Source organism: Nycticebus coucang, chromosome 14, assembly GCF_027406575.1.
Source record: "Nycticebus coucang isolate mNycCou1 chromosome 14, mNycCou1.pri, whole genome shotgun sequence".
In the NCBI taxonomy this organism is placed as follows: domain Eukaryota; kingdom Metazoa; phylum Chordata; class Mammalia; order Primates; family Lorisidae; genus Nycticebus; species Nycticebus coucang.
This window is the reverse complement of record NC_069793.1, coordinates 86,005,982-86,124,046: the sequence shown is the minus strand read 5'-3', so window position 1 is coordinate 86,124,046 and position 118,065 is coordinate 86,005,982. Positions and strand designations below refer to the sequence as shown.

The 118,065-nt window shown below is 37.8% G+C and overlaps 1 protein-coding gene and 1 non-coding gene across 7 annotated transcripts; one reads left to right on the top strand and one right to left on the bottom strand.

Moving 5' to 3' along the window:
* Positions 1–20,139: 20,139 nt before the first annotated feature.
* On the top strand, positions 20,140–114,821 carry MTMR2 (myotubularin related protein 2). 6 transcript variants are annotated; one of them, XM_053560192.1, is made up of 16 exons: positions 21,301–21,436; positions 31,570–31,640; positions 70,247–70,352; positions 81,232–81,307; positions 86,141–86,235; positions 86,403–86,513; positions 89,400–89,501; positions 91,554–91,637; positions 93,366–93,515; positions 94,111–94,299; positions 99,835–100,020; positions 103,324–103,530; positions 107,803–107,895; positions 111,906–112,019; positions 113,660–113,836; positions 114,419–114,821. In XM_053560192.1, the coding sequence occupies exons 4-16, from the start codon at positions 81,262–81,264 to the stop codon at positions 114,578–114,580; spliced, it is 1,716 nt and encodes a 571-aa protein (XP_053416167.1). In that variant the 5' UTR covers positions 21,301–21,436; positions 31,570–31,640; positions 70,247–70,352; positions 81,232–81,261; the 3' UTR covers positions 114,581–114,821. The 6 variants fall into 6 exon arrangements, with proteins under 6 accessions (XP_053416166.1, XP_053416165.1, XP_053416167.1 ...); XM_053560193.1 differs by lacking the exon at positions 21,301–21,436 and adding an exon at positions 21,518–21,616; XM_053560190.1 differs by lacking the exon at positions 31,570–31,640 and having other exon boundaries at positions 20,146–21,436.
* Positions 61,810–61,916, bottom strand: LOC128566089 (U6 spliceosomal RNA). The gene has a single exon (XR_008374385.1). It is a non-coding gene; the product is annotated as a U6 spliceosomal RNA (small nuclear RNA).
* Positions 114,822–118,065: the final 3,244 nt, after the last annotated feature.

Genomic DNA, 118,065 nt, shown 5'->3' with positions numbered 1-118,065 from the left:
GGAAGAATCTCTACAACAGAGTCTGTGGTTTTGAATTACCCCTCATATATAGCAATCCGCCAATTCACTGAGAGTCTCCAGCTGTCCGTCCACACCAATAATCCACACACGGGGAAGGTCTAGACCCCCTTTCTTCTCACCTGATGGCTTGGGAGAGGTGGGCTACACGTCCGTCCTGTCTGCCATCATGCTCCACCAAATCCCCTCCTTATTTTTCATTTAATTAATTATTTATTTATTTATTTTTTGCAGTTTTGGGCTGAGGCCAGGTTTGAACTCGCCAACTCCGGTATATGGGGCTTGGCGCCCTACTCACTGAGCCACAGGCACTGCCACAAAACACATTTTTTTTTTTTTTGAGACAGAGCCTCAAACTGTCTCCCTGGGTAGAGTGCTGTGGCATCACAGCTCACATCAACCTCCAACTCCTGGGCTCAAGAGATTCTCCTGCCTCAGCCTCCCAAGTAGCTGGGACTACTGGCACCCGCCTCAACACCTGGCCTTATTTTTCCTTTAAAGTCCTTAAACCCTATCTCCCTTAAGATGCATATTGTTTACTATCACATAAGTATACCTATTGCAATGCCCTAGTCTCAAATAAATGTCATTTTCTTTTAGAGAGTCTCTCTTTGTGTGTCATTTAGGTTGAAACACTTTTTTTTATGCAACAGATACCTAGAACTTTTCATCTTACAAAACTAAAACTTTATATTCAATGAATAACTCCTCTTCTCCCTCTCCCCCCATCTCCTGGTAACACACCATTCTAATTTCTGTTTCTAAGAGTCTGACTACTTCATGTGCCTCATATAAGTGAGATTATACAGTTTTTGCCTTTTTGTGATTTTTTTAACTTAGTAGAAAGTCATTTAAGTTTCTTGATGTTGCAAATAGCAGAATTTCCTTTTTAAGGTTGAATTTAATATCCCATATACATATAGCATTTTAGATATATCTTATGTGTGTGAGTGTATATATATATATATATATATATATATACATAACAGAATCTATACGGCACATTATCCATTCATCTGTTGATAGATGTTTATATTACCTCACTTCCTGGCTATTGTGAATGGTGCTGCTATTAACAAGGCTATTTAAATATGCCTTTGGTAAGCAGAAACACAGAGCTTTAAAAGAAAGATAAATAAATAAATAAATCTTTGAGACCCTTCTATCCTTGTTTTGCATACATACCCAGAATTGGGATGGTTGTATCATATGGGTATGTCTATTTTTAGTTTTTGGAGGAAACTTCACACTGTTTTCCACGGTAGTTGCACCATTTTACAATTCCACCAACAGTGCAGAAAGGTTCCAATTTTTCTATATTCTCACTAATACTTGCTATTTACTTTTTTTTTATGATGGCAATCCTAATGGTTGCAAGATTATATCTCAGGTGGCTTTTTATTAAATGATAGCTGTGTACATTAATGCGATCATGGGGCACCATACACTAGTTTTATAGATCGTTTGACACATTTTCATCACACTGGTTAACCTTCCTGGCATTTCCTTAGTTACTGTGTTAAGACATTTATATTCTACATTTACTAAGTTTCACATGTTCCCTTGTAAGATGCACCATAGGTGTAATCCCACCAATAACCCTCCCTCTGCGCATCCTCCCCGTCCCACCTCTCCCTCTCCCCCTTCCCCATATTCTTAGCTTATAACTGGGTTATAGCTTTCATATGAAAGCCATACATTAGTTTCATAGTAGGGCTGAGTACATTGGATACTTTTTATTCCATTCTTGAGATACTTTACTAAGAAGAATATGTTCCAGCTCCACCCATGTAAACATGAAAGAGGTAAAGTAAAGTCTCCATCTTTCATTAAGGCTGCATAATATTCCATGATGTACCCATACCATAACTTATGGATGTGTTTGGCCTCTCTTTGGAAGCATCTCAGAACAATTGGTGTTAATTGTTCTTGAAATGTTTGGTAGAATTCATCAGTGAAGTTATCTGTTCCTGGGCTTTTCTTTGCTGGGAGCTTTATGATTAATGATTCAGTCTTCTTATTCATTATTTATCAGTCTATATTTTCTATTTCTTCATGATTTTCTCTTGATAGTTTGGCATTTCTAGAAATGTGTTTGTTTCTTCTAGGTTATTCGCTTTGTTGATATGCAATTGTTCATAGTATTCTTTTATGATACTTTTTATTTCTGTAGCAGCCATTGTAATGTCCCTTATTTCATGTATGATTTTGGTTACTTGAGTCTTCTATTTTCTTAGTCAATCTAGTTAAGGTTTTGTCAATTTTGTTGATCTTTTCAAGAAACCAACTCAGTTTCATTTTTTCTATTTCTTTATTCTCTATTTTGTTTATCTCTGCTTGAATCTTTTTATTTTTCTTTGAGACAGACTCTCGCTATGTCACCCTCCATAGAGTGCTGTGGTGTCACTCTTCACAGCAACCTCAAACTCATGGGCTTAAGTGATTCTCTTGCCTCAGCCTCCCAAGTAGCTGGGAATAGGCACCTGCCACAATGCTTGGCTATATTTTTGTTGTAGTTGTCATTGTTGTTTAGCAAGCCTGGGCCAAGATTGAACCCGCCAGCCCCAGTATATGCAGCCAGCGCCCTCAATTCTGAACTACAGGCACCGAGACTTCTGCTCTAGTCTTTAATACTTTTACCTTTCTATTAGTTTGTGTTTAATGTGTTCTTCTAGTTTCTTGAGACATAAAGTTAGGTTGTTGATTTTAAACTTTTCTTCTGTTTTAATGAGAACATTTACAAATACAAACTTCCCTGTTTTTCCGTATCCGTTAAGTTTTGGTTTTGTTTGCAATTTCATTTGTTTCAAGGTATTTTCTCATTTTCCTTGTAACTTTCTCTTTGATTCACTGCTTATTTAAGGATGCATTTTTAAATTTTCACATATTTGTGGATTTTCTAGTTTTTCTTATACTATTGATTTCTAATTTTATTCTGTTGTGATTAGAAAAGATATTTTATATGATTTCAATCTTCTCAAATTTCTTGAGGCATGTGTTCTGGCCTAACAACTTGTTTTGTGGTCTACTCTGGTGATTGTTTCATTTGCTCCTGAGAAGACTATATCCTAGGGCTGTTGGGTCGAGTGTTCTATGTATATCTTGTATGCCCAGTTCACCAGTAGTGTTGTTCATTTTTTACTCTCTTATGTTCAAAACTTCTAAACTTTTAAAAAGCTTGTCTTTTACAGTAAACATATGGCTTGAACTAATTTTTTTAACCTAATCAGAGTCTGAATTTTCATAAGTTAGTGAACTTACATTTTCTATTACTTTTTAACTGGAATTTTTATTGCCATTTTTTCTCTATTTATCATGCTATTTGCATATTTTTCTTTTTCTTTTTTTAAGATAATCACCTCTTTAAAATTGTTATTTTTCATATTCAGGGTTTTTTTTTTGTTAAATCATTACTGTGTACACTAAAACATTTATGGGGTACAATGTGCTGATTTGATATACAATGTGGAAAGCTCACATCAAACTGATTAACATAACCATTACCTCACTTACTTATTTGTTATGGTAAGACATTTATACTCTACTCTTTTTTTTTTTTTTAATTTATTGTTGGGAATTCCTTGAGGGTACAAGACACCAGGCTACACTGATTGCATTTGTTAGGGAAAGACCCTCTTACAATCCTGTCTTGCCCCCAAAAGGTGTGGCACACACAAGACTCCACCCCCTTGCTCCTTCACTCTCTCTGCTCTTCCTTTCCCCACCTCTCCCTCCTTCTTTCTCTCAGCTCTCCCCTTCCCCCACCTTGTCATTAATTGACATTAATTGTCCTCAGATCAAAATTGAGTACATAGGATTAATGATTCTCCATTCTTGTGAGGCTTTACTAAGAATAATGTGGGGCAGTGCCTATGGCTCAGTCAGTAGGGTGCCGGCCCCATATGCCGAGGGTGGCGGGTTCAAACCTGGCCCCGGCCAAACTGCAACCAAAAAATGGCCGGGCGTTGTGGCGGGCGCCTGTAGTTCCAGCTGCTTGGGAGGCTGAGGCAAGAGAATCGCTTAAGCCCAGGAGTTGGAGGTTGCTGTGAGCTGTGTGAGGCCACGGCACTCTACCGAGGGCCATAAAGTGAGACTCTGTCTCTACAAAAAAAAAAAAGAATAATGTGTTCCACTTCCATCCAGAATAATACAAAGACAATAAAATCTCCTTTTTTTTCTTAATGGCTGAATAGTATGCCATAGTGTACATATACCACAGTTTCTTAATCTATTCCTGGGTTGGTGGGCATATAGGCTGTTTCCACATGTTGGTGATTGTAAATTGAGCTGCAATAAACAGTCTAGTACAAGTGTCCTTAAGATAAAAAGATTTTTTTCCTTCTGTGTAGATGCCCAGTAATGGGATTGCAGGATCAAATGGGAGGTCTAGCCTGAGTTCTTTGAGGGTTTGCCATACTTCCTTCCCAAAAGGTTGTACTAGTTTGCAGTCCCACCAGCAGTGTAAAAGTGTTACCTTCTCTCCACATCCATGCCAGCATCTGCAGTTTTGACATTTTGTGATGTGGGCGATTCTCACTGGGGTTAGATGGTATCTCAGGGTGGTTTTGATTTGAATTTCTCTAATAATGAGGGATGATGAGCATTTTTTCATATGTTTGTTAGCCATTCATCTGTCTTATTTAGAGAAGGTTCTATTCATGTCTCTTGCCCATTGATATATGGGATTATTGGCTTTTTTCATGTGGATTAATTTGAGTTCTCAATAGATCCTAGTTATCAAGCTTTTGTCTGATTCAAAATATGCAAAAATCCTTTCCCATTGTGTAGGTTGTCTAATTGCTTTGGTTGTTGTCTCCTTAGCTGTACAGAAGCTATTCAGTTTAATAAGTCCCATTTGTTTGTTTTTGTTGTTGCAATTGCCATGGCAGTCTTCTTCATGAAGTCTTTCCCCAGACTGATATCTTCCAGTGTTTTTCCCATGCTTTCTTTGAGGATTTTTATTGTTTCATGTCTTAAATTTAAGTCCTTTATCCATCCTGAATCAATTTTTGTGAGTGGAGAAAGGTGTGGGTCCAGTGTCAGTCTTTTACATGTGGGTATTCAGTTCTCCCAACACCATTTATAGAATAGGGAGTCTTTCCCCCAAGGTATGTTTTTGTTTGGTTTATTGAAGATTAGGTTGTTATAAGATGTTAGTTTCATTTCCTGGTTTTCTATTCAATTCCAAATGTCTATGTCTCTATTTTTGTGCCAGTACCATGCTGTCTTGAGCACTATGGCTTTGTAGCATAGCCTAAAATCTGGTATGGTGATGCCTCCAGCTTTGTTTTTATTACTAAGAACTGCCTTAGCTCTATGGGTTTTTTTCTGGTTCCATACAAAGCAAAGAATCATTTTTCCAAATCTTGAAAGTATGATGTTGGTATCTTAATAGGGATGGCATTGAATAGGTAGATTGCTTTGGTAAGTATAGACATTTTAACAATGTTGATTCTTCCATTTGTATGGAAGAACATACTATGTTCATCCATTTGTTAATATCCTCTGCTATTTCCTTTCTTAAGATTCATAATTTTCTTTATAAAGATCCTTCACTTCCTTTATTAGGTATATTCCTAGTTATTTCATTTTCTTTGAAGCTATGGCGAGGGAGTTGTGTCCTTAATTTGCTTCTCATCTTGACTGTTATTGGCGTATACAAAGGCTACTAACTTATGAACATTGATTTTATATCCTGAGACATTACTGTGTTTTTTGATGACATCCAGGAGTCTTATGGTTGAGTGCTTGGGGTTCTTTAAGTATAAGATCATATCATCAGCAAAGAGGGAGAGTTTGACCTCCTCTGCTCCCATTAGGATTCCCTTTATTTCCTTGTCTTGCCTAATTAATTGTATTGGATAGAACTTCCAGCCCTATGTTGAATAGTAATGGTGACAGAGGAGAACCTTGTCTGGTTCCAGTTCTAAGAGGAAAAGCTTTCAGTTCTACTGCATTCAGTAAAATATTAGTTGTGGGTTTGTCATAGATAGCATTGATCAGTTTCAGAAATGTGCCACATATGCCTATACTCTTCAGTGTTCTAATTAGAAAAGGATGCTGGATTTTATCGAATGCTTTTTCTGCATCTATTAAGAGGATCATATGGTCTTTGTTTTTGCTTCTAGTAATATGGTGGATAATGTTTATGGACTTGTGTTTGTTAAACCAGCCTTACATTGCTGGGATGAAACCTACTTGATCATGATGTATGACTTTTTTGATGATAAGCTGTAATCTGTTGGCTAGGATTTTGTTGAGAATTTTTGCATCTATATTCATTAGTGAAATTAGTCTGAAATTTTCCTTTTAAGTTGGGTCTTTTCCTGCTTTTGGTATCTGGGTGATGTTTGCCTCATAGAACATGTTGGGGAAGATTCCTTCCTCCTCAGTGTTTTGGAATAATTTCTGTAGTACGGGAGTAAGCTGTTCCTTGAAGGTTTGATAGAATACTGGTTTGAAGCCATCCAGACCAGGGCATTTTTTGGTTGGAAGTTCTTTTATGTTTCTTTAATCTCAGTGCTTGGAATTGGTCTGTTCAGGAGCTCTATTTCTTCCTGGCTAAATCTAGGGAGAGGGTGTGATTCCAAATATTGATCCATTTCCTTCACATTGTCATATTTCTGGGCATAGAGTTTCTGGTATCATTTAGAGATGATCTCTTGTATCTCTTGGCATCAGTTGTTATTTCCCCTTTATCATTTTGGATTTAGGTTACTAGAGATTTTACTTTTCTGTTTTTAGTTAGTCTGGCCAAAGGTTTATCTATTTTATTTATTTTTTCAAAAAACCAACTCCTTGTTTCGTTAATTTTCTGAATGATACTTTTGTTTTCAATTTCATTGATCTCTGATTTAATTTTGGATATTTCTTTTCTTCTGCTGGGTTTAGGCTTAGATTGTTCTTTTTCCAATCCCATAAGATGTTTTGTGAGTTTGTTGATGTGCTCTCTTTCAGTTTTTGGAATGTAGGCATCTAAAGTGATAAATTTTCCTTTCAAAACTCCTTTTGCAGTATCCCACAAGTTTTGGTACCTTGTGTCTTCATGGTTTTTATGCTCAAGGAAGTTAATGATTTCCTGTTTTACTTCTTCCTGCATCCAACAGTCATTCAACAGAAGGTTGTTTAATTTCCATGCCTTTGTGTGGGGTTGAACATTTTTGTTGTAGTTGAGTTCCATCTTTAGTGCTTTGTGGTCTGAGAAGATACAAGGTAAAAATTCAATTCTTTTGATTCTGTTGAGGTTTCTTTTGTGTCTTACAATATGATCAATTTTGGAGAATGTTCCATGAGGCAATGAAAAGAATGTATATTCTTTATCTTTGGGATGGAGTGTTCCATATGTGTGTATCAAACACAGTTATTCTAGGGTCTCATTTAAGTCCCTTATATCTTTGTTTAATTTCTGTTTTGAGTATCTGTCCAGCTCTGTAAGAAGGGTGTGTAAGTCTTATGGTACTATAGAATATCATATTGCTCAGACTGAGTAGGGTCTGTTTCAAGAATCTGGGAGCATTTAAATTGGGTGCATAAATATTCAGCATCAAAACATCTTCTTTTTGTATTTTTCCCTTGACCAATTTAATGTGACCATCTTTGTCTTTTTTGACATGAGTTGCTATAAATCCACAGGTATCTGAAAATAAGATTGCAACTCATCTTTTCTTCTGAATTCCATTTGCCTGAAAAATTGTCTTCCAAGCCTTAACTCAGAGTTTTAATTTGTCTTTTGAAGCTAAGTGTGTTCCTTGCAGACAGCAAATGGATGGCTTTTTTTTTTTTTTTTAATCCAGTCAGCTAATCTATGCCTCTTCAGTGGGGAATTCAAGCCACTAACATTTATTGAGATAATTGATAAGTGTGGTAGTGTTCTATTCATCTTATTTTGTGAGAGTCCATTGCTTAATTTTATCTTTTGCATCAGTGTGGAAGTTAGGTTTTGCTTTAATTTCTTACTTTGCTGTTGAGCCATTGTGTTGGTCATTGTGTAGAATAGGTTGAAATAGTTCCTGACTGTAAAGTTTGTCTTCTACCTCTGAAATTCTTTCTTCTGTATGGTCTAATCTGTTGTTGATACTTTCTATTGCATCTTTAAGTTTCCTAGTTGACTGCTTCAGTTTCTTGAGCTCTGCTATATCCTTTCTATATTCTTCATATTGTTCCCCTCTTATTTGATTCTGTTTTTGGATTTTCCTTTGGTTATTTTCCACTTTATCAGCAGTTTCCTTCATTGTTTCTATCATTTACTTCATTGTTTTCATCATCTGTATTCTAAATTGCCTTTCTGTCATTTCTAACATTTCTTTATAGGTGGAATCCTCTTCAGTAGCTACCTCATGGTCCCTTGGGGGGGGGGGGTGTGTGCTCTGGACTGCTTTTTCATGTTGCCAGGATTTTTCTGCTGATTTATTCTCATGATTGATTTCTTTTGTCTGTTTCCTTGCCCTAATTTTTTTTTTCACTTCCTCTTGGTCTTTAAGTTGCTGTGCCTGTGGACTAGGATTTTGATGAGTGCTTTTAGTATAGGACCAGAAGGATTAGAAGGTTGAAGAGAAACAAGGGATAAAAGAAATAAAGAAAAAAAAAAGAAAGGAGAGGGGGTGAGTAATAGGGAATATTGAGAAAAAGAAGAGAGGCACTGAAAGAGGGAGACAGAAGCATTATGGGTGTATAGTAGGGTACTTTGACCCAACCTTAAAAACCTGCAACCTCTAGGGGTGCTGGGTTGGGGGGTTCCCTTGAGGTCAGTAGCCCTTTGCTAGCCTTTTCAGACACAGTACTCCACCTCCATCAAGTAGAGAGGAAAGACAAAAATGCCATAAATCAAACCAAAAGAAGCAAACAGAAAATGTTACAGGATAAAATTGGGGGAATATCAAATAATAGGAGTAAAAACACTACAAATTGAAGTTCTAATTGTTGAAAAAGGCTACAATTGAGAATTGTATTTAAACTGGAAAAATGAGGAAAGAAAAGAAAGAAAAAAGGAAAGAATAATCTATAGGGAAGATGTTGAAATTAAAAAAAAAAAAAAAAGCAAAACCAAAACCAAGAACAAAGCAATATATATATATATATATATATATACACACATATATATATATCTTGCTGGATATTGTCTGGGCAACAGGTGATCTTTGGGGTATGAGATGTTAATCTCAATGCTGGTACAACTGTATGAGATGGAGGCTGGAGGCCTCTGCTGATTTCTCAAACCCCGCAGGGTGGGGGGCCTAAATCTCTCCTCAGCCTGCTTAAGAGGCACTTTAAACTGCTAACCTTGGCTAAGCGAAGCTTTCCCAGGAAAGCACTTATCACTGGGATCACTCCTGAAGTAGCTATCCACTTACCCAGTGTGTGCCAAAACTGATCTCACTCTCGCCCCCGAGGGCTAAGGCTGTAAGGCCTTTCAGTTCCCACCTTTAGGCTGCTCAGTCACTAGATTACTCGCTCAGTCACTGATCCTTGCTCTGAGACCCTGGGGTCAGAGCTTGCCAGGGCAGTTCTCGAACAATGGCTCCACGCAGCCCACAGCCGAACACTATTATCTCCATCCAGCTCAGCAGCTCAGTCTAGAGAACACTTTAAGTCCTCTGCACTCTTGCCGAAGTTCTCCCAAGGTAGTTTAACTGAGTGCCAAGTCCAAAAAAAACAAAACAGCTCACAAGTAAGGCCTTTACGTGCAATATCATGCTGCTGTACTTACAGCTGCTGGCAGGATTAGACCAAACGAACACATGCAAACACTTGCTGGTTATCCACTACTTTTGTCCTCCTCATGGGGTCCAGAAGTCTCATGCTGACTCCCTATGTCCCCAAAGGGATGTTTCTGGGCAGATCCCACCAGCCAGAGATGCCTGGAGTCTTCTCTCCCCAGACTCACCATGCCCAGTTGCAAGGAAGCTGTTACTCGGCCTCCATCTTGCTCCTCCCCCTATACTTTATGTACCATTGCACTGTGTACCCAATAACCTCCCTCCTCCTGGTGACCTCACCCCTAACCTCCACTCTTTCTCCTTTTCCCTCCTTCTTTCTGGACTATGGTTGTGTTTTATCATTCATATCAATGTGTTGGTGATTATATATTGGTTTCATAATAGTATTGAATATATTGGATACTTTTCCATTCATTCTTGAGATACTTTATACTAAGAAGAATATGTTCCAGCTCCATCCAGGTAAACATAAAAGAGGTAAAGTCTCCATCCTTTTTATGGCTGCATAGTATTCCATGGTGTACATATACCACATTTGTTAATCTATGGGCACTTGGGCTGCTTCCATGACTTGGCAATTATGAATTGGGCTGCAAGAATATACCTAGTAGAGGAATTGCAGGATTGAATGGTAGATCTACTTTTAGTTACTTGTGTATTCTCCAAACTTCTTTCCAAAAAGGCCATATTAGCTTGTATTCTTACCAGTAGTGTAGAAGTGTTCCCTTCTCTCCACATCCACATCAACATCTGTAGTTTTGGAATTTTGTAACCTGGGCTACTCTTATTGGGATTTAGATGATATCTCAATGTGGTTTTGATTTGCATTTCTCTGATGATTAAAGATTATAAGCATTTTTTCATGTGTTTGTAGGCCATGTGCCTGTCTTCTTCAGAGAAGCTTCTGTTCATGTCTCTTGCCCTTAAACAAATGGGATTATTTGTTCTTTTCTTATTGATTAGTTTGAGTTCTCTGTGGATTCTAGTTATCAGACCTTTGTCGGAAATATAACCAGCAAATATCTTCTCCCATTCTGAAAACTGTTTGTTTTACTTATTGTGCTCTTGGCTGTGCAGAAGCCTTTTAGTTTGATCAGATCTCAGTAATATATTGTTAATGTTGCTTCAATTACCAGGGATCCTCCTCATAAAATATTTTCCCAGGATAATTTCTTCAACCATTTTTCCCTGCACTCTTTTCTAGTATTTTTATAGTTTCATGTCTTAAGTTTAAATCTTTTATCCAGTGAGAATTAAGTTTTGTTGATGGTGAAAGGTGTTGGTCCAGTTTCAGTCTTCTACAGGTTGCCAGCTAGTTCACTGAGCACCATTTGCTAAATATGAAATCTTTACCCCATGAATATTTTTGATAGGCTTATCAAAGATCAAATCATGATAGGTGGGTGGATTCATCTCTTGGTTCTCTATAAATGTTCCATATATCTGCCTATATGTTTGCATGCCAGTAACATGCAATTTTGATTACTATAGATTTATAATATAGCCAGAAGTCTAGTAACATGATACCTCCTTATTTATTTTTATTCTGAGTAATGTATTGGCTATTTGAATTTTTTTCTGATTCCAAATAAATCAAAGTCCTATTTTTTCAAGTTCTTTAAAGTGTGACAATGGTGCTGTAATAAGGATTGCATTAAATCTGTAGATTGCTATGGGTAGTATGGACATTTTAACAAAGTTGATTCTTCCCAGCCATTAACATGGCATGTTTTTCCATTCGTTAACATCTTCAGCTATTTCTTTTCTCAGAGTTTCATAATTCTCTTTATAGAGATCTTTCATGTCCTTTGTTAGGTAAATTCTCTGATATTTCATCTTCTTTGGCACTACTGTAAAAGGAATAGATTCCTTGACTATATTTTCAGCTTGACTATTGTTGGTATATATGAAGGCTTCTGATTTGGAAGTATTGATTTTGTATCCTGAGATGCTGCTGTATTCCTTGATCACTTCTAAGAGTTTTGTAATTAAGTCCCTGGGATTTTCCAGGTATGGGATCCTGTCATCAGTGAAGAGTGAAAGTTTGATGTCCTCTGACCCCATTTAGATACCCTCGATTACTTTCTCTTGCCTGATTGTGATGGCTACAACTTCCACTTCTATGTTGAATAGCAGTGGTGACAATGGGCGTCCTTGCTTATTTCCAGATCTGAGTGGAAATGTTTTCAATTTTACTCCATTCAATATGATATTGGCTATGGGTGACTGTAGATGGCCCCCATCAGTTTAAGAAATGACCTATCTAAGACTATTTTCTTAAGTGTTCTCATCATGAAAGGATGCTGGATATTAGCAAAAGTTTTTTCTACATCAATTGAGAGAATCACATGGTCTTTGTATTTTATTTTATTTATGTGATGTATTATATTTATAGATTTATTTATGTTGAACCAATCTTGTAAACTTGGGATAAAACCAACTTGATCATGGTGTACATAATTTTTTGATGTGTTGTTGAATTCTTTTTGCTAGGATCTTATTGAATATTTTTGCATCAATATTCATTAATGATATTGGCCTATAGTTTTCTTTCCTTGTTGGGTCCTTTCCTGGCTTGGGGATCAGGGTGATATTTACTTCATGGAATGTGGTGGGAAGGTTTTGGAAAAGGTTATGTAATATAGCTATTAGTTTCTCTTTAAAGGTTTGTTAGAATTCTGATGACTTTGGTCCCAGACTTTTCTTTTTGGGAGATTTCATATAATTAATGCTATTTTAGTGCTTGAAATAGGACTATTCAAAGTTTCAAATTCTTTCTGGCTGAGTCTAGGAAGGTGGTGTGCTTCCAGATATTGGTTCATTTCCACCAGATTTTTATCTCTCAGAGAATAGAGTTTTTTCTAGTAATCATTGAAGATTCTTTATAATTTTTTTTTTTAATTTCTGAGTTGTCTGTTGTTATTTCTCCTTTATTGTTTCTGATTGATGATATTATTGATTTTACCTTTCTGTTTCTGGTTAGGTTAGCCAAAAGTTTATCAGTTTTATTAATCTTTTCAAAAAACCCACTTTTTGTTTTACTGATCTTCTGAATGCTTTTGTTTTCAATTTCATTTAATTCTGCTCTAATTTTGGTTATTCATTTTCTTCTGCTAGGTTGGGGTCAGAATGTTCTTCCTTTTACAGTTGCTTGAATGACCCGTTAAGTTATTGATTTCCTCTCTTTCTGTTTTTTTGATGAAGGCTTCCAATGCTATAAATTTCTCTCTTAGGACTGCCTTTGCAATATCCCACGGGTTTTGATAATTTGTGTCATTATAATTTCCTTCCAAAAATTTGGTGATTTCCTCCTTAATCTCATCTTTTTTTTTTTTGTGGTTTTTGGCCGGGGCTGGGTTTGAACCCACCACCTCCGGCATATGGGACTGGCGCCCTACTCACTGAGCCACAGGCACCGCCCCCTTAATCTCATCTTTGACCCAGCTATCATTCAGCATGAGATTATTTAGTTTCCTTGACTTTGTTTAAGTATGAAGATTCCTATCACCATTGAGTTCAACTTTTATTTCATAATGGTCCAAGAAGATGTAAGGAATAATTCCTGTTTTTAAAAATTTGCTGAGGTTAAACTTGTTTCCTAAGATATGATCAACATGGTCTGATGAGAAGAATGTGTATTCAGTTTTATTAGGATGAAATATTCTTTAGATGTCTGTTAAATACATTGGTTTTCGGGTCAAGTTTAAGTCCATTATTTCTTTGTTTGATTTCTTCTTAGAGGATCTATCCAAAACTGCCAAAGGGGTGTTAAAATCTCCAACTATTCTAGTGCAGGAACATATCAAATTGTTCATATCTGTTAGGGTTTTCTTTATAAATTGAGGAGTATTTAGGTAGGGTGCATAAATGTTAATTTCAAAATCTCTTCATTTTGAGTGTTTTCCTTGACAAATTATGTATTGTCATCCTTATCTTTCCTTATATTTGTTGGTTTAAAACCTGTTGTATCTGGAAATAAAATTGCAACCCTTGCTTTTTTCTGATTTCCATTTGCCTGTATTATAGATGTCCGTCCCTTCATCCTGAGTCCTTTTTTATCCTTTGAGGTAAGATGAGACTCTTGAATACAACAGATATCTGACCTGAGTTTTTATATCCAGAGAGCCAACCTGTGCCTCTTTAGAGAACAATTTAAGTCAATTTAATTTTAATTTTTAATTCCCTCAATTTAATTTAATTGATTGAATTTATAAGCATAGTAGTGTTTTGGGTGTCATGTTTCTCAAAGGTCCACTGTATATTTTTAATCCTTTCACCATTGTGGAAGATGGGTTTTGTTAGAAAATTTCTGGGCGAGTTTGCTTTGATAGTGGACCACTGTGCTGATTATTATGGAGGAGGGGTTTGAGAATATGCTGAAGAGCTGATTTAGTTATGGCAAATTTCCTCAACATGTGTAAGTCAGTAAAGTATTTGATTCCTCCATCACAAATGAAACTCAGTTTAGCTCGATACAGCATCCTGAGCTGAAATTGAAGGTCGATGACCATCCTCTTCTGGCTTAAAAGGCTTTAGCTGAGAGATCTGCAGTCATTCTAATATTCCTTCCCATTCCTCCCCTTGTAGGTAATGCTTTGCTTATATTTGGCTGCTTGCAGAATTTTCTCCTTCATATTAACTTTGCCAAAGTTACTTACAATGTGTCTAGGAGACGCTTTATTCGGATTGAGTCTTGCTGGAGTCCTGAAACTGTCTACTGTCTGAATTTCTGTATGTTTTGCCATGTTTGGGAAATTCTCCTCCATAATATCTTGGAGTAGAGCATCTGTGCCTTTAGGACCATCTTCTTCTCCTTCAGGAATTCCTATAAGATGAATTTTTTATCTTTTGAAGTGGTCCCACAAGTCCCTCAGGGAATGATCAGTTTTTGCTCTCCATTTCTTTGCCTCTTTCAGCATTTGGTTATGTTCAAAAGCTTTGTCTTCAATTTCAGGGATCCTTTCTTCTTCCTGTTCCTATTCCTGAAGGATTCTACTGTATTTCTGAGTTCCTCGAATAATTTTTTTCATTTCCTTGAGCTCTATTATCTTTTTTCTCATTATGTCCATATCCTTTGTGATTTTGTCTTTGAAAATTCATTAATATCTTGAGACAAATTTTGTACAACTCTTTGAATTTCTATTTCCAACTTTTCCTCCATTCTATTCATTTCATTTGTCATCCATATTCTAAATTTTATTTCTTACATTTCAGCCATTTTTTTATGAATGGCATCTTCTGATTTATCTCCTTGGTCATTCCTTGGGGGAGTTGATCTGCTCTGATTATTCATGTTGCTAGAGTTCTTCCGCTGGTTCTGCCCCGTGATTATTTTCCACAGTTTGGCTAATAAAGCTGATAAGGTGAGATTGGATTGAAGAGCTCCAGGAATTGTACTTAACCAGTCATTTACCAAAGAGCTGGGACTGGTGATTATGGCTTTTCCCCTACAGCTTTACCAAGGTCCCTTTCAGACCTGTAGCCAGTGACACTGAGGACCTGATTGGTGTCATAGGGCTAGCCAGCTCTGTCTTATCATCAGCCAGCCTCTATGCAATCTTAGTGAGTCACAGATTTTTTTTTGTTTGTTTGTTTAACCTTGTTTGAATTTTTTTTTTCTTATTTTTCTTTTTTTTATTGTTGGGGATTCATTGAGGGTACAATAAGCCAGGTTACACTGATTGCAATTGTTAGGTAAAGTCCCTCTTGCAATCATGTCTTGCCCCCATAAAGTGTGACACACACCAAAGCCCCACCCCCCTCCCTCCGTCCCTCTTTCTGCTTTCCAGATTTAAGCAGAAATCTCAGCTGGGGAGAGATACAAACAACTAAGACACCCCACCCCCAACCAGCAACAACTGGAGGAAGAAAATAAGTCCCTCCAACTACAACACAACCACAGCTTAACCTTGGAGTGTGTGTCTGCTACCAATAAATTCTCATAACTTTCCTTTATCTAAAAACATCTTTATTGGCTGGGCCCAGTGGCTCACACCTGTAATCCTAGCACTCTAAGAGGGCAAGGTGGGTAGAATACTTGAGCTCAGGAGTTGAAGACTAGCCTGAGCAAAAGCGAGACCCCCATCTCTACTAAAAATAGAAAAACTAGCTGGGTTTGGTGTAGCACCTATAGTCCCAGGAGGCTGAATCAAGAGCATCACTTGAGCCCAAGAGTCTGAGGTTGATGTGAGCTGTGAAGACAGGGCACTCTACCCAAGGTGACAGAGTGAAGTGCTGTCTCAAAAAAGAAAGAAAAAAACCCCAGAACTCCAAAAACAACTTTATTTTGCCTTCCCAAGATATGTTTTTGTGAGATATAGAATTCTGTTTTGACCTTTTTTCTCCTTTCCAGCACTTTTAAAATGTTGCACAACTGTTTTTTATTTTTTTCAACTATAATATCAGCTGGGAAATAGGTGATTTTCAGAATTGTGATTCCCCTGTACGTAATGTGTTATTTTTCTCTGGCTGCTTTGAAAAGTTTCTATCTTTGGTTTTCAGTAGTTGGATCATGATATGCCCAGGAGGGATTTTTTCTTAGTATTTATCTTATTTTGTGCTTGTTGAGCATTTTTAATATGTAAATTTACATCGTTGGCCAAATTTGGTACATTTTTGGCTTTTCTTTCTTATTCTGCCTAATTCTTTCTCTTCTCAGACCCTAATTACCTGTATATTAGACCATTTGATATTTCCCCCATGTACTTCAGGCTTTATTAATATTTTTTTAATATTCTTTTTAAATTTCAGGTTAATATGACTAGGTAACACATGATTAGGTTACCTTGTTTGTACTTGTAAGGTGAAGTTCTAGTTGCATCCTTCACCCAGGAAGCATGCCATATGCCCATTCATGGTACCTGTTGGGTGGGAACTTACTGAGCTCCCTTGCCCCCTCTCCTCCTTCTTGAACATATTGGATTTTTCTCTCACGTGGACCTCTAGTTGTTAATCTACTAGTTTCAATTTACTATTGAGTATATGGGATGCTTGTTTTTCTATTCTTTTGATACTTTACTTAGAAGAATGTTCTCCAAATCCCCCAGGTTGTTACAAAAGATACAAAATCTCCATAATTTTATGGCACAACACTATTCCATGGTATACATATACCACAATTTATTAATCCATTCATGGGTTGAAGGGTACTTGAGTTGTTTCCACATCTTTGAAATTGTGAATTGAGCACAAATATCCCTGTGGTAAAATGTCTTTCTTTTTCTTTTGGGTAGCTACTTAGTAATGGGATTTTAGGATCAAATGGAAGGTCTCCTTTTAGTTCTTTGAGGAGTCTCCATACTTCTTTCCATAGAAGCTGTACTACTTTGCAGTCCCACCAACAGTGCATGAGTGTTCCCTTCTCTCTGCACCCAAGTCAGCATCTGTTGCTTTGGGACTTTGTGATGTGGGCCATTCTCACTGGGGTTAGGTGGTATCTCAAAGTGGTTTTGATTTGCCTTTCTCTGATAATTAGGGACAATGAGCATTTTTTCACGTGATCCTTGGCCATTTGTCTGTCCTCATGAGAAAAGATTCTGTTCATGTGTCTCATGCAGGTTATAATGGGATTGTTTGCTCTTTTCTTCTAGGCCAAGGAAGAGAACTTATGAAGAAGACCCGATTGGCAATTGCAGCAACAATGAAAATAAATAAATGGGATCTGATCAAGTCAAAAAGTTTCTGCACAGCCAAGGACACAATCAACAAAGCAAAGAGACAAAGTTCAGAATGGGAGAAGATATTTGCATACTACAAATCTGACAAAGAGCTAATAACCATAATCTATAAAGAACCTAAGCAAATCTTTTTTATAAATTTTAGATTGGATAATATATACAGGGTGCCAAGAAGTATACACATTTTAAGCAAGAAAAAACTGTATTAAAATTGTAATACTCAATATATATCAATAAAAAAAGATGAATACAAGTCACATCGAGCAACTCCTGTAATTGCAGAAGTCAAACATGACTTGAATGCTACAAATTTAATATATTTTTTTCCCTTTCCTAAAATGTGCTTAAGTATTTTTGGCACCCTCTGTAAATACTAATCTATCTTCAATTCTTGACATTCTTCTGGTCAAATCCATTCTGCCCTTAGGTCCACTCAGTAACTATTTTATTCTCAGTGATTATTTTTCCTTAAAACTTCCATTTAGTTTTTTTTTTTATTATTTCTCTGCTGAGATTTAGCACCTTTTCCTTTATAAAAGCAGATTTTCCTTTCTCTCACTGAATGTAGTTCTATTAGCTGCTTTGAAGCCATTGTCTGGTAATTCCAACACATGTATCACCGTGAGTTTATCCTCTCTTAATTATATTTTCCTTTGAGAATAGGTTCCATGTTCTTGGTACTTTCTATGTCAATTAATTTTGCACTTGATCTTAGCCAAAGGCCAAGAAACGATGTGTCAATTAATTTTGGATTTTTTTGGATAATTGGATAATTATTTTTTGGATAATTTTTCCTAGACATTATGGAAATTTATTTTTTTGAGTCTCTTGATTTTGTTATATTCCTCTGGGAAGCATTGATGCTTTAGTAGAAAATTAACTTGGTTAGAAACAAACTGAAACCTCTGTTTTGCTTGCTATAGGTAACAGTTCAAATCTCACTGTGGTTTTTTTTGATCTGGACAAGTAGGGGGACATTGTACTTTTGGTTCTTTAATCTGGGTTGTAGCATATTATTTGAATTAAATTAGGAGTTAGCCAGAGATTGTCTAAGTTTATATACAGGACTTACAGTTCCTCTCTCTGGCTCATTTTAAGAAATTTCTGCCTTGCTTTCTAGCTGCCTTGGGTTCCTTTTCCTTGGTTCCTCAGGACAGAAAGATAGCAGGCTTTCTGTGACAGTTTCACTACCCTGCATTATACCACAAGTTTTGCCTATGCACTTATCAAAGCCACAAAAGTGGGAAACTCACTCTGTGTTGGTCATTTCTTCCAAGTGTTAACTCTCAGTTTCTTTCCCTTCTTCTTACCCCTCAGGTTGTCTCTCTCTCTCTCTCTTTTTTTTTTTTGTATTTTGTTTAGATCTTATAGTTGTTATATGTGAAAAGGTCAATCCTAGCAGCTTACTTCTCCATAGTAAAAGTGGAACTCCTCAAAATAATGGTGTAATATTTGCATATATCCACGTACATCCTCCTCTATATATGTACATTTCTAGATTACAGATGAGAAAATGTAAATGCTATGTGAATAGTTGTTATACTGTATTTTTTTATTGTATTTTTTCAATTTTTAATAAATATTTTCAATCTGTGGTAGGTTGAATATGGGTGTGGAACCCACAGGTATGAAGGACTGACTGTAATTCATTTTTCTTACACTTAAGTATTAGTGGGTGATGGATTGAAAATTAAAAACAAAACACTGTTTCTTTCTCAGATATTCTGAGAAACGCTGGCCTAGATTACAAATAAAAAAAATAACTTTTGGGCTTTGTGCCAGTAGCATAGTGGTTACAGTGCCTGTCACATGCACCCAGGGTGGTGGGTTCAAACCTGGCCCGGGCCAGCTAAACAACGACAACTGCCAATGAAAAAATGGCCGGGCGTTGTGGTGGGCACCTGTAGTCCCAGCCACTCTGGAGGCTGAGGCAAGAGAATTGCTTAAGCCCAAGAGTTTGACTCTTTCAAGGCAGAGTCAACACTTGGAAGAAATGACCCACACAGAGTGAGTTTGAGGTTGCTGTGAGCTATGATGCCACAGCACTCTACCAAGGGTGACAAAGTGAGACTCTGTCTCTACAAAAAAAAAAAACAAACAAAAACTTTTGGCATGGCCTCAAAATCATTTAATGTTAAGAGATAAGCCTAGATGGTATTTGATTTATAGCAACAGTTCTTGAATGACCCAGGATAGGCTGAGAAGTTCTTTTATTTTTATTTATTTTTTGAAGTCAGTGTCACTTGGTCACTCTCAATAGAATACTGTGGTGTCATAGCTCACAGCAACCTTAAAGTCTTGGGATCAAGCAATTCTCTTGTCTCAGCCTCCCAAGTAGCTGGGACTGCAGGTGCCCACCACAATACCTGGCTATTTTTAGAGACGGGGGTCTTGCTTTGGCTCAGTCTCACATGGCCTCACCCACTTTGGCCTCCCAAGTGCTGGGATTATAGGCATGAGCCACCATACCCGGCCCTGAAATGTTCTTTTAAAAGATGAAAAAACTGGGTGGTGCCTGTGGCTCGAAGGAGTAGGGTGCCAGCCCGTATGCCGGAGGTGGCAGGTTCAAACCCAGCCCTGGCCAAAAACCACACACACACACACACACACACACACACACACACACGATGAATAAACTGAGGTACAGGATGTCCTCATCAAGTTTATTTGCCTTGAGTGAATGGCATAACAGCCAGTGTGTCATTAAAGGAATTTGGAAATAATTTAACTTTCAGCTGAGGTTAAAGTATTCTTTCCTTTGTCAGGTTAGAAATAAAGCGATAAGTTCAGTGCAAAAACAGTAATAGTAATAGTTGCATTTAATGACAGTCTACTGTGCAACCGATTCTGTGTACAGAAAAACTTACTTAGGTGTTTTTATTCTCATTCTAAAGATGAGAAACAACTTAATCATAAGCATAAAGCAAACTTAGTTACAGAACCAGGATTCCAGTGCAGGTTTGTCTAGTTCCAAAGTCTCTACATCTAACTACACTGTTCCTTATTAACTACTAGATAGAACCATACATAAATTATTACGTCAGCAGGCAGAAGGCTTCAAGTACTCTATAAACACAGTGCTAGAAATTAGGCAGGAGAAAGTACATGGGATCAAGGGATCATCAGTCTCAACCAGACAGTCTTTGGTAAATCTAAGTCAAAGTATCAGAACGGCGAATTAGCATGTTGAAAAGCAGGTAGGGATGGGTAAGAAGTGAGTAAATTCTTCTATGACTAATTGTAGATATCTATGCTTGATAAAAAAGCCTTTCTGACTACTTGTTCTCTTTGGCTATCATGGGAGTACGGCTAAGGTATCCACAAAAATTACAGAAATAAAAAGAATCTGTTATCATCTGTCTTTGCCAAGCTGAAGAATGGATAGAAAGGATATTCATTCATTAATAGCTACTCTACTTTAGCTGAGGATAGCTAAGCTAGGTTGTTCTTCTGGAGAATGAACTTGCAAGTTAATATTTCATTGATTACTATACTTTTTTTTAACCACGTCTGGCTGATTTTTTAATTTTTTTTTGTACAGACAGGATATTGCCCAGGCTAGTGTCCATCTCCTGGCCTCAAACCGTCCTCCCACCTGGGCCTCCTAAAGTGCTCAGATTATAGGCATGAGCCACTGTGCTAAGCCTATTGGTACTATTAAGATTTTCTTAAAGACATCAACTGTACAGTATAAATTAAATCTAATTTAAATTGACGTAATTCTCCCTCACGCGCGGCGCGGTCCCGGCGGCGCCCTGGGGTCTCCCGCTCCCCGGCGGCCTCCGGCGCGGTGCAGTCTGGGGGAACATGGCCGCTTCCGGTCTCGCTCCCCGGCCGGCGCTGGGCTGACCGCCGCCGCTGCCCGGCGCGCCGCGCCCTCGGCTTGTCCCGCCTGGCGGCCGCGGAGGCACCTTCGGCCTTTTCCTGCCGCCGGCCCCGCTGCAAAATGGAGAAGAGCTCGAGCTGCGAGAGTCTCGGCTCCCAGCCCGTGGCGGCTCGACCGCCTAGCGTGGACTCCCTGTCCAGGTAACCGGGACGCCCAGGGCCCCGCCCCGCGTCTGAGGGGGCTGCAGGGGGGCCGGGGACCCGACGCACGGTGCCCCGACTCGCAGATCCTGGTTCCTGAGCCCTGCGCCAGAATTCCTTCCCGGACTTGGGAGCCACTTCTTCCTCCCTCTCTAGGCCGTAGAGGCTGAGGAAAAGGAGGTTAAGACCCGTTGTTCCTTTATCGGTTTCTCTGTCTTTTCTTACTGAGATCTTGTTTTCTATCCGGTGGCGGTAGCCCCAGATACTTAGTTTCTCTTATCTCTCATTTCCTCTCAAATCTTATTTTGGACAGCCCTTCCCCCATTCTTTTCCCCCCTCATTTCCTGCGTTCTTTCTTTACCACTTTCCCCCAAACCATCCTTCAATCTTTCTTCTCCCATCCTTTCTTATGTCTTTGGTGTTGGGTTCTGGTCCAAGCCTCTTCTCTCTTTAATCTCTTCACTTTCTCATCTCTTTCACGTTTTTCTCTACACTTTGATTTTCTCCCCTCTCTCTTTTTGCTTAAATATGTAAATAAAAATGTCTCCTGCGCCTGTTTTAAATCTTCCAGCTGAAAGTCATTATCAAAGAATCTGGGTAGTCTTTACCCGGAGTGATTGGTTTAAGGAAGTAAAATAAGTGGTGGTTTTTCTTCCTTCTGTGGCTACTGGTTCTCCAGGTTGTCATTTCTCTCGTAATAGATTGGAATTTTACTCTGGAATTTTGAGGAGAACTTTAGTTTGTGTAGCTTTTGCAGAGAGCTGTTGTATTAACTAGACATGTTTCGGATGCAGTCAGCCTTTTTCTTTAAGACTAGTGATTTAAAATTTTATTAAGAAACAATAGAAGACCTATAGGTTCTTGTTATACAGCCACAGTGAAATCAGGTTCATTTCAGACTGAAAAATTGTCTGTTATTGGAGTTATTAGATACTGAATTGCTGTGTGAAACACAATTTTCATTTCCTCTCTTGAGCAAATTGAAGTTGCTCTGTCTTTTAGTTCATTTTGGACTCTGCCTAATATGGGTGGTATTGTCATTTTTTCCTATTCATGTTCAGTGTCATTGGGGAACCACTGACTGATCCCATCATTCTAAATTAGATTTGTCTTCCTATAACACTCAGCTCTCTGCTGGCTCCTTTTGCAGAGTCTTTAACAAGCACACTGTAATTGCTGCTTTAATTTTGTTTTCTATTAGGCTGTAAACTATTTGAGGACAAGGATCTTATCTTAAACATCTTCATAGTGCTAGCACTTAATGTAGACCCTGCATGTGATAGGTAATAAATAGTTTTGGATTTGTAAACTGAATTATCCAGGAGAGAAGTTTTCTTTGCAGTTGATTACGTTTATTGCACAGTTGTTTCAAGTAGATTTTTAATTCTATATTTATTACTGTGAAATTGAGAAAGTTAATGATATACATGGAGAGCTGTAAAACCTGTCATTCAGAAAACAGGTTGGAAAATGATAATTTTATGGGAAAGTTAAAAATGACGACTATGGTTTAGAATAAAATATAAAGAAAACAAATGAGAAAACCAGAACTCTTACCTATGGAAGAGCAGTTAGAGCCACAGGAGGCAACACAGTAAATTAGGAAAAGGAAGTCAGGAGGCTCCCAAGCTGAAGTTCCTGGCTCAGCTGGCTATTTGGTCTGTGTCATTTAACCTTTCTAGTCTTCAGTATTCTCATTTTGTTTAAAAAAGAGGTTGGTCTGGAAAATCTGTAAGGTCCCTTGCAGCTCTTAAATTGTATCATGATTTACTCTTAATGATAGTACTAAGATAAATGCATTCTTGTCAATTACTAATGTAATCCCTTTACAGATAACCTTTGTTTTGGATTTTTGAAATTACACTGTTATCTGTTATTAGTACAAACTAACATATATAACTCTGCCACTTTTACACACTTGTTTCTTAAAAATTAAAGTTTATGTTTTAAGGTCTTCATAAAAAATTGTTAGTGATGTATGAGTTTGAGAAAATTAAGAACTTCTCAAAGAATTTTGATACAGTAGGTCAGCCTCATCCTCTCTGGACAAAAATATAAATATGACATTTTATTTTCCGTAAGAGAATGCAGCTTTCATTTCTCTTCTCTGCAAGGTAGAAAAATAACGTTTAATTGAATATCTACTGTATAGAAGTTACCCTGCTAAATTCTTTTATAATCTTTTATTTCGTTAATCATTATACCTGTTTTGGTCCTCTCTTTAATCAAAAGTACGTAATAGTTGCATTACAAGGCACTGGTTAGAAGGCTTAATTTTAAATGTAATGTAGACTAACACTCAATCCATAGGTGATTCTAACACATAGCCAGATAGATAGACTAGCATGGTTTAAATACCTGCTCGTATGTTAAGTGTCTGTCTAGATTAAGTTTTTGCTTTGGTTATGTGACAAAAATACTGATGTTTGCACTGTATTACCTCAGTTGCCCTCAAATTATTTATTTTTATGCCTTTTTTTTTTTTTTTTGAGACAATGTTTCAAGCTGTTGCCCTGGGTAGAGTGCTGTAGCGTCATAGCTCACAGCAACCTCCAACTCTTAGGCTCAAGCTATCCTCTTGCCTCAGCTTTTCTATTTTTGGTAGAGACAGGGTCCCGCTTTTGCTCAGGTTGGCCTCGAACTCAGGCAATCCACTGGCCTCGGCCTCCCAGAGTGCCAGGATTACAGGCATGAGCCACTGCAACCAGCCGGTTTCTGTTTTTCTACACGGCTTAACTGGGAAATTGCCTTGTGAATTTGTTTTGATTCACTTGCAAAGTAATAGTTGATAATACTGTTAAGTTTGTCGCAGAATGTCTTTTACATGATAGATTGACATAAATTTCTGCTGAATTTAGCTACAAGGGATATTGATTGTGAAAAAATTATATATGCTCCCTATTTGTCAGAAAATGGTAACTATGTAGTAACTGTATCTCTTCAGCTTAGCAAAAAAACTTCAAATTTATACTTGTCTCTAGTTTCTTCAAGTATTTCTACTGTTAGATAAATTCAGTTTAAATATTCTGTATTATGGCTTAAATGTCTTAAGCCTGTCTGGGAAGTAGGAAGAAAAGGAAAATGATACACTAATTCATCTGGTTGCCCGTTTTTGAAAATGACAGACTCCACTGAAGTTGGATGGAAGACTGTTGTGCTTTCTGTGGTTCACACTAAACATACGTTGAGTCTTGGTATACATCTGTGGTATTTCAGAGTTGCTGTTGCTTCTAGCTTTGCCTTCCAGCTCCTCTAGCTTTTGGTTACAAAAGAGCAATTTCATTCTGTATATATGATATTCAGATGGTAGGTTCTTAATCAGCTAAAGTTATGTCATCTTACATACTCAAAAAAAAAAAAAAACAAAACAAAACAGTAGTTCTCTTTGGTGAGCCCCTACTTGTTATTGCTGCACTTCAGTGAAGTGTTCAGCGACTCTTTTGTGGCCTGCTTTTGTCCATTCTTCCATACAGGTTCAGCCGTACAGTGAGAAAGAATTGTGAGAAACTGTACACTAGCATACTGAGAATCAATTTAGCTGTATTCTATAATTTAATTCTTTTGGTCTTGCTCTGATTCTACAAGATAAAATAGTCTTGTAGTCAGATGAGAGAGCTTGGGTAGGCTAAGCCTCAGCACTGTAATAAGTCATACAGCAGAATTTGATACTATGTTTGTAATAGTCCGTCGTCGTTGTAGTGTGGTTTAACATTTTTCAGTTTGTACACTGTTATAAACTGCACTGCTTTAGGTTTCTTTGATTACTTTTTACTGTGCCTAATAATATGATGATATGTCTAGTGCCAAGTTGGTGATCCGGGAACATCTGAGTAAGAGGAATGTTGACTAAAAACCCACCATTAGTCTTACTTTCCCATTTGAAGGATTAAAAGGGTTTTCTTTTGTTGAATTTGGCCTGAATAGTTACAACTATAGATTCAGGCTGAAGTATTTTTATATGAGCCTCTTGACCTCTTGAGTTGATTTTATGTCTGCATTATCTTTTCTGTGTCCAATCCTACATAAATATATTGGAATTATTATGTTCTACCTGTTTTTCTGTTGGCTGCTTTTGATTACTTTGGCCCTTTTTTCTCTAACTTACCACTTAAGGTTATTTTTTCATCCTGCACAGATCCTCATGCTTTAGTTATTCTGGCACTACACTTTTTTTTTTTTTTGTCCCAGATTATATTGGTTTTATTGATTTCTGGTATATAAATTAATTAGCATTAATGGACATCGTATATGTACATTAAACTTACATTAAAAAACATCAAAGGAAAGGTACATATAATATACTCCAAGTAATCTCCAACTAATTGTGTTTTAAAATTAAATGCCTTTCTTAAAATTATCATTTGGAAACAGCAATTCCTGAATTTCTTTTTTCATAAATTTTGATTATCTTTATAGTTTGAAGAAATGGAAGAATTTCAGAGACTTCCAAACATTTTTGTTGTGAGGTCTTATCTTTAGTTTCATCTTCAAGGTCACGTAAAGTTGATAGGTTGGTAGGAAGTGTGCTTTTGGGTTGTTTTTTGGTAGTGGTGATGGATTTGTGTACAGTCACACATTCTTACCCTCTCCTCTTGTAACTCTTGTCATGTTTTTTGAGATAGCTTGCAAGATTAGAGGTAGAAATTACAGCTTCAGAACTAACTGAATCTGCCAGGTTGAACCTATAACCTTGGCATTGTTATTTAGAATCTTTTTTTTTTTTTTTGTTAGAATCTTGTGTCAGACATTGAACATGTTGGTAGACTAAACATTACTTGTTTTGGATTTAATTATTCAAGGACCTTTAAAGTCCTCTTAAATAAGACCCAATATTGTGAACCTGTCAGTAATTATTGTATAGGTTTTTTGAAAAAGACATTTAAAGAGATTAATTACTAATCAAAAGTATGCAAATTAATCCGGAAAGCTGAGATTGGGTTCTGTATATTTTTTCTTTTTTTCCTCCTTGTGCTATTTATCATCAATAATTTTCTTTTAGTATAGATCAGTTAGTTTCTAAAGTGTGGTTCCTAGAACAGGAGCATCAACATTACTTACAAATTTGTCAAAATTGCAAATTCTTGGACCCTACCTAAGACCTAACAATCCCAAAACTCTGGGATTGGAGCCTAAGAGTTTTTTGTAGCAGGCCTTCCAGGTGACTAATGGATGCTAAAGTTTGAGAACTAGGAGTTCTAGGATTGGAGCCTAAGTGTTAGTTGTTTTAGCAGGCCTTCCAGGTGACTCTGATGGATGCTAAAGTTTGAGAACTAGGAATTTTGGGATTGGAGCCTAGAGAACTTCTGCCTTGGCTCTTCTGCTGGTGAGTGCCTTGCAACATCAACATTAGCTAAAATGGACGAGGGTCTATTTTAGAGGTATTGTAAGCCTTTTATTACTTGAGAGCATTTTTGTGAAAATGTTGACTGAAGTAGTAGAAGGTATCTTGACTATTTTTTTTGATATTTATTTATTTATTTATGCATTTTTAAGACAGAGTCTCACTCTGTTGCCCTGGGTAGAGTGCTGTGGCATCATAGCTTATAACAACCTCAAACTCTTGGGCTCAAGCAATCCTCCTGCCTCAGCAACTGAGTAGCTGGGACTGCAGGCCCCCATCACAATGCCTGGCTTGTTTTTCTATTTTTAATAGAAATGGGGTCTCAATCTCAGGCTGGTCTCCAACTCTTAAGCTCAGGCAGTCCACCCACTTCGGCCTCCCAGAGTGTGAGTGCTGGGATTACAGGTGTGAGCCACCATACTTGGCCTTGTCATTTTATTATATCTGATTTTTAGGACATTTCTTGAGGTCTTCTTTTTCTCAGCCATGAATAACATAAATCAAGGATATGTTTTAGGCTTTTTTTAAAAAAGAGATCCTTAGAAATATTAGTGGAAACAAACATTTCAAAAAAGTGCAGTCGACCTTTGTACAAAGTACAGTTAACTCTTGTACAAGGTAGGTTTGAACTGTGTGGATCTGCCTGTATGTGGGTTTTATTCCTTTGTCATCCGTGAAAGAGCAAGACCCCTCCTTTCTCCTCTTCTTCCTTCTCAGCCCTCTCAACACTATGAAGATAATGTCCTTTATAGTGATCTACTTGATGAACAGTAAATATATTTTCTCTTCCTTTGGATTTTCTTGATAATATTTTCTTCTGTTTAGTTTCCTTATTGTAAGAGTATAGGATATAATAGGTTATAATACATAATAATGTACAAAATATGTACTGATAGTCTATGTTAGCAGTAAGGCTTTGGTTAGCAGCAGGCTGTTAGTAGTTTAGTTTGGAGGAGTCAAAATTATACATGGATTTTTGACAGGGGAGTTGGCAACCCTCACTCCCATGTTGTTCAGTGGTCAGCTGTGTTACAAAGAAGTAAACCAGTAAAACGCAATTAGTTAGAGATTATTTGGAGTGTATCGCCTGAATCAGTAAACCTTGGATTATGTCCAAGGGAAGGAAATGACCTGGATACAGATGTCCAGAAAGTAGTAAGTTTATTTTGGAAAATGGCCAGATTAATGCTGTTGTATTCAAATCACCAAGGCCAAAGATTGCATGTGATTCAGGATTTGAGTAGTGGAATTTTTTCAGATTTTAGTGTGGAATATTTTCTCTTTTTAAGGAAAATGGTTTTCCTTAAAATTCAAGTGGTTTGAATATGTAAAACACTTGCTGTCTTTGTGTCTACTCAATGATTTAGGTAAATGAGTAGATAGTGTTAAACATTAGTAGAGAGATGATATTCAAGGAAGGATAGGGAATGATTTCATAAGCCTGCTTTCCACAGGAAGTCAGGTTAAAAATGGAACTCTAAAAAAAGGTGAGATTGGTACAGGTTATTAAAATAAAAGGGACAATGGAAGATCCTTCTTAGTGAAAATAATAATTTTAATCTCTTTTCCTGTAACTTTTTTACACAGAACTGATTGTGCTTATTCCACTTAATGTGTTTCTATATATGCACCGATGTTGTCATCACTGTAGACCATTAATGAGCATACTTTATAATCCTTCTTTTGCCCAAGAAATAGGACCCATGACAGTAATCACTGATGAATTTTCATTCTTTCAAAGACTCTTACTTCATATAAATAACTCTTGGGCTGTTTAAATACTTTTTAGTCTAGATTAAGTAAGGGCACATATTGTGTTTTAAATATAATACAAATTAACTTTAAAATATTCTTCAATATATAAGATACTTCAAAAAATCTAAATACTGTTACTTGGAAAAAATTCAAGTTAGGCTTCAGGTTTAGCAGAATAAAGCAGAAAATCCAAATTAACATGGCTTAAAGCAAGAGAGATCTAATTATTTTTCCACATGAAGGCCTGGAGATAGTAAATACAGATTTGATATGGTGGCTCTGATGTATTAAGGACCCAGATTGTTCATATATCTTATACTCCAAGGTTTCCTCTTGAAATAGAAGTGCTGTTGGAGCTCTAACCATTGTATCTTCAGTACAGGGAAGAAGATAATCTTTCTCTTTTAAGGGTACTTTTTTGGCAGTCACATTTTTTTAGCTTATATCTAGTTGGCTACAACCTGGTCTATGGTGTACCTAGTCACAGAGAGGCTAGGATGTGTAGTTTCTTCTGGGAAGCTTTTTGTTGAGCTAAAAATTAGAGGCTCTGTCACTAAGAAATAGGATTGAATGGGTATTGAAGACATTAGCAGCTTTTCCCATTGTATACAAATGAATCATTTAAAAGCAAGGAAGACATGTTCCATTTGAGTCTATGACACTTTACTTATGTCAGAAACACTCAAATTTGGAAATGAAATAACCAAGACAGAAAATACTCTGAAAAAGAGAGGTGATATAGTATGAAAGACCAAAAAATAAAACCGTTTTTTGGAATACTGTGAACTCTGAGTTTAACTTTCTACTTTTTTTGTGTCTTATCTTGGTCTATATTTTTATTATCCTAATCTAGGACCATAAAATGAAAGTGATACATTCAGTAATTGCTGGATCAGTAAGTGATGGGCAAATGAAAATCAAATTAAGAATGATTGCTGTGCTTTTAAAAGTTATTTTATTTGAAGAGCTCAAGGAATTGCATGGTATTCCCGATGCAGTAATTTTGTCATTCAGTTCCAAGGGTATGGTTTTAGGCCATTTTAGTTTATGAATACTTTTGCCAATAATTTGTTTTTATATTCTTAATCTAAATATTTTATTTAAAATCCAGAGAAATCAGTGCCTTACATATATGCTTGTCAGCTAACTTAAATATTAATATTTTAAGTGTATATTCAAAGATGAGGAGTTAAATCATTTGGGAGTCAGTGGAAGAGGGTAGATAAATCTCCTGTGGATTGATAAAACATTGATTCATCAGGCTCAGAGGGCGTATAGCAGTGTATTTCAACTAGTGTGTTGTGAGAGGATCTTAGGTGTGCCGCAAAAAATTTTAAAGATCATTAATGACTTTCAAAAGAAGTTAAAAACACAGTAAGTGTATTTTTTTTTTACTCTTTTTTTTGATCAACATAATTTAAGTGTGCTGTGGAAGTTTATAGGTTCAAGTGTGCTGTGAGTAAAAAAGTTTGAAGAACATGGGTTTATAGGCATATGTCATAAACATATTTCCCTTCTTGACAGAATTATTTTCACTGATAGCAAATGAGTAGCTGGTCAAGTAGGGAGAAGGTTTTGACTGGAGATTGTACATTAGCAAAAGAGGAAATAGTTGACTATTTCGTGATTACAAACCTTAATTTTAATTTTCTTTTCCTTCTTTTTTTGGGGGGGAGACAGGGTCTCACTCTGTTGCTCAGCTAGAGTGAAGTGGCATTATCATAGCTCAGTGTAATCTCCAACTTTTGGGCCTCAAATCATCCTCCTTCCTCTGCTCCTCCCCTCCCAGATAGCTGGGCCTACAGGCGAGCATCACCCCAATTAATTTTTTTTTAAATTTTTGTAAAAACAGGGTCTTACTATGGTGTTCAGGCTGGACTTGAACTTCTGGCCTCAAGTGGTCTTCCTGCCTCAGCCTCCCCAAATCCTAGGATTATAGACATGAACCACCTTGCCTGGCCAACCATAGTTTTCTTGACCTAAGCCAAGATGCCCATCAAAGGATTAAAATAAAATTTTATATGGTACAAATGTCTTCTATTACAGATATTGTATAACATTCTTCTAGTACAGTGATTTTCAACCTTTTTTATCTCACAGCACACTTGAACCTGAAGTTCTAGTTTAACTTCTGCAGCACACTTAAATTATGTTGATCAATAAAAAGAATATGCTTACTGTGCTTTGAATTTTTTTTGAAAATTATTTAATTAATCTTTAAAAATTTTCATGGCACATTTAAGATCCTCTCACACACCAGTGTGTTGCGGCACACTGGTTGAAAATCACTGTTCTAGTATAACCAAAGGCAGTACTTAAAAATAGAAACACATGAGATAAGCTTTACTTGCCAAGTGATAGACAGTTGTAGAAATAAATTAACATTATTAATATTAAATACCACAATAATATAAATAATAGCTCTTAACATTTATTGTGTGCTTACCTTATGTAGGGATTGTGATATTCTTTTCATTTTCTCATATAAACTTCATTCCTGTGTAAAGTAGGCAGTATTAATGTTCCCTTTTTGCAGATAAGAAAACGGCTCGTTAGAGAGAGCAGTTTAACATTAGAATTCAGTTCTCTTTTACTTCAGGGTCTCTGTGCCAAGATGTGGTCATGCCTGGAGATCTGGCACTCCAGCTGCAGGCCAAAGCTTTGCAGTCCCAGGGCAGGTTGATTGGTGGTAGTGATGAGGTCTAGAAGCCTTGGGTCAAGGTACACGATACATTCACGAATTGAGAGTGTCCATATTTGGACAGAATTTTTTCTAGCTTTGAATGTTTTTTTTTTCTTTTGACAGAAAATTGGATGACTTTTTTTTCTCTTTGCCCAATGATTAAGACTGTAGTATCATTTTCATTCAAAAGAACAGTTTTACATTTGGAGGATCAGAGAAATTATAAAATAAGTAAACATGATGCTACAATCTCTCAGTCCCTCCTTCCCCCATAGGCTTTACACAATAATTTAAAATACTCTAGGGTTCCTTAAATGTTTGAATTCCCCTAAGATGCTTTGTGTTTGTTTACAGTTAATGTGTTAAGAACCATTGACATTTGAAGATCATCAGAAGTGAAGATAAAACATCTCAAAAATTATAATGTAAGTGAATGGGAAATGTAGATAAACAATGGAGAGAAGTTAAGGTTGTCATATATTGTCCCAAATAAAATTTGCACATATGAGTAACCAGTTAACTCCAAACTTTAGTCCTACTTCCAAGTCGCTGTCCTTAAAATTCTGTGTTTTTATCTACTGGAGAAAATTGTTGCTGAGTTTTAATCCTCCAGTAATTTTCCGGTAAAATCCTTTTGATTTCCATCGACGATTTCGTCCTGCTCCTCTTTAATGTTGCTGTTTGACTTGAGAAGAGCATGTCAAGAGTTCATGTTATACTTAAAATTATGTTTGTGTAGATTCTGAGATCTTTGCTTTCCAGCTGTTGTATGTTGTATAAGTCACCTAAGTTTAACTTGCCTACCGTTGCGAATGTTTCTTCTTAGCCAGAAATATGCTAGCTAGCCTCTCCCCACCCCCTCCTTTGCTCCTCACTGCTTTCTTTACCTGCTCCCTTCCTCTCTCCCTTCCTTCCTCCTCTCTGTAAATACTTGCTTGTATCTGTTACGCCCTGCACACCCAGATACATCCAGAATTCCTCTGTGCTTGCTGCTGAGTTACATCCTCTGATTTTACTCTTAGTGGCCTTAGAGACCATCGGATTCGCATTTCTCAAGTGTGACTGAGGACCACCTGCATGTCGCACTAACTGTGATGCTTGGTGAACAAGTTTACCTTCCCCTGTCCTGTCTAGACATTCTGAATCCATGGAAGTGACTGATTTGAGAACTTGCACTTAAAAATTTAAAAAACACTGATCCAGATGCTTTTTGTTTTTTTTTTTTGTTTTGTTTTGTTTTTTTGTAGAGACAGAGTCTCACTGTACCGCCCTCGGGTAGGGTGCCGTGGCGTCACACGGCTCACAGCAACCTCTAACTCTTGGGCTTAAGCGATTCTCTTGCCTCAGCCTCCCGAGCAGCTGGGACTACAGGCGCCCGCCACAACGCCCGGCTATTTTTTTTGTTGCAGTTTGGCCGGGGCTGGGTTTGAACCCGCCACCCTCGGCACATGGGGCCGGCGCCCTACTCACTGAGCCACAGGCGCTGCCCCCAGATGCTTTTTGGATTTTAATTTCATTCCATATAAATTTGCAGATGAAGGAACAGACTTAGAGAAATCTAGAATAATTTTTTACCCAAAAGCACAATAAATGTTAGAAGGCCAGGAAAGGTGGTAATTTTTCTTCCAAAGTCACACACTATTTAGTGACAGAGATTATAGTATAGTTTACACAGTACCTACTATTTGCAAAGCACTGTGAAATTTGTGCTTGAAAATCAGAATGACAGTCTGGATTAATCAACCTCCTGACTCCCAGTTGTAGATTTTTACCAGGTAACTTTGTGATTTTTGTTGGACCATACAGTTTCACTGTGTTTCATGTCTATAGAACACTCCTCTTATACCACATGTAAAACATAACCAATCCGTCACTATTCCTGAAAAAAAAAAATAACTAAAAGTACATATAGGTTATGTGTGTAAAAAACATATACTGTTTCTTCATTTTTAGTCAGACATGTGACAGATTCCAGTTTTGAAATCATTGAAGGGTAGAGTTGGTGGAGAAAAGAACTTTTTTTTTGTATCCATGATATTATTTCTACCTAGACTTTAAGTTTTATGCTTATGGAAAATAGGACTGGATTTCATTTTTGAATGTAGTAGTAGGCAAATTTCATAGAGCTTTGCAAATAGTAGGTACTTTGTAAACTATACTGTAAGCCATTTACTATTAAAATTTTGTTTTTTCCTTTGGCTTCTGGGAGATACACTATTAGGAGTTATGTTATTTGCTTTGTATGGAATCTCATGCTTTATCCTACCAAGCTAGAGACCTTCAATAATTGAAATTATTTTATTTATATTGTAATACTATATTGCTGTAGTTGATGTTCACATTCTCTGAGGGACTGAAACTTCCTAAAATACTTTTTGAACTCTAAGAATTTGAATTTATCTTAGTATTGTGTGGATTTTATATTACATTGTCTGAGTATCTTGATAGGGATGGAATTGTAACCATACATTAGTAAAGACATATTAATTTTTTGGAAGTATTCTTTAATTCTTGAATTATTGAGACGTTTAACCATAAAATGTCATCACTCAATTTTTCTAGATATTTTGGGATGCATTTTAAATTTGATTTTTTAAAAGTCATTTAAAAATAGCTTATTTATTTCTAATAAGCTTATATTTTGCATTTACAAATTTTCTTTTCATTAAAATGTTTTTTATTCTATTTATTGCTATAAACTAAAAATCATAAATATGAGAGCTCTAGGATAGAGCCTTATCACTTAGGTAGTTTAACTCCTTCATTTTGTGTGTGGAGACACTGAAGTTAAAGGACTTGCCCAAGAGTGGAAGTTTTATAAACATACTAAAAATACTCTTATGAACAAGCAGAATGACATTTATTGTATTTCTATGATGATATATGTGAAATGCTTTGAAAACTAATGAAGACTACTATGATGATAAAATGTCCACTGAATTTCCTTGTGATTTAACTGAAAATGTTTATTATTGTTTTATTTGAGAAAGAAAAATGCATGTGCTTGTCACTTGGTTTATTCTCTTATTTCTTGTTTTCAAATTTTATTCTGTCTCCTTTAAGGATATGGTATTAGGATAGACACTGTGTAGTTTGCCTCAATCTTTCTTTCACTGTGAAAGAGTCCCAGGGATTAATCCAGATTGTCATTGTAAATAATTACACAAAATACTCAGGATTATACTTCTATATTTGAGGACTTCTGCCAACTGTTTTTTATGTTAAGAAAATGGTTAATGAAAAAACAATGATTAATGAATGCATTAATGAACATTCAGTATTATTCTTCAACGTAGTCAAGGTAGTCAAGGTACTATTAACTCTGAAGTTAATAGTAAACACATTTTGGTGTAGTGTTTACAATTACAAATCGTTTTCACTTATGTAATCTTGGTTATTTCTCCTAACAGCCCTGTGGAGTTGGTCCTCATTTGACAGATAAGTAACTGAGGCCTAGAGAAGTAACATGATGGTTCATTGTCCCTGCCTGTGTATAAGAGAAGGAGCGGGGACTTGAATTTTGACTCTAAATGCCTTGTTGTTTTTATGGCCTGACATAGATCATAACAGGGAAGTGTGAAGTTCCATGGGTTATACATTTTGCTGTTTCAAGAATTTTTTTTTTTTTAATTGCTGGGGATTCCTTGAGGGTGAAAGAAATTTTAAGTACTGGAAAACTAATCAGAGGTTCACCTTATCCAGTCATCCTAGTTACTCAGTGCATACTGCTCTTTTAAGTCTTACTCATTTCTACTCTGAAGATACATAAATATCTTAAAGTCTCATTCTCAGCATAGCAACCAGTGTGTTTTGCCTAAAACTATTTGCATGTGTAAATGTTTAAAAGAGTGGTAATCATGGTCTTTAGAAGTCTATTGGGGGGAGTAGGGCGCCAGCCCCATATGCCAGACGTGGCGGGTTCAAACCTAGCCCCGGCCAAAAACTGCAAAAAAAAAAAAAGTCTATTGAACTATGTCAACTTGAAAATTGTAGCATGTGGTACGATACAGCACAATGTAGTGAAAAGTCTTGGCCCTTTCTTAGTTCTGGATGCTTTGGTGCTGATGCTGCTTTTCAATTGTGACTTTACATGAATTACTTGGTATCTCAGAACATTGATTCTCTTACCTGGAAAACAGGTAAGAAGATGACTTACTGTATGTCCTGTCTTAACAGGGTCATTGTGAGGCCCACATATGACGATTGATGATGATGACAATAATGAAAAATACCAGCACCTTAGAGGGTGTAGCAGAGGCACTGTGTTAGGATTTCACGTGAATATTACTTAACGCCTTTAATCCTCATATCAATCCTGAAAGGTATGCCAACTGTCATAATATCCACTTTATAGATGAAGAAACGGAGGCACAGAAAGGTCAAGTGAATTCCTTAAGGTCACACAAGGTGTTTGAAATCAGAGTTCAGGACTGGGCTGTCCTGCCCCAGCTCGGTGGTTCGTGTGGAAGATAACGTGTGTGGGAGCACTTTGGTGTTTGTAAAGGGTTATGATAATGTGAAGTACTGTTACTTTAAAAGATATTTACAAGATAGACTTTTTCTCATCTTTGTCATACAGATAGAGAAAAATCACAAAAACAAGCGAAAAAAAACAATGTATTTTTCTGGTTTAAGATTCCTAAAAACCAACTAATCTGGTAAATAGAGAATAGTATCCAGAATTACGGAGGCATGTCCTTGGCAGCATGAGTCAGTGTGTGATGCCAGTACCTGGATTTTTAGTTTAACTTTTCTGGGCTAGAAAGAGAAAGATGCTGAATGGTCTTCTTTTCTTACTGAATGTTTTAACTTAGTGGTTGAACAAACAAATTAACCTGTGTTAACTTCACTTATATGACTTTGAAGGTTGGGCACAAAAGTTTTTCTTTTTTTTTTTTTTTGGCCAGGGCTAGGTTTGAACCCACCACCTCCGGCATATGGGACCGGAGCCACAGGCGCCGCCCCAAAAGTTTTTCACATTACATAGAAAAAGTAGTAACAGATTAATAGTAGTAATCAGTTTTGCTTATCTTGGATAAACAAAATATCTAAATAGCCAAAATAATAGATATATGATGCTAATTTTAATAATGAATGTGTATTGCATGTTGAGGTGAGAAAATACCCATGAGAGGTCATTAGTAAGGTCTTCATTTCCATGTGTTTTCTGCATTGTCCAGGTAAAAGTGTTGGTTGAGCAAGTGTTTATCAAATAGACTGATTCCCCCCTTTGGATGTGTCTGCTCTTGCTCTTCAGTTCTACATGTGTTTGTTTCAGAATATTGTGCTTTGAGGTCTAATAAATCTGACTAGTTTTTAGTTTAGTATGACATTTCTTTCAGTTAACTGGTATTTGTGTACAAAGGAATTTTTTCTTCTGGGGTACTTATGAATTCATACGTTTTAATTTAAGGTGTCATCTGAATTCAGAGATTTCTGAAGGGATCCCGGATGCTCTGTTGAGGTGTTGCTGTGCTGGCCTCAGAGTCCTTCTGCCCTCTCATCCTCAGTCCCATCTCCCATGGATATGCTCATTTTGACCAGAATATTAGCTTTTACTTGTTTAATTTATTTAAATTCCCAGATAAGATCTTTGAAGAAACAGTACTCTGGAGGGATAAAAAGGACATATGTAAACTATCTTTTGGATGGAAGGGTTTTCAGACTTGCTGCTGCTTTATTAGTACTGTGCCCTCATTTTCAGTTTGAGAAGTATAATTGGTAGACCTGCAAATAAATTATTACAAATTTAACTATATCCAGGCACACGAGTACCTTAGAACTTGGGATTTTCCAAATTAAGTGCCAATCTGCAGCAGTCTAAAGACTGTTCCGCAGCTCAAATCCCTTTTGTTTCTCTGAAGAATACAAAATGTTTCTCATTTCTATCAGATGTTGTGATGATTAGATCATTTATGCCATCTCTTTTATCCTATGGACTGGTTAAGTTAAAAATGTAGAGTTCTGGCATAGCATTTAAAAAATAATTTACAACTATAAATCAATTTATTTATAGTGGTTTTTCTATTTTGGGTATCCTGCAAATATTCCGACAATAAGTCTTTTGTGTTCCAACACACTGCAGGCTTTTACTATTTTTTTAAATAAAATTTTCAACAGAATGACTAATAGAGCACGAACAGTGCTTATGACACTGTAGTCCATTGTGTAGTATTGAGAACAAAATTTGTATTCCTAGAAAAGCTTATTCACAATTGAATATAGAAGGCCTTCTTTAATGTTCTTGGGCAAACATACTATGTATGTGCTCAGGGCATTACTTATAAGAAAATACTTTTTAAAAAGAAACTTTTCTTTCCACGGAATACTGAAGAAAAATGGAATTGGCTGTAAGAGTGAGTCATTTTAATAAGGCAAGTGGTTTAGAGCTTATAGTAATGACTGTGGTTCATAGTGACTAGAAATACAAGACTTGTACACTCTCCCAAATCCTCTGGAGGCTTTTGTTACTAGAGTGTGAGAAGATAGATGACTTGTTTCCAGATTTCCAAGTTGTTTTGAATTAAGAGTGTGTACTGTTGGTATGTTTATCTGCATCTCTAGTTTGTAGAAATACTTTTTTATTTTTTAAGAAATGTTTTGGGCTGGGCGTGGTGGCTCATGCCTATAATCTGGGAGGCCAAGGCAGGTGGATAGCTTGAGCTCACGGGTTTGAGACCAGCTGAGCAAAAAGCAAGACCCTGTCTCTACTAAAAATAGCAAAACTGAGGCAAGAGGATTGCTTGAGCCCAAGAGTTGGAGGTTGCTGTGAGCTATGAGGCCACAGCACTCTACCCAGGGCAACAGCTTGAGACTGTCTCCAAAAAAAAAAAAAAGTGTTTTATTGAGTTGTGAAAGATTAGGAGAAGAGGAATATAGATATATTTGTGGCATCTGTGAGTGCATGGATTTTACTTTCTATTCATTATTGCGAAGTACCTCCTAGTATTAGTGTGATTGAAAAAAATAAAATAATGATTACATTAACAGTCCAGCAAACCAGTGGAACAAGAAAGGGTCAGTACTTTGCTAATGGTTACATTGAAAATATTGGCAGTGAAATTGGATTGTGATTGAAGTTTTGTTTCAGTCTATGGCTTGAATATATCCGAAGTTAGGTAGGATGTATTTATGTGAGTATGTATTATGTGATTCAAGAGTTAACTAAAACTTTAGTTTTCAAAGTTTGTATGTTCAGTTTTCCTAGGGTGCATGAAGATATTTTACAGTATAGATCTATGTGAAAAGTACTTCTAGGGCAAGCTCTTTGCTTCATTTTAATTTAATTAATGGATCCCTTCTTAAACGTAGACCCTTATTTCTGATTTCATCCTGTTTTCCCTTTGGAAGGTGTTCTTTTCCCACAGTGTAACTTGTTGTCTACCAGTCATTAATTCAGCACCAAGTGTGTTCTATGGATCCTGCCTTGAATGAACTTATTCATTATTTATGAATGAATGCCTGAATTTTTATTTGCGAAGTGATGAAATCAGGTTTGTGTAGCTTGTGTTTTGACCACTGCACACTTGCATGCTGTGGTCTGTGCCCTGCCCTGTTCCCCACTGCTCCCTTTTATCCCTCCGTTCATTCCCCACTGTGCTATCTTGAGATACTTATGTATTGGCACCTTCTTTAGACTATAGTCTTTTAAAAACCATCTGCTTTCAACTCTGTCTCTAGTGCATAGCACATTGATGCTATCAGTAAATGTTGGTGGAACGGAGGGGAGGGTAAAAAAACAAGAAATGAGATTTAGGATGTTCCTGCTTCTGAAATGGAGTTAAGTTGGGGGAGCAGGAGGAAGGAGGCCTGTCCTTGGAGGTGGAGTCCTCAGTCTTTACCCTTCCAGGGAAGCCGAGGTGGTGCTTTGTGATGTGGGAATATTAGGAGACGATTATTGAACTCTTACTGTCTGGAAACAGATTTCTCTGCATTTGTGGAGAAATCACCAGGGATGTCGATAGTCCAGTAGTGTGGAGCCAAAGAGTACTTTCATAAGTAGGTACCAAAATTCATTTGTTTAAACTTAATTTTCTTAATTTGCAAATTTTTCTGGAATATATATAACTAAAAAAAAACAAACAAAACAAAAAACCCCCAAAACTTAAAAACCTAAACCCACTAAAACAAAGTGGAGAGTGCTTTATCTTATTTACTGATACTATTTTGAAAAGCGTATGTAGAGTAATCCCTGCTCCCTACCACTGATTAATTGGTGTAATTCTGTTCACCTACATGCTACACTTTGACGTAGTAGAACTTTTGAGACCAGAAGGGTAGAGCATTGCTCTCAGGAATGGTGTAGCAAAGGAAAAAGACATTTTGCTGTAATAACAGCAGATTAGTGTGTGGGAATGACTCAGAGTCAGAGGATGAGATTTCTGTTTTGATCTTTTGGTGGAAGGAAAACTGTCAGTCTGGCTGAGATAGTGGTGGGCTATTAGAAACAGAGGATGATTGCTGCAGTGCTGTGCATGCGTCTTACTGCAAATCTAAGTGCTTTTTTCCCATAAATGTGTATTTATTCTTTCATAAATGTGTGTATTCCTTTAGTATTTTGTAGGACCAGAATTTAATAATTAAATAATATTGACTTGATTTTTTTTTTTATTTAGGAATCAAGAATAATATAATTTAGGATAGAAAGAATAGATCAAAGAGAGGGAAATTTTAGTGAGAATGATTTCCCGTTTAGAAAGGCCATGGCTCTCTGAATTTGGATAAATGCATTTGTGTTATGTAAATTGTTTGCATTGCCAAATAATATTTAACTGCTTTTTCCAAGGATTAATAATCAGAATTTAGCATATTAAAATATAATTGCAGTTTTATTCTAAGGTATATTTTTGAGCTTCTGGGGAGGAGGAATCTCTAAATGATTAAGTATAAAAAGTAATTGGTATTTTTAACAAGAGTATTCTGGAGTGCTGGTTATATTCTGATTAATTTTGTAGTTTTTGAGAAAGTATTTTTTCTTTAACAACTTCAATAATTTCTAAGGGGTATGTTTTGTTTATAAATTTTAGTTTTTTATTTTTATTTTTTTACAGTTTTTGGCCAGGGCCGGGTTTGAATCCGCCACCTCTGGTACATGGGGCCGATGCCTTAACTCCTTCGAGCCACAGGTGCCGCCCTGTTTATAAATTATTTGACATGGCATACTTATCTGAATAAATATGTTAGTGCTTTTCAGGGGAGGAATTATGTTTTGCCTACCCTTGAGGTATTATGATGGTTTTTGTTACAAAGTATGCTTAATTACCCATTGTTCTGAATTTTATTAATTACTTGTAGATTATCCATTGCCTGAGAGTTTTCTATTTATTTATGGATTAGATACTTGAGCCTTGTGAGGGGGTCTTTTTTGTTGTTATTGTTTTGTATCTCCATAAGGGATACATAGAAATAGAAGGGAATCATGATGGTAATTTACTTTTATTTCTTGACATATTGTTGACCAGCAATTTTATGCAGAAACTATCCCATGAGTATGAAAGTGAAACTATCTAAATAAACTTAAGTACACTTTATTTATACGTAATGAATTGAAACGAAACTTTATACATATCTTTGAATTTTAAAAAGCGTGCCTTCACTAGATGTAGCTTTTGAATTATCACTAAAATGAAAAAAATGTAAGGATTTGCTGGTATTTCAAGCAAAGGGTCAATTGACCAATAATCTCTCCAATGTGACTTTTTTCTTTGTCCCATCAATATCAAACCGAGAAACTTCTTTATATCATTAGTGGTAACTTCTGTTCATGGTAAAGTTTTGGCAGAGTGTTTATAAAATTGTTCTATTATGCAGTGGTATAAACTGGTTTGAGAAGCAACTAAATAAAAAAAATCATTATCAAAAAGTAAATCTATCATTTCCTTGATATTCTGTGCATCACTAATTTCAGCACTTATAACCCAAATATTTGTGTAATCCTCCAAGGTTGCCGTATTATCATTTTCAATCCACTCATCCTCAAAATCACTTTCACTATCAGATTCTCTTACATTTCTCTTTTGCTTTTTGGTGGTCTAACATCAGCTTCATAACTGTCTTCTACTAAAGTATCTTTTTTGTTTTTTGAGACAGTTTTACTTTGTTACCCTCGGTAGACTGCCTCAAACTCTTGGGCTTAAGCCATTCTGTTGCCTCAGCCTCCCAACATAGCTGAGACTACCGGTGCCTGCCACAACCGCCTGGCTATTTTTTTTTTTTTTTTGAGACAGAGTTTTACTGTATTGCCCTTGGTAGAGTTCTGTGGTGTCACAGCTCACAGCAACCTCTAACTCCTGGACTTAGGCTATTCTCTTGCCTCAGCCTCCTGAGTAGCTGGTACTACAGGCGCCCACCACAACACCCGGCTATTTTTTTGTTGCAGTTTGGCTGGGGCCGGGTTCAAACCTGCCACCCTCGGTATATGGGGCCGGTGCCCTACCTACTGAGCCACAAGCACCGTCCATGCCCGGCTATTTTTTAGAAACAAGGTCTCGCTCTTGTTCAGGCTGGTCTTGAACTGGTGAGCTCAGGCGATCCACCTGCTTCGGACTCCCAAGTGCTGGGATTACAGGTGTGAGCCACCTGCCTGGCCTCGTTAAGAAGTTTTGATTGGAGGGGTGGGGACCATGATTAAACATTTCAAAAGGATCACCCTGGCTACTGTGTTAAGAACAGTTTGAGATTCAGAAGCAAGGGAACTAATTTATAGGAAATTAGAATCATCCAGATAATATGGTACCAGAAGTGGTTGATAGAAGTGGTTGGATACTGGACCTGTTTTGAAAGTATAGCCAACAGAATTTCCTGACTGTGGATAAAATAAAAAGAACAGTAAAAAACGAATACAAAGTTTTTGGTCCAGGAAAGTAGAGGGATGAAATTACTATTTACGAAGATATGGAAGACTGTTAGAGCTGGTTTCAGAGAGAAATGCAGGAGTTTGGTTTTGGGTATATTAGATGGAAAGAACTCTGGAATAGAGCTAAAAATTTGGGTTCATCCATTTAGAGATGTCAAACTGTGGGACTGGTGAGGATATTAAGGAGGAAGGATAGAGAAGATAAGGGTTTCAAGGACTCAGATTTCAGATACTCCAATGTTAGGAGTTAGGGCAGTGAGAAGGAATCCCTCCCCCTCCCCTCTCCTTCCCTTCCCTCCGCTTCCTCACCCTCGGTAGAGTGCTGTTGTGTCACAGCTCACAGCAACCTCAAACTCTTGGGCCTAAGCGATTTTCTTGCCTGGGCTTTCTAGTAGCTGGGACTACAGGCACCCACCACAACACCTGGCTATTTTTGTTGTTGTTGTAGTTGTCATTGTTTAGCAGGCTCGGGCTGGGTTTGAACCCACCAGCCGTGGTGTTTGTGGCTGGTGCCCTAACAACTGAGCTATGGGTGCTGAGCCATACTTTTTCTATTTTTAATTTTTTGTTTTGTTTTTCTGAGACAGAGTCTCACTATGTTGCCCTCAGTAGAGTGCCGTGGCGTCATAGCTCACAGCAACCTCAAACTCCTGGGCTTAAGCAATTCTCTTGCCTCAGCCTCCCAAGTATCTGGGACTACAGGTGCCTGGCACAACTCTCAGCTAAAGAGGGAACCACTTCAAGAGACTTGAAAGGAGTGGCTAGTGAAGTAGAAGAAGGCCGTGAGAGTTTTGTGTTCTGGAAGCAGAGTGCAGGAATGATGTCTTGAAGTGCTCAACTATGTTAAATGCTGCCTATAAATGAGTAAATGTTAGAATTGGGTTTAGCAAAGTGGAGATTATTGTTGACTTTGACAAGAGCATTTTTGTTGGTTTGGTGGAAGCAAAGGCCTGACTGAAGTTTTGTAAAGAGAATGAGAGGGAAGAGTTACAAGTACTGTGTATAGACATCTCTTTCAATGTGTTTTGCTGTAAAGACATTGAGAGAGAAAAGTGGTTTTTGGAGAGAAACAATAACTTGTTTCTATGCTGCTTAGAATGTTTGAGTAGAGTTGGAAATTTTTATGATGCAATATTTGGAGGGAAGAATTGGTGGAGAGATTTTCTAGAGTAGACAAAAGGAGACAGAGTTTAGTGGAGGGGCTTCATATGGGAGGATGGGTGATTTCTCTACCATGGGGTGTCCGGACTGTGGTCCACGGGCCACATGCAGATTATTTGAGAACCATTTTGCTTATTTGTGGTATTGGATATCACGAAAAGTATATGCAGACCTTTTCTTTTGCTTGTCAGCTTTCATTAGTGTTTGTGTATTTCATACGTAGCCTACAACAACCCTTATTTTTCCAGTGTAGGGCAGAAAAGTAAAAAGCTTGGACGCTCCTAGTGAGAGAAAGTAAGAGTCTGTGTGCACAGATGCACACAGGCTAGAGTTCAGGAGCTTGTAGAACAGTGGTTCTCAACCTTCCTAATGCCGCGGCCCTTTAATACAGTTTTTGTGGGTTGCAACCTATGGGTTGAGAAAATCTTATTTGATTGCTTCTATTTTTCACTGAAATAGGAAGCTGGAACATCAACAAAATTTAGGATGGAGAGGGTAATAAAGGGGAATAAAGAAGAGAAGATATGAAATAGTTTTCTGAAGAATAGGAATGTATGAACTAGGAAAATGTAGAGTAATATCTAGGCTGTAATAAAGGCGTAGTTGAGAGAAGTGGTCATGAATTCTAAGTGAGCCCAGGATGTGTGGTTGTGTGCTTTATCTGGGTTCATTCAACTGTGTGGGTACAGATCTGGACGAGGGAGAAAACTGGCTTTAACCAGGCAGCTTCGCATGTTGCCAGGTAGGTTCTATGAGGCAAGTAAGGGCAAGAGAGTGATTGTCCTAACAGGCCATGGAATTCAATGAAGAAGGGAGTGAGGAGGTGAAGTAGTGAGAGACAGTGTAGTAGGAACACTGGAGCTCCTTGTGGGCTGGAGCACTAGAGGAAGTGAACTGCAGTGATCAGACAGAATGTTTAGAATTTAAATTACGGAGGAATTACAGTTAATTGGTAATGCCAGTGTTTAGGGTATGATTGCTGAGTGGAATAGCTGAGGCAGAGTAGAAGACAAGATCATTGCAGAAGGGGAGGTCAAGGAACTGAGAGGCCATGCATTCAAAGAAATCAATATGAATTATGGCAATTGATAGTATTAGAACAATTAGGGAGGGGGTGTGGGTAAGGAAAAAGAAAGAAAAGAAAATAGTGACTAATTTTTGCATAAATTGGATTTAATTTTGACCAAAGTACATTACTTAAACATTAATTTTTAATTCAACTTGTTAATATGTTGTTTAGGATATTGTATCCTCATTTATAAGTGAAATATGTTTGTAATTTCCCCTTTATAATCATATATTTTCTACAATTTTAATATCTGGTGTATCCATATTAATTAAGTAGAATGATTTTGAAGTATTTCTTCTTTTTCTATTGTCTATAACATTTGGCATCATTGTTTTTTGAAATTATTTTTTACTTTTATTTATAAATATTACTTGTCTATTTTTTGAGACTTTGGGGAAAAAAAGAAGTTAACTGATGGCTCCATACTGAACCTCAGAGTCAAAGCATTCTATAATAGACATACTCTTATCTGACAATGTGAATATTACTTTCTTTGCATTATTATTATTATTGCTTAATATTTCGATGTAGTAATCGTCTGATTTCTTTTCTGAATGAATTTATTGTCCTTCGTTCTTTAGGAGGTTTTTGTTTCTAGTCCTTATCTTAAACATTGTTATTGTTATTGAATTTTAAGCCTTTTTAATTCTGTGAAGGCAAAAGCGGAAACCTAATAAACACGTATATGTAAAATAATAATAATAATAAAAAGAAAGAACAGTTAGTGTGCCTGAAGCTAAATCCTTAAGGAATGAGGAAGAATGACTTAGAGATTGGTTGATAACTTCAGCAAGAATTGGTAAGTACATGGTATAATCTGATGGCACGAGATTGAATGGTTTTTAGAGATGGAGGGGAAGGATAATTTGACAATGGCGATGAGGAGTAGAGTCTAGGTTCCAGGCGCAGTAGTGAGAGAGGAATATAGGGGAGAAAATGAATGGGCTTATTTTTCATTTGAGAGGGCTGTGGCGTCATAGCTCACAGCATTTGAGAGGACTGTTGGGGAACAGTGACCTCAGGGAAAAGCCAGGCTTTAGTAAACATAAAAGGTAAAGAGACCTTTTAAGAAGAGCTAGAGAGGGCAGCACCTGTGGCTCACTGAGTAGGGCACCGGCCCCAGCCAAACTGCAACAAAAAATAGCCGGGCCTTGTGGTTGGCGCCTGTAATCCCAGCTACTCAGGAGGCTGAGGCAAGAGAATCACCTAAGCCCAAGAGCTGGAGGTTGCTCTAAGCTGTGATGCCATAGCATTCTAGAGGGTGACAAAGTGACACTCTGTCTCTAAAAAAAAAAAAAGAGCTAGGGAATAAAGAACATTTGGGTGATGATTGACTTAGAAATGTAATGTAGGAGCATAAGAAGAATTGAGGGCGAATGGGAATTAAGGTCTGAAGAGGGGATTAGAATCTGATAGTTCAACATTTTGTGAGAACTATTGAAAAGGGTATATATAATGAAGTTAGTCCTTACAGTTTTTCACAAGGACTGTGATGAGACTGTGCATTGGTAAAATAGATGTGGTGTTGAGGGGGAGAGAAATGTGAGGTCCTACAGGGAGTCTTCGCATCCTTGGGTTTCTACTTCACTCTTACCATGTTGGAGACACTGAGAGAGATGGAGGGAGAGTTGGAGAGTCTTCTCCAGAGCACTCGGATTTGTGATCCTCTTTCTTAACTCCTGCTGAGGGCTAGACAAATAGGAGGTCTTATCTGGAGCCCAAGAAACTGAATAAATGGACACTTACATGAAGTAGATATTATATATTTATATACATATACACATATATATTTAAATATACACACACATAAACACACATAAGAAACTGAGACTCAAAATTAGCCAGTCTGATGAGGGCTTATGGATACTTTCCAGATCTGTGGTGTGTGTATGCATAGTCAGATACAAAATCAGGCCTTCTCTTGACTAACTCACATTGCTGAACTCAAGCAGTTAGTTTGTAGAATAAGAGTAAATAGTGGGGCTCGGTGCCTGTGGCTCAAGCGGCTAAGGTGCCAGCCACATACACCTGAGCTGGCGGGTTTGAATCCAGCCCAGGCCCGCCAAACAATGACAGCAGCAACCAAAAAATAGCTGGGCATTGTGGCGGACGCCTGTAGTCCCACTTACTTGGGAGGTGGAGGCAGGAGAGTCGCTTGAGCCCAGGAGTTGGAAGTTGCTGTGAGCTGTGATGCCATGAAACTCTACCTAGGGTGACAGCTTGAGCTCTATCCCCCCCGCCCCCCAAAAGAGTAAATAGTGGATTGTGTGTATTTTATATCTTCTGAGTTAGATAATAAGCACCAAAGGCATTTCTCCTTTTAGTTGAGAACAATCAATGCTTCTTGGAGAAGATAAAGCTCAAATGGATTTAGAAGTGGGCTGGGAAGGAACTACCAGAGAAAGGCACTGCCTTTGGGCCCATTTCCTATAAATGTTTTTAAAGTTTTTGGACAACAAAACAAAGAATGCATCCCATATGAAAAGGCTAGAGTGGTAATTTAATACCCCATTTAGAATTCAGATTCAGAATGAAAGTAAATGAAGGTAAGGATCCATGACACTCTGATATTATCACGTAGAATTTTACTGTCCTTGACTCCTCATCCTCTTTACTGTTTAAGACCGCTTCATTTTCTTTTACCCCACAACTCAGGTACAGGATGCTGTACCTCTCGCCTCTCTGAGTCTCAGGTTTATTACTTCTTTACAGACAGGCACTCACTCTGTCACCCAGTCTGGAGTGCAGAGGTTCAGGCAGAGCTTGAACTCCTGAGCTCAAGCCATCCTCTTACCTCAGCCTCCAGAGTAGCTGGGACTCAAGTCACATATGACTCATACAGTTACAAGAGGTGCTCAGCGTGACTTGTATTCACCTTTTGTTATCAGTATATATTGAGTATTACAATTTTAATACAGTTTTTTCCTTTTTAAAAATGTGTATGCATTTTTTTGTACCTTGTGTGTGTGTGTGCCAAAAAGATGTATACACATTTTAAGAGATGTTATCTATGTGTTACCTTTTTGAAGGTGAATTGAAGGCACGTTACTGGTCAAGTGTACCCAGATATGCTGTTCCTTATCTGTTTCACCCACAGTTCCTACACTTTGTGGAATGATTGATTTTACTTCCAGCAAGATCTCTCAAAATGTGTATACATGTTTTTGGCATTGTGCGTGTGTGTGTGTGTGTGTATGCACATTTTGTTAATGTACTCATGAATTGATGGGCACTTGGGTGGATTCCACATCTTTGCAATTGTGATGAATTGTTCTGCAATAAACTTTCAGTGTAAACATCTTTTTGGTAAAATGACCTCTTTTTCTTTGGGCAGATACCCAGTAGTGGGATTGCTGGATCAAATGACAGGTCTACTTTTAGTTCTTTGTGGAATTTTCATACTGTTTCCCATATAGTTTCTGTATGGGAGCAGCGTATACTAGCAACAGTGCGTAAGTGTTTCTTTCTCTTTGCATCTATACCAGAATGTATTGTTTTGGGACTTTTTGATAAAGGCCATTCTCACTGGGGTACTTGATATCTCATGCTGGTTTTAATTTGCATTTGCCTGGTTAGTGTGTATTGGCCATTCCTCTATCTTCTTTTGAAAAGCTTCTCAGTTGCATGACTTTTTCTTGCTTCTTTGCTTGAGATCTGGTTATCAGTTTTTTATCAGATGTATAGCGTGCAAACTGGCCCTGGCCAGCTAAAAAACAGCAATGACAACTGCAACAACAAAAAAAAGTCACGTTGTGGCGGGCGCCTGTAGTCCCAGCTACTTGGGAGGCTGAGGCAAGAGAATCACTTAAGCCCAAGAGTTGGAGGTTGCTGTGAGCTTTGATGCCATAGCATGCTACCAAGGGTGACATAGTGAGACTCCGTCTCAAAAAAAAAAAAGAAAAGAAAAAAAATGTAGTGACAGTGGACATCCTGGTCTTGTTCAGGGTCTAAGTGGGAATGCTTTCATGTTTTCTCTGTTCAGTATGATGTTAGCTATGGGTTTATCATATACGGCTTTTATGATTTTGAGATATGTTTCATCAATGCTTATTTTTAAAGAGTTTTTATCATAACTGTGCTGAATTTTGTCGTATGCTCCTTCTGCATTATTGAAACGATCAGATAATCTTTGCTTTTGCTTTTGTTTATGTGGTAAATCACATTGAAGGATTTATATAAATCTTGGAGTGAAGCCTACTTGGTGGTGGTGGATAATTTTTTTTATGTGCTGTTGAATTTGGTTTATTAGAATTTTATTGATGATTTCTGCATCTATATTCATAGGGGGATATTGGTCTAAAGTTTTCTTTTTTTGTTCTGTCCTTTCTTGACTTTGGTATCAAAGTGGTACTGGCTTTGTAGAACAAGTTGGGGAGGACTGTTCCTTCTCGATCTTATAAAATAATTTCTGCGGTCTAGGTGCCAGTTCTTCTTTGTAGGTCTGATAAAATTTGGTTGTCAAACCATCTGGTATGGAGCTTTCTTTGCTGTTGTTGTTGGAAGTTTTTTTTTATGGCTACTTTCATTTATTTGCTCATTATTGGTCTGTTAAGGAGTTCTGTTTCTTCCTGATTGAGCCTTGTAAGGCTGTGTATTTCCAGGAATTTGTTCATTTCTTCTATGTTTTTGAGTTTATGTGCATAGAGATTTTCATAGTATTCACTTATGATATTTTGTATTTCTGTGCTATCATTTACATGTCTCCTTAATTATTTCTGCTTGAGCTTATTTGGGTTTTTTCTTTTCTATTTCTGATTAGTGTAATGAGAGGTCTATCATTTGTTCATCTTTTCAAAGAATCTTTTTGTTTCATTAATCTTTTGTATTATTTTCTTATTTTTGATTTCATTTAGTTCTGCTCTGTCCTAATTATTTCTTTTCCTCTGCTGGCTTTGCTTTTGATTTGCTCTTCCTTTTCTAGTTTCCTGAGATTATTCATTAGATTGTTGATTAGTGATATTTCTGTCTTTTTGATATAGGCATTTAAGGCTATAAATTTTACCCTAAGGATTGCTTTTGCTGAATCCCATAGATTTTGATAACTTGTCTCCTGTTTCTCATTTAGTTAGAGGAATCTTTTCACTATCATCTTAATTTCATCCGTGACCCAAGAGTTGTTCAGCAATAGCTTGTTTAATTTCCTTGACTTTGTGTAGAATTGAATATTTTTCATGAAGTTGATTTCTAACGTTCTACTGTGATCTGAGATGATACATGGTATATATATATTTTTAATTTGTTTAGACATGTTTTGGCCTAAGGTGTGATCAATCTTGGAAAGTGTTCCATGCACTGATGAGATGAATATATGTTAAGTAGTTTTGGGGTAGAATGTTCTGTAAATTTCAGTTAGGCCCATTTGCTCTAGAGTCCCATTTAAGGGCAGTATTTGTTTATTTTCTGCTTGGAGGATCTATCTAGTTTTGTCAGTGGAGTGTTGAGGTTCCTGGCAATTATGATACTACGTTTATCATTTTACTTAGATGTAGTAGGGTTTACTTTATGAAGCTGGTCCCAGCTGTACTAGGTGCATAAATATTTAGGGTTGTTTTGTCATTTTGTTGAATTGCTCCCTTTACTGTTCGTTAGGACCATCTTTGTTTTTCTTTACTGTTGTTGATTTTAAGCCTATTTTATCTGATATAAGAATGGCTGCACCTGCTTTCTTTTGATTTTCATTGGCATGTAATATTTTTTCCATCACTTCACCTTGAGTCTGAATGAGTTCTTGTGGATTAGATATGTTTTTTGGAGACAGTACATACTTGGCTTATATGTTTTTTTAATCTATTCAGGCAGCTTATGTCTCTTGAGTGGGGAATTTAAGCCATTCACAATTACTGAAAGAATTGATAAGTGGGATGCAGTTGTGTTCATTCTGTTTGTAGAACCATATTGCTTTGTTTTACCTCTTGAGTCATTATTTTATTTGGGTTCTGAGCTTTAGCTATTATGTGATTTTATATGGTGTATACCTCTTGTGCTGGTCAATGTATAATGCAAATCTGTCTCCTGCAGGTCTGGTCTTAACAAATACCCTCAGCATTTGTTTGTCTGAAAAAGTCTTTACTTCCCTTTAATATAAAAGGCAAAATATTTATATGATATAAAGAGAAACCAGAGTATTCCCTTTAATATAAAAAACTTAGTTTTTGTAAGATACAAAATTCTAGGCTGATAGTTGTTGTGTTTAAGAAGACTGACTATGGGGCCCCAATCCCTTCTGGCTTATATGGTCTCAGTTGAGAATTCTGAAGTTAGCCTGGTGGATTTTTCTTTGTAAATTACCTGATGTTTTCACCTTATGGCTTGCAGGAGTTTCTCCTTCATATTAATTTTGACTAGGCCGATGACTGTCGTGGTGATTGTCTCTTTCTGATGAATCTCCTAGGTGTTCACGGAGCTTCTTGTACCTAAATAGCTAAATTTCTAGCAAGACCAGGGAAGTTTTCCTTGATATTCCCTCAAATAGGGTTCTCCACCCTTGTGTGTTTTCTTCATCCTCAGAGATGCTTATGATTCTTATATTTGGCCCTTTTATATAAACCCATATTTTTTGGAGGCTTTGTTCATTCCTCTTATTTGTTCTTTATCTTTGACTGACTGGTTTGAAGGTGTTGTCCTCAAGCTCTGCGATTCTTTCTTCTGCCTGGTCTAGTCTATTCTTAAAACTTTCCCCTGTATTTTGTATTTCCTTAAATAATTTTTTCATTTCCAGAAGTTCTCTGTTTTTAAAAATAATTTGATTTGTTCAGTGAATTTTTCATTCTTTTCCAGAATTATTTTTGTGGTTTCCTTGTGTTGGTTTTCCATTTTTGCTTGGATTTTGTTGAGCTTCCTTATAATCCACATTTGTAATTTTTTATCTGTCATATCAGTATTTTCATTTTGGTTGGTGTCCATTGATAAAGAGCTTTTGTTTCCTTTTGGGGGTGTCCTTTCACTCTGATATTTTATACTTCTGGAATTCTTTCATTGATGCTTTCTTACCTGGCCATTCAATCAAGTCCTGGGTATACTGGGCCTGGCTTGCAGGATCAATCTCTAGCTGTGCTAGGGAGAAGTGTGCTGGTCCCGAGTTTCCTATGGGGTGCAGGCAGGTTTGTGAAACCATCAGGTTGCCTCCGTCCTGCTGTCTTTGCCTTTTCTCAGCAGTGTGAATTGTGTTGGGTGCCCCAGCTTAATCTCCACAGTGGTGGCTGGTGCTAAATAAAGATGGATCATTTATGCCGCATGTGATTGAGTTGGTAAATTCTGTGATGAGCTATAGTTATTCTCCCTGTCAGTGGTTGATGATTGTATGAAAGAGCCTGGTGCTTAGATGTTCTTTTGTGCCCACAGTCAGATTTGGTCACCCAAGCGGAGTACTTGAGTGTCTCAAGCTTTAGGAGAGACCCTGTAGCTCCCAGGGGGTTGTTTGATCTACACAACTACCGAGATCAGGGGAGGAGCAAGGTAGGTCATGGTTAGGTTGTGGGAGCCTGAAAGGCCTCTCAAACCCTTGTCAGGACTCAGAATTTTGCTTTTTGGCTGTTGGAGGAGTGGCTGGTAAGGAGGGTCAGAAGAGGCTCTCCAAACCAGAAGGGATGTTTGCAGGGGAGGGGCCTAAATGCTTGACTGCTAATGCCCCAGTCTGAGATCTTTCCTCCCTTATCCATAGTTTTCTGCAGGGTAGGGTGGGTGCTCTCCCACATTGCCACACTTCATTGCGTACTGCCATCCTTTCAGTCCATGTGGGCTTCCTCACCACCTGAGCTCAGCTCTGAAACCTCACTGTGGGCTGTGTGTTTGACCTGCTAGTGTATTTCAGAGGCATGTAGGAGGTAAGGGGAATCCTCTCCTTTACCAGTTGGTAGGCAGTTCCCTGAAGGTGCACCTGGGTTCTACCACAGGCTCTCAAAGAAGGAGGTGTGAGCCTCACTATCTGTGGGGTCCTCAGCCTGGAACATGTGTCTGCTTGGCTAAAACTGTTCTTTCAGGGCTGCAGCATCTGGTTAGCCTGCACACACGTCATGGAACCAGGAGGTGGCTGTTCCTGTCTAAATGCCACACTCTTATCTAATATGGCAGTTCTGCAGGGGTAATGGGCACCCCCAGATCCCCATTTCGTAGCACCCTCCCACACTCCCAATATGGCAGTTCTCCTGCAGGGGTAATGGACGCCCCCCAGATCCCCATTTCATAGCACCCTCCCACACTCCCAATATGGCAGTTCTCCTGCAGGGGTAATGGATGCCCCCCAGATCCCCATTTCATAGCACCCTCCCACACTCCCAATACGGCAGTTCTCCTGCAGGGGTAATGGACGCCCCCCAGATTCCCATTTCATAGCACCCTCCTACACTCCCAATATGGCAGTTCTCCTGCAGGGGTAATGGGCACCCCCAGATCCCCATTTCATAGCACCCTCCCACACTCCCAATATGGCAGTTCTCCTGCAGGGGTAATGGGCACCCCCAGATCCCCATTTCGTAGCACCCTTCCACACTCCCAATGTGGCAGTTCTCCTGCAGGGGTAATGGGCACCCCCAGATCCCCATTTCGTAGCACCCTCCCACACTCCCAATATGGCAGTTCTGCAGGGGTAATGGGCACCCCCAGATCCCCATTTCGTAGCACCCTCCCACACTCCCAATATGGCAGTTCTCCTGCAGGGGTAATGGGCACCCCCAGATCCCCATTTCATAGCACCCTCCCACACTCCCAATATGGCAGTTCTCCTGCAGGGGTAATGGGCACCCCCAGATCCCCATTTCGTAGCACACTTCCACACTCCCAATATGGCAGTTCTCCTGCAGGGGTAATGGGCACCCCCAGATCCCCATTCCATAGCGCCCTCCCACACTCCCAATATGGCAGTTCTCTTGCAGGGGTAATGGGCACCCCCAGATCCCCATTCCATAGCGCCCTCCCACACTCTCAATATGGCAGTTCTCCTGCAGGGGTAATGGGCACCCCCAGATCCCCATTCCATAGCGCCCTCCCACACTCCCAATATGGCAGTTCTCTTGCAGGGGTAATGGGCACCCCCAGATCCCCATTCCATAGCGCCCTCCCACACTCTCAATATGGCAGTTCTCCTGCAGGGGTAATGGGCACCCCCAGATCCCCATTCCATAGCGCCCTCCCACACTCTCCTATCAGATATATCTGCGTGGGCTTCCTGGCCTCTTAAGTCCAGCTTCTAGACCTTTGCCCTGTGCCTCTTTGTACCCCTCTCAGGTCTGGGGGGGTGCTGGAGAACTAGCTTGCTTGTCTGAGCCACTGGCATGTGATTCTGCAAAATGCTGGTGGGCAGAGAGCTCCCAAATTGTGCATCCCTGTTGCACCACATGTTCTGAAGGGAAGAGGGCCCCTCTCTATGTAGATCTCAGCCTGGAGTGTACGCAGTGGAGAGAAACAGCTGTTCCCGAGATTCTTGGTTCAAACTGCTCTTGAGGGTCCAATGGGTGGGGAAGGGGCTGCAGCTCACAGCCTGCCCGGGCTCAGACAACTTTCTCCATTGTGGGGGATAGGGGAGGTGCAGGGAGGAAGTGTCCAGATGGAAGAAAGCCAGCATTCCTGCCTCTTGGGCATTCTTCTGTGGCGAACCCCTCATAGATTGCCTCAACTCCTGGGATACGTTAGTTCACCCACTCTTCCATATTTGCTGCTGTTGTTGGGCTTGTGGAGGGTGGTGGGAGAGCCTTTAATAGTCTTGGTGCCCACTGCTCACCAGAGGCATGTAGGAGGTGAGGGAACCCTGCTTTCCGTGCTCTGGGCTCATGGAGAGTGGGCGAGCCTTTAATAAACTTGGTGCCCACTGCTCACCGGAGGCGTGTAGGAGGTGAGGGAACCCCCCTTTCTGTGCTCTGGGAGAGTGGGAGAGCCAATAAACTTGGTGCCCACTGTTCACCGGAGGCGTGTAGGAGGTGAGGGAACCCCGCTTCCGTGCTCCAGACTCCCAGCCTCTCTGGGCTTGATCATGCTGAGGTCTTCTGTTCTTTTATCTTCTTTTTTTCTCAGCTTTGCAATGTTTTCTCCATGGGGTTCCCAGCTGTCGGTTATCTCTCTCTGTCACCTGAGCTGACTCTTCTCCCCTATTTTCTACTCCATATCCTACCTTTCCGCCAGGACAGTGTGGCAAATGGTATCTCTAGTTGGCTACCTTTGTTCCCTCCATTGCTACTGGTCCAATATCATATTCCAGGTCATTCACTTCACTTCTGTGGGCTGCATGTTCTCTGTATGTAAGGAGGGGTTTCACTGGAATGATCTTGGAGGTCGTTCACAGTTTTAATATTCCATAATTCACTGGTTGACTGTCAGAATACTTGGACAACTAATAGTTATGCTTGCATTTGAAAGGAACAGTTTTAAAGACTATTATTTGGTATGATTCAGGTACTGTACAGCTTAGTGTCATTGTAATGCATGGGCAGTGTCCAAGGGCAGTGAGGAACAGGCTGGAGAGCGAGGCAGGCTGTTAGGCTAGAGGCCGGTCATTCTTATGCTCTGACTGCTGGTGACTATTTGTAGTGTGGGAAGACTGAGAAGACTAAAGATACAAGTTTGAAAATCATTTGCACAGAAGTGATAACTGAAGCTTTGGGAATCTAATATTTCAGAGAGAGATTAAGAACAGAAAAGAGAGGCAAGGTCATACCTTTCCAGAATCTATATTCAGGGAGCAATTGGAAAAAAAGAAGCTCTTGAAGCTCTTTTCTAAGTTTCTATTGACAATAGATTTAGTGACAATGAAACCTTACAGAGAAAAGAGTCCCAAGAAGGAGGTAGTGCTGACTGTATCAAATAATGCAGAGAGGTTAAGGGAGCAAGAGCGGAGGAAACAGGGCCCTGAATTTGTTCTTTAGGTCATTAATGACATACAGAAAGTGGTGTCAATAGAGTGTATGAGATTAAAATTCAATTCACGTGTTATAAGTAATTCTTGCATAGATTTAGGTAATTGAGACCCTACTAACTGTCCAGTATTGTGTGAAGTCTGTGCATGTATGTGCACACACACGTCCACACACAGACACAGCACAGATGTCTCCCAGAGGAGACTGGGTGGGGTCGAGTGAAGAGCACAGGAGGAGGGAGGCTTTGAACCTGAGAAGCGACATGTCACACAAGACAGGGAGGGAGACTGGTCTGGGCGCTAGATACGTTCACTGATGAGTCCAGGCCTCAATTTTCTTATTTATATCAGATTAATGTTTGTAAAATAGAGACTGTTGACATAGTAATTAATTCAACACACTTTATTAATCAGTGCAACAGATTTTTCTCTCATTTTCCTTGATTACTCTGTAGTATTAGATAATGATTATTAGATAATCACTACTTATTTTGAAGCACTTGTTCTGGCTTTCGCTAAACTTCTCTCTTGATTCTTCCATCTCGCCAATCATTTTTTCCCCCCAACACTTCTACTTCCAGTTTCTATGCAGATGGATCTGGTTGTATTCTATCTCAATTTTTTTTTGCTTTAGATCTTGTGCCTGGGCTACATAATTTTATAGATGTGATTTAGTTGTCATTTAGCTGTAACCTCTCCAGGGAATGTTCAAACTGTATTTTGGCTTGCTTAATGAATATTTCTACATGGATATTTTGCAAGAACCTCTAATTCAATGACATCAAAATCTTTTGCAGTATTTTCACATACCATGTCCTGTTCAAACCTGTTCTCTCGTCTGTATTTCCTGTCATTGTCATTATGTTGCTTATTTCAGTTGTGTACTGTGTACCCTAAATGCATAACACAGTGAGCTACTAAGTAATCTAACTTCCTGTAGAATTTTCCTCGTCATCATTGCTCCATAACTCTGCACATAAAACTAATATTTTATGCCTCTGCTCAGAGCTGTGTGATGGCATTCCAGTGTCTTCAGAACATAACCTGAACTCTAGCCGGTATCCAGTTTTCTTCAAAGAACACAGCCCTGCTCTTTCTTGCCTTCACCCCTGCTGTGATCCACAAAGCCTAATTACAGAGGTTTCCCCAAATGATTTATTTATTTATGCTGTTTTCTCTCTGTAATGTTTTTACTCTCATATTTTACCATCAAGTACTACTAACAGGCCAATGTTCAGCAGAAATGACACATTTTTCAAGCCTGCCTCAGCCTTTCCTAGTCCCATTTAGTCCCTTCCTTCTCCATGTTCCTGTAATGTTTTTAACCATTCTTACAGCATTATATAATCAGATTCATAGATAGTTTCATGGGAGTTTATATAGTTTGGATACTTGCCCCCTCCATCTCATGTTGAAATTCTGTCCCCAGTGTTGGATGTGGGGTGAGTGGGAGGTGTTTGGTCATGAGGGCAGATCACTCACGAATGGCCTGGTTTTGGTGCCTTCCTTACCATAGTGAGTTCTCACTTTATTCATATGATAGCTGATTGTTCAAAAGAGCCTGATGCTGCCTCCTCCTACTGATGCCGCCTGCTTTTTCTTCACCTTCCACCTGGATTGGAAGCTCCCTGAAACCCTCACCAGAAGCAGGTTCTGGATGCTTCTTATATAGCCTACCGAACCATGAGCCAAATAAACCTCTTCTCTTTATGAATTACCCAGCCTCAGGCATTTGTTGTACAGCCACGCAGAATAGACTAACGCAAGAGTCTACCTCTACCATGAGACTGAAATTCAGGAGTCCCATCTAATACTGTGGTATCACATGAGTCTTCATAATGCACTCATCGAACTTTAAGTGAGCAGGGACTCAGCTTTGCCTGAATGCACCAATGACTGAATGAAGGAACAGATGTATGTCAAGCGGAATCTAAACTCTCTCAGCCTGGTGTGGACTCTGCTGATGCCCATTCCCTACGGGTGCCCTGCTGCTATGTCAGTCTTAAAGATCCTGAGGCAGGGATCAGCAGCTCCCCAAGTGACATACTTTTCTTCTTTATTGCCTAATTTGCACACTCCTGTCTCAGTCAGCAAGCCGTGTGCTCATGTGTTGACTCTTCTTTCTGGTTCATTGTGTCAAGTCAGTTGCCTCGTTCTATTAGTTCTTTTCCCACAGTGTCCTTGTGTTCACTCTTACTTCATTCTGACTGCTAGTTTAGGCCTTCAGTACTTCTGGCTTGAGGAAGTCTCCTAATGGTCTTCTACAGATTTTCCTACTCTCATAATCCATTCTTTGACCTATTGTTAAAACTGTCTTCCTAAACCACAGAAACGTCAGTGCTTCTCACTATTACATGACTAAGTGTCAGCTCCATATTCAGGATTTCCTACCCTAACCCAGATCTACCTGTCCAGGCTCCTGTCTGCTATGCTTTATAAACATCCTACATCCTAACCAAAGTGCTCTACCTCTTACAGTAGCTTTAACATGCCTTGAATTTCCCACTTTATTCTTTTTCATGCCATTCCTTTGCGTAGTGAAGTTGTTGAGAAGATGTTGAACCTCCTTTTCTTCTAGCTAGTCTCAAATGCTACCTCTTTTGTGAAACACTCTCCTGAGCCTTCACATCAGTGATTTTCAACCGGTGTGCAGTGGCACATTGGTGCACTGTAGGAGGATCTTAGATGTGCTGTGAAAAATTTTAAAGTTATTAATTCAATTGTTTTTGAAAGACTTTTAGAGCACAGTAAGTATATTTTTTAACTCTTTTTTTTGACCCACATAATTTAAGTGTGCCACAGAAGTTTAACTGTAGGTTCAACTGTGCTATGAGATAAAAAAGATTGATAAACACTGTCCTACGTTAAAGTTGTCTAGTGAGCTTCTCAGTCTCTAAACCTCCAAGTGCTTTGGTTTTCTTTCTGTCATACATTTGTCACATTCTATCTTGTATTGCATTTTTCTTGTGTACTGTGTTAAGTACGTTGTAGAGAAAGCCCACCAAAGGCACCACGCCACTTGGTCATACTTATGTCTGTATCTCTATGGCTTCCTAGAATGGTTTTATCTTGCATATATAGGTACCCAAAAAAGTATTGGTTAAACTGAGGGATGGGATAACAGCGATAATAGGGAGATGAGAATTTATAGAATCCTAAGTGAGAAAAGACTTTTATTTTTTTGTAAGCAGGTCATTAATAATTACAGAAAGAGACATTTTACAGGATTGATTGGTAGAGGCAGAAGAAGACTGTAAGGGATTATGCAGTGAGTAGATACTGAGAAAATGGAGGCAGCAAGGAGAGAGAATTTGCAAAAATGTGGAAGGTGGCTGAACTCTTTAAGAGATGGAATATGGGGCGGCGCCTGTGGCTCAAGGAGTAGGGTGCCGACTCCATATACCAGGGGGTGGTGGGTTCAAGCCAGGCCCCGGCCAAAACTGCAAAAATACCCCCCCAAAAACAAAAAAGAGATGGAATATGGTGTGCAGATTTGGAAAGAGACTTTTGAAGGAAAACCGCATGTGGCATTTGAAAGAAAAATGAGTGTGCTGTCAGACATGAAAGTGCAAGATCACTCCAACTCACTCCAACTTTCCATTTTTTCACTTTGGCAGACAAGTACTCCAAATGAGTCATGCCACTGATGCTAGGACCCAGCTCCAGAGTGCAGGATCACAGGGGCGAGAGTGAGTGTGTGAGTCACACAGCAAGACGCCTGGTAAACAGGACCCCAGGCACCAGCAAGGTTGATGTCGTGGAGTCAATTGAGGTTATATTTGTCTGTTCTAGTTCAGTCTGATAAAAATATTTATTTAGAGAGAAAAGTTACTGAGCCAACTATGTACAAATTGTTAAGGGATCTCTCCAAAATTATTGCAGGTATATTTTGAAATGTAAGACATTTGAAACAGAATCACTACTTAGATAAATCATGTTTTCAAATATATTTTTAAAGATAGCTTCAGTTTCTGGTAAAATCACTTAATATAAATAAGGAAAATATTTAAAGAGAGTAACGTATAACTCTTGATAGAATGTCATTTCTATTTATCTGTAAGCAAGGATGTTGAATTTATACAGTGATAGTCCAGAGCTCCTAAAGTAAATGTTGTTTGTTGTGTTTAGTTTTCCTTTGACTCCATTATCCATAAATATTCTCTTAAAGACTTTATTGTAAGAAACACAATATTGGATTGATTCTATTTAGTCTCATGTGTCTTGATATTTGAGACTAAGGCTTGATTACATAATTACAGTATTTTAAAACTATTTCAAATATGAAGCTATTTTAGCACATATGTGTGTATATCAATGTAATTTTGTTTATTTATTTATTTATTTATTTTTTATTAAATCATAGCTGTGTACATTAATGCAATTATGGGGCACCATACACTGGTTTTATAGACCGTTTGACATATTTTCGTCACACTGGTTAACATAGCATTCCTGGCATTTTCTTAGTTATTGTGTTAAGACATTTACATTCTACATTTACTAAGTTTCACATATACCCTTGTAAGATGCACCGCAGGTGTAATCCCACCAATAACCATCCCTCCGCCCCCCTCCCCCCTCCCTCCAGGTTATAACTGGATTATAGCTTTCATGTGAAAGCCATAAATTAGAGCTGAGTACATTGGATACTTTTTCTTCCATTCTTGAGATACTTTACTGCAAAGAATATGTTCCAGCTCCATCCATGTAAACATGAAAGAGGTAAAGTCTCCATCTTTCTTTAAGGCTGCATAATATTCCATGGTGTACATACACCACAATGTATTAATCCATTCGTGGATCGATGGGCACTTGGGCTTTTTCCATGACTTAGCAATTATGAATTAGGCTGCAATAAACATTCTGGTACAAATATCTTTGTTATGATGTGATTTTTGGTTTTCTGGGTATATGACTAGTAGAGGAATTATAGGATTGAATGGCAGATCTATTTTTAGATCTCTAAGTTTTCTCCAAACATCTTTCCAAAGGAATGTATTAATATGCATTCCCACCAGCAGTGTAGAAGTGTTCTCTTTTCTCCACATCCACGCCAACATCTCTGGTCTTGGGATTTTATGATATGGGCTAATCTTACTGGAGTTAGATGATATCTCAAAGTAGTTTTGATTTGCATTTCTCTGATGATTAAAGATGATGAGCATTTTTTCATATGTCTGTAGGCCATGCGCCTGTCTTCTTCAGAGAAGTTTCTCTTCAAGTCCCTTGCCCAGCCTGCGATGGGATCACTTGTTATTTTTTTGGAATCCCTATTAAAGCTCCACTGTCATACTTTAAAGATCTTGAAAAAATAATACTTTGTTTTATATGGAATCAGAAAAAACCTCGAATAGCTAAGACATTACTCACAAATGAAAACAAAGCAGGCGGAAATCATGCTACCAGACCTCAGACTATACTATAAATCGATAGTGATCAAAACAGCATGGTACTGGCACAAAAACAGAGAAGTAGATGTCTGGAACAGAATAGAGAATCAAGAGATGAATCCAGCTACTTACCATTATTTAATCTCTGACAAGCCAATTAAAAACATTCAGTGGGGAAAAGATTCCCTATTTAACAAATGGTGCTGGATGAACTGGCTGGCAACCTGTAGAAGACTGAAACTGGACCCACACCTTTCACCATTAACTAAGACAGACTCTCACTGGATTAAAGATTTAAACTTAAGACATGAAACTATAAAAATACTAGAAAAGAGTGCAGGGAAAACCCTTGAAGAAATCGGTCTGGGCGAGTATTTTATGAGGAGGAACCCCTGGGCAATTGAAGCAGCTTCAAAAATATACTACTGGGACCTGATCAAACTAAAAAGCTTCTGCACAGCCAAGAACACAGTAAGTAAAGCAAGCAGACAGCCCTCAGAATGGGAGAAGATTTTTGCAAGTTATGTCTCTGACAAAGGTTTAGTAACCAGAATCCACAGAGAACTCAATGTAATTTTTTAAATATTTATCTAGGTATTGTGTAAATGTTGCAAAAGTTAGAATACTCATCTCAGAAACCCTAGGCTACGTTAGAACTAAAAGGGATCATGGAGGCAAAGTTCTTAACCTTAGTCTCTGACATTGTGAACAATTCCAGGGATGACTTTCCTGAGATTCTCAAAGATGTCTGTGACCACCAAAAAAGTTAAGAACCACCAATGTAGTCGAATTGGTACTTTTGCACAAAGAGCAAGTGTGATGAGGAATGGGGATTAAGTGACTCAGTCAAGGATATTGCTGTTAGCTAGATAGGACAAAAAATTCTGGTTTCTCAATTTCCAACTACTACTTCTTTAACAATCCCAGTAGAAATAACATAGTCAAAACCAGTTATCAACAGTTGTTTGAAGATTGTCATTCTTTGAAGACATGTTTGTCTCAGTGTTCTGGGAAGTTTTTTAGTGGGAATGGGACATGATATATTGCACACAGTAATTCTGGAAGGAAAACTAGGCTTTCTGTCCTTGTTTTCATTTTATCTTGTATGTTCTGGTCGTGGCCTCTGATGAATTTGATTAGAACAATTCAATCTTTTGACCACTCATTCTTGTTCATTCTTTCATTCATTAAGTTATTTTAATTGTCTACTCTATGCCAGGTGCCATGATAGAATGTGAACAAAACTGACATGATCTCTTCCTTCTTTTTTTTTTTTTTAAATATGGAACGCTTCACGAATTTGTGTGTCATCCTTGCGCAGGGGCCATGCTAATCTTCTCTGTATCGTTTCAATTTTAGTATATGTGCTGCCAAAGTGAGCACCTTTTTTTTTTTTCTTTGAGAGTGAGTCTCACTGTGTCACCTTCTGTAGAGTGCTGTGACATCACAGCTCACAGTAACCTCAAACTCTTGGGCTTAAGTGATTCTCTTGCCTCAGCATCCCAGGTAGCTGGGACTACAGGTGCCTGCCACAACTCCTGGCTATTTTTTTTTTTTTTTTTAAATAAAAAGGCTGGTCAGGCTGGTCTCAAACTCCTGAGCTCAGGTGATCCACCCACCTCGGTCTCCCATGGTGCTAGGATTACAGGCATGAGCCACCACACCCAACCGGTCTCCTCCTTGAAGTCTGAAGTCTTAGAGGACATAGACATTAACCAAACATTTATTTACCAAGATACATAACAAAAACTGTGTGGTAAGTGGAAAGAAAGAAAAGCACAAAAACACTACCAGGGTACTAGTTTTGTGTGGGGCATCCAGTTAGATTTTCTTAAGAGGGTGATGTTTCAGTTGAGAATTAAAGTTGAGAAGGAGTTTGGGAAAACCGTGCTCTCTGCAGAGGGCCAACTTATTCAGGTATCTCAAAGAAGTCCAGTGTAGTTGGTTTGGAGAGAACCAGGGGAGAGAGATACCCAAGAGGAAGCTGGAGGATGAGGCAGGGGTCAGACCAGGTAGCGACTCCAGCTGGGCAGATAGATAAAGCATTGTCTTGATCCTGACAGCAGGAGGGCACCCTGAAGGATTTCAAGCCGGGAAATGACATAGGATGTTCCTACTTTTTGCATGTTCGAACAGTGCTGCTATGAGCAGTCGTCTACGTAGTTAGGTTCATTCATAAGGGCTATATTTTTTGGAAATATATTTTCATTTCTGTTGCGTATATATCTGGGGTACAATTGCTGGGTCATAATGACTCTGTATTTCACCCTTTAAGAAAGTGCCAGGTTATTTTCCTAAGTGTTGTACTGTTTAATATTCCCACCAGCAAAGTAGGAGTGTTATAATTACCAAACGTCTTTGCCAACACTTGTGTGTGTCATTTTCTTGCAGTCGCGGTGGTGTGTGTGAAGGGCTCCCTCATTGCATGCCCCTTGCCTTTTGCTAGCCAGTTTTTTACAGTTGGCGTTTAAGATTCCTGAGATTACCTTTTTAGCCTTTTCTCTGTGCAGTTTAAGTAAATTACTTATTATTCACAAAATATGCATTATACTCAAGCTCTGTAATATTTTTTTCCTTTTAGCGTGTGTGTGCTTCTGATTTGTCTTGATCTGAGCCTCACTTTTCTTCAAGGCCCAAGCTCGATTTTTTCTGTATTCTTCATTTTATCATATTGGGCTGTCTGAAATAGTTGGTATTTAACTGTTTGACCTATAAAAATAGCAATTTCAAGTGGTTAAACTTAATATGTTCTTGACTTCCTCTTGTGATTGTTACCATTTCCTTGGTTTTTTCCTCCTGGCCCTTGTTTATATCTCTCATAGTGTAATCCATGTGCTTATGTGATCCAGTGTCTCTATTGGGCAGAAATCTCAAGTGCAGAGGCCCTTCCATAACCCAGTGTTTTGTATATAGAAAGGGCTTGGTAATTGTTAAAATTTATATACACTAAATAATTAATTAATACAAAACATAACTAACTGAATAGAAATGCAGAGCTAAAAAAATGTGGAGCTTATTGGAAAGACTAGATTCATTGGAAGGAATTAGTAAGAATAACTTAGGATCTTTTTTTGTGAAAAAATAAACCTTCAATAGAGGTTTTAGATGTTGAAAACCTCAATTAGCAGGGAAGAGCATTTGGAGGCTAAATTACAAGACATTCAAAGTAGAAAGTTAAGAGGAGTCTGATTCTCAGGGCCAGTGGTAGGGGATGGGTTTGCCTATCTCACGTGAAAGGTGAGCTTGAACTAGAATTAGGTATGGGGATTCATTAGGGGAGATACTTAACACTCTCTAAAAGCTGTGATTACACAGAGAGATTTAATTTAATTCTCTCTGGGGCCATTGGGTGCTAGTACAAGCATTTTCATCATAATAAATGCAAGTGCTAAGGAATTGTTGGAATGATCCTTGAAAAAAGTTACCATAAATTTGAATATAATATATTTAAAAGGTCTGAGATTGATGTTTCTGAGTGAATGTGGGTATGAGCTGGTTTTGGCTATACTTATCCAATGATTATTATGCTAGTGAGGGAAGAATCAGATGTGAAAATGGGAAGGAAAAGTCACATTTAGTGTGAAGAAAAGAGAGAAAGAAAGAAAGATATAAACTGTTTCTTCATGGAAATTATCTTGTTTGTTGGAGTATCTGTCAAGTTGGACTGAACAGTTTTGGGAAATGTAGTTCTGTGGTAAAGTAAGGGGCAAAATGAACACTCATTCTACTTACGTTTTTTTTTTTTTTTTTTTCACAGAAAGGCAATTATTCATGACCTAATTCTGTACCCTCTTTCCTTAGACAACCTTGTCCTTTTTTGTACTTATTTTTAGAACTTTACAGCGTTCTTTAAATAGAAAGAAAATAATTTCAAGCTATCCATTTCAAATTGGAGTGCTTTTACTTCCAAATTTCAAGAGAAACTTTTTTCATTCCTAATCTCAGGAATCCTAAATGCCAACTTTAAATGAGATAACTTTCATTTTTTTTATGACAGATTCATTTTGAAACTGTATCGACATTTCCAAGATATATTCTTCCATAGTGGGAGTAATATTTACTTTTATAAGATTTGTAACATAATATTGTCCTATGCCAAGAGGCATAATTTCTTATTTTATAAACATTAGGTCACTAATTATAGTTCTTGCCTCCCATCCTATGCTATTATCATTTTATTTAGCTAATCTAAGTTGGGGAGGTAATGTGTCTAGTAACACTCAGTTGTCATCAATAGTAATAGCTACATGCACCAGGTATACTTTTTTGAACACCTTACATATTTTATTGTGAGACCATGGGGAAACAATCTTTGGTGGTAGAGAAAGCATCTTGGAATAGTAAGTAAAAACAGAAATGTGAGGAAAGGAGCTTGAAGATGAATAAATGCAATATAATGTTACAGGTGTCATGATAGAAATCTGTGGAGTGTACGGTAAAGGGAGAAGTGGTTATGACTCCAAGACAGATAAGAGGGAGAGTGAGGAAGGCTATGAAGACATTACAGCATGGTTGTCAGAAGTATAGAGGCCTGAAATGGCTGGAGAACTCAGGGAATCTGCAAGCCATTTCCAGTGGCTCCTGATGAGGGAGAGCAACAGCGGGATATATAGAACAGGGACAGATCGTGGAAAACTACGAATATTATGGTAAAGTTTGGGCTTGACTCCATAGGCAGTGAGGAAATCAGCGAAGATTTAAGCTGGAGAGTGATACGATCAGGTCTCTGTGTTTGATAGATCAGTTCGGTATTGGTTTGGGATAATACTTGGATTAGTAGAAGAAAAATGACAAATGCAGCAGTCCGGGAAGTGACAGTTAAAACAGACCTGACCTGGCGTGCAGCTCATGCTTGTACTCCCAGAGCTTTGGGAGTCTGAGGTGGGTGGATCACTTCACGCAGACCACCCTGAGCAGCATAGTGAGACCCGGCACTACTAAAAAAGTAAAGTATTATCTAGGCATGGTGGCGCTGGTAGTCGCAGCTACTCAGGAGGCTGACGAGGAAGGATGACTTGAGCTCAGGAGTTTGAGGTTCCAGTGAGCCCTGATTGCACCACTGAACTCCAGCGAGGGTGACAGAGCAAGATCTTGTCTGTTTAAAAAAAAAAGTGAAACTTAGGATGGAGAAGGCATCTGGGACTTTCAAGACTGGTTGGATGTGATAGGTTTGAGGAAAAGATGGTTATAATCTAAAACAGTCATTTGGAAATGGATATGTCACTGCACTGTGATGGGCACAGCTGATGCTTCTAACCTTGAGTCTTCAGTGGGCCTAATTGGAAGATGTCCTTTGCTAGTAGCTTTAGTACTGGAGAAGGTGGGTGGTTGTATTGCTCTATATTTAGAAATTAGCAGGGCAGCTATGACAAATTGATAAGGATCTAAGGGCACTGTGAGTTAGGAAGGGAAGTGGAGCAGGGAGAGCCAGTCAGGAAGGCCAGTGAACCATGGAGATTGCTTATCTTCCCTCAGCTGAAGATTGGGTGAAGAGCAAGTTAAGAAAGTGAGATATATGGGAAGGGTGAGCACCTGATTAGAGATTAATAGCCTTGAGTTTAAGATTAGAGAGGCAGAGTAATTCTCTGAAATGGTAAGTCCAGGGTGTGATGACTGATGCCCAATACCCAAGTGTGAAGGTGGATAAGGGATGTAGAATTTGAGGAATTTTGAGCTAGGTTGTCAATAGTATACCCTTATGGACAATAAAATTCCCATGATGATAGCAGTCTGGAGTAGAAAGGAATGTTGGTGAAGAAAGTGAGCCAGATGACAAAACCCTTAGGGAGTGAGGAGGAGAGGTTAACAGGAGGGGGTGATGGCAACATGGAGGCTGTGTGCTGAAGAGCTGTGGCCTCAGAGGAAGAAGGCCTTTATATAAAGGTGGGAACTGATGGTAGTGGGGGCTTGCCAGTTGACATGAGAAAATGCTCATTTCATTTTTGGGCTTTGTTAGCCCCGAAGTAAAGAGTCTTCTCTGTGAAAGGCTACAGGGAAGTGGATTCCTGGGAGGAATGTCAGTTGAGGGGAGAATTCTGTTAAATATTTGGAGGTGGGTGGGTAGTAGTGATTATTCATTGTGGAATAAAAATTTCAGTATAAAGGTTGGAAAGAGAGTTAGCAGTTGAAGAAAGACCTGGACAGAGAAAGTGGGTAGAGGAAGCACATGGCACCATGAGTTATCTAGAAGGTCTGGAATGATGAAGAGGAGCTTCGTTGACAGGACAACAGTAATGTTTGGATCGACTGTAGGGAAACTTGGGGTCCTAGGAAATCTGAGGACCAAAGTGGAATCGGTTACTTAATGAGGTTAATAGATTGCTGTCTTTGCTCCAAGTTCAAATGCCTTGCCAATTGCAAGATTCTTATTCTCTCACCGTTTATAGTTTAAAAAGGTGATCTTGTAGCTAAAGCATTAAGTGCAGTTATTGACAGTCAAGGGAAGTGTAGAAGATTGAGTATTTAGCTCCAGCTTGAAGACCTAAGGATGACTTCTAGAGAAGCTAGTTTTTTAACTGGGTCTTAGAGGGTAAGTAAATGTTAATAAATAGATTGGGGCAAAGGAGCATTCTATTTTGGAATGGCATGAAGCAAGGGCTTGAATTTCGGGAAATACAGAGCTTGTTTGTGGAACAGTTCATAAAAGGTAAATGTAGAGAGCTTGACTTCAAGATGAGCAAGGGAGAAATGGAAAAAAAAGCAGTGGAAATTATAGTGTGTTATACCAGTAGCCATGGTGATCAGAAGCATGAACAGAGCCAGTAAGACAGAAGAAAAAAACAACTACAGAAAGTGGGGCTCTGCATTCCAGCCTGCCTGAGCAGCCTCGAAGGGCAGCACTTCAGTTTGATACCAGGAGAATGTTTAACATTTCTGAGGGTGTGTGTGTGTATGTATGCGTGCATGTATATGTGTGTGTATTTGTGTGTGTGTGTGTATGCGTGTGTGTGTGGTGTTTCTGCCATAATCACAACAGTGCTATGATATATCCCTATTCCTATACCCCCTCCAGCTCCTCATGGTTTTCTTGGAGTTAAATTTTTTTTGTAGACTGGTTATGCTAAAATATACATTAGTGCTTATTCAAATATAACATTATGGATCATAATACCTACCAGTGTTTATGTGTGTCAGAAAAGAGAAGTTAATAATTAAAGGCTATTTACCACACTTTTGCTTGAAAGACTGTTTTTTTGAATCTGAGGTTGCAAAGTAGGTATTAGTTGCAGTACCTGGATTCGTTTGTTATTTTATTTCTCTTAGATTTATTTACTTTATAGTTTGGTTCTAAAGAGTCATTTAGTTTCTTGGTGTAACATGCTGTAGTATTCGTTCTGACAATATTTTTCTAGATAATACACTCCCCATAATTTCAAATCATGTTTTATTGTCTTGAAGAGTTTTCTCTTTTCTCCCAGAAGGTCATTTGTGCGTAAAGTAGCATTGTACATTTGAACTTGCTCCAAATACAATTTATCAGGTATTAATTGCTCTGTCAGTTAGAATCATGTTTGTATAGAATAGAAAACTCTACTACAGTGGTTTTAAAAATTGAAGTTCATTTAATTTTCATTTATACAGTATTTATTTTATTTTTATTTTGAGATGGGGTCTCATTGTATTGCCCATGCTGTTCTTGAATTGCTGGGTTCAAGTAATCCTCTCACCAGTTCCTCCTGATTAGCTGGGACAACAGGGGTGTGTACCTGTGTCAGCCACTTATTTTACATAACAAGAATTCCACAGGTAAAAATTGTTGGTCCAATGATGCTTCAAGGACCTGTTTTTATCTGATTTGACTCCCTGTTCTTAGCAGTCCAGTGTGTTACTTTTGTTTATAAGATGGCTACTGTTATTTCCAAACTTTACATTCCTTTTCAGTCTAGGGCAGTGGTTCTCAACCTTCCTAATGCCGCAGTGTATTTTCATTGTTACAAGGGGGTTGCGACCCACAGGTTGAGAACTGCTGGTCTAGGGAAAGTAAGAAAGGACAAGGACTGCACTGTGGTTTCTGCTCCCCTGTATGAAGAACAGGTTTCTCTAACTAACCATTAGCAGACTTCCCACTAAATCTCACTGACTAGCCACAAGAAAAACAAAAGCAAGCCTGTCATCTTGGGCTGGGCACAGACTGCTCCTGATTAAAGTTAGGGACAAAGGGGGAACAATGTGGAGTGGGAAACTAACAGTATTTAAGTAGTGTGCCTAAGTTTGGTTATTTTGCCTGTTATTTTATTACAGATGGCATTTCATCAATCAGAAGTTAGCTACAAGGAAAGAAAAGCATTATCAGCATATTTATTTTTCTTTCTTTACATTATAAAACTAGATAGTACAAGTCCTTGCTCTTTTGTATACGTTATAGGTTTGTTGGGCATAAAACCAAAATGTTGTTCTTAAAATTTATTATCAACCTAGCATGAAGCATTTCCTTAAAATCTAATAAAAAATGTTGACTTTTGGTATAAAGGAGACCAAATATGTTTGGCATGGAGCTTTAGAAAAATGTATTTTTGAAATCTGAACTTTAGGTTCAGTTTAAAGTGTTTGAGGTTTTTCTACCATTGTTTTTTTTTTTTTTTTACCCGAAATAATTTTAATTTTCTTTTACTGATAAAAAAGAAATTATATCAGTCATTCATTTTTTGGCATATTGTTAGTATATTTTTTAATTTAACAAACATAATAGATGTTGACAATATTCACAGACATCAAAGTAGATCTTTGGAAAATAAAAACAAATAAAAACAATTCTTGTTCTTGGGGCAGTTAAAGTTTGGGTAGTGAGACAAAATGTACCTACTTGAAATCAAGCAATGAAAATATGTGATCAGGTAGCAAAAGTTTTATAGGAATTCAAGAAAATAAAAGTAACTGTAGAGTGCAGTACCTTAGTTTAATGGATGAAGTAGATATTTAAGTCAGGCTGGTTCAAGTGGGGTTTGATGCCCTGGGAAGCTGTGAGGTACCACAGATGGCCTGTCTCTCCCTTGTCATCTGTTGCTCTTATGCGCATCTGGCTGTTTTAAACTCTTTGTAGTGTATCAGGTGCTCCCTGTGTCTTGAAACTTCCTATCTTTGCAGTGCCTTTTGTTTGTTTGGGATTTGCTTACCTTTTTGTCACCTGCCTTCTAGACTCATTTTAAATAGCATCTTCTCTGTGAAGTCTTCCTTGAAGACTTCCTGGCCAGAGGTAGCTTCTTCCTTTTCTTTTCTTTTCTCCCAAAGCTATGTGTGTGTGTGCGCGTGCACACGTGTAGAGTCAGTATCATATTGCACCATTTGTTTACTTATCCATTTTTGCCATAAGCTTGTGAGTATCATGAACATGAGGACTGTGTTACATGTATCTCCAAATCCTAGTGTCTGGTATAGTTGTTTTGTACATTGGACCACTCAGTGAATGTCCTTTGGATAAATGGATGCATGGATAGATAAGAAAGAGGAATTAGCCTGGAATGTCTTCATGAATTCATGGAAAGTCTGTCCAGAGGGAGCCTAAGTGGTAAGAATACTTGACCCCACCCACTGCAGGAATAGAAAATTTATACTTGAGCAATATTTAGAGATAAGATTAAATAGGCAAAGAGATGACACTAGATGCCAATGAAAGCTTTAATAAATAATGGAGTTATATTAAATACAGTGTCTGAAATTGGTCTTTAAAGCCTTCATTTTTCAAACACACTATACTGTACTTTTTTATTTTGTAGTGCCTCCACTTCTCATTCAGAGAATTCAGTGCATACAAAATCAGCTTCTGTTGTATCATCAGATTCCATTTCGACTTCTGCAGAAAACTTTTCTCCTGATTTGAGGGTATGTATACTGTTTTAAAGTTCTGATGAAGTACTTTCTGTTAGGTATTGGCGGCCAGTACCTTTAATTAAGCAGGAGATACTGACAGAATGTTTTCATAGATCCAATCTATAAAATATTCCAGAACAGGCCAGCACATTTGGAATGCTTCCTTATTTGTAAAAGAAAAGTGCATAATTTATCTCTAAGGTTGATGACTTTAAGTTCTTTGCCAAAAATACATAATGAATTTCTTTCTGGTATGAAAAGTTTTCGTGATTACTTCCATAATAATGGCCAATAATAATTAACATTTATGAGTGCTTACTATGTGCCGATGATTATTCTGAAGGCTGTGCATGAATTATCTCTTATAAAACTGCACCAATTCTGTCACCATTCGACAGATGATAATAACTCATAGAAATTAAGTAACATGTTCAAGGTCTCATAGCTAATAAATTCTGCTGCCAGTATTCCAGCCCATGCAGTCCGGTTTGAGAGCTAAGTGACTTAAACCCCGGGTGATAGTTCCTACACATCTCATTATAGTTTGTTAAGTATTTATTAAGGGTCTTGTTTCTGTGAAATTAATCACATCACCAATATCCTGTAGCACTTTGTACATTTCTGGATTCATCTGCTTTTCTATAAACCCTTGCCTTTAAATGATGGAGAAAAGGAATCTCCTGTGTGGTGCTAACCCTTTAACCTTACTTTATAGTCTTTTTTTCTTTAAACAGTAGACATTTATTTTTTTATTTTTCTGGAAGCTGGGAAGTCCAAGATCAAGTCCAAGACCCTGGCATATCTTGCGTCTGTGAGGGCATGTTGTCTCCTGGTAACATTTTCATGTGGTAGAGAGCATCTATGATCATTTCTCCTATCAAATGGCTGCTTACATGCCACTGCATGTATGACACTGCTAAATTTACATGCCACTGCACGCACACAACTGCATTTACAGCCACTACATTTATGATACTACTACATTCACACACCATTGCGGTTATATGCCAGTGCACGTACACGCCACTGCAAGTATGGTGCCACCACATTTACATGCCACTGCATATATGATAGCACTGCATGCAAATGCTGCTGAATTTGCATGCCACTGCATGTACAAGTCACTGCATTCACAGCCATGACATGTATGATGCTGCTAAATTTACATGCCACTGCACACACATTTACAGCCACTGCATGTATGATACCGCTGCATTTACATGTCAGTACATGCACACGCTAGAGCATGTCTGATGCCACTGCATATACATGTCACTGCATTTCTGCCCACTGCATGCAGGACACCACTGCATCTACATGCCAGTGCTTGTGCCCACCACTGCACTTTCATGCTACTGCATTCACACATCAGCACATGCATAACACTACATGCACACACTACTGCATTTACATGTCACTGCATTTAGGATTCCACTGCATGTATCACACCACATCATTGACACGCCAGTGCATCAGTGAAACAGCATTTATATATCACAACGTATTGTGCCACTGCATGTAAACACCACATTTTCATGCAAGTGTATGTATCACAGCACATCATTGACACGCCAGTGCATTTATGAAACTGCATTTACATACCACTACATCTGTGATGCCACTGTGCGTACACACCACTGCATTTATACACTCCTGTATATACATGTCACTGCATATATGATGCTACTGCACTTATACACCACTGCACGTATGATGCCACTGCATTTACACACCAGTACATGTGTAATACCACTGCATGTGTGACTCCACTGTACTTGCTGCCACTACCTTTACATGCCACTGCACTTACGGGCCACTGCGTTCACACAAGTACATGTATGATGCCAGTGCATGTTCACACCACTGCTTGTATGATGCCATTGCATGCACATGCCGCTGTAAGTATGATGCCACTACACAGAATTGGTGATGATTCCTTATTCTTTGTGGAATTCACATTCTCAATGATTGGATGATATAATCTATTTTTAAAGGTTTGCACATACATTTTTTTCATGTCCTATATGAAACAATACTTCATCAAATCTGAGTTTTGAGTGGAAATTGCTTTGTTTTCTATTAATTTTATAAGTCCCTCCCTTTCACCTACCGTTGCTGGGGGTACCATCAGTAACCATACCAGATGTGTTGACAGTGGACAAAGATAATTGCTTTGACATATTTTTTACTGCTTCATATAAATCTCTTGATTTAGTTGTCTTTTAATGGCACAAAAGAAGCCATTTTTCAGTGACATTATATTCGTCATCAATATCTCTAAAACTGGCAAGTTGAGCCGTATTTGTAGCATCAGTGCTGTCCATCGCCAAAGCATAAAATTTAAAATTAGCAGCTTTATTCTCCAAACTTCTTTTGATAGATTTTCCAGTTTCTGAAATTCTCCTGGCTGTAGTCTGGTGAGAAAAACTGATTTTAGAATTACGCCCCTATTTTTCAGGGCAAATTATATCTGCTGTACTTTCCATACATTGCATAATAAATTCACCAGTAAATGATTTTGATTTTTTTTTCCTATTAAATATGCTACACATAGTTAGCTTTTATAGTGGAGTTGTAACTTAAAAATTTTGTTGAGAAAACAGGCTTTTTTATCAGTGTAACTGTTTTGTCATTAGGACACAATCTTCATAGGCATCAAATTTGCAGCATATTTTTGTATAGAATGCCTTTTCAATTTGTAGCCTTTGAAAATTTGTACAAATTCCCTATAAATTAAGCTTAGTGCCTCACTGCTGCCTTGACAAAAAAGCGGTCACCAGTCCACACAATTTTCCTTCATCTGTAATTTTTCTTTTTGGGGGTTCTGTTTTCTTTTGAGATGTTGTAGAAGCCACACTGGGCTTGATAATAATAAGGGATTATATTTACTTTTATTATGAAAGTTAAATGACAGAAAAATAGAAAGCAAGGTTTGTGTGCTCCCACTTCTTGGCTGCTGATGCGGGTTGAGGCCGTCACCTGTGAAGTGCAGCGGGAGGTGTGTGGGGTGCAGCCAAGTGTGGAAGTGCCTTGAATAATCTAATAAGAGCTCTCGCCTGACTTCTCGCTAACATTACACTCCTCACATCGCAGGGGTAGGCTGCAGGATTGCCGAGTGCCCACTTACTTGTCCCTCCGGTCCCACGAACATCTGCCAATCACAGACCTTTCTGTCTCCATGCCTCCCCCCTTTCCGGAGTGCCAGGTGCTTAGAACCATCCAGTCTGCAACCTTTTCAGATTAGCTTCTTTCATTAACAGTTTGCTTTTAAACTTCCTTCATACCCCCGCATGGCTTGACAGCTTATTTCTTTTTATCACTGAGTCCATATTCCGTTGTCTGGATGTACCATGGTTTAGTAATCCATTCACCAGTAAAGGACATTTTGGTTGCTTCCAAATTTTGGCAATTATGAACAGCTTGTATTTTAAGATTAAAATTTGGATTTTTTTTCTTGATATTAGGTATATTTGTTTCTCAGGGTTGCTGTAACAGAGTACCACGAATTGGTGGCTTAAAACGACAAAACTTTATTCCCTCACTGCTCCCTCCTCACTGCTGGTGAAAGCTGGCCATCTCTGCCGTTCCTTAGATTGGAGCTGCACAGATTAATCTCAGCTTCCATGGTCACATGGAATTTCCCCTGTGTCTTCACGTGGCTGTCTGCTTGTAAGGACCCCAGTTACACTGAATTAGGGGCCCACCCTACGCCAATATAACCTCATCCTAACTAATTTTATCTGCAATACCCCATTTCCAAGTAAGGTTGTGTTATGAGGGATTGGCAGATAGGACTTCAGCAGCTTCTTTATCGCAGGGCACCGTCCAGTCCACGTAGGAGGTGATGCTTCCCACACTGTCCTTCACATAGCCATCCTCTTTGTTGTAGTCGAATCATGATGGTGATGTAATGTAATGTTGTTCAGCTTTTGCTAACTGTGGTTTCAGCTGAAAACCAAATTGCCAAAGACTGTGTCATAAAAAGAAAGGGCTTCCCTGTGCTGAATTTGGATGCACTTTCAAATGGGTACCTATAAGGTTTATCCCAGAAGCCAGTGTCTGGATCATTTCTGTTTGTGTGGTTCATTTGTCCACTTTGTGGTTTGTAAGTATAAAGAGTATAAAAAGTAGAAGGAAATATAACAGATATCAATAATTTTTTAGTAGAATTATCCCATGAAAAAATAAATTTATTTGTTTCTTCTGGGCTTTAGTATATAAAGTGACTAGGGAGGATAGTTTGTAACTTTTATATACTAAGTTTTCCCTTTCAGGTGATTATTATTTAGTGTTTTGCAGATTTCCTAAAAATTCTTTCCTATTTTTCTACTATCTGGTCATTCCATGTGAAAAATTGACTCATAAATTTGTCAACTTCCAGATCAAGATTTCTGAATTTCCTTTATAGTAATTGATTGTGCGTGCGTGCATGTGTGTGTGTGTGTGTGTGTGTCTGAGAAAGAGAGAGACAGAGGGAGGTGTAGATAGAAAAGGAGAGAGAAAGAGAGAACGGGAGGGAGAAAGAGGAAGGAAGGGAGAGAGAGGTTCATGTCACATGGAAAATTACTGAGCAGTGTGAAAATAATTTGTTGCGGAGGGCATGGAAGAAAACTAGGGTCAGAGAGAGCAAAATCAAACTGATGATAGAATAAGAATTAAAAAAAGAATTACAAATTTGAATCTTGTGAGTTTTTTGTTTATAAGTAAAAATTTTAATCAGATCAATGACTGTTCTTGATAAAAGCATTAAATACTCTATTAAATGTTGTCTTGTGTAGCCTTACCTCCTAATGCGGCCAGAGCTCAGAGGCAAGCAGGGATCTAGTGCCTCTGAGTGGGCACAGTCTGGGCAACCTGATGGTAACATTATTTTGGCCAAGGAAGAGTAAATGTTTAATGGATTCCAGAGAATTTTCTCTAGCAGTGAATTTCTCTTTTTCTCTCCTTTCCCCTCACTTTGTCCCCGCATTGTATCTGCATTTCTCTTCCACTGCTTATGTACTTGAGATGCAGTTCCTCTCAGATAAAATCATTAAGTAATATTACACAGTTGTTCAGTTTGTTTTATAAGCCTAGGATCAAATTTGATCACTTTTTCCAACGTACCCTATCCCTCTTTATTTTTACTACCACACACGAATCCAGGATTTTGCTATTTCCGTCCTGGATTATTTATCTTTGTCATGTTCAGTTCTGTGCCCTTCTTGGCCAGGCCGTCTGCCTCCATCAAAGGCCTGCAGGGATTTTGTTTTTTTTACATGAGTGGCTTCTTTTAAAATGCTTACCTCCTCTCCACTATTTTGTTATAAAACTGAACACACAACCAAATTGAACACACAACCAAATTTCTGCCGTTAACTTTTCATTCTGCTGTACTGTTTTGATCTCACATCCATCATCTGTCTATCCCTTTCTTTACCCATTTGGCCAGCTTACTTTGTAATGTATTTCAAAGTAAATTGCAGACATCATATGTTTCCAACTAAATACTTCAGCATGTAAATCATTAACTAGAGCTAAATATCATATATAGTTTTTCCTTCAATATAAAACTTGTATTTAGTGAAGTGCAGAAATCTTAAGTGTATATTCTATGAGTTTAGAAGAATGCATATTTTCTAAAGTGTATATTCTACGAGTTTAGAAGAAATCGCTATCAATATACAGAACTCGTTATCACCTGGATATTTTCCTCAGGCCTCTTGCTCAGTCCATACTCCTTATAGTAACCATTGTTCTGAGGTAGATTAGTTTTTCTGTTGCAAAATTTAATATACTTGGACTCATACAATATGGACTCTCTTGCTGAAGGCTTCTTTATAATGTTTCAAAATCCTTGCCCTTTTTTTTTGAGACAGAGTCTCACCTGGTCACCCTCGGTAGAGTGCTATGGCATCATACCTCACAGCAACCTCAAACTCTTGGGCTCAAGAGATTCACTTGCCTCAGCCTTCTGAGTAGCTGGGACTATAGGCACCCACCACAACACCCGGTTATTTTTAAAGACAAGGTCTCACTTCTTGCTCAGGCTGGTCTTGAACTTGTGAGCTCAGGTGATCCACCCGCCTCAGCCTCCCAAGTGCTGGGATTATAGACGTGAGCCACCAGTGTCTGGCTGCCCCCTCCTTTTTTTTGAAGTCTTTCATGAGGACACCCTAAATTTTCCCTTCATTTTTATTTCTCAAGCCATCTCCTTTATTCTCTCAGGCAAACATTTCAATTATTTTATTAATTTTCCCAAATTGTCAGACTCAGATATTCTGGCTGTCTCCTCAGCCTTTATAAATATTGAAAGAAAGGGAAAAGATATGTTGCTTTCTTTAGCAACCATTCTATAGGTAAATCTAGAATTTAGTAGTTCAAGGGTCAAAGAGAGCGAGGGAGAGAAAACTGCTCTGGTTCCTTGTGTGACATGCTACCTCAAATATTAATCCCTGGGTATCTTAGAGCAGAAGAACGAAGCACCAAGTGATTAGGCTATTGTGTAACAGACAGTGAAAACTTCTGTTTGTGCTTCTGTAAAGTAGGCCTGTGATTGTCAACTTATGATAGGGTTATATCCAGATAAATCTGTTAAAAGTTAAAAATATGGTACTATGAACCATCATAAATTGGATGCTGTGTTTCTTACATTTTAACAGTATTTTGCAAACCTATAATGTGGTTACATTATATCGTAGTTGCATACCTGTAAGGTGGATATTAAGACAGTGTTAATGATAGGAATGATGAAACTAAGACTCAGAGGTTAGCATGGTGGTAGTGAGTGGGGGCAAGTACTTAGGATAGGAAACCTGTGTCTTTGCCTTACACCACAGTCATGTATTTTAATTTTGATTCTCCCTTTTCTGCTGAATTGCAGCTTCAGGTAATTTGTTTTTCTTTTTTCAAAAAAAGGACTTCTAGGTTATATTTTCAGAGACCTGGCAAATCTGAGAATGACTTCCTATTGCTATTTAAATACATTATGAAACCACTTCCCTTCCCAGCTCTGATGACATTTTGTAATTGTCTTCTGGAATATGGTATTATAGATAAATCTGAAGCTAACCTGATCTTGCTTCCTTTGAAGGTAACTTCTCTTCTTTTTTTTTCTGCCTGTATTCTCATAGTTTGTTTTTTAATTCTTGTAGTTCAAAAAATTTGCCGAGGTGCACCTCGCTATGTCTCTGTTGGTTGATTTTGTATAGTATTTTCTTGGTTTTTATTATTTTTCCTAATGATTTTATCTTTGTTCTTTTCCTTCACATTCTTACAGCACTTTTCATGTTTGCCCTTAACATTAATGCTGTTTTTGGAAAAATCAGTTCTTTACTAATTCCGTACAGATTTTATTTCTGCCATTATATTTTAAAATTTCATTATAGTCACCCCTCATCTCACCATTTTTCTTACCTCAGTGTGTCTCCCCTTGTGGCTCTCTGTTTCTGTTAATTAGGAAATATTACATATTTTCTTTTATGCATGCCAAGTACTTTATTCATGCTTCTTCTGATGTCTTTAAGGAATTATAATATTTTCAGAAGACTATAGTTTTTCTTTTTTTTTTAAGCTTTAAGGTAACATTCCCCTTTCTTTGTCAAATAATCATTTTTCTAAGTCTTATTTTTTCTCTTTTGTTTGATTAGCCCTAGATTTGTTCAGAATCACTGTTTGTCAGCAAACACAGGGTCTGGATTGCCCTTGTCCCTGCTCAGTTCACTTGGGTGCTACTTAGATTTTCTTTTCATATCTCCAGTGGTAGAAATGAATTTGTAATAATTAATGAAGCCTCTAGTATGCACAGATTTATTAAAAAAATGATAGTAGTAGCCCGGCAGGACCAAGATGGGGTCTTACATCGCTTCTGTTCATTGCCTTCTCTTTGGACAGTCTGGTCAGAGAGATTATGAGGAAGCCCGCAGTTCTCAATACGTGTTGCTTGTATAAGTTTTCTTCTTGTTTTATGAAGTCTTATTTATGAGGATTATCCCTTCCTTGTAACTGTGTGTCTTCACCAGAACTACCCTCCTCTTCTCTATGTACCACAGACACATTTTCTAGGGGTTACAGTTTCCTTCTGAATGTGGAAATACAGAAAGAGAGGGGGCCATGGGGAATAGCACTGCAGCAGCCACTAGAAGGTCGACCCCTGTAGGGTGGGAACTACTGCCTGGCTTCATAAGCGATGTCATCTTTGTATTTCTGAGTGAGGCAGCAGACTCGATAAAGTATCTTCCTGTCTAATCTTTCACATGTGCAGCCTTGTTTTTTTTTTTTTTTTCAGTATACTATATGCTAGTTAATATTATATCTTTTGATCTAATTCTTGTGCTTTCATGATTACTAGAAATTATTTGCAGATTCTGGCAATAAGTTACTATGAATGTTTATTGTTACTAATGGTCAACACTTATTGAGTACATCTTATGCACCAACACTGATATAAATGCTTTAAGTGTGTTAACTTATTCAATTTTTATAACCCTATGTGTGATACTATAATTATTACCATTGTATAGATGGGGAACTTGAGGCTTAGAGAAGTCAAGTGCCTTGGCTAAGAGCACTTAGCTCGTATGTGGCACAGTCAGGATTCCAACCTGGGAGGCGCCTGTGGCTCAGTGAGTAGGGCGCCGACCCCATATACCGAGGGTAGCAGGTTCAAACCCGGCCCCGGCCAAACTGCAACAAAAAATAGCCGGGTGTTGTGGCGGGCGCCTGTAGTCTCAGCTACTGGGGAGGCTGAGGCAAGAGAATCACCTAAGCCCAAGAGCTGGAGGTTGCTGTGAGCTGTGATGCCACGACACTCTACCAAGGGTGATAAAATGAGACTCTGTCTCTACCAAAAAAAAAAAAAAAAAAAGGATTCCAACCTGGAGAGCCTATATTTTTGCATGTTCCAAGTTTTTAATGTATCTTTTTTTCCCCTCCATCTTCATAGGTTGGTCCTCTCTCTCTTCCTTCCTCCTTTCCCTTCTTTTATGAATATATAAAAGACTGGCAGCTAGACAGCATTAAAAAAAGATGTTTCTTTATGTTTACAGCATATCTCTGAGTTGAGATGTACTGTAAGTATAAACAGACCCTGAATATTGAAGGCTTAATATGAGAAAGACTGTAATTAAAGTCAATTTTGCCTATTTCTACCACTTTGAATATGAATACTATAAAATTAAAACTTATATATGTACTTCATGTTACATTTCTCTTGGGCATTTAAAAGTGTATGAAGTATGGTGTCTATAGGAGTCTTATAGAGAAGAGGCTCAACAGGAAGCGAGAGAACTTGGTGAGTGAGGTGGGAACTCGTGCAGAGGAGACAGCTAAGGCCATTTTGAAGGTCCATAAAAGGTGACCTTTAAGGCAACAGTAGTACTTTGTTTTTAACCTTTTTTTTTTTTTTTTTTGAGGTCTTTAAGTCTGCTCTTTGGAAAAAAGGAAATAAAAATCAAAACAATTAAAATATTATTTTGAAAGTCTTTTTTTTAGGTAGTATTAATTCATAGTGTAATATAACTCCTCAAGGTTGAAGACGGTCTGGTCTTTGTCATGTCCCTAAACACCTGATGTGGTAGTCCAGATGTGGTAGTGCCATTTGCCAAGTGTGGAGTTCAGATCAGCTTTCTGTCCATTCAGTTCAGGAGGCCTGTGGTCCACCCTGGTAGGGATTGACATGAGGCAGGTGAATGTGTGGAGCTGGGGCCTGAGAACAATCTCTGTTGGCTCTACAGTTTGAAGTAAGTTTAAATCATAGATAGGTCTGAGATCACCAGGAATTGAGTGAAATGTGAAGTTAATCTAGGACCATCACCTGAGTTGCAGTGAGAGCAAAGAAAAGGCATGTACAGGAGAGGAGGTGGCCGTGCTTGTGTGATCTCGAGATGCAGGAGGTAGAGATAGTGTCAAATGTGGCTAAGAGATAAAAATAAAGACTGAAATATGTCTGTTGTCTTTAATAATAAAGAGGTTACTGGGGAGAAAGCAGGTTCCTAGAAAGGGGTTGGATTAGCTGGCAAAGCCAGATTGCGGGAGGTTGAGGAATGGATGGGATTGGAGAAAGAAACTTATCTGGTAGTGAAAGAGGGAGAAGAAGGGAAGGCTTTTGTAGCTCTCAGGGTATGTGTAGCTTTTGTAGCTCTCAGAGGATGTGTGTAGCACGGGACCACTCGGGCTGTGTGTGGTATATCTTCTCTGTCGTAACTCCTGGAGAGAGAATCACTGTTTCTGGTCTGTTCCTGGGATGGAGTGTGGCATCTTTCACAAGGTAATTGCTCATTAACAGTTTTGATTATGATTTCATTTATTTAACAGCTCCTTTTCAACAAGATTCTTCATTAACATCATTTCCAAATTCTCTAAACATTACATCTACATGAGGACTTAAATTTATCCACGTTTTAAATGCACCTAGGCTTGGCTTAATTGTAAAGGAATGGGCTTTGGAATCCATTACAATTGTAATTCACATTTTGACCTTGGCACTTTAGCTGCGTGATCTTGAACAAATTTGTTACTATTTGGCCTCTTTTTCTTCTCATCTGTGAATCGAGGATATAATACCTCCATTATTGTAAGTCTTTTGTAGAATTCAGTGTGAATACTTGTGAAGTCTTTTGTATAGAAATGTAAAGTGTTTTGATTGAATTAGGCACCCAGTAAATGCTTTCTTGAAATACAGTAGCTTCACATATTATACATGCCTGTATCAAAATGGCACATGTACCCCCCAAATATCTACACATCTCTTATGTACCTATAATAAATAAAAATTAAAAACAAAAAACAACAAGCATTATATATGGTGTGATGTTATAACTTTAAATAAGAGCAAGCATACTCAGTTAAAATTTGAGTGAAAAAATAGGCTTTGAGTAAAATAATGTTTCTTTCCCTCCCCATCCCAATCCAGGTCCTGAGGGAGTCTAACAAATTAGCAGAAATGGAAGAACCACCCTTGCTTCCAGGAGAAAATATTAAAGACATGGGTCTGTAATGGTATTTTTTGTTTAATTTCCTTCTCCTTTCCAACTCTCAGCACACGGAGAACAAACTGGCTGTCTGAGATATTTTCTGTCTGGCAGCACTCACTTCCTGCAGCCTGCCCCCCATCGCAGTGTGGTCTGTTGGACAAGCCAAGGCCTAGTTCTGTTGCTAGTGTTTGTGTTTGGACCACTGGGAAACATGCAAGTTGAATTATACTCTGCTGCTTCTCTGGTTTGTTTTACTTTCTTTGAAAGTTGGTGACTGTTTTTTAAACTGTTGCTGAATTCTGTATAGGGAAATTTTATTGTTTTATTTACTACATTTAGATACTGGATTACCTTGATAAAAATATTGAATTGCCACTTTATACAAGTAGTTTTTCCTTTTTGCAGTTTTTTTTGGCCAGGGCCAGGTTTGAACCCACCACCTCCAGTATATGGGGCCGGCGCCCTACTCCTTTGAGCCACGGGCCCCGCCCTGCAAGTAGTTTTTCTTAAGGCACATTCTCTGTTGTTTGCCTCCTTCATGCTTTTCTTTGAGTAAACTCTGGTCAGTGTGTGGATGGAGTTTTCCATCCCAGTCCTATGTCGGTGCCTTTCTCTGTCCAGCCTAATGCTTAGAACATGGGCTGGAGACTGAAAATGAGCACTCAAGGCGTGCTTTTGCCTCTGTGCTTTGCTTTGTTTCATCTATGTAATGATTACAAAATACTCAGATTTTGAGAAGTAGAGTAGTATGTTAGGAGAATGAAGTGAATGACTTCTTAAAGTATGTACCATCCTTCATATGATTATCATAATTTTTACAAAGAAATTTAATTTTCCTTGGCTAGTTGTCATTTCCTTGTGTAAAAATAAGCCAGCCACGGGTGGCCTGCCTCCTGACTGGGCTGTTGCTCCTCGGCACTCAGCACGCCTCTGTCTCTTCTTGCTCCTGCTGCTTGATTGACAATGGCCTAGTCTTTTTTTTCACACTTAGCCTTGTACATTGAGCTCACTGTCTGCTGATCTATGTACTGAGTTTGTCTGTTTTCATATTGGTTTTCTAGAATGATCCTAGTTACTACTGGGTACTTACTATCTCACTTTATCATTCTCAGAGTAATATTCTGAGAAAGATAATAACCCCATTTTGTGGATAAGGAAACTAAGGCATAGGGAGATAACCCATTAATAAAATCGTATCTAGCATTGGACATTTTCTTTTTCCCAGGCTGCTGCTACTTTGATATAAGCCTTTATTAAAGACTTTTGGGCTCCCACTCAGTCTCAGTTGTTGGTTCTTCCTCCGTTAAAAATCAACATTCCTCAGGACTTCACCTTTGATCCATTTCCCTTTTCCTTCCTATATACTCTTTTTAATTGATCATGTCTAAATGAGTACCTTCACCTACGATATTCTAGTCTGAATCTTTGTCCTAGACATATGCCCTTGGAGAGCCCATGGGAACCTTACATATCCAATATATTCCAAACTGAAATCATCACCTTTAACCCCAGACTTATTCTTTATCATTTGTTCTCTTTCTTAGTTGACATCAATACCAGCTGACTGTATGCTCAAGTTAGAAATGTGGTTGTCCTGCTAGAGTGCTCCTTTTCTCTGAACTCGTAACATCCACTCACTTATCCAATCTGAAGACGTCAGTCTCTAAGAATTTCATAAACATATCTGCTTTTCTTTTATTTGTATGTGCACTTGATATATTTATATATATTAAATTTCAGATACATGAAAAACTTCAAGTAGAAATTTCAAAACAGATACGAGAGCTTAGTCGAGAGATTTAATTTTGAGGTACATGCTTGGGAAAAATTTGTATATAGATATTAGTGGAAAATGGGAGGGGGTAAATAACCCAGAGAGTGTACGGGGCAAGAAGAGGGCCAAAACATAGCTTTGGAAAACACATCTTTCTTTTTTTTTTTTTTGGAGGCAGAGTCTCACTGTGTCACCCTTGGTAGAGTACCATTGCAGCAACCTCAAACTTTTGGACTTAAGCGATTCTCTTGCCTTAGTCCCAAGTAGCTGGGACTACAGGCACCCACCAGAATGCTTGGCTATTTTTTTTTGTTATTGTTGTTCAGCAGGCCCTGGCCAGGTTTGAACCCACCAGTCCGGGGGGTGCATGTGGCGGGTGGCCCTAACCACTGAGCTACAGGCACCAAGCCAGAAAACACGTCTTAAAATTATATGGGAAAAGTGCAATTAGGGAGGGAAATTGCAGAGTGGAGAGAGTGTGGTATAAGATAAACTGGAGAAAGCCAGAGTAGACATTTATCTTTGTTGGCGTCTGTACTTTACTTCCCCACTTCTGTGTCTTGGGTTAGTTAAGTCCTTTGACACCATCTCTACCCTTCTAGAGGATACTTGGCACTGGGGAGCAATTCCAAAGCCTGTGTTCCCAGAACATTTATTTGATTCTAGGGCTAAATGGACTTTCCCTTCTCTGTTAGGACACATACTTTTGTGTTCATCTTTCTGCAGAGGTTGGATTCTTACATATATTACATTTATTTATATATTTTTATTATTTCTCCTTATTGATGTTTATTTTCAAAGTCATTCTGACATACTTCACAGAAACTATTATGTGTTCTTCCTCTGTGATCTCTGAAAATTTGACAGGGTTAGTAAATCTAAGATTTTTTTTTTACTACTAGGCAGTACCATTATTGCAAAATTTAGAGAATACCAAACATGATTTAAAAAAAATCTGAATTTAAAATCATCTGTACATGAAAATTATTGTGAAAAAATTAATAAGATTCAACTTCATATATTCATTCACGTAAAAAGAGGTGGATTTTTAGTCGGTATAATACAGATCTGTATGGCTTAGGGTTTTTTTTTGTTGTTGTTAAAGTGAAAGTGGTGTTAGGAATGTCAGCGGAATGCCTTAGGAAGGTAACAGTCTCAGAATATCATGGTCTGGCCACATCAGCAGTAGAGGTATCCTCAGATTGCAGTGATTCCAACTTGTAACACAGTACAAAGATGTTAACGGGACTGTGCTCAGTTAGTGGCGTGGCTTTGCCATACGAGAGGAGGAAGCACAGTGTGGTTGAAAGAGCTTCGAAAAACTGGATTCAAGTCTTAATCTTAGCAGCGACTGGTTCTGAAATATTAGGCAAATTGTTTCGCTTTCCTGAGCTTTGATATTCTCATCTAAAAATTGTAGTAATTATATTCTGTATTTAAGGGTTGTTCAGAAAGTTAAATAAGGTGCTTAAGTGAAAAATAATGTAAAACTCTCAAGTTCTAGGTCACTGAAGGTAGCTGTCGTTATTGTCATTTATTGTGGTAAGGTTCCTTGTCACTCACAGTCTCCCTTCTGCCTGCTGTAAGCCTGCTGAGCGTAACTTGTCTGTTGCAGCGTGACTTAGCCTGAGGAGAGACAAGGAAGAGAAGGGGACAAGGCAAAGAGTGATGATCATAGTAGTGACATGGGATGAGCCCTGACATTTGTACAACACTTTCAATTTTAGAGGAACTCTTATGTATATTATCTCATGATTTTAGAATAAAAGGAAACAAAGCACCGGGCCAAAGAGACATATCCCACAGTGGGGTATGGAAGAACAAGACTGATGTTTCTTGCATGAGTAAGCAAACCAGCTCCGGAAGGACCCAGAAATGTGTTTAAACATTGAATAAAGCTTTCCTGTGTGAGGTACAGATTCAAAGGGGGAAAAAAAGTGTGCGAGGCAGATTTGTGTAACTTTATATAATGATGAGATTATTTAATTTTAAAACTTCCCTCTAAAAGAAACATACATTGGAAACAGTGATTTAAAAAATGTAACTCATACTTGAGCATTGCTGGGGGAATCATTTTGAAGGTTAAGAATGATTAAAAGATCAGTCTTAAAGCATATTCCACGCAAAGCAGTCAGTCCTTCAAAGTCATGACTAAGAAGCAAAGTCAGGAAGTTGCAATATCTTATTAAACATACTTCATGGCCCTACGTTTTCCCATAAGCTCTTTGAAATTTTCTTAGAAAGTTGTTGCTCCACAGAATTTCACCTCACTTCTTTGGAACAATGCAAATATTCCTTTATCACACAGCAGGAATTTGTGAATATTTTAAGATATAAAAACCTTATATTGCAAATTAAGAACTCTGCCAATTTTACGTAATATTTTGAGCTAGTGATTGCAGAGTTGTTTTGCTTAATCGATTAATCATTTAACAAAATATCACTTGGGATTATTTCATTACAAAGTTGGACATCAGTTATTTAATCAGGAATATAATGTCCTCTTACACTATTATTTTTCTAAGAAATTTTATTTCATATACATTTCATTTCACCTACAATATTTTCCCCAGAAATAGAATCAGACCAGCAGTTTTCAGTATTATATATATTTTGGGTATTACATTTCTAGAAGACTATTGACAAACTGAACTATGGCTAGGAAAGACCAAGAGGTTGGTGAGGCCATCTGGAAACTGTGATGAAATGAACAGTGACGGTGCCATGACACTTTTATTGTTGTTACTGTCGTTGCCAACACCTATCCATACTTCTACGCCAACCACCACACCTGTGTGTTCCAGCTGGGATAGTAGCTATCTCTCTTACTTCCTGTTTTGTCTCAGTGGAAGAGATGTCCGTCCATCCCTTCAGTCTTTTCCCTTTAATTCCATATTCTTTCCTCAGATCAGTGCAGGTTTGGAAGCTTGGATTAGGCTTCTGAGTTCTCTTGGAATCATTGATTCTGTGATTTTTGAGCATGAATTAGACTAGCAGTTAGAATAATTTTTGTAAGATGAGAAAGCAGATTTTAATTGCCCTGAAAAAATAAACTGGACTTTTTGCTTTTTCAGCTAAAGATGTAACTTATATATGTCCATTCACTGGTGCTGTACGAGGAACTTTGACTGTCACGAATTACAGGTTATATTTCAAAAGCATGGAACGGGTAAGACTGGGTTAGATTTTTGTATGTACATGTGTGTATTGTTTGCAGCCAGTTTGTTTATTTTTGATCATTTCTAATTAAAGGATTGCTGATTAAGATTTTTATCGGCTATAATTGTACAGTATTAATTGCTCGGTTTTAATTGTTTTTTTCTTCCCTTCCTTTAGAACCCCCCATTTGTTTTAGATGCTTCTCTTGGTGTGATAAGTAGAGTAGAAAAAATTGGTGGTGCTTCTAGTCGAGGTGAAAATTCTTATGGACTAGAAACTGTGTGCAAGGTAAATGTTTTAATACGCACGTGATTTCCTTTGTTTGGTATTACTCTTAAATTAAATAGAGCTTGTGTTTATAAACTTGTTTCCAAAATATCAAATGAATTTTTTAATAGAAATGCTATTCATGTAGAAGAAAACAAAAGTTAGCCATAATAGAAAAGATGATTCATTCTTTTGGACCTAATTCAGTATTTTGATATACTCACAAATTCAGAGCAACTTATTTTTATAATGACTGTCTTTAGTGTGCATAGTTCTGTACAGTGTACACGGTACTTCCACGTTCATTATTTTACTTTGAGCTTCATTTATGATCTTGTTAGTAGGCATTGTTAACTTTCACTTACAAGTTAGAAACATTAGGCTTTGCACCTTAAGGTAAAGTACTTTGCAATGGAAGAATTACATGCGTGTTCATCATCATCTATGTTTTTCTCTATCTAGTTCTTTGAATTTTTTTACTTCTGAAACAATCGTGGGAAAAATGTGATTATACACCTTCCCTAATATTTTTTTTGAGACAGAGTCTCAAGCCATCGCCCTGGGGTGGGGGTGGGGGGTAGAGTGCTATGGCAGCATAGCAGGAACCTACGCTGTTACCTTAGTAAATATTTTTATAACTAGTAGAATATTCAGTATTATTCGGTTAACAACAGAGGTCTCTGAAAGTATCGTAGAAGGGGCCCTACGGTGTTTGAGTTTACTGATAATGGTCTTGTTGCAAAGAAAAAATTATATTAAAAATGAGCAAGATGGCTTAGCGCTTGTAGCTCAGCAGCTAGGGCGCCAGCCACATACACCAGAGGTGGTGAGTTTGAACCCAGCCCGGGCCTGCCAAACAACAATGACAACTACAACCAAAAAATAGCTGGGTGTTGTGGTGGGTGCCTGTAGTCCTAGCTACTGGGAGGCTGATGCAAGAGAATCGCTTAAGCCCATGAGTTTTAGGTTGCTGTGAGCTGTCATGCCACGGCACTCTACCAAGGATGATATAGTGAGACTATGTCTCCCACCCCTCCCCCCCCAAAAAATGGTCAAGATATCAAAGTCATTCTCTTTTACATTCTCTTGTATTGTATGTTCTGTTTACTCTTAAGACTACTGTAAGTGACCAGGAGAGACTATGCTTCATACATGGCTACACACAGCTGACAGCAATTACACTCACAGAGTCCTTCTGAACATAAGGAAAAAAAAATAGTAATAATTACTAATTAATTAGTGTTAATACCAGATTCACAAAACTTTTGAGATTAGGATAAGAAAGAATCTGGAATTATACATGTGATGTTTATTTTGCTTTGGCACTGGCAGAACAGCAGAAGAAAAGAACGATGCAATCTAGAATTAAGATGTATATGGAGGGTAATTAGGCTGTAACTATAGAAACAATGACCTAGTATTAAATATCTATGACTTAATAGTAAAGATCTAAATTTCAATTAAAGAATGCCTGTAAAAAAAGAATAGAGGGCCAGGCGTGGTGGCTCACGCCTATATCCTAGCACTCTGGGAGGTGGAGGCAGGTGAATTACTGGAGTTTATGAGTTTGAGACCAGCCTGAGCAAAAGGGAGACCTTGTCTCTAGTAAACATAGAAAAAAACTGAGGCAAGAGGATAGCTTGAGCCAAAATGTTGGAGGTTGCTGTGAAGTATGCCGCCACGGCACTCTATCCCCCCAGGGTGACAGTTTGAGACTCTGTCTTAAAAAAAAAAAAAAAATAGGGAAAGTGTATAACATCACTACATTTTAAAAGATGGTAAAGATGGCATTCTAGTTTTCGATCAGATGTGTAATACTTGTTCACATAGCATCAGTGCATCATAGTGGAGAGTCTTTGAATTCAGTTTTATAGAATGAGGTATAATGAAGCTATTTTGAATTCTTCCTGGATTAAAACATGTAAATAAAATGGTCTTGAAATTATTCTTAATCCCCATTTTTTCCCCTAAATGCTATTAAGATATCAGAAAACTAGAGCATGAATATCTGTAGTCAACCTGAACATAGAAAACTACTTGAGAACAAATGTGGGAGGGAACCTTGGTCTATAAACTGGTTATATGGCCTGGACTGTCCCAGGGTCCTCAAACTTTTTAAATGGGGGGCCAGTTCACTGTCCCTCAGACCATTGGAGGGCCGGACTATAGTTTAAAAAAAAAAAAAAACTATGAACAAATTCCTGTGCACACTGCACATATCTTATTTTGAAGTAAAAAAACAAAACGGGAACAAATACAATCACACCGCCACATGTGGTCCGCGGGCCATAGTTTGAGGACCCCTGGGACTCCAGACTCTGTGTGTCAGAAGATGCAGTGATGGAAGGCCTTTAGGCAGAGTTTATTTCTATCATTATAACAGCAGAGAACTTATGAAGAGAAGGTCCAACAGGGAAATGACTTTTGGCAAGGGATAACAAAAAGAAAAAAAGTCACCAGACATAATGGAAATGGAGACATATATGAAATGGAATAACAGTTAAGCAGGTTCTATTTATAGGGAAATTCATGAAAGCAGATAGTCTTTCACAAGGAAAAGATGTGTGCTGATATTGTTTTTATCAGTCATGATGTTAAGCTTAAGAGGTAGCATCTCTAAACTCCAGTGCTTAAAAGTGTTACCTTTTTCATTGACCTATCTTGAGTCCTTCCTTAAGCATAGGTAGATTTTCTGCCCTCTGAATTCTGCCTTGGAGGGCTTTATGCTTCTTTTGATTTCTTCCAGTAAACCATTATAATTATCCCGACTCCAGGAGCTGTTGTCTAGTTTATTTTTGTACCCACATGCACAGATCTTAACATTTTACAAGTTAGTTCCAAATAACCTAATTTATTAATTAAAAACTGAACAAATAATTATTAACTTGGATCCTAAATCTTTTCTAGGATATTAGGAATTTACGATTTGCTCATAAACCCGAGGGGCGGACAAGAAGATCCATATTTGAGAATCTAATGAAATATGCATTTCCTGTCTCTAATAACTTGGTAAAATTTTATCTTTGGAAAATCTATATTAAAAGCATTAATATAGTGTAAAGAAACTTGTCTAGGTTATCTAGAAATTGTACATTTACTTCCCTGCTTTGACATTTAACCTGACAGTATTAATGACCTGGTATATCTCACAAATTCAGAGCAACTTATTTTTGTAATGACTGTCTTTAGTGTGCATAGTACTATACAGGGTACACGGTATTTCCACGTTCATTAACCTACACTAGGTTAATGAATAGTGTAGGCTAATTCTAATCTCTTGAACCGATTTCTTTTGTGTGACTAAAGAAGCTGGATGAACTGATTTCTGAGGTCCATGCTAGCACTTATATACTGGAATTATATGATTTTGCTATCCAGGGCATTTCTGTGATGAGAAGCATTATGTGGTCTTCATTAGAATTTGAAGTCTCCCTTTTAATTGGGAGCTGAGAGTTAAGACTGGCGACTTGAGAAGGAGAGGTAGACAGGCACCGAGTTCCTGTGATGTCCTCTTACCAGTGGTCGGCTCTCATTAATGTTACATCATTTTACTTCCATAGTCACCCTGTGGTGATAGATATTATTTATCCCTGTTGTAGAGAGGAAACAATTATCAAGTAAGCAATTAATGCAAAGGCACAGAGAGAAGGGAATAGAATTTGGAATCAACACCTGTGCTCTAACTCCAGTTCAGTGTTTTTTTTCATCATAGTTATTTTGGCCATTATGTCTGTATAATTGACAAACTAATTTTTTTTAGTATGCAGATTGCATGCCAAAAAATAACAACCTTATTCAGTATGTTTTAGGACATGTAGCATAAACTTTATTGCTGCTTGAATGTTGGTATCCATGGTAATTACCAGGCCTGACAATTAAATTTGTGAACTTGCCACCGTGCATTTATGTTGGCAGCACCATGAAACCTGGTAAGGTTTCATAACTTTGGTGTATTAGTGTCTCACAGTTGTGTTCATGTCGACATGTGGTGGTGTCTCCTTAAGAGTCATTCATTATTGTTGCATACTTTTGTGTGCTGTTGTGAGAATGTTGGAGTTTTTTTCCTTAAACCTGGCAAGAATGGAAGTGAAATCAAGGACATGTTAGTCCAGGTTTATGGGGATAATGCCATGAAGAAAAAGGCAGTGTGCAAATGGGCTTTCTGAGGGGAGAGAAAGTCTCACTGATGAAGAGAGGTCAGGAAGGCCAGTAACAAGCAGAACTGACAAAAACATTGCAAAAGTTCGTGAAGTTATGTGTCAGAATTGTCAGCTGACTATAGGAAGCATGGCAGACCTAGTTAATATCAACAGAGAAACAGCTAGGAAAATCTTATCTGAAAGTCTTGGCCAACCACTCAATGGCTTTTGCATCATGGACACATCAGTTCACTTGGCACTGTCTGTGAGGGACTTTCAGCCAGTAAACAAACAATTGTATTGGAACACCCTCCCTACTCACCCAATCTGGCCCCCAGTGACTTTTTTCTTTACCTGAAGATAAAGGAAATATTGAAAAGAAGACATTTTGATGACATTCAGGAAATCCAGGGTAGGTAATATGGCAATAGCTCTGATGGCCATTACAGAAAAAGAGTTCCAAAATTGCTCTGAAGGGTGGCACTGGCACTGGTGCATAGCTTCCCAAGGGGGATATTTTGAAGGAATAGTGATATTCAGCAATGAGGTCTGTAGCACTTTCTCTAGGAAGGGTTCACAAACTTAGCCTTGTATATCAGAAGATGTCTTTTTAAATGTAATCTTTTACCATTTAGAAGTAAATCTACAAAACATACCAAAGATATCCGAAAGAAACATGATATTTTGTATTTGATAAGTTTGTTAGTAGATGTCTGGGCTTTTCTACTATGTTTGAAAAATAATGTAAAAGAACAAAGTATTTCAAAGTTATGGAATAAAAACTAAATATAAAAGGGAAACAATATAAAGAATTCTTATAGATAAGTAAATGTAAACTTTGGGTATGATAAGGATATGTTTCTCATTCATTACTTTCATAAATGTCTTTTTTAAGCTATTAATTTTGTTTACTTTTCTGTAGCCTCTTTTTGCTTTTGAATACAAAGAAATATTCCCTGAAAGTGGTTGGAAGCTGTATGACTCTCTTTTAGAGTATAGAAGGCAGGTATGTTCTTCTTTTCTTTCGACTTTAGTATTTTATATCCTTTTCCTTACAAAGACAACTTCATGGGTAGAAGTAAACAGCTTTACATAGGTTTTTTTGTTTGTTTTGAATGAACGCTAATCCTGATTGTGCGGCTTCCTTTTCTTTGAAATGTTTTTCAGAGTATGCCAGTGACCTTTTATGAATATTTACTTATCTAAGAGTTTACAAGTCTATACATTTGTTTCAAAACTGTTTAACAATCTTAAAGATAAAATTAAGGTGATATGGTTTTCACCGCACTGGCTTGGGTTGATTGGGATGGGGTAAGAGGAGAAGGGTGAGGTCGTGAACTTAATTAAACTTGGGTTACAGCCCAGTTTCTTCTTATAAATCACTGTGTGACTTTGGGCAGACCATCCCCAGAAATTCAAAGTAATATGGGACCCATGTAAGGTTTCATCACTTAAGCAAGATAAAAACAAGTCATGAAAGGCGGCACAGGTGGTGTAGCCAGCGAGAACCTGAGGGACCCAGACGTGTGCACACACCCTGTCTGGCTCACCCATGCATAGTAAGCGTCAACATCTACGAAGAGGGCCAGGATGTGGCCCTGAAGCCAGACGTGGAATACCCCAAGTGGCTATTCTAGATGCACTTGCCCCCCCTCCCCCCCCAAAAAAAAAGCTGGAGGCGCTGGACCCTAGGGTGCAGGAGTACTTGCGGCTGGTGCGGAAACCAAACATCTGGTGCCACAACTGGCTGAGCAAGAACAAGAAGTTCTAACAGGAACAGGCCAGAGCGCCCTGAAGGAGGGCCCAGTGGGACACAGCATTCTCCTACCCCACCACCGAGGACTTTTTGTTTTTCTGGAGAACACAGACTTGGGGTTTCTGTGTATCTCCCCCAGCCCCAGTAAGGCTGGACTCTGGATACTGCCTGATGTTGAGCCTGCAGGGATGTGGCTTCTCAGTCCAAGGTGCCCCATCCCTTGAGGTCCTCAGTAGGCTTTTCTCCCTGGGTCCTGGAGTTCGTTCACTCTGCCTGGAGCCCCCACTCCAAACCTGGAGGGGCAGGTGGTCCTAAGTTAAGCCTCTCTTGGTTGCCATGGATTCTGTCTGACCAAAGCCATCAGAATCAGAAAAGAGTCTTTATGGGCTACAAGAACTAAAATGACATTCAGGCTCTAAGACTAATTCTGTCCTGCCCTCAGGGAAACTCCTCCTCTTAGAGGGACTCTGGGCAGCAGGTTATTATGTCCCTGTGAGCGCCCTCCCTCAGGTGTTCTCAGAAGGCTGGAAGGCCTGGCTGCCTGCTTCCTCCTGCCCCTGGTTCCTTGCAGCTCTCAGACAAAAACATAAGCTATAATGCCCCACTGCCCCTGCCAACCCCCCCCAACCCCCCTCCCCACCCTGCTCCTTTCCCTCCTCCTCTCCACCTCTGCTTCAGCCACAAAGGCCTCCCTGCACTAGGCGTGGTCCTGCCCCAGAGCTGCTGCTGGCCTGTGCACAGTCCCACACTCAATATTTAATGAATTAATAAATCTGTTAACAAAATTAGGTGCCAAAATGAACTCATAGCCCTGCCTTACACTATCTAATCCTAAAAGCCTGGTCACCACAGGCCGGCAATAAAAATACTAGCGCTTTGTATAATGGAGATAAGAGAGGTTGCATAGGATAGCTTTTGCCCTGCTGTCTTTTAATGCTTCAGTTAGATAATTTGTCTTTTGTTTTATTTCACATGTAGGGAATTCCAAATGAAAGCTGGAGAATAACAAAGATAAACGAGCGATATGAACTTTGTGATACTTACCCTGCGCTCCTGGTCGTGCCAGCAAATATTCCTGATGAAGAATTAAAGAGAGCAGCATCTTTTAGATCAAGGGGTCGTATCCCAGTAAGTACCAAGCTTGGATGACACTTTGCTTCTATACGATACGTAATGCTGAGATTAATGAATGCGAGAATGGAGACTCTGGCATGGATATTAAATAATGGCACAGAATTGCATGGCTCCTCACTGGGAGACAGCATTTGCCCTGTATGTTATTCACTGTTCGTTTATCTTAGTATACATTTTTTTAACCATGTTCTTTTAAGCCATAGAAAGAAGAAAACTTTACAAATTTATGAAAATAATAGGATGTGAGGAAGATCAGAGCTCAAATTTAGGCACAAAATTCATAGATTCTAAAGAGTTGAACAGTTCCACTGATAATAGTGAGTGGAACTTAGCCCTGTTTTAATGCATATTTTTTGGTTAGAGACAACAATTCTCAATAGTCATTGACTTTCCAAAGTCATTATCTGACTAAAGACTTAGACCAAATTTTCCATATGGCAGAGTTGGCTTGAAAGGAAGGTGATAAGTTTTCTTTGTAGCCTCAGATATCCTTTCGTGGCCAGGCTTAGGATCCGATTAGAAAGGAGAGTTCATCGAGTATAACAGAAAAGCATACAAAGAGTCTGTTACCATTGTTTCTCTCATTAAGGTTTTATCATGGATTCATCCTGAAAGTCAAGCCACAATCACTCGATGTAGCCAGCCCATGGTCGGAGTGAGTGGAAAGCGAAGCAAAGAAGATGAAAAGTACCTTCAAGCCATCATGGATTCCAATGCCCAGTCTCACAAAATCTTCATATTTGATGCTCGGCCAAGTGTTAATGCTGTTGCCAATAAGGTGAGATTAGCTTACAGTAATTAAGATTAGAATTACAGTCTCATGAATCAGTTGAGTTTGGCAGGGGCCACAGTGAAGTAAAAATAGCTCAGGTGCTAACGTGTGGAAGTTCTAATCTTGGCTCTTCTACTTGATGATGTGAATTTTCAGTTAGTCATTTTATATCTCAGTTTGCTCATTGGTAAAATGGGAATAATAATACTGAACAGAGTTATTTTAGGAGGACAATTAAAAAATGGTGCCTAGCCTTGTGCTTAGTTATATAACAACTAGGTGTTCGGGGTTTTTTAAGATTCTTTCTCCCTTCTCTAAATGTGACAACTACCTGAGCTTTTGACCGATGGGTGTCTCTGTACAGAACTTCTTTAGAATACGGAAACGGTGCTTACAGTTAGCTGCTTTCTCCTGTGGAATAGATGTTAGTATTGTGGAAAGAGGAATTCTGCTTCAGTTGACAAAATCTACCATAAAGGAAGGAAGGAGAGAAAAGGTGCAGCTTAGCTTTAAGAAATCACCTATTTTTTACTCCCAATGGGCAATGTGTATGTTTTATCAAAAATTAGCTAATTCAGATAAGCAAAAGGAAGAAAATATTTTACAATATCCAAGCACCTTTAACTAAGGGAGAAATACTTTAAACGTTGGTAATACTTCCAAACCTTTGTGTATATGCATATACACATATTACAAAAAAATTGGATGACTGTCACTTCCCTTTTTAAAAATTGATACTATTATTTTATATGCCAATAAATATTTTTATCTGTAACATTTTAATGGTATAGTAACTGTTGCTGGATATTTAGGTTGCATGTGCTTGGATTTTTGTTTTGTTTTGTTTTTGCTATTATAAACGATGCTTGGATGGTCACTGCAATTTGTGGAAGATGTACCTGATTATCCCATTCTGCTGAGCTTTTGAGGGTGTTGTCTGGTCAAGGCATTCTCTATTGAACTGTGAATACTCCCTCTTAAAGGAGACAGGGGAAGCACATGGCATCCTAAACATTATCAGGTAATATTATTATGAGGCGTAAAACTAAAATGAGATAATGCATATGTAAGCCCCTTAGTCCAGGGATTGGCACATATTCTTCCTCCTTAAGCTTTCTACCGTGAGTTGGCAGGAATGAGATTTGGGGTTATTTTCTAGGACGAGAGAAAAGGGAGAGAGGACTATAAGGCAGAAAAGGTAGTAGGGTAAAATGTTAGATATTTCCTCACGTTTCTTTTTTAATTCTTCCCACACATACCTCATTATGGCAGTTCCTCTTTTGTTAAATTGCAAATGCCTACGTCATTGTTGCTGCACAATTTTTAACACATTTTTAATAGTTTAATGAATGTTTTCTTTCTTTTTTTTTTTTTGAGACAGAGTCTTACTATGTCGCCCTCGGTAGAGTGCTGTGGCGTCACACAGCTCACAGCAACCTCAAACTCTTGAGCTTAAGCGATTCTCTTGCCTCAGCCTCCCAAGTAGCTGGGACTACATGTCCCCACCACAGCGCCCGGATATTTTTTGTTGTAGTTGTCACTGTTGTTTAGCAGGCCCTGGCCGGGTTTGAACCCACCGGGCCTGGTGTGTGTGGTTGGTGCCCTAACCCTTGAGCTACAGTCACTGAGCCAAGTTTTAATGAATTATTGTATGACAAATGCCCTTGCAGCCATGACTCATATGAAGAATTAAGACTTTGCCAGCCACTAAGTCTTCCACATGTGTCCCCACCCTGATGAATTTTACTTCTGCCCCACTAAAAGTAACCACTGTGCTTTTAGACTAATCATTTCCTTGTCTTTTTTCATACTTTTACTAAGTATATTTCCTTAGATTATACTTTAGTCTTAACTTTTATTTTTATTTTTATTTTTTTATTTTTTTTATTAAATCATAGTTGTGTACATTGATATGATCATGGGGCATCATTCACTAGCTTTACAGACCGTTTAAGTCTTAACTTTTAAAATATTATACTTGATCTGTCTTTAAGTCTCTCTTGATCTACAGCCCTCTCCTTGTTCATCTCTTTCTTTTACTTGTATTTTATCTGTAGAGTTCTCATAGTTTGGATTTTGATGATTGCATTATGGTGTCGTTCAACCTTTTTATGTCCTAAATTTCTTTGATGAATCCAGAGGTTTGTTGAGATTTAGGTTCAATCGCTTTGCCAAGAATATAGGTACACATAATTTGAGACTGGTCTTCCTTTGTGGGATGGGGACGTTAGCAACTGTAGATGTCCAGTGCCTCAGTATGTCCATTCATTGGGGGTTTCAAAATTCTAATTTCATAATTTGTTTTTTAGCTATTAGTTGAATTCTTTCTACAAGAGGTACTTTTACTCTTCTACAAGTAGCAATGTGCTCACAACCATTGTAACCAATTTTTATGCAGATGTCCTTCTGGTCATTTTTTTTTTTTCTTTTTGGTCTAAAGTTGTTCTGTAGTAAATCTTTCAGCAAGGGCTCATGGGAATAGCATTCTCCAAGTATTTGCTTGCTGACAGCAGCTAAAAGTCACTTGCACTGTATATAAAGGCCTTGGCTCATATTTGATTTTCTTGAGTATCTTAAATACATTACTTCATTTTCTTTTGGAAAAAAAGTGTTAGAAAGGTTGATGATAAAGTGAATATTAATATCTTTTCCTTCTAAGTGGCCTTCTCAGTTCCTTCTTTTTGCCTGAATATCCAAAAGATTTCCTTTTTTTTTTTTTTAGTCCAGTTATTTTGCTAAATATGTCTTCACATTATGTGGTTCAGGTTTGTATTCTCAGGTGTGCATGTGTGCTATTTCAATTTGTAATTTTCAATTTTTTAAAAAAGATTTCATGAGCATTTCCTTTCATTATAATTCTTAGTATTTGTTTTATTTCCTTGCTGTGGCTTTCTTCTTCAAGCATTCTTGTTAGTCATATGTTGGCTCTTCATTACCTGTCTTATCATTTGTCACTTTCTCTTTAATTCTTTCTTTGTTTTTCTGTTGTATTTTTAACCATCTATTTCTTCTAATTTAGTATTATATTTATTTGTTCTTGTGTTTCTTTTACTTTAACCTTCATTTCTGAAATGATTTTTTTCTTTTGTTTATAATTTGTCCCATGTTCTATTCTTTCATTTCTTGAGTTTTTTTAGGATATCAAAGTATGTTTATTTTACATTTTAGAAAGAGAGAGAGGGAGTGAGAGAAGGAAAGATGGGGGGAGGCGAGAGAGTAAAGAAGTAAGAAATTGGCGTGGAGTCCCAAGGAAGGAAGGAGAGTGCTGCCCCGTTTCTGAGTTTTTAAATTCTGATTTTTGTGGGTTTTCATGCCTGATCTTATTTTAAAATGTCTTCACTGTGCTTAAAGACTGAAGCCTTTAGTTTTGTAGAGCACTGTCTGTAGGGATGTTACGAATGCTGTTAATTTTATTTTAGAATAACTTATATGAAGTTTGACCTTGATCTTCTGTTACTCATTTCTAGAAAAAATTAGTTTTCCTGAACTTTTAAAAGGAGTTAGAATGCATGACACAAAAGTTAGGTAGACACAGAAGTTACAAGGGCTAATGACTGACCTTCCTCTTCTACCAGGGCTTGTTTTCCGTTATTTCCTGGCTGTGTCCTCTCTCTCGCACCCTACACCTACACCAACACTTACACACCTACCTTAACTCCACCTGTCCCCACCGACACCCCTGGCACCTGCCCTCACTCTTCCCCCTTGTCCTTTTCCTGCCCACAGATGTCCTTTATCTGGACCTGGTCTTCTGTTGTCTCTGTCCTGCTCAATCTTGGTTCTGCATGTAGCAAAAGAGATCCCTGCCTGGTCATTAGGAGAGTTTGTAAGGGTTAGATTGCTATCAGCCACCTTTTATACTCATCAGCTGTTAGAACCCCTCCCAGTTTGAGCTGCACTTCTTAATCTTGTGTGTTTTCTTGTAATTCTAGAAGAAAGCCGAAGTACAGAAGCAGAGCAAACACTAAAAACTGAAAGACCTTGGTGTTCTTCAGTTCTTGGGTCTGTCCCATGCCTGTCCCTTTCTTCTCCTTTCTCCCATTTACTTGTGGCTATTGGTGGCTTGCCCTGCCTGTTGGCATTTTGGGGTTTCATGGTAAACTTTGTCACTTAATTCTGTTTTAAATATATGTTGTGTGTTTTACTCTTTAGCACTTTTTTTAAAAAAATAAATCTTTATGACTGTATAATTAATTCACCATAAAACACACTATTTTAAAGTATGCATTTTGGTGATTTTTAGTTTATTCACAAATATGCACAACCATTACTACTACCGATTTCAGACCATTTCGTTTGTGTTTCTGTGATGGGCTTTGTGTGTCAGCAGAGACCCACAGCAACCCCGTGAATTTTGTAACTCTGCCAGGTCTGACTCTAAACTATTAATATTTCCCAGACCCTCCATGTCAGGAAGGAAGTCTGAACTTCTTTTGGTAATCTGTTGTTGGTTGTGAGTTGGTAAGTCTTGTTGTTTTTAGAGATATGGTTCATGTGATCACTTAACTCTACATAACTACATATGCTTCTCCAGTGTTTGTTTCTATAATGTTAGGGCTCTAAGAAGTGTGATTTTATAAATGAATCAGCTGGGAGGTTAGAGAATATTTTGTGCGTGAAATATTTTAAGAAAGCAAAAAGATTAAGTCCAGAAAAATTAGGTTTTCCTTTCGAGTTATAGCTTATTTTGAACACCAAATATTTCCTCATTCTATTTTGTAGATGTAGATTTAAGTCTTTGAGGATAGGAGTGACAATAGCATTCTCTCTTCTCTTTATTTATAATAAAAATAATTATGTAATTTAAAATAGAAGCAAATCATTATGATAGAAAAGAATTTATTTTATCAATATTAAGATTAAAATGGAGGTGAAGAGATAGCGTGAAGAAGCCTGGTGAACCAGCTATGTTGTCCATGCACGTGAAACTTATAGTCTAATGATTCCCATAAATATGAAGGGAAGTATTCTGTAAGAAGTTATGTTTGGGTAGAATTTGAAACCTGGTAGGGGAAAGTTCAATGCTTTAAAGTGTTCAAATACTTTCGTATATGAAAGTACATTTAATTTTTATAATGGTCACATAAGAAAGTCAGGACGAGGGTAGCGCTTGTGGCTCAGTGAGTAGGGTGCCCACCCCCATATACTGAGGGTGGTGAGTTTGAACCCGGCCCCAGCCAATCTGCAACAAAAAAATAGCCAGACGTTGTGGCGGACACCTGTAGTTCTAGCTACTTGGGAGGCTGAGGCAAGAGAATCACCTAAGCCCAAGAGCTGCAGGTTGCTGTGAGCTGTGACGCTATGGCACTCTACCAAGGGTGACAAAATAAGACTCTGTCTCTTATAAAAAAAAAAAAAGTCAGGACGAGTATATATTCCCATTGCCCTGAGCCATCCACATTTCCCCATGGTGTTTTCCTAATTACCATTAATATATGTCATCTTTTATGCTCTTGGGTATTTTATGGCTTTTTCATGGATGTCCACATATAATGGATATGTATTCGTTTATGACTTACCATGACATGTGCCTTTTTCCAGGCAAAGGGAGGAGGTTATGAAAGTGAAGATGCTTATCAAAATGCAGAACTAGTATTTCTGGATATCCACAATATTCATGTGATGAGAGAATCCTTACGAAAACTTAAGGAGATTGTATATCCCAACATTGAGGAAACTCACTGGTTATCTAACTTGGAATCTACTCACTGGCTAGAACATATTAAGGTGGGTATATGTTACTGTTTTCCAAAAACCATTAATACACCTTTGTCAATATTGCCTCTTTTCTTATAACTGAAATCAATATGAAGGTAGGTTCCTAAACAGTAAAAATAGATAAATGCTTTGATAATTACAACTACTTCTAGATTTTGATGTTTCCATTGTACTTCTTTTTCCCCCGTCCCCTCTGAATTCTCTTTATCCTTCAGACCCTAGTTCACATTTCTTCCATAAAGCCTTCTCAGATCCTATCCATTTCCATTTTCTCTGAACTCTTCACTTTGTGTTTAATCATGTGCTATTCCGTCCTTCATTTATTGCTCTTGTGTGTCAACCGCTGTACATGTACACTGCTGACTCATGAAAACCAGGACTGGATCAGTCATTTCTTTTTTGTCGTCTCAGGAGTTAGGGTAGTACTATCTGTGTGAATAGGTACTCAAAAAAACAGTTATTTCATGATTTGTGAGGGAAAAAATAACACCCTTATTAGGAAAATTAGGTGGAGTAGTTGAATGAAGGATATCATGTGAATGCTAAATCATCTGGAGAGTACTGTGTCAGTGCTAATTTGCCTAACATGATGAATACTTGAAGCATCAAACTCTTATTTTAGTTAATGTTGTCACATACTTTTTTGGATACGGTTTGAATTTCAGTAACATAACCTACCAATATACAGACTTATGTTACTACATGTACACACACATAAATATTACAAAATAAATGGAAATATGATCTTTTGTGTTAAGAAGGATGAGACTTGTACTCATATTAAAATCTCTAAAATTCAGCCAAAATTGAAGAGAAGGCCAAACTGAACTAGTAAAAATTATAATTATGGATTATGTTTATTACTCTCTTCTAGAAACTTAGATGCTTGAATACAGCAAAGTGTAAACACTACTCAGAGAACATGTTCATGTGGCCATTTATTAAACAGCATAGTGTGCAAATGTAAAACCGTAGGACTTGACTTGGAACTTAAATAATTGCCGTTTGCTTGTGAAAATTCCAGGTGTTTCACTAGCAGGTAACAACGTTGTCTCCAAAATGCTGGCTGTAACAAAAGCAAGTTTCCCTAGAGTTAAGACCTAAACTTTGGCAGGATTACTTTCTTCTCCCCACCCCAGCCCTTATTACACCCACAAGGTTTACCCACTCACACTGTTCTAATCTCACCTCAGAGAGGCCTTTCCCAACCACTCCATACAAAACGATAGCTCTGTCAGCACTGCCGATACCCTGTATGGAGCTGTTTCACTTATTGCTGTCTAATAATGCTATATATGTCCTTATCTACCATTTGAATCTAGCTGGATTTGCCCAAGTAAAATGTAAACTTCATTAAGCAATTCCTTTCTTCTGTTCTCTGCCCCTTAAACAGCACCTAGAGTGGTGCCTGCCCATAGTGAGGGACTCCCATCATGTTTGCTTAGTGAATGCATTACTAAGTAATTACTTAGTACATTACTACTCTGGTTATCTTTCTGGTTGGCCATAGCCTTTTGGGTTAGTTCTGAAGTCTGTATATGCATTTGAATTATGGGTGGAACTTAACTTAAAATAAATTAGGATCATTGGAGAACGGCAGAATGGGGCTAGGTGCTTAATGCTTACAAAACGTCTCTAAAGCAGTTAAGTTTGAGATTGCTTCAGAGTACCCCATTTCTGGAATATCAAAGGGAGGTTATCATGAGACTTTTTTTTTTTTTTAGGACACATTAAAATTTGCTTTCATACTTCTTTGGGGAAAAAAATCACACTTTTAGTGAATGAACAAGAAACATTTTTACGCTATTATTTTTATCTACCATGCCATGAATTCATAGGAAAGAGGTTCCAGTAGCTCAGGGAGGCACTTTGCCATTGAATGTGACAAGGAATAAATAGGTTCTTGCACCTAAAAACATGGTACTCCTGTGTGCTGTGTTGTATGCTTATTATGCCGTGAATTCATAGGGAATGGGTTCCAGGAGCTCAGGCTCCTTTCCGTTGGTTCTCACACAGTGGGCTTCTCTGGGTGGCGCAGGCTGGCGCTTCAGTTGAACCCAGGTACCTTTCTCTTTGGCTTCCTTCTTTTTCTGATCATTTTCCTTCACATGTTTCAGGAAGCTATCTCGGCTCTTAGAGTGCTTAATATGCTCAATACGAACATTAATCTTCTTTGCGAGGATCTTGCCCTTAACTTGTTTGTTTACAGCAATGCCAACAGCATGCTGGGTGACACTGTAGACTCTTCCAGTTTTGCCCGGTAACATTGTGTGGCATGCCTTTTTGAACAGTACCCATTCCCTTGATGTCTACAATATCACCTTTCTTATAGATTCGCGTATATGTGGCCAAAGGAACAACTCCATGTTTTCTAAAAGGCCTAGAAAACATATATCGGGGGCCTCTCCTCTTTCCCTTTGTGTTCGTCATTTTGGTGAATTACTGGAAGATGGCGTCTCCGGCCAAAAGCTCATCATGAGACTTTTTTAAGCCTAAAAAATCTATTTTCTTTTACTCTTATGTGTGTGTGTAGAACTATACTGTTGTTTAAGTATAATACTGTACTATGGCTATTACAAAGAAGAAGGGAGCTTTATTATCTATTTTTAAAGTAATACTTTCGTGTTTCTTTTTTTTTTGTCATGTCTATTTCGGTTTAGTTTTAAGTCAAAATCAAATTCAGAAAAGGTAAGTTCATAAAAGGTTTCTGTATATTAAAAAAAGAGCTAAAGTTATTTTAGATATCAATTGAATTAACATGCTAATATACTAATCTGTATACTGTTACAGTTTATACTGTGCTTGCTGTGTATATGACCTCTATAAATCTTCAATCAAAACAATAAAATAAATGCTACCAAGTATTTTAAGAGGGATCCAGTTTTATTCCTTTCAGATACTTGTTCTAATTTGGTTAAATAAGCATCATTTTAAATAATATAAAGATAAGGCTTTAGCTACCTTATCAATTCTTTTTATTTAAATAGATGATGGAATATTTGATAATTCTTAGAAACATCTCTTTAGAGCTTAATTCTTCTAGCAGAAATCTTGTACTGTTGCTTTGTTTAGCACCTAAAAGTACATTTCATTTGGATATTTCATGTGTCAATTTATAGGAGTCAGCATTTATAAGATTTATTGAGTTTTGAAAGCAAAATTTGTATATCTACCTTTTACAGAAATTTTTAGGAACAAACGTTTTTTCTCCTGTACTGAAATAGCCATCTCTAAGAAAACTGTATTAATACATTTTGAAGAGGGAGAATTTAATTTTTTAAAACATTTCATTAGAAAAAATCTGTTTTCCAGCTTATTCTTGCAGGGGCCCTTAGGATTGCTGACAGAGTCGAGTCGGGGAAGACGTCAGTGGTGGTGCACTGCAGTGATGGCTGGGACCGCACGGCTCAGCTGACTTCCCTTGCCATGCTCATGTTGGATGGGTACTATCGAACCATCCGAGGGTTTGAAGTCCTTGTGGAGAAGGAATGGCTGAGTTTTGGACATCGATTTCAACTAGTGAGTAAAGAACCTTGAGTCTTAATTTGTCACATGCCATTCATGCAAGGGATGTGAAAATGCTTTTTTTTGTAAGATACTCTTCTAAACCTGATCATTTATCTAAAGAAGTAAATTTCTCATGGAAACTTTTTGTTTTGGAAAGCATTAGGAGAGTGTGGTCTGCAGCCACAGCTAGCTAGCTTTCAGGCAGTGATCTCTACCAGGAATATCAGGTAACATTCAGTGATGCCAATGAGTGTGTTTCTACCTCCAGATTCCATTTCAAGATTATGTGATGGTTATGGAATTACAAGGCACTTCTAGCTTTTCCTGTGGCCTTATGAAAAGACAAGAATGGCTTGATTATTATTCTTAATTTAAAAGTAGCTATATAAAAAAAAGCATTGCTTACAAAGAATATTAAAAAAAATCAGACTGGGAATATAAAAAAAATGGAGTTAAAATAAAAGTTTAGGTCAAAGTTGGGAATAAAATTAGCTTTTTTTTCTATTATGCTTCCTAAGTACTAAAACTAAAATGACAATATGTAAGGTAAGACTTACGGACAGCTTCGTAGAAATGTTAAATTTTCGAGCCCTCTGTATGGTTCAAAATTTATTTTGATGTTATCAAATTTCAGAATTGGAGGGACCTTATAATCTAAGCATTCATTGTTACTTGAATGTCTTCTGTCATGTCCCTAGCAAGTAATTAAGTTTCTTCATTAACACCTCCAAAAGTGAGCAGCACGTTCCTTCCTGGGATTGTTCCTCTTTGGCACAGGAACAAATATGTTCTCTGAATCAGAAAGCTCTTCAAATATTTGAAAGTAGCTGACTGCCCATGTCACCATAAAATTTTCTTCAAACTGAACATCCTCCTCTCTTTTCTCATTCTGATTCCTTCACCATCCCAGTTGTCCCCTGGACTTTGCTTGTGACTTTCTTCAAGTGTGGTGCCCCAAATAATGATACCTTAGAGATATGGGGTTATTATGTCCCTCTTAAAAGATACTGTTTCATCACACTTTGGATTAATGGAACATTTAATTAATCATTCATGTGGTTTTCCGCTGTGCTTCTGCTAACCCCAAATGTGGATAAACCTGGGAACAGTGACCTTGTTGGCCTTGGTTCCTCACCTGTTGTCCATGTACATCAGTTATAATCAGAATTTAGGAGAGCAGGCGTAATTTCCCAGGAAGGAGGAACAAGGCAGCAAATGTCCACTGTCAATGAGCAAGGTATGTGCCAAAAGTTGAGTTGCAGGGAGTGAGTATCGTGCAGAGGGGAGCGAGACAGAGGCCTCCCTCCTGGAAGCTTGGTTTCTGAACTTTTTCCTACATTAGCTGACAGACTTCTCTGAAAGCTGTTTGCCCAGATGTTCTCTCCAGTTAACCTTTAGTATCCGTAGTTACCAAGCTTACTGACTGCTATATGCAATTGTCCCTTGGTGTATGCAGACAGTCTCTCCGGGTATATCCCCAAGTCCTGTCTGTCCAGCGGAACCTGCCTATAGACAAGTAGCCCCTCTGTACACACAAGTGTCGCATCCTGCATTTGGTTAGAAAAAATCCATATGAGTGGACACGTGCAGTTCCATCTGTTGTTTAAGGATTAACCGTAACAAGAAAGGAACAGACATCTAAAGTTAGTCTCCTCTTTTGAATCTGAACTGTTAAATAAAGTTGGCATCTGAGGTTTATTTAGATGGCTCATTTTTTTTTCTTTTTTTCTTTTTTCAAGTGAGACAGAGTCCCACTATGTTGCCCTTGGTGGAGTGTTGTAGTGTCATAGCTCACAGCAACCTCAAACTCCTGGGCTTAAGCGATTCTTTTGCCTCAGCCTCCCAAGTAGCTGGTACTATAGGCACCCGACACAACGCCCAGCTATTCTTTTGTTTCAGTTGTTGTTTAGCAGGCCTGGGCTGGGCTGGGCTCGAACCCACTGGCCTGGGTGTATGTGGCTGCCACCGTAACCATTGTATCATGGGTGCCGAGCTGGCTCTTATTTTTCAGTTCTCTATATATGGTACTTACATGAGAATACCAAATACAAACTTTTTCTTCAAAGAATGAAATTTTAGGCACCCGAAGCTGCATATGTTCAAAATCATAAATGTTTTGGGCTGTTAGAAGTTGCTCTGGATGCCTAAATTATTAACTCTGGTTACCTACCCATTTTTTTCCTTCTAATTGTGTTTGGAAAGCAGAATTTTGATAATTAAAGGACATCCAGTCAAGAGGTTGTGCTCACATGTTTAATATAGGGTAATGATTCTCAAACTTTTTGGTTTGAAGACCATTTTTAACAATTAATGATGACCCAAAAGAACTTTGTTTATGTGAGTTATATCTATCAGTATTTGCCGCATTAGAAATTATATTTCAAGAATATTTGGGAAAATGTATTATATATTAAATAATATTTTTATGAAAAACCTATTTTGCAAAACAAACTTAAATGAGAAGACTAGAATTGTTTTGGCAAATATAATGATTCTAGCTTAGAATATACATCTACTTTGCAGTCAATCTTTTGTGATATATTCTGTTTGAAGTATATGAGAAAAATATGACCACACTGATAAGTTAAAATCAAAAAAAGTATTTTAATAGCTTCTTCAGGAAATTGTGGATATTCTTCTTTCATACTATGCCTAAACTTGACAAATGGTAATTTCTTATAGGTTAGATATAACATGGAATCAAATATCAAATCAATGAGTTTTTTATTTCATTAAATTTCATTGTTGTCTCTTGTACTTTGAATAAATGTTTTACCTGTGCATGATTTTGCAACATCATGTATTAGTTACTTGGAAAATACTGGCTTACTAAGTTATACAGATCTTCCAAATGTTAATGTATTTCATTATATAGTATCATAAAGTCTTCAAGTATTGTCAAGCTTCTTGTAGTGGGTAAAAGTTTTCTAAAAATCCTATTTTCACCCACAGGTTGGATTTTATCATTGACAACATATTTATTCACTTGCACATTTTCAAAGAAAAGTCTACAAGTCTTATTAGTCATAGTTCACATATCAACTATTTTTTTCAGTGAAAGAACGGTATATCCTGTCATTCTGTGTCAGTAGGCAGCACAAACACATTATTGCATATTTGTCATTTTATCACAGAGGATATTTTAAAAAGTGTACTCAAAGGGTAAAATTTAATAACGGTTTTTACTGCTTCATCAAGGTCACTGGCATAAGTGATATTAACTTGTTCCCTTTCTTTAAGGCATGTGTCTGGAGGAGTATCCAGTAGGGCAGTTTGATACCATTGCCTTACCTCTGAGGTAAAGCAGCAGAAGTTTTTATCCTTCATCACTTCTGTACCATTAGTGCAAATGCCAACATACTAAAAGAGACAAATAATGTCTTAGTATTAATATTGTTATTATTATTTATTTTGTGAGTCAGAGTCTCACTATGTTGCCCTTGGTAGAGTGCTGTGGCGTCACAACTCACAGCAACCTCAAACTCCTGGGCTTAAGTGATTCTCTTGCCTCAGCTTCCCAAGTAGCTGGGACTATAGGCACCCGCCACAACACCTGGCTATTTTTTGGTTTTGGTTGCAGTTGTCATCGTTGTTTAGCAGGCCTGGGCCGGGCTCAAACCCACCAGCCTCAGTGGGCTATGGGTGCCGAGCCATGTCTTAGTATTAAAATAGTTTTAGGCTTGCAGCCCTAGAACCACACTTTTAAGGATCTCTGTTTTGGGATAAGGAGTAGGGTTGTGTTTTAATCATCTGTGTCAAAGGTCTCAAAAAAAAAAAAAATAAAAGAACCATAAAACTGGTTGGGTGACTGGATGCTGTGAGGGTGAATGTCAGGCAGTATTGAAAGGTTTTGTAAGACTTGTGCTAACCTTAAATGGGATGGGGTACCCTTTACTCACTGACCAAGGTATTAAGAGAGAAATATGCTTCCTAAAGTGAGTGTACAAGTAACTATTTTTGGGGATAAAAATCTGGGCTGAGGACTTACTGCTCCTATCTTTCATTATCAACCTTTTAGGATCTGGGTTTCATTTAGTAAACAAAGTGGTAAAAAGTGGTAATGCCTATTACAAGCATCTCATCTCATGTAGCAGTTTGTATATCACAATGTTAATAGAGGCTTTTACTCGTTAGGATTATAGGTAATTTCTGCTTCCTTTGCAATGCTCTCTAAAAATATTTTCTGAAAATTTGTAGAATGCAGACTATTTTTTATTGAAAAAATTATCTCCATTAAAAAATGAAAAAATCACGCAAAGCTCATATTTCACTTTCTTTGCTCAGAGAGTTGGCCATGGAGATAAGAACCACGCAGATGCAGACAGATCGCCTGTTTTCCTCCAGTTTATTGACTGTGTCTGGCAAATGACAAGACAGGTAACTTAACTGGGATATTTACTTTTACTTACCTCCTTTAAGCTGTCCAGTTAAGAGCTGGGAAATATGGTCACTGATTATCTTATAGTTGTGTTAAATGTTAATTATTATAGTTTCCAGATAAGAGCTACTATTTGTCATACTATAAATTAAGTTACAAAGTTATTATTTGATCTCATAAACATTTCAAAAAGTGGCACGATAATAACCCCAAAAGGTTATTTTGTGTTGTTTAGAACAAATAGTGTTAAATACCAATAGGCTTAGCCAAAAGCTCATTTATACATTGCTAAGGGAGAAGAAGAAATAAGCTAGATAACTCAAGCAAAATAAAATCCTATTTTTTAAAGTATTTTTAATTATTTTAAGGGAAAAATGTGTTTAGATGGAAATTGTAACAAGGTAGGTATGTATCAGATTTAATTTTTTGTTTTTAGACATAGATAGGGCTATTATTGTGTTAGCCTAACAACTTTGTAACAAATCAGATTTATATAAAATATTAATGTAAATGGAATTAATCTTTTAGGAAGATATCAGAGGAGACTAAAAAAAACACATTACGAGATCACCTCACTAAAGAGGCAAGGGCTATTTTAAAAATATGATTTAATCATCTCAGAATCCAAAAGTTGAAAGCAGCTATAGGTATGGAAGTTATTTATTCATCCCAGTGTTTATTGGACCTCACATGACTGAAGTCCAAAATGTTTTTACGTAGATTGCCACATATTTAAAGTAGGGTAGATGGTAGCTCTCCTTGGCTTTAGGACATAGTTTAGATTCAATAAGAACTATTTCACTAAAAGAAAATGGTGATCCTTAGATGAAATGTATCAATTACATATTTAATAGTCCCCCCCATAAATACTTCAACTTGAGTGGTTTATTTTGCACTTGCTGTCTTAAATGAAGCATGGTATATAGATACAACTACAATACGATAAGGCTGGTATTTTAACATGTATATTCAACATATATACTATGAGATGATACACTGTGATAATATATGATATGTAATCCAGTGTTGGGGGGAGTGGAAGGGAGGAGAAAATCTGTGTATTTAGTTTTACAATGTTTACTAATTCTTAGAGTAGCTTTGAATTTTTCCTTTGGAATTGCCTTTGAGTCAGTATGTGGGTCGTAATAAAAGTTTTAAAAATCAAGAAACAGAAACTGTGTGGATGGACACAGATTAAGCCCATCAACACTGATAAGCTGAGCGAGTTGAAACTTGCACCAGTGTATCAGAAAAGACACTATCAACTGAAATAATGGACCTTAAGGGTCTGAAAACTTTTGTAGTACCTGGTGGCTCATGCCTGTAATTCCAGCACTCTGGGAGGCCAAGGCAGGGGGTGGATTGCTTGAATTCAGGAGTTCAAGACAAGCTTGAATAAGAGCAAGACCCCATCTCTACTAAAAATAGAAAAGCTAGCTTGAGCATGGTAGCATACGCCTGTAGTCTCAGTTTAGTAGGCTGACAAAAGGATCCATTGAGCCAGGAGTTTGAGTTGCTTTGAGGCTATGTGCCACAGTACTCTAGCCAGAGGCAACAGAGTTAGACTCTGTCTCAAAAACAAACAAGCAAACAAAAAACCTTTTGTAATGAGCTACTTATCAGCTATGTAAGTCCCTACCAATCCTTTTTTTGCGTATTTGATGATAGGACCTACTTTTGACCATTACCATATTTGGTTTTAAATAACCTTTGACTATTGGCAAAATCAAATATGCCATCTAAGGCATAGAAGGGAAGCTTTTCAAAACCATGGCATCACTGAGGTTATATGTATTGCTTTCCTTGGTTAATAACTTGAAAGAGGCAATGTGTTTGATTATAATAGTTCTGGTATGTTTGCTAGAGAAAAATCACAATCACATTTTCCAATCTCTTGCAAGGGAGAGTAGTGTTCTATGCACATACCACCCTGATGTGCCTGGTCTCATATGATTTGAAAGCTAAGCAAGGTTGGGCCTTGCTAGTATTTCACTGGGAAAAAGAGTATTATATACATTGGATCCTTAGTAATATTATTAACTCTATATGCTGTATATCTAAAAGCATTTTAACTGTAGTTTTAAACCTGTTACTAAATAATATCAATGTAAATGTTTGATAGAACACTAATACTTTTTTAGGCATTTAATGTTTTTCTGTACATTTTCTTCCTGAACATGAAGCACGTTAGCTATTCATATACTCATCAGCAGTTATCAGTTTTATAATTATATAGTTGAATACTAGTACAAAGACTTCAATAGTGTACTTGTCACATTATGCTGACGCCACCCAGATTCTATTGCCTTTCCTCTGACTGTCCTCATCTCCATCCCCTCAATCCTAGAATCAGGAAGCAGGACCCTTCAGATTTTAACACATAAAGACAAAATAATACTCTTAGGATTTTAAAAGCAATAACTGCACTTAATGCTTCGCTATTTTAGATTGTGAGGAAATGCCTACTGATGGCGCTGTATTCTAATAGCTTAGTAGTTTTGCCAAGAAAATGAGAAACTAATCACAGGTTTACATCCTTAGAATTGCTATTTAATGATTCAGGATGCACCTTTATTTGGCTAATAATAAGGCTGTTAACAATATGAACAAATACAGATGAGTTTTTTTTTTTTTTTAATTGAATGACTAAGATTTGACAAGGTTTCTGACAGTTTTATTTTTTTACCGTTGGCAGTGATTGATCACATGCTTTATTCAGCTTCACAGCTACAAAAGTTATTCAAGGTCTACTAATTATTATTAGTCTTATCTAAGAAGTCTGCCACGTTATCTTGCCTATAGCTTCCTAATAAAGAAACTTCAAGGCAAAGTTGTTTCCCTTTTATATGCAGTTTATGTAGTTTTCTTTCACTATAAAGGTAAGGATCTTTCTAAGAAATAAAAACTTGGAAATGATATGTATTTTCCCAATCTACCATCCAAATATTCATAGAATTCCTTTCACACATAGCCCCATAATTGGTATAGTTTACCTAGAAGCTTCCAAATAATGCTAAATATTAGACGGATAGGATGATTAAACCGGGGTTTTAACTTTCTGAGGTCTTTATTCATTTGATAATTCTCCGGGGTTGTGTTGTTTAAAAACTCAGACTTCTATTCAAGCCCTTATCCTGGGTTAGAGAGAGGGTGAATTTTCTTTTTGTTAGAAAGATGTTGCCCAAGTAGTGGATTACAAGGAACTCTGGTTTGACTAGATGTTCCTTGAAAAACTGGTTGACTTGTTGAAAATTTAAAGAAAAATATTACTGTGTTGTTTGTATTTTGGCACAAAAAGGACTAGAATTGCTAGAATTTTCTTAGTCAAAATTCAGCAGCCTTCAAGTTTAGGGTTACAGATATAGAAACCTGATCAGACGTTTCTAACTTTATTACTGCAGAAAAAGAGGAGATTCTGGTAGAAACTACCTCAGAAAAGTGACAACTTGATTTTTCAACAGAAAATCATACAGTTAGTGCCAGAATGGCTTGGCATCATATAATTTTGTGTATTTACTAAGTTCTATTTTATTTATTTATTTTTTGGAGACAGAGTCTCACTTTCTTGCCCTCAGTAGAGTGTTGTGGTGTCATAGCTCATAGCAACCTCAAACTCTTGGGCTCAAGCAATCCTCTTGCCTCAGCCTCCCAAGTAGCTGGGACGATAGGTGCCTGCCACTATGCCCTGCTATTTTTACAGATGGGGGTCTCACTCTGGCTCAGGCTTGTCTTGAACTCGTGAGCTCAGGCAATCCACCTGCCTCTGCCTTCCAGAGTGCTAGGATTACAGGCATGATATTTGTTTTGAGACAATCTTCCTCTTCCATCCTGGGTAGTGTCTGGGGTCATAGCTCATAGCAACCTCAAACTCTTGGGCTTAAGGGGTGAGTCACTGTGCCCCAGGCTATTACTGAATTTGAATTACTATTACAAATGATCTACCCATGACAAAGATGAATATGCTTGAAAAAAATGTTTAATTTGTGTATTTGTGGTGTTTAATTTCCAGTTTCCTACTGCGTTTGAATTCAACGAATATTTTCTCATTACCATTTTGGACCACCTGTACAGTTGTTTATTTGGAACGTTCCTCTGTAACAGTGAACAACAAAGAGGAAAAGAGGTAAACCTCCCTCTCTACCATTCCCACTATATACTTTCCCCTACAATGTGCACTTTGTGATAGATTTCAACTAAAGTCATTCTTTTGGGGGATTTTTTGAGGTCATATTTTGTCTCATAGGCTATAATAGGATTATTTCCCTCCATAAATATGAACCTGAACTATTTTGGAATGTCTGTCACAAGCTGTCCACTGAATTATGTGTAGGGAATAGTGTCCGCTAAAGAGAATTGAAGCATGTGTACCACTTTTTCTGTGCAGGATGGAAATCTTTCAAAGCAGGTGTAGAAAAATATAATTAGCAGAAAAAGTATAATATAAAAATATAATTAGCAGCTCAAATTCCCTCATTCTCCACATGTATGAAACACTTTATGGTAAGTTTTGGGGTTTTAAAAATTGTAAATACTGTAAAAGATTCAAACACTGAAAAGATGCAGTGTAAAAAGTTAAAATTTTTCATTACTCTACTTCCCCAGAGGTATCACTGGTAAGTGGGGTTGGTATTATGTGGTATTAAGAAGAAATGGTGTAAGGATTACATTTGAAGTTTTATTTCTTTGTCAAATGCATCTATTTTCCTATCTCCCTCTGTATCAACTTTTACTCTAAAATACATGGTTATAAAGTAATTTATTCCTGCTTTCTAAGAAAGCACAGTGGGCCTCAGTGCTAGTTTACATCTTAGATCTATCACTTACCGTATAACTTTGGGCAAGTTCATTTCTGCTTCTGTGAAACATAATATTTATTATTGTGAATATTAAATAAACCATACAAAATTTTGTAAGAACTGCTATGTAGTGAGTGCTTCCCAGACTATTTCTTGAAGGCAGGTATTAAGTTTTCACATTCACTGTTCCATCTTAGTGTCTAATAAGCCAGCATGCTAAACAGTATTAGATAGCCAAGGAGACTGTAACTAAGTCCTAAGATACTTTCATCTTTTGAGAGTCTTGGAAAGATTCACTCTTCTCTTGATTTTAAAGGCAGGAGTTTTTCCTAATATAATTTGTATGCCATAAAATCCACTTTTAATGTGCAGAGTTGTGCAACCCTCACCATTATTGAGTTTCAGTATGTTTCATCACACCAAAAGACCTATTGGTAGCCACTCCCCTTTCTTTCCTCCCCTCAGCCCCTGGCAAATCCTGATCTTAGTCTCTGGATTTCCCTCTTGTGGACATTCCATACACATGGAATCATTCCATGTGTGACCTACATGTCTGGTCCTTTCATTTAGTATGTTTTCAAGGGCCATCAGGTTGTAGCATGTATTATTTCTTTTTATGGCTAAGTAATATTTTGTCTTTCATCAGTTGGAGTTTTGGATGGTTTCTTCTACTTTTTAGCTATTATGAATAATGGTGCTTTGAATATCTGTGAAAACATTTTGTATAGATATGTTTTTAGTTTTGTTGGATACATTGAGGAGTAGAACTGCTGGGTCATAATGGCAACTATGTTTAATTCTTTGAGGAACTGCAGACCGTTTTTTTAATACCCTCTGAATGGGGTTTATCATTGGAGTCTGCAAGTCTCTAAAGAGATTCGAATGACTAAGTATCTCTTTAGAAATGTCCATCCACAGTATAGACGGCTTATGTAGTGGGGTCTTTACCTATTTTTCCTTCTTGTAGAATCTTCCTAAGAGGACTGTGTCACTATGGTCTTACATAAATAGTCAGCTGGAAGACTTCACTAATCCTCTCTATGGGAGCTATTCCAATCACGTCCTTTATCCAGTAGCCAGCATGCGCCACCTAGAGCTCTGGGTGGGATATTACATAAGGTGGAATCCACGGATGAAACCACAGGTATGCACACTGCAATATACAACCAGAGTTTTCCATTATGCAGTACAACTTTATTAGATTTGTCTCCTTTACAGCAACTGTGCAGGGAAAAAGCACTACACTGGGATCACAGTACCTGAACCTTGATTTTGCTAGTGCTGACTGAACAATTTGCTTCTCTGTCTGGTCTTATCCCTCCTCCTCCTCTGTCTGGATAACTTTCAGGGGACTTATTTTCCAACAGCTTTTGGAAAATAAAAAAATTCCATTCATTTTAAATGTTATGGAATATTTACAACTTAACAACTATTCAACTAAAATCTGCAACTAAATGATAAGGAATATTCTGAGTATTGTCTTATGTCTTGTTAATTAATTTACTTGGAAAAGTACGGTTTCAGGAGCATCTCCACAGAGAGTACTCTGGAAAAACTGGAATTGCAGTAAAATAGTATTGTCAGTTGTCCCTGAACTTAATTTCTAGATCGGAAAGATAGGATTGGTCCCAGTGGCTTAAAAAACACATGCTGCAACGTTTAGGGAATGACTTGACCTTGAATTCGATTAGGACTGCTTGGTTGAATTTTATGTTTGCCTTTGTAGGAACCTATTCACAGCAGATATAAAGAACTTCTTGCTAAACGAGCAGAGCTACAGAAAAAAGTAGAGGAACTACAGAGAGAGATTTCCAACCGATCAACCTCATCCTCAGAGAGAGCTGGCTCTCCAGCACAGTGTGTCACTCCTGTCCAAACTGTTGTATGATGGACTGTTACATCATTGCTACAAACTCCTGATTACAGTGGCAGCTTTATGAGTAGAAAGCCTTCCGAACTGAGAACCCAACAATGACCGGAAGTTCAGCCGCTTTATTTTAAATCGTTTTAGGATAAGTTTAGAACTGTAGTGGTGCAGGTGGCTTACATTAAATAACTCCATATGTAATTACACGATTATGACACTAATCTTACAAGTCACTCAAAGAATATTAAAATACTTCAATCCTAGATCCACAGTAAGTTTCTGATATTAAAAAAAAAATGTTGTCTTGTAAGTTTTGGCATCTGGTAAGATTAAAATATAAATTACTTTAGAAATCCACCTCTTCATGGGAGAGAGCTCATTGCACAGAGTAAAAACACATTAAAATTCTGTGGCACTGGGCCTTGATGTCATGGTCAAAATCATTTGACAGCCCTTTCTCCATCCTTGGTTTTTCTTTTCTGTTGTAATTGATTTACGTTGATCACTTTGCCTTTCACTCTATGCAGAATGTGGAAGGTGAAAAGTCTTGAGGATATTATGGTGTAGTAGTAGAAAATTATCACGTAATTATTTATATACTTATTTAAGATATATTAGCCGTTCCAAAATGATGCCTTATAGATGTGTTTGGGGGTAAATGAAGGGGAGAAAGTGGCATTCATCCAGGACTCAAAGAATCGCACACCCTTCAGATTCATTTCCATTTGCTCCATTACAAGAAACAACATGGAAAAACTCATTATTTGGCTCACTTTAATTTTGTATCCAAACATACAGAAGCGAATTGGCAGGTTTGAAGCAATATTTAAAAATCTTACTAGGACTTACTTTTCCTGAAGTCTGTATAAATAGATTATGTTAAGAATTATTATTAGGTTTAAGTTTTACATTCCATATAATTCCTTTGCAAATTCTGTAATTCCACTGAATGTTTAAGTCTACCAAAGAACATACTGCATGTAATTTCAGTGCCAGTAAAGAAAGAAAGAGTTCAGTGCTGGTATAAACATTTGACTCCCTGATGTATATTTTACTGTATACAAAGAGCCATATGTGTAATGTACTGTAACAAAGGAGCTTCATGTCCCTTGGTCTTTTAATTAAAAGAAATTTCAACTGACTTTTAAACTGTGTCCTTGTTCAATGTTTAACTTTTTCCTCCATAACTGTTATTTTTAAACTTTCTAAGGATTACACACCTCAAATGGAAATCTTCAACATGAACCTATTTTTCTCAACACACTAATCAAACGGTAATCAAAACTATAATTTTTTTTTTTTTACTCACTACATCGCTATACAGATCATCTGGACCTCAGCCTTGTTTCGTCTTGCAATGAGGAAACAGTTTCTATTACTACATTGAATATCAGAAAAATCAGTACCAAGATGATTTGGTTACTGTGTGAAATTTGTTATAAGAAAATTCTTAATGGTATTTAAGTCTAGTCTTACTATACTTGCATCCACTTCAAATTCTACTCAAAAGTCAGAGAAATTATAAGTGAAAATCTATCAGGAATCTCTTAACATGGAGTGCATTTACTTGAACATTTAAGATACACAATTGGTATGTGTGTGGAAGGGTTTAAAGCAGGAGTGCTTACACTTTTTACGTAACTACACAAAACTTCTAAAATTGACAAGTTATGTTTTGTAACTTTGTCTATGAATATTTATTGTGCGCATGTACTTTATTCTTTATGGTCAGGGATATAAAATTTAGAGAACTTGTGTGACCAGATTTTACTCTTATCCTACTGTAATCTCTGCCTTCTCCTATTTTTACGTTCCAATGCTTCTCTATTCACAATTACCCCGATCTTGTAGACTTGGAGTAACTGTTCTCCCTGTGACTGACTAGGTCTTATTCTGTAGAGTTTAGGCATTATTCTTAATGCATCCCTCCCGTCGGCCATGCCTCATCCTCCTTTGTGTGCACAACACTGTACATGGCTGTTACCAGTAAAGTCACGGCACTGTATTGAAATCAACAATTCAGGTGTGTACCACAGGTCTGTAAACATACTTTTCTTATAAAACCTGGTATCCATGTTGGCAGCTTAGAAAATACTTCTGTATGAATTACACATAGAAAATACTTACATATGAAATACACATACAAAATACTTAAACATGAAACAAACTGAGCTCTGCTGTAGTGTGAGTGGACGGATGACAACATACCTTCTACTGTGAACTCTCAGATAAGAACCTGGAACAGTATTTTCTTGTTTTCAGTTCTGACCTGGGAGTGTCAGAAGCTGGAGTGAATAATTATTTCAGTTTGAATGCTAGCTTACAGATGGGGTGGGATTTAGCATCAGTCAATTACTCTTCTCCTAATTAGGACTCAGAGCCACTATAATTCAAATGATGGTTATACAATTTAATGACCTGAAATTCAAAAAAGGAGATAACAAAGTGTAATAGTTGAAATAGTAGTGGTTGAGACACAAATATTTACCATGAAACCCAAGTAGGGGTTTTCAATTTCTTCGGGTCTACAGGGTCACTTCACTGTTGTGAATTTGATCAAGTTACAAACCTGCTTATCAGAAAATTGCACATACCAGCAAAAGGTTACATACAACTTTAGGAAATTCATGGCTCAAAATCTACTCAAGGATCTTAGATTAAGAACTCTCAACTGTAAAAAGACTTGACAAGCCTGTGCTCAGGTAGCTACAACAGTTCATTCTGACTGTCTGGCTATAATCCTAAAACTCCTTATCAATCACTTCCAGGGAGGAATATAAAAGGCATTCCCTTAATATGTGGCTAATGTATCCATTAGCACTTTTATCATATATGACAAGGTAATTCAACCTTGTTGGGCTTACTTTCTATATAAGTGTAAGAATGGGAAATTAAGTAACAAATATACATTCTTAGTTTCTCATAATAATGTTCTATTTAGAAATGTATTTTTTTAGCATTTACAACAAAGCCTTTATTAATAGCTGCTAAATTTCCGCTTTTCTCAAAAAAGCTGCTTTATTGACTTAAGTGGTAAATTTATAAAAAGTTAACATTTTTGATCTATTAAAAATTATGATTTATATCAATACAATGATTGTGTACAGTTCACATTACATTCATACTGTACACTAGTATTAGCAAATATTCAGGGGGGTTCTCTAAATTTCAAGATTAAAAACCATAATACCTTGACAGAACAGCATGATTATAAACAGGTATTATTTAAAAACTGCAAGTATATGTATTGTCACAACCTTGTTCCTTCCTTCCCCCATTCTAACTTTATTTCAAAATCTCATTTAATTGGCAATTTGTTTATACTTCTAAAAATTCTTTGATTAAGATTAATTTCATCAGTAATTCACTGGAAATGATTGCCTGGGTCTTTAAAAATTTTTTAGCAATGCATTAAAAAGCAATACTAGTGCATTTAATAGTGATCAATGTTTGAAATGCCAAAAAGCAAAACAAAACAAAAAATCCTCTTAAATACATATATAAAT

Excerpts from the sequence above, each read along its gene's own strand:
- MTMR2 (XM_053560190.1), top strand. The coding sequence starts at position 21,357 with ATGGAGAAGAGCTCGAGCTGCGAGAGTCTCGGCTCCCAGCCCGTGGCG. Across the intron at positions 21,437-70,246 it reads AGCGTGGACTCCCTGTCCAG|TGCCTCCACTTCTCATTCAG; the intron begins GTAACCGGGACG and ends TTTATTTTGTAG. Across the intron at positions 107,896-111,905 it reads TCTGGCAAATGACAAGACAG|TTTCCTACTGCGTTTGAATT; the intron begins GTAACTTAACTG and ends TTTAATTTCCAG.